The sequence below is a fragment of the Carya illinoinensis genome, chromosome 7, assembly GCF_018687715.1.
Source record: "Carya illinoinensis cultivar Pawnee chromosome 7, C.illinoinensisPawnee_v1, whole genome shotgun sequence".
Classification (NCBI taxonomy): domain Eukaryota; kingdom Viridiplantae; phylum Streptophyta; class Magnoliopsida; order Fagales; family Juglandaceae; genus Carya; species Carya illinoinensis.
The window spans coordinates 4,690,125-4,802,504 of NC_056758.1; the positions used below are offsets into that span (position 1 = coordinate 4,690,125).

Here is a 112,380-nt window from a genome sequence, read left to right on the forward strand (position 1 = left end):
TATCAAATCAAGCTACCGCATTTTTTATTGATGGTCCTGACGGAATAGGGAAAACGTTTTTATACAAGGCACGACTTGCTACAATTAGAGCAAAACAATTAATTTCTCTTGCAACTGTTTTATCTAGTGTTGCTGCATCAATCTTACATGGGAGTCGAATTGCACATTCACGTATTAAGATTTCATTAGATGCCAACAAAAATTTCACATACAATGTCAGTAAACAAAGTGGACTTGCAAGATTACTACAAAGAATAAAGTTGATCATATGGGATGAAGCTCCTATGTCAGGAAAAGAATCCATAGAAGCATTAGATAAAATGCTAAAAGACATTAATGATTCAGAATTATCTTTTGGTGAAAAAGTTATTGTGTTTGGTGGAGATTTTCGTCAAATTCTACCTGTGGTCCTTAGGGCTGAGCAGAAATCTGAAAATCCGACTCCGGCTTCGACTCCGCTCCGACTCTAACGAATCGGAGTCGGAGTCGGAGTTTTTTTTTCCCCTAGAAGTCGGAGTTGGAGTCGAAGTCGAAGGTGGAGGTGTCCCGACTTTGACTCCGCTCCGATCTGACTCCGACACACCGACTCCGACTCCGACTCCGACTTCGATATTGTGCATATTTTATAAAAATGTGTTATCAATATATTAACATCTAATAAATAATAATGTATAAACATTATATGAATAATATAAGTTAATATAGTTAGTATAAGTTAATTTACATTACTAATTTACTATAAGTTACTATAAGTTAATATAGTTATTAGTTACACTATAGGGCTTATATAATATATAGTTACTATACTAGTTATTTTTTATACATTAATCATATATATTTACATATTTTATATAACTATACTTTATATAGTTAATTTACATTACTAATTAACTATAAGTTACTATATAAGTTACTATATAGTATATATAGTAACTTATATAGTATATATAATATATATACTATAATAAAACATTATACTAAATTCACTTAAGTGAGTGGGAGAGTCCTCTCGTAACCGTTTTTCTCGCCCTGGAGAGCGATTGTAGAGAAGTGTGAAGTCTTCTTCTCCCGAGAGGAAGAAGTGTCTGGCCTCGTGCTTGCTTTGGTGAGTAGAGTGCTGAGTTGGTTGAGTAACGAGCTATGGAGGAAATGGAGGAGGTATGGAGGCGACTGAAACTAAATGATGATGAAGACTGTCCGATAGAAATACAGAAGAAATGGACTGGAGTGAAGCAAGGGAAAGGATATTGTAGTCTGATTGGCAAAATTGTTCTAGAAAGAAGGATCAGGAAGGATACAGCCAGAACTATGATGGAAAGAGTATGAAAGGTAGGTAAGCCTCTGGAATTTTAAGAAATCGATAGAAACTGTTATGTTATCACATTTGCTTCCCGTAGAGATAAATTGAGAGTGATGAATGGTTGTCCATGGTTGTTTGACAATCACCTGTTTGTTTTAAAAGAATTTGATGGAGAAACTCAACCTAGCATGATAGATTTTGATCATGCATGCCTATGGATTCAGATGTTGAATTTACCATTGAGCAATATGAATAAGACGATGGGGGAAGTAATAGGGAGATCTATGGGGGAGGTCGTGGAGGTTGATGTACTGGAAGATGGTTCAGGTTGGGCTAGATGTCTGAGGGTGAAGGTTGAATGTAATTTGAAAAAACCTTTAGCCCGAGGAAGAACCATTGTAGTGGATGAGAAGAAATGTTGGGTACCTTTTTAGTATGAAAAGTTGCCGAGAATGTGCTTTATATGTGGTAGAATAGTCCATGAAAAGGATGGTTGCAAGGAGACTACTGAAAGCTCTGGCCAGTATGGTGTTTGGCTTAGAGCTATACCTCAATCAAGAAAGAATTCAGTACAGAAAGGGGAACAGAAAGAAAAAGAAAAAAGAGAGGAGAAGGAAGATCAAGGGAGTCAGAATTTGAATATTGTGAAGGAAGATGGGGTATTTCAAAAGGATGTGAATAGAAAAGAAATGGAGGAAATAGGAAGTAAAATGAGAAAGGAAGAGAGTAAAAAAACTGAGACTCAGGTTAGGGATCCACTTTCTCCAGACCTGTTGCAAGATGTGAATAAGGAGAGGTCAGTTGGTAGTGAAAAACAAAAGGAGTTCCAGGTTACCATATCTGGAAATGAGCAGTTAATTGAGAATTTACATGCAGGTGAAGGGGATGATAGTAAGAGGGTCTCGAGATGGAAAAGGAGAACTAGAGCTAGGCCTGAGTCAGGTAAGACTTCTAGTCACTCCTTGATAAAAAGAGATTTTGAGGAGATTGAAGAGTTCAGTGAGATGATGGTGGTGGTAAGAGGTTTAAGGGTAATTCTGAGATGGTTTGTGTTGAGGACAGACCAGGGGTGGTGGCTGCTGAGCAGCACTGCCCAACATTATGAAAATTATATTTTGGAACTGCCAAGGGCTTGGCAACCCTCGGACAGTTCAGGACCTTAGCCTATTGGTTAAGGATAAGTGGCCCACACTGGTGTTTGTTTGTGAAACTAAAACAAAACGCTGTAAAATCTCGAATTTACAGAGGAAGTTAGGCATGGAAGGATGCTTTGTGGTGGATGCTGATGGGAGGAGAGGAGGTTTGGTTTTGTTATGGAGGCATGAGCATGCAGTAAAGGTGATTAATTACTCAAGTTGGCATATAAGTGTCATGGTTAAAGGGGAGAAGGAAGGAAAGGATTGGCAATTCACAGATTTTTATGGGCACCCTGAAACAAGAAAAAGAGAGCTATCTTGGGAGCTGTTAAGGCAGCTAAGACCTAAGCATGGAATTGTTTGGTGTGTAGGGGGAGATTTTAATGAAATATTGTGGCATAATGAAAAGGTGGGAGATAGGAGAAGACCAGATAGTCAGCTCAATTTATTTAGAAATGCTTTGGAGGATTGTGGTTTGAATGACATTGGTTGTAGAGGCAGTGCTTACACCTAGTCTAATAAACATGATGATAACTCTTTTACAAAGGAAAGGTTAGACAAGTTTGTAGCAAATGAGAAGTGGAGATCAAATTTCAAGGAGATAAAAGTTGAGGCACTGATTGGAAGAAGTTCTGATCATCAACCTATTTTACTTACTGTTACTCAAGGAGAGTTGAGCAAGAGAAGACAAAACTATCCTTTCAGGTTTGAGGCCTATTGGATGAAACAAGATGATTGTGAACAAATTATAAAGAAAGGTTGGGAGAGAGGCTTGCTTATGGAAGAATCTGTGCAGAGAGTCCAAACTGGACTACAGTTCTATAGTGAAGCTTTATCATCTTCTTTCAAGAAGAAAGATAAGGGAAGAGTCCAAGAGATAGACTAGATCTCAAAGAGAATAAAGATGCTGCAAATGGATATGTCCCAGGAAAATATGGTTGGGATGAAGATGCTGCAAGAAAGGGTTTGGTTGTTATTGGAAATGGAAGATATCAAATGGAGGCAATGTGCAAAAAGAAATTGGTACACTTTGGGGGATAAAAACACCAGATTCTTTCATGAGTGTGCCAATCAAAGAAGGAAAAGGAACAAAATAGTTTCAATATTAGATAATCAATCAATTTTGAGAGAGGATGAGGAGGGGATTGCAGTGGCCTTTCGAGATCATTTTTTTAAGGTGTATTCAAGTGCCAAACCATCAGAAAAAGCTATAAATGATCGCATTGCTGAGATAAAGCTAAGAGTGTCAGAAGCTATGAATTACTTCCTTGAGAAGACTTTTACAAAAGAAGAGGTGGTGAGTGCTTTGAAGTTGATGGGATCTATGAAAGCCCCTGGGCCTGATGGCTTTGCGGCATGTTTCTACCAAGAGTTTTGGCATGTGGTTGGAAAAGAGGTAGTTGATGCGGTGTTAAAATTCTTAAATGGAGGCAGGTTGCAAGGGACTGTTAATCAGACTTTCATAGCACTAATACCTAAAGTTAAAGATCCAAGGAGTGTTAATGAATTCAAACCTATTAGTCTTTGCAATGTATTTTATAAGATCATTGCAAAGACTCTTGCAAATAGACTTAAAAAGGTCATGGATGAGATCATCTCAAGAAGCCAAAGTGCTTTTATTCCTGGGAGGTTGATTTCTGACAATATTATTGCAGCTTATGAAGTGTTGCACACCATGAAGTGTAGACAGAAGGGTAGGGTGGGAAGTATGGCTGTGAAGCTGGATATTTCTAAAGCCTATGACAAGGTTGAATGGGGATACCTGGAAGCAGTAATGAAAAAACTTGGATTTGGTTTAAGATGGACATAATTGATTATGAGCTGTATCTCATCAGTATCTTATGCTACCATTGTAAATGGAAGGCCAGGTGAATACTTTATCCCTTTTAGAGGATTAAGGCAAGGAGATCCATTGTCTCCTTACCTATTTCTTCTATGTGCTGAGGGACTAAGTACAATGCTTGAAAAGGCAAAACAGAAAGATGAACTTAAAGGGGTGACAGTGGCTAGAGGTGGGGTTAAGTTGACTCATTTGCTGTTTACAGATGATTGTCTAATATTTGGGAAGGCTACATGGAAGGAATGGAGAAAGATTAGTGGAATATTGGAGGTATATGAGAAGGCATCTGGCCAAAGCCTTAACAAGCACAAAACAACAGTACTGTTCAGTCCAACAGCTGATTGGAATGTGAGGAAGGCAATTATTAGAGATTGTGGGGCTCGTGTACAGAACAACTGTGAAAAATATTTAGGCCTGCCAATTATGGTTGGAAGGTCTAAATATCAATCATTCAGTATGCTCAAGGATCGTGTGTGGAAAAAACTCAGCAATTGGAAGAATCTTTTCCTCTCTCCATCAGGGAAAGAAGTGCTCTTGAAGGCTGTTATACAAGCTGTGTCTACCTACTATATGAGTGTATTCAAATTGCCAAAGAGATTATGTAATGAGATAGTTTCACAAATGGCTAAGTTCTGGTGGGGGTTTAAACAAAAGGATAACAGAATACAATGGAGGAGTTGGGCAAAGATGGGAATGTCAAAATGGGATGGTGGGTTGGGATTTAGAGAGTTGGAAGCTTTTAACCAAGCTCTCCTTGCAAAGCAGTGTTGGAGGGTGATGATGAATCCTTTATCCATGGCTGTTGTAGTGTTAAAAGATAGATATTTTAAAAATGATGATATATTGAATTCCTCTTTAGGATTTAAACCCTCTGTCATTTGGAGAAGTTTGTGGAGTTCCCTCAATCTATTGAAAGAAGGACTGGTTTGGAGGGTTGGTGATGGGAAGAGTATAAGAATCTGAAAAGATAAGTGGTTACCTATGGCTGTCACTTATAGAATTCAATCACCACCTCAAATATTGAATGCTGAAGCAAAGGTGGAGGAGCTAATAAGAGCTGAGAGGAAGGAATGGGATATTGAACTAGTGGAGAAGGTGTTTAATGCACATGAAGCATCAACAATTTGTAAATTACCTGTTAGCCTTTCTGGACTCCCTGATAAACAGATTTGGGCATTTTCAAAGAATGGTATGTACACTGTGAAAAGTGCATATCATTTTGAGGTAAACAGAAAAAGAAGGGAGAAAGGGGAAGTATCAAGTAGGTCAAGTGAGGTTTGGAAGGGGTTATGGAGATTGAGAATTCCAGGGGTTGTTAAAATCTTTGTTTGGAATGCTATAAACAATTGCCTACCAAACTAAGATGAATTTAAAAAGAAGAACTGTCTTGAAAGTAGCTACTTGTCCAGTTTGTAAAAATATGGATGAGTCAGTATGTCATGCTCTATGGAGTTATAATGGGGAAGTGATGTTTGGGCGTGTGAAAGGAGCCCAGTGCAGAAATGGCAAAGCAGTGAAAAAGAGTTCTTTGACTTATGGTCTGACTGGTTCTCTAAATTGCCTCTAGATCAGTTAGAGGTAATGGCTGTGGTATTGAGAGGAAATCTGGTTAAGAAGAAATGGCTTGGTTTTTGAAAACAAATTTGAACCACCTAATGTAATTTTCAGCAAAACTGTGAAATGTTTGTTTGAGTACCAATTGGCACAGGTTAAGCAAGGTCAACCTAAGGATACTGGTGGAGTTCAGAGCAATAACTGTCATCATTGGAAGTTACCAATGGGTGATGTAGTGAAGGTAAACTGGGATGCAGCTTTCAAGTCCAGTGAAAACAAAGGTGGGATTGGGGTAGTTGCTAGAGACAGCTATGGAGAGGTATTAGTTTCTCTATGCTATCCTAGGAAACATGTTGCAGATCCTGTCATAGGGGAAGTATTTGCGTTATGGAGGGCCATGAAGTTATGTGAAGAGCTACAATTCAGGAATGTGCAACTAGAAGGCGATGCACTATTTGTTGTAAAAGCTGTTCACAGTTTAGAAGTGAATTGGCAGTGGCATGGTCAAATGATTGAGGATCTAAAAGCTATTCTGCACAATAGAGGGAGCTGGAAAGTGGCACATATGAAGAGATCTTGTAATAGTGTTGCTCATAGTCTTGCAAAGTTAGCTTTAAATGCAAGTGAAGAGTTAGTATGGATGGAAGATCATCCTAAGGAAGTTCTAGAAAATGTTGTTTTTGATAAACAATGTAATATGGTCAATATATGAATACAAAATGCAGGTTTCCTTTCAAAAAAAAATATATATATATATACTATAATATATATAGTTATATATTAACTTACTAATTGACTATACTTATATAATATATATATAGTTATACTTATATACTATAATATATATAGTTATATATTAACTTACTAATTAACTATACTTATATAATATATATAGTTATAGTTATACTTATATACTATAATATATATAGTTATATATTAACTTACTAATTAACTATACTTATATAATATATATATAGTTATACTTATATAATATATAGTTATATTATATATAATAGTATAGTTAATATATATAGTATTAAAACAAAATTAATATTTGATTTAGAGTTAAAAAAAAAGGGCTGAAAATACTAAAACAGAGCCCAAACGGCGTTGTTGGACTCTGTTTTGGTTGTCAAAACAGAGTTAATTTTAGTAAAACGGTGCCATTTTGGAGGTAAACGGCGTCGTTTACTTCAGTCAGTACTGAAGAGTGAAGTGAAGACCGGTTTTATTCCCCCCCCCCCCCCCCCCCCCCCCCCCCCCCCCCCCGATACTGAGTGAAGTTTGGCGTTTTGAACTTTTGATTAGGGTTTATTCTTATTATGCTATACTTCAAACTCAGCCCCCACAAAAGTTGAAATGGCGCAGCGGCAAGCCGGTAGCCCCAGCCTTTGACTCCCTCAGCCACCACGAAACGGCATAGCCCCAGCCTCCGACGGCTTCTCCGGTTTCTCTCTCTCTCTCTCTCTCTCTCTCTCTCTCTCTCTCTCTCTCTCTAGTGTTTGATTCATGGATATGGGTTTGAAATCCGGTATCTCCGAGACTCTGACGGCGCCATGATATTATTTTTTATTTCTCTTTTATCTGCTATGGGTTTGGGAAAGATTCGGGCTGAGCACCGTTTAGTTGTTGATTGTTGATTTTTGATCTCTTTCTCTCTCTTTTATCAGCCATCGTGAGGCCGGCACCATTTCGACTCGGCTCCAACAAGTCGGAGTTGGAGTCGGAGCGGAGTGGGGTGCAAGCGGAGTCGGAGTCAGAGGTCGGATTCGGCCTCCGACAAAGTCGGAGTTGGAGTCGGAGGAGGCCAAATCCGACTCCGGTTGGATCGGTGCTCAGCCCTAGTGGTCCTAAAAGGAACAAGACAACAATAAATTGATGCCAACCTGGTTTCTTCCTACCTATGGCCTAAATTGACAAAAATTCATTTGACTGAAAATATGCGCGCAAGATTAGATCCAAACTTTTCAAGATATATATTGGTTTTAGGGAATGGGCTGCCACCAATCACAATTAATGGACATGTCAGATTTCCTGCAGCCATGTTAATTCCATATGAAAATGATGCTGTTTCTTTGGACCATTTGGTAGATGCTGTTTTTTATAATATTTCTGATTATTCAACAAATATTTCAAACATGATGAATCAAGCTATATTAACACAAAAAAATAGTTATGTTGAAGAGATAAACACTTTGCTGATTCACAGATTTCTTGGAGAGTTAAAACAATATTACAGTTTTGATGAATCAATTGATGCATCTGAACAATCAATCATGAAAGATTTCGTACATACTTTAATTCCAAATGGACTTCCTTTACATGAGTTATTATTGAAACAAAATTGTCCAATCATGTTACTGAGAAACATTCATCCTTCAGAAGGGCTATGCAATGGAACACAACTAATTTGTCGCAATTTTGATCGTAACGTTATTCACGCAGAAATTATAGTTGGTCATCATAGTGGCAAAAATGTTTTTATTCAAAGAATCCAATTTTTACCAAATCCTGATGAAAACAGTGGTTTTCCATTCAAGCGAACTTAATTTCCTGTTAAATTAAGCTTTGCAATAAGTATAAATAAATCATAAGGATAAACATTGGATTTTGTTGGAATATACTTGCTTCATCTAGTCTTCTCATATGGACAATTATGTGTAGCTTTATCAAGAACTAAGACTATTTATGTGTTGCCCAGATGACTAACACAAGAGGGGGGGTGAATTGAGTTGTATTAAAAAAAATTAACAATTATAAATCAAATATATAATATAAAATATAAACAAAATATGAAATAACAATAAATATAAGGAGTAAGGGTAAGAGAGAAGCAAACTCAGTATGTTAACGAGGTTCGGCCCCACTGCCTACGTCCTCGCCTCAAGCTACCCCTTGAGGATTCCCAAATTCACTATTCAACCTCCTTCAGGTGGAGATAGAAACCTATTACACCTTTGAACAACACCGCTACAAAGGATCCGTGTAGAACACCCTCTACACTTGCAATCACCTTACACGTGGTGATTCAACTATTCCCTGTGTAGAATACTTTCTACACACACAAGGGTTATACACACCCTTTTTCTGATACAAAAGCTGATAGTGGGTAGGTTATCAGAAAACACTCCTCAACGAGTGAAATAAAAACAATACAGCTCAAGCTATATCTCTCAAAATGAACAAGGATTAAGGCTCAATGTTTAGAGAAGAGAGAATGAAAGCTTTGAATGAATGTTGTATGCTCTTGGTGTTGTGAATGTGAAGCTCTCAAATGATCTATTTATAGGCATATGAGACTTCATATTCAAATTTAAAAAGATTCACATGTCAAAGACAACATCATTCACTTTTTCAAAAAATTCAAATAAAAGGTTCTTCTTTTTCAATTGTCAAAGACAACATCATTCACTTTTTCAAAGAATTCAAATAAAAGGTTCTTCTTTCTCAATTGTCAAAGACAACATCATTCACTTTTTCAAAAAAATCAAACCTAATCTTTTACTTTTGGCATATGACAAAATGAGCACACTTTCATTTTCAAAAAATTCAAACCTAATCTTTTACTTTTTGTATAAGTCTAAAAAAGCATCAATCACTTTTGAAAATATTCAAATAAAACATGCACATGTGAAAGATGACAATCAATCATCTTTAATATTTTCAAAGTTCAACCCTTTAATCAAGGCATGCACATGCAAAAGATGACAATCAATCATCTTTCAAAATTTTCAAATTTAATTTTCAAAAATATTCATGCACATGTGGAAAATGTATTTTAATGCTTTATGATAAAATATTAATTTTGAGCATTAATCCTAATTTCGAATTTTGAAGAGATTTACAACATTACTCTATAATTTTAATGTGAACTTGTTCCCTTCTTGCTCATGCTTGTTTCCTTGATGTGCTTGACTCCATTGTGTAGACAACTTGAGCTTGAGACTTCTTTATTCTTTGAATTCATTTGTTATCATCAAAATCCATGTGTAGATTTATAATCACATGAAACTTGAAACCTTGAGTTCAACAATCTCCCCCTTTTTGATGATGACAAATATTTGATAGAACTTGAAACCTATATTAATACTTAAGCTCCCCCTGAAAATATGCGTTAGTTTTTCAAGCAAAAGTATAAATATAATTCCAAGCATATATAACAAGTTTAGCAATTTAAACAATGTTAATGTTCTAGTCTAACACTTCTCCCCCTTTTGGCATCATTAAAAAGGATCCGCAACAAGTAAATGGACTGAAGAAAACGATGCGTTTAATAGTCACTGTAGATAGTTGAAAAATGGAGTCGTCCGTGACCCGACAAGTGCTGCAAAGCCTCGAGGCCTAACTCTATGAATTTAATACGGCTAAAGATTTAAACAATCGCCTGATGTTGTTGACAAACGGGATTGAAGGCTCCGAGTTTCTATAAAAAAAATGATCATTTTCATCTATCGGATGCCAAAAAAATAATCACTTCTTGACCTGAGTTCTGTTTTTCCACAACGATAGAATGGCTGAGCAATTCTCTTCCACTAATGTTCCAGACTTGAATCAGGAACCCTTGACGCATCAATCATCAATCTTCTCTCCTGAGGCCGTCAATACCATGATAGGAGCAGTGAACCGTTTTTCTAGTAAGGCTGATTCTGAGATTATTGCAGAATCAAGAATGCTCAGTAATCAATATGCTGCCTCTGTTACGATCATGTCTCGAAGGTTGATGGCGAGGGTGAGTGAGATTGATCATCTTAACATGCAAATATCTGAGTTACGACAGAAGCTTGCTAATAAGGATAGTGAGAATAAAAGGCTAAAGCAAGAAAACCAAGAGTTGAAAAAATTTGCAGATTGGTATGCTCATGATCTGCAACCACGAATAGAAGAGCTGGAACGAGAAAGGGTTCAGATACAAGGTCAACATCGGCAGATAACAGCAGAGGTTCATCGTTTACTAGAAAAATAGGGACAATCTACTGTTAATCTCGCTGGCTTAGTAAGAAAACTTTTGACAATGTGTGTCCAGCATATCTTGTATTTCTTTTGACTAAATAAGATTTGAAGAGAAAATAGTTTGTCTTATTCTTTATGCTATCTCTATAAAATCAGTCCTGAAGTTCATCTAATCCGCATCAAGTTTTCATCTCATCTCTATAACTCATCTGCATTCCTTCAGCATTCTCGTTTTAAGCCTTCTATTCTTTTCTCAATGGCTCATTCTTCTAACATTTCTCTAGATCCATCCATGAGGCATTCTGCATCTCAACCTCCTGTTCTTTCTGCAGCTACCATTGGTGCCATGTTGCAGCAAGAAAATAATAATCTGACTAATAAGTCAGATTCTGATGCTATTTATGACTTGGTGAGTCTTGGGACTCGCTACTCTTCCTCTATTGTGGCTTTTTCTCAGCGGCTACAAGCCAAAAATCACGAAGTTGAAAAGCTCAAAGAACAAATTGTTGTACTTCAACAAATTGTTCAAGAGTCTCACACAAGGGAAGGAATCATTCGGCAGAAGAATAAACAGTTGAAATCTTTATTAGATTCTTCATTCCGCTTGCCGGTTCCCATGAATAAGAATGACATGATATTGTATGAAGAGAATGAGCGTCTCAAACATGAGGCTAAGAATCTCAAATTTATGTAAAAGTATTAAAAAAAATCTATCTCTATTTTTATTGACTCTGGTCTATCTTTTAAGAGATATTCATAGCATGCATCATACCTATTTCTCTTCTGATCATACATAATCTATCTTCTGGTAAAGGTTTTGTGAAAATATCTGCTAACTGATCGTGTGTGTTTGTGAACTCTAACATTATATCACCTTTTTGCACATGATCTCGAAGAAAATGATACCTTATTTCAATATGCTTAGTTCTAGAATGTTGTATTGGGTTCTTTGAAAGATTTATAGCACTTGTATTATCACATTTGATTGGAATGTGATTATACATGAGTTTAAAATCTTCAAGTTGTTGCTTCATGTAGAGAACTTGAGCACAACAACTACCCGCAGCAACATATTCTGCCTCAGCAGTAGATAGTGCAACAGAATTTTGTTTTTTACTAAACCAGGAAACTAATGCATGACCTAAGAAATGGCATGCTCCACTAGTGCTTTTTCGATCTATTTTACAGCCAGCATAATCTGCATCTGTGTAGCTGATTAAATCGAAAGATGTGTGCTTAGGGTACCATAACCCTAGGTTAATTGTACCACTAAGATATCTAAGAATGCGCTTAACTGCAATTAAATGTGATTCTTTTGGAGATGATTGAAAACGTGCACATAAGCACACACTAAACATAATATCTGGTCTACTGGCTGTTAAATATAATAAGCTACCAATCATACCTCGATATATCTTCGAGTCAACTGGCTTACCGGATTCATCTCTATCAAGTTTAGTTGATGGGCTCATTGGTGTTCCAATTTCCTTAGCATTTTCCATCCCAAACTTCTTCAGTAATTCCTTAATATATTTTGATTGATTGATGAATGTCCCACTTTTTGCTTGCTTAATTTGCAATCCGAGAAAGAATGTAAGTTCACCCATCATGCTCATCTCAAATTCTTCCTGCATAGTCTTAGCAAAAACTTGACACATATTTTCATTAGTAGCACCGAATATTATATCATCAACATAAATCTGAATCAAAAGAATATCATCATTTTCATATTTAATGAAAAGAGTTGTGTCGATTTTTCCTCTTGAAAAACCTTTTTCAATCAAGAAACCACTGAGTCTCTCGTACCAAGCTCTAGGAGCTTGTTTAAGTCCATATAGTGCTTTTGTGAGTTTGAAAACATGATTTGGGGAAATATGATTTTCAAAACCTGGAGGTTGCTCAACATATACCTCTTCATTTATAAAACCATTTAAGAAAGCACTTTTAACATCCATTTGAAAAAGTTTGAAATCTTTATAACAAGCATATGCAAGTAGCATTCGAATAGCTTCTAATCTTGCGACAGGTGCATATGTCTCATCATAATCGATTCCTTCTTCTTGATTAAAACCTTGGGCTACAAGTCGAGCCTTATTTCTAGTAATGACTCCAGACTCATCTTTCTTGTTTCTAAAAACCCATTTTGTTCCAATAATAGTATAATTTTTGGGTCTAGGAACAAGTGTCCAAACATCATTTCTTTCAAATTGATTCAACTCTTCTTGCATAGCTAGAATCCAAGATTCATCAAGAAGTGCGTCATCAATATTTTTGGGTTCAATTTGAGATAGAAAAGCAGTATGATTACAAATATTTCTAAGAGATGATCGAGTACTTACACCTTGTGAAGGTTCTCCCAAAATTTGTTCCACTGGATGATCTTTCACAAATTTCCACTGTTTGGTTGCATCTTGTATTAAATTTTGATGATCTTTCCTGATGGCTCCATGTTGAACTTCCTCTATTGCTTTCTCTTTGTTGAGATTGAGACTTTCTGTGTTATTTATACCTTCTATTTCTTCATCAATAGATTTCTTGGAGAGTGGAGAATTAGATTCATCAAATACTACATGCATAGATTCTTGTACAGTTAAAGTCTTTTTGTTGAATACTCTATAAGCTTTACTATTAGTAGAATACCCGAGAAAAATACCTTCATCAGATTTTGCATCAAACTTGCCTAAATTATCTCTGTTATTCAAAATAAAACATTTGCATCCAAATACATGAAAGTAACCAATGTTGGGCTTTTTCTCATTCCAAAGCTCATAGGGGGTTTTATCTAATTTAGACCTTAACATAACTCTATTTATAACATAACATGCAGTACTTACCGCTTCGGCCCAAAAATAACTAGGCAAGTTGTTCTCATTGAGCATTGTTCTTGCCATCTCTTGAAGAGATCTATTTTTCCTCTCTACTACCCCATTTTGTTGAGGAGTTCGAGGAGCAGAAAAATTATGAATAAAACCGTTTTCATCACAAAATGTTTCAATATTTTTATTAACAAATTCTTTTCCCCTATCACTTCGGATACTTGAAATAGTATAGCCCTTTTCATTTTGAATTCTCTTGCATAACTTGGTAAAGGCATTATGTGCCTCATCTTTATGAGCAAGAAAGATGACCCAAGTATATCTAGAGAAATCATCAACAATAACAAATGCATAATATTTTCCTCCTAGACTTGCAACTCTATTTGGTCCAAAAAGATCCATGTGTATCAGTTGCAATGGTCTAGTAGTGGAAATATGTTTCTTAGTTTTAAAAGAAGTTTTTGTTTGTTTACCAAATTGACATGCATCACAAATTTTGTCTTTAAGAAAATATGTTTTTGGTAAACCTCTCACAAGATCATTTTTTGAAAGTTTGGAAATAAGTTCCATGTTGGCATGACGTAATCTTCTATGCCATAACCAACTAGTTTCATTTTGAGCTGACAAGCAAATAGCATCTTGTGAGGTAATTTCTTCAAAATCAATTGTATAAACATTATTGTTTCTAAAAGCAATAAAACAAATATTACAATCATGATCATTCAAAATAATGCATTTATCCATTTTAAAAGTAACTGTAAATCCTTTATCACATAATTGACTTATGCTCAAAAGATTATGTTTTAAACCTTCAACAAGTAGAACATCTTCAATTATGAGAGAAGATTCATTACCAATTTTACCTATTCCCACGATCTTCCCTTTCGAGTTGTCTCCAAATGTCACGTGTCCTTCTTCTTTAGATCTAAGATCAAAGAACTTAGTCTTGTCTCCCGTCATGTGTCTTGAACATCCACTATCTAAAAACCACTTATTTTTGCTTGTGGATGACTTCATGCATACCTATAAAAACAATTAAAATGATTTTTCTTGGTACCCAAGTTCTTTGGGTCCTTTATTTATTAGTATTAGAAGAAACAAGATTTTTAGGTACCCATATGGCCCTAATAGTCATTGTATGATTTCTTCTAATAGGACAAGTATGATAATTATGACCATTTCTATTACAAAAATTACAAATAGCATGTGACATATATGAAAAACTTGAATGATTATAATAATATCCTTTTTTGACAAAATTATTTTTATGAAAAGAATTTTGAATATTAGTCTTTGAGGTAGAATGATTATCAAAGAAATTTTTATAAGGTTTGTATTTTTGTTTTGGCATATATCCCAAACCTGCCTTGTCAAAAACACATCTTTGACTACCAAGAAGTTTTTCAAAATTTCTTTTTCCATTCGTAAAGTTTTCAACAATATTTTCTAAATCGGTTTTCTTCTTATTCAATTCAAGATTTTCATCTTTCAAAATGATACTTTCTTTTCTTAAAATTTCAATTTCGTTTGTTAAAGAAGAATTTTTCTTTTTCAAAGCAGTATACTTGATACCCAATTTTTCAAATTCCTCATAAATCTCTTCTAAAACATTTTGCAATTCTTCATATGAAGGATTTTCAATATTATCAAGATTTGTTACCTCAATGTCATCTTTAGCCATAAGACAAAGATTTGCTGATTCTTCATTGCTTGCTTCACTATCTGAGCTACTTGAATCATCATCCCATGTAGCTTTCATTGCTTTCTTGCCCTTGTTTCGATCTTTCTTTAGCAGAGGACAATCTGGCTTGATATGACCAGGTTTATTGCATTTATAACAAATTAAAGTGTCGTTTTTACCTGAATCTTTCTTGGAAAACTTTTTGAAAGATTTCCTCGGAGGAGTTCTATTTTTCTTCAAGAACCTCTGAATTCTTCTTGTTATCATCGCAACTTCTTCATCTTTATCGTCATTTTCCTCATCTTCATCACTTTCACTTTCATGAGGAACAGCTTTAAGTGCTAAGCTCTTCTTTGGCTTTCCTTCTTCTTCTCCTCTTTTCAATGTGTACTCATGGGTGATAAGTGACCCGATGAGTTCATTGACTTCGAGCTTCTTGAGGTCTCTAGCTTCAAGAATCGCTGTAACTTTTGATTCCCAACGTTTTGGTAAAGAGTTGAGAATTTTTCTTACTATCTCTACCTTGGAATAAACTTTGCCAAGAGCTGTCAAGTTGTTTATGATGTTAGTAAAACGAGTGTGCATACTAGAAATAGATTCATCATCATTCATCTTAAACATTTCATATTCATGAGTAAGAATATAAATTTTTGATTCCTTGACTTGCGAAGTTCCTTCATAAGTTACTTCCAAGTTATCCCAAATTTCCTTTGCCGTAGCGCAATTCATTATTCTATTAAACTCATTTCCATTAAGAGCATTATATAATAAATTCATAGCAGTTAAATTTAAAGTATAAAGTCTATCGTCTTCACGATCAAACTCTTCTTCTTCCTTTTTGACCTTTACTCCACCAACCACTTTTGTTGGAATATAAGGTCCATTTACAATACATTTCCATATTTCTCTACCTTGAGCTTGAAGAAATATTCTCATTCTAACTTTCCAGAATGAGTAATTATCTCCACAAAAGAGTGGAGGCCGACTACTAGATTGACCTTCACCAAATGAAGCTGCAATGTTAGCCATAAGATCTTAACTCAAAAGATAGTTAATCTTATAATAGAGCTCTTAGCTCTGATACCAATTGTTGCCCAGATGACTAACACAAGAGGGGGGGTGAATTGAGTTGTATTAAAAAAAATTAACAATTATAAATCAAATATATAATATAAAATATAAACAAAATATGAAATAACAATAAATATAAGGAGTAAGGGTAAGAGAGAAGCAAACTCAGTATGTTAACGAGGTTCGGCCCCACTGCCTACGTCCTCGCCTCAAGCTACCCCTTGAGGATTCCCAAATTCACTATTCAACCTCCTTCAGGTGGAGATAGAAACCTATTACACCTTTGAACAACACCGCTACAAAGGATCCGTGTAGAACACCCTCTACACTTGCAATCACCTTACACGTGGTGATTCAACTATTCCCTGTGTAGAATACTTTCTACACACACAAGGGTTATACACACCCTTTTTCTGATACAAAAGCTGATAGTGGGTAGGTTATCAGAAAACACTCCTCAACGAGTGAAATAAAAACAATACAGCTCAAGCTATATCTCTCAAAATGAACAAGGATTAAGGCTCAATGTTTAGAGAAGAGAGAATGAAAGCTTTGAATGAATGTTGTATGCTCTTGGTGTTGTGAATGTGAAGCTCTCAAATGATCTATTTATAGGCATATGAGACTTCATATTCAAATTTAAAAAGATTCACATGTCAAAGACAACATCATTCACTTTTTCAAAAAATTCAAATAAAAGGTTCTTCTTTTTCAATTGTCAAAGACAACATCATTCACTTTTTCAAAGAATTCAAATAAAAGGTTCTTCTTTCTCAATTGTCAAAGACAACATCATTCACTTTTTCAAAAAAATCAAACCTAATCTTTTACTTTTGGCATATGACAAAATGAGCACACTTTCATTTTCAAAAAATTCAAACCTAATCTTTTACTTTTTGTATAAGTCTAAAAAAGCATCAATCACTTTTGAAAATATTCAAATAAAACATGCACATGTGAAAGATGACAATCAATCATCTTTAATATTTTCAAAGTTCAACCCTTTAATCAAGGCATGCACATGCAAAAGATGACAATCAATCATCTTTCAAAATTTTCAAATTTAATTTTCAAAAATATTCATGCACATGTGGAAAATGTATTTTAATGCTTTATGATAAAATATTAATTTTGAGCATTAATCCTAATTTCGAATTTTGAAGAGATTTACAACATTACTCTATAATTTTAATGTGAACTTGTTCCCTTCTTGCTCATGCTTGTTTCCTTGATGTGCTTGACTCCATTGTGTAGACAACTTGAGCTTGAGACTTCTTTATTCTTTGAATTCATTTGTTATCATCAAAATCCATGTGTAGATTTATAATCACATGAAACTTGAAACCTTGAGTTCAACATTATGCAATCAAGATTTTGATACGACCAGGCTCAACTAATGAACCAGAAAAAAACTGTACAAAAAATATTGTCTATACAGAAGTATTAACATTGGCCTCCTTTGATTGATGTTATACAGGTAACAAAATAAAATTTTAAAATTTAATTTTAATTGCTATAAATAAATTACATATTTCTTACAATTTTATTTTTATATTTTCAATATTTTGCTAATTTATTTTTATTAAGTAATTAATACATATCAATTTTCTTTTAGTTTTTATTTCATGCTTTAATTAATTACATTTCTTATCTCCTATACTTATATACTTCATTTATTTCTAACTTATTAGCTTTCAAAATGCAGACCACTTATACATCAATTAAAGATATTACTCCAAAGACAAGGGACTGGAAAATCAAAATGCTCGTGCTTGAAAAATCTCCCAAATGAATTGGGCAACACTCATTAGTAAAATACCAAAATTTAATGTTAGTTGATGAAGATGTACAATACTTTTTTATGTACTTATCATTTACTTTACAAATATATATATATATATATATATATAGATATATATTCTATATGACATTTCTTACACTTTCTATATAATTATGTTTCATTGTAATTTTTTTTTTATTTTTTTAACTTTTGTTTAAAAACAAATTTCTTACTTATTATAAAAACGAACGACCTACACTTTCTTATATAATATAGAGAAATTGTCTGCAAATAACAATATATGGAAATGATATTGATTCAAGAGAAGACTCTCTACATATTTTTCGATCCTACTATATTATTAACGCATATGTCAAGTCACTGGATCCTAAATATAGAATAGAGTCACATCAATACCAATGAGTTATAAATACAAAAACAATTATTGAAGAAGTATCAGAAAATGAAGAACAAGTAGAAATACCAAAGTACAACCTCATTCCCATTGACGAGTTGGATGCTTATAAAGATTCAATTGCAGAAATAGGTAATTTATTATTTTATTTTAAAATATTTTTCATAAATAACTAATAATTCCAATGTTTTTAATCAGACCTCTTAGCAGTTGCCCTTCATATCAAACCCCCTAAAGATATAATATTGACAAATGGACCAGTTACTCTTCAAGAAATCTATGTTATAGATCAAAGGTAAAAAATCTTTTTTATCTTTAATCTTTTATAATTACTTTATGATCTTTATTTTATAAATTTTTTACTAATTTTCTTCCTTTATATGTTATAGCTTAAATCCTATCATGTTGACTATGTGGAGTCGTTTCGTTTAAGATGAATGCTAAAAAATTTCAGATATAATCGAAATGAAACCAATTATACTTGCAACAAAGTTAAGAATTCGTTCTTACAATGGTAATTTTAATAATTCAAATTCTTATTTATTATTTTAAATCTTATATTTTTTAATTAATAATTATCTATATTAATGAAACAAGAGTATCTCTTTCGTCTCGACCAACAAGTGCATTTACAATCAATCTTCTTATTCTTGAGGTAAAACCACTGCAAAGACGGTAATTCATATTAATTACAAAAATTTTCATTGATATATGTCTATTATAAATGTTCCAATCATGATTTATTTCTTTTCTTTTTAAGGGTTGCAATTAATGATTCAAGACTTGAAAGTATAATTGCAAAATTGTTAAAATATCCATCTACATTTTTATCCTCGTTGGTATTCGAGAAATAACAAAAAATTGTGATGTTGCTGCGTTGTTAAAAAGTTTGCAACTAATGGAGGTAAATAAATTTTCTTAACATCATGTTTAAATTTATGTTCCTTCTTATCATATAAAATATTGTTCTTAATATAATATAGAAAGCAAAATTCTGGATCAAGACAAAGATAAATATTATAAATTTGCACAAAATTTTCTTCTATATGTCATGCACCAATTGTAACAAAGCAACTCGGCATTACTAAAATGAAAGTTTTCTTTGTTATTACTACAAACATCAAAGTGTTGCTAAACTACGGTACACATTCTTTACATTTCAACAATTTACAATTCATTTCAAAAATTTCTCATATATTAATTTTATCAATACTTACAAAAAACAATACTCTCATTATTTATAGTTGTCGAGCATATGTTGAGGTTGACGATGAGACAGGAAAATTAGCAGCTGTTATGTTTAGTGAACTTGTAGAAGAAGCATTGGGTCATTTAGCTATTGATTTTATGAATCATATTGGAGAGGTAACTTTTTTCATTTTTACTATATTTTTATTTTCAACAAAAAAAATTAATTCTCCTTTAAAATATATGTTATATTATATCTAAAATAATTCAACTATATACCACAATAACAAATAATATTCTTTTAACACACGGGAACATTTACCATTGATAGAAAAAATGGCATCAGAAGCTTTAGAAAAATAATGGATGATTCAACTTGCCGTAGACTCAGAAATATTCAACTAACAACGACACAAAAACTTCAATATTATTTCAATCGGTCATGTCCAATATGGCCCTGAACTAGAATGATAGTAGAAGAAAAAAACAAATTTATAACTTATTTTGTTGTTTATATTTATGTAATATTTTTGCTAACAAATTTTTATAAATTAACTAAACAACCCAATGAAGCAAACGTGCATCGCACGTTGCACCTTGACTAGTATATATATATATGTTTGTTTGTTTATATTATTGTACCTATAATATTAATGAGAAGATCGAATTAATGAGAGATTGTCATGATGCCAACTAGGAATATTGTCGAGGCCCCAAACATTGAGGAAATTATAACGCATACAGCTATATATTAGCTCAAAACTAAAATTAGCCATTCATGCATGTTGACCAGTTCATTAATTTAGACTACAATTATTATTTATTGGGTTACACAATTTAGATAAGATGAGATGATATATTTGGTTAAAAATTAAATAAAATATTATTATGATATAATATTTTAAATATTAATTTTATTTTAAAATTTGAAAAAATTGAATTGTTTATTATATAATATTTTAAATATTAATTTTATTTTAAAATTTGAAAAAATTGAATTGTTTATTATATTTTGTATAAAAATTTTAAAAAAATTATAATAATGAGATAAGATAAAATAGTTTAAAATTTAGTAACAAATCCACGTCTAGCTGTAGGGTGTAAAAAAAAATCGGTGAATCGGTAAATCGGACTGGACCGGTTCCAAATTTGATTTGGTCATATACCAGTTTTATTTTTCTTAAAATCAATTAAAAATTGATCCCGTTCCGATTTTTTTTTTTATAAAACCGGACCGATTTATATATATATTTTTTCTATTGTATATAATTTTTATATATAATATATACTTATATATAATAGTTTTGTATTATATGATAAATTACTAATTAATGCAATTTTAAAATTTAAAATCTTATATCATTTTATTTATTATATTAATAGTTATACTAATACTATATCATCATATATTATAATATACTATAATATATCACTATAGTCTATAATATAATTATAATATATATTATAATATACTATAATATTATTATTATAGTATTATATACTATAATATATTATATTATATAATATATAATATAGTGCATTAAAACTAGAAACTAGTAAAACCAGACTATTAATTTAAGAGAATAATCGATGTGTAATCGATTATAAAAAATATAAAATTAATATATACCAGTTCGATCTTAAATTTTATCTAAAATTAAACCGGACCGATTAGACCTCAAGCCAGCTGCATCCATGTGGAAAAGCCTACTGGCTGGTTGTACGTACGTACGAATAAAAAATATCTTAAATTACTCTCTTGCATCTATTAAACATAAAGAAATAGGAGGTACAGTTGTGTGAGCAAGAACTGAGAAAATGGTAAGGAAAAAAAAGAAAAAAGAAAAAGGAAAAGAACAATACACAGCAAACCGGCCAACCAAGCTTGCAGGAGATCAGTTAAAAGCTGTCTTTTATGTTGGATAATTTATATATATATATATATATATGCTGTTAGATCAGTAACACAGCTATTGTTCTCAGATCATGAGATGCTCATTAATATGCCAACTAGGATGTGGTCTCCTACATGGAGGATCGAGGCCCCAATCTGCATTGAGGAAGTAACGCACTGTACTGCATGCTCTCAAAACTAAAAATAGGAATGCAGATGTAATTTAGAGTAGAATTACTGGTCTGAAAAAAAACCATACTGTTAGCAACAGCCATGATGTTGGTTTCACTTCTGAGGCCCCAAACGCGATACTCCTGCTTGTTCTAACCTCCACTGATCATGCATATATACAAAAAGCTGCATCACCCTATTTTTGAGACGTCGCTCTTGCATGCATCGATCCTTAACTTGTTACATCAGAAAAGTAGCGAAGAAAGAGAAAAAATATTGAGAGAATTTTTTGGTGTTCATCTTTAATGGCACGTTATGATCAGGAGGATAGGGAGGATGACATTCTGGGTAACATGGTCGTGTTGGGGGTCTCGCTGGTAGTGATTGCAGCCGTTGTCATTGGCGTTGTTGCTGGAATAGATAACCCCAAAGATGATCACGTGGGGACTGGGAACAATACTACAACTCTCGATGCCATTTGTGCCCAAACTGAATATAAGGAATCTTGTATTTCCAGCTTACAACCAGTTGGCAACCAATCCGAAGTGATTGTCTATTTCAAAGCTGCAGTCAATGCTACTGTTTCAGAAATAGCACTTGCGATGGAAAAGCTGAAAGTTGATGATGGCACCCTTTCAGATGAGGGTGAACGCATGGCGCTTCAAGATTGCATTGAGTTGCTGGACTTGTGCACGAAGGAACTTGAATCCGTGAATATGTTGGTAAATTCTTCACCGAAGTTGTTTTATAACGACTCGGTTGATGCTAGGAGCAGCTTGAGCGCTGTTATTACATACCAAAGAACGTGTCGTCAAGGATTTAAAGAGTTTGAATCCACATACAATATGGACGGAGTTCTGCAGAGGTCGAGTGAGCTTTCAAGCAATGCCCTGGCTATAATTTACGAGCATTCTGAAAACGATGACAAAAAAGCCGAGTCTTTAGTCCCACCTCGAAGAAGCACATATGAATTACAGGGTGGGCTACATGATGGATATCCAGCACAGATGATCTTGGCAGGTGACCGCAAACTGTCGCAGTACCACTCGTTCAGGAAGCTGGGTGGTCGGGCACCCAATGCAGTTGTGGCTGTAGACGGAAGTGGGCAATATACCTCCATTTTTGCTGCTATCCATTCATACCCAAATGGCCACAAGGGAAGATATCTCATCTATGTAAAATCTGGAGTCTACTATGAGAACGTAATCATTGCCAAGAATATGCCCGATATATTCATGTACGGTGACGGGTTGAATGAAACGATCATAGCCGGAAATGTCATGCAGGGCGGGACTGCATATCGGAGAGCTACTTTGTGTAAGTTCCTAAGCCACTGATCTTTTTCTCCTTGCTTACTCTTAACAAAATATTAAAACTGTTTTTGAAGTAGCAAGAATGCCTTGTTTTGTCATTGATTGACGTCGCATAATTATTTTCTCCTCTCAATGCCAGCGGTAATTGGCGAGGGATTTTTCTGCAAGGATATTGGGATCACAGTCCCCACTCAATATTATGGAGGATATACAGTAGCGGCTGTCAAAGTCCTGTCCGACAAAGCAGCCTTCTTCAACTGCAGAATAATTGGCACAACATCAAGCATCTTTGCATTAGCCCATCGCCAGTTTTTCAGAAACTGTGAAATCTATGGGGCCACAAACATCGTCAGCGGCGACGCTGCACTAGTAATCCAGCACTCCGACATCATTTTGACAGAGTCAAATCTTGTTGGGAAAGCAAGCGTAATAGCTTCGCAAGCCAGGAGTGATAGGCGTGAAAGCACTGGTTTTGTGATCCATGGCTGCAATATCTACCGAGACAAATCTAATAATACTATTGACATCGATCAAACACCGCAAGTGCAAAGTGATAGCACTACTTACTTGGGCATGGCGGCGCAGAAATTTTCAAGAACAATCGTAATGGAATCAAGCTTGGGGGATTTAATACGCCCAGAAGGATGGTATGGCAACCCGGCTGATCGTAACCGTGCAACTGAACATGTGACCTTTGTTGAGTATGGAAACAAGGGACCTGGAGCTCAGACCAAAATGAGAGTAAATTGGCCGGGTTATGCTTTCATCTCCAATAGAGATGATGTACTGCGTTACACGGCTGGGAGATTCATTCAAGCACAGACCTGGCTGCAAGGCACTGTTGTCCCCTTCCAGGAGGGATTTTTTTCCTGAAAGATATATAGAAAGAAACAAATTATATGTAGGAGTTGGCTCCATTGTAGATCAAAAGCTAGCCTAGGTCGTAACATGCTTTTCTTCTGCCAGAAAGAAATCGAGGAAGAAAGAATTAGAAGCTGCACTGAAGAGATCTAAGACAGACGTTGCATGCATGCATAGGCGTCGATTTTATCCTGTTTAGAAACTTTTCTGAACTCTGGGCACGCACGCACGCACGCACGCAACGTTGAAAACTAGATCTCTGTAATTTATACGGGAAGAAGGCCAATTCGGGCTTGGAAGATCGTAGGAAATTAAGCATGCAAGCAGCATGCATGGTGACAAAATCTTAATTCATGAGGCACATGATGCCATATCATACGTACACCCTGTACACGTTTTCAAGTAAATTAATTAATTAAAGCAATTTTTTTTTTAATTATTATTAATTAGTACTATTTCATTAAGGTTTAAATATAAAAATGACTTAGTGATCAAGTTTTCTTTTTTCTTTTTTTAAAGAAGAGCCAGTAGTTATCCACATAGCAACCATATCTCAAATTTATTAAAAAAACCCTCACTTATGACGGAAGAATACTGTAGTAATAAAACCAAGAAACACTAAACAAAGCCAAACTGAAGCACCTATATAGTCTAACAAAAAACACTTGAATAAAGCCTATAACTGAATAGCTTGAAGACCAACTTTATCCACTTTCAGAATCTCTTTTAGTAAATGCGGCACATTGTTGTATGAACTCTACATACCATTCTTCTGATCTGACGTCAAATGGACTAAGAAATTTGCTTTTGCATTGCCTTCTCTGTAAATATGTTGTACCTTAACCTTCAAGGTTGCAACAATATCTTGTATATTTTTTCAATAATCTTCAAGATACCATATACCACACCTTCATTTTTCCAACCAATGAACCACTAGCAACGAGTCTAATTCAATCTCCACTCTTCTAATAGCTAAATTCTTGCAACATTAAAAACAATAACAAAGTGCAATGAGCTCAGCTTTATTATTAGAGCCATGTCCCAATTCTTTAACAAAAGCCTAAATAAGATTCTCCTTCTCATCTCTAATTATGCCCCTTGCACCCATACGACCTGGATTTCTCAAAGAACTCCCATCCACATTTAATTTAAACTAGCCCAGATTCGGTTTCATCCATTTCACAAAATTTTTTTTTTTACTCTTCACATATTTAACTGGAATAGAGAAATAATTTAACACTTTTTTGTCTTCATCAGTTATCTTTCTACTAGCACGTAATCGAACTCCCACCCATGCAATGACTGCCTTAATCGAACCCCAAAGAGAGCTCCCAGCAACACGTTTTCCTTCCATACGTGTTTTACATCTCCACACCTAAAGAGACCAAGTCACAATAATAGGGATAAGAGCAAGTAGAGTATCTTTTTGAGTCGAATGAGCAGTACGCCGAAACTACAATTTCATAGTTGCTCGCCATGATCTCTACGAGTCATAAGATATCCCTAACTGTAATGAGACACACCTCCAAATATCTACAACAATCCTCTCATTGGCGAGGACGTGGTCTTGATATTCCACACACCCCTGCGTACAACATTCACATCTTGAAGCCAAAGGAATGCCCAATGATCTAATTCGACTATCAACAGTAAGGCTACAATTAAAAGCCTTCTAAATGGTAACCGAATATTTTTTTAGAAGCGCTGAGTGCCAAATCTAAAAAACCCATTCAAATTTTGGTACACGAACACGAACACAATCTCATGCCTATTTTGAGAAAAAATCCCCTTTCAGAGTTAGCTTCCAAATCAGCAAGTCTCCACTCTCTTTTTGTTCACTAAAGCAATTTAGAATTTCTTCCATTTGGATTCTCCCACCAATCGATGCAATAAATCCACATCCCAACCATTTTGAGCATTAATTTTTTTGCATGCTCTCTTTGCATATTATAATTAGATCATAGATCAAATTATTCCCTTGACAAAAAATTATATTAATGTGATTAGTTGCGTTATTTTTTTAATATAAAATAATTATTTTAACCTATTATTCAATAGAATGCACAAAAAGTACGGACAGTAATTAGAAGAGATATTGCAAAAATTTATTTAAAACAGTGTCATAGATGCAATATCCAAACCTATTAGTATTTGACATCTGTCACTTGACAGGTCACACATGCATCATTTGTAAATATAAATATCTATATATCTATATATAAATTATCTAAAAACCGAAAAAATAATTTTGAAAAAACATACAACTAAAAAAATAAAGAAAACACAATACAAACATTTAGAAAAAACCAACAAACCGAAAAAGTCATATACTAATAAAAAAAACCAAAGAATTTAATGATAAAAAAATATTATTAAAAATATAAAATTTAAAAAATAAAGAAGCTAAAAATGGGGTGTCCGGCCACCCCTTGGTCTTCCTGAAGGTTATGCCGCTTTCATCCCTAGCTGTGAAGCACTAAGGCGGCGGGGCCGGGGAAGGTCTTCCCCTGATCTGCGGTTCAGGAAGCCCCTATATATGGGCGACTCCTGACCTTTTATTTTCTCTAAATTTTCTGAATTTTAAGAAATTAAGAATTTTTTTTTTAATGTTTAGTAAAATTAATTGTTTGTGAAATTCTGAATACAATTTTTGTTTATTTCATTTATATATATATAAATTACTTCATGTAAATTATCACAAGTTCGAACGAAGTCGCCAATTGATGTTTCGTGACATAAAAAAAGTCGACGACCGAGAAGCAGTTGTGTCATGATCGTCATCCCACTTTATCTTCTAAAAGGAAGAGATCCACAAAAGATCCCAGTCCGAAGGCAATAGTTCATTTCACTGTCTTTTAAGGAAAAAGACCCTCAAGAGATCCTAATCTGCAGTAGAATAGGAATTCAACAGTTTTCAGTGCTGATCTGTCAAGAAATCCTCCTACTTCATGACATGAGAATAGCAGGAATGGATATCTGAGCATGAAACTCATGAGATCAAGAAACCGCAGCACTTTGTTATTTTTTCTTGAGAGAAGAAAAAGAAAAACACACCAGAGAAAAACAGGGATAATTGTTGCAAAGAGTGTTTGTTAAGCTTCAAACCTGCCCTTTGAATTTCCATCACTTGCTGCTTTTAAAAAGACAAAGGGTGGATAGAGCTACCACAAACATGTTAGTTTTAATAGTTTTAAAGCATCCATTAATTGGAGAATGTAAAGTGTCATGGATGCCAACCTGCATCCATCCCTTGCTGCACTTTAGTCAGCTATACCTCTTCCAACAATAAACCATTGCATACTGGTCCAGTAAACTAAATAACAAAATGGAAAAAAAATCAACTAGAAGTCCGGAACAGAAAGGAAATGCAGAAAGGAATTTATTTGTTTAGTACAAAAGCACTACCATGAACCATTCTTCAATAAAATTTCAAAAGAGTTTCTGAAACCTTCACAAGCAACATCAAGAGGCATTTTCAGCGTGTGAGATTTCAAAGAAGTAGAAAAACATGGGACTCCAGCCATGGCTGCTTAGCACGACACCCAGGTCAATAAAAAAAATTAAGCAAATTCTCTGTAGCTGTCTAATCATTGAGATCAATATCCCAGATACCCACATAAGTAAGCATGTGAACCACTAGTTTACAAGTAAATACAATGCCACTGTTTGACTACAAAAGAATGGCATTGCGTCATTTTACCCATAATAAAAGAAGAAGAGATTAGACAATTTATCTCTGCACTCTCTCACCGGGTACAAGAACAGCCTATTCAGTTACTACAAGTACATTGAAGCAACGAAATGAATGAATCATGAGAATAAAACATGCTCCGGCAGACGGAAACAACTCAATTCACTTACAAATCCCATGAACAGCGGACAATTCCTATTCCTTCGAGTCATTGGTCGAGCTCCCAATGCAAAACTGATATTCATAACCAAAGAAAGGGGTAGAGTCAACAATGCCAACCCAATACAGGAAATTCAATGAAAATGGAAAAACTGTAAAAGACAATACAATACAATCCTCTGTCAACCTTGTGTCATCTTACCTCAATTTCTCATTATTGGGCTGCTGCTGTTGCAATCTTGCTGTCGCTATTTTGCATGGTCTCTCTCTTCCTTCACACTGGCGCGCATATTCACGTTCACCTTCTGATTCCCATTACTTCGCATTGACTCAACCATCTCCACTTTCTTCTTCTCTTCCCCACTCACCACCATAACATTGCCGTTCTCTTTACTTTCGACCTTCTTCCGGCTGCTTTTCTCCCTGGCCTCCACCATGACCAAGTGCTCCAGCGCCTCGCGAGCCCGCTTCTTCGCCACAGCGGCCTCCCTGACCTTCCTCTCGGCGTCAGCGCGGGCGACAATCACTGCCTTGCTCATGGAAGCGGTGGCGATCCTTGAAGCGCAGAGCAGGACGGTTGCCAGCTTCCTGTCGACGGAACGGTGCGTTTCGTCGAGGTGGAAGAAGGAGAAGTTGGGATTGGAGCAAGGCGGGCAGAGATAAGAAGAAGAAGAATGAGAGGAAGGGAGGCAGTGGGAGTGGGTGAGGGAGGAGCATTTGGAGCAGGGGACAGTGGGGCGATTAGAGGGATTCTGCAGGCTAGAATGGGAATTGAGAAGGTTGTGGTCGAAAAAATGGAAGCACAGTGGGCAGAAGGAGGAAGGGTGGAGGCGGAGGACGCAGGAGGTGCAGAGCACGCGGTCGATGCCGCGAAGACGGACGTGGTGGAGGATGGGCCAACACCCGGACCCACCCTTGGGGGTCCCACAGTTGCTGCACTCTGATGCGTCTTTTCTTCTGCTTCTGTTGCTGTTGGTAGTGGTGGTGGTGGTGGTATTGTGATTCGTTGCAGATTCTTTGGTGGTTTGAAGGTTCATTTGGTGAGAGAGGTAGAGAGAGAGGTGGGAGGGAGGGAGGGAAGAATCTGATTTGATTATATTCGTTATTCGTTAAAGATGTCTTTAGGGTTAGGGTTGCAGAGTGGAGAGAGATAGAGGGCTCTAAACTCTAAAGAGATGAAGACGAGGACGACGATGACCGGGCGGGATTTGTTAGTTTGTTTGGTAGGGATTTCATATACGACACCGCTTTTTCCTTTCTTCTCTTCTCGTCTTTTATTAAATATTTGATAAAAAAAAATAATAATAAAATTTTTTTAAAAAATGGGATGTGTGAATAGTAAGAGATTCCGTAATTTTTTTTTATGATAAAAGTTACTAATAATGAGAAGAACTGTAGATTTTAGCAGAAATAAAAATTAAATATAAATAAATATAATGTGCCTTGTAGGCAAGTAGGTAGCAGCCCATTTATTTATTTTTTATTTATTTATTAGAAACCACAAACTTCATCTAATAGATATTCTTTTATATCATTTGGATATTAAAAGTGTTTTGTTTTATCTCATCATTATATAATTTTTTAAATTTTTACGTAAAATATTAAATATAATTTAATTTTTTTAAATTTTAAAATAATAATAATATTAAAAAATAATATTTTAATAATATTTTTTTTAACTTTTATATAAAATTATCTCATCTTATATTACCGTCTAAACTGCGCTTAATTGATTCTTATAACAACAAAATGCTACAGTACAAGTCTCATACAATGAAAAAGAATAAAGCCTTATATTAACGAGTAAATTTTTTCAATTTTAAATTTATTTATTAAAAAAAAAAAAAAGAGTATACAAGAACACCTCAAATTATTTCTCAAAAAGATTAAACTTCTCTAAAATAGGTCTTCTAATAATTTCATCCCCATACCCCATAATTGATGCATGAGCCACACACATCGGTATTGAGCCTACTAAAGAAAGGTCGTCGCAGTGGTGCTGACGCTGCCGACTGACATGTAGGTGGAAAATAGAGGATGGCAGTATCAGCAGGTTGATCAGCAGTACACGACGGTGTACCACTTGATCAGCAGGTTGGAGCAATCAAAGGACTCAGAAGCTAACCAAGGAGAAGCAGAATTCTAGAAGTATAGGAGGTTTGTTGGCGTTGGTGATGAAGAAGGATGGACAAAATATTCCAAAACTATTCAAAGGAGTCTGGGGATAAAGAAATCATAGATCCCAGGATGATTAGCAAATGTGACATGGCTAAGATAGAACTTTCTTCTCAAGAGTGGCTTTGCACTGTGTAGAAGATCAAGACAAGGATTAGAAGCGACGTGAAGCAGTTTGTGCTTCTTTTCCAGTGAAGAATAGATTAATCGAAAACCATAATAAAGCAATAGTGTCGATTCATCAATGCTCCTGGAAACTTTCAGACCAAAACTTTTATTTACCGACACCCAGAAACTACAAATCTCTCATCACCTTCTCTACAACCTTGACAATGAAAGCAGTTCCTCGACCTCATCCTTTGCCCTGTTGAACTCAGGGATGTCTTTTCTTTTGTGGGCAATAATGGTGGCATCCTGGAACATGGAGCTAGATAATCCACAAAAGGACGGGTTCATGCACAGATTACGCCGATTGTGGTGTGCAAATCACGCTGATTGTGGTGCGCATGAATTCTGCATTAACAATTTGATGTTGAATTCAATCTGTTATCGGTTCTGGTCACGTCTGTCCTCCAGACAATCAGAGAGGGTGAAGCCACCCTGCTACCCTCCTACTACAAGAGGAATGCCTATTATGTTGTCTACAAGCAAGGTCATGTTTACCAGATGGCAGATACCATGTGGCCCAACCTTAACCAGTTTTGTAACATTGGGTATGCCCACCAGCAAGCCTTAGAACCAGAACTAAGCGCTTATTCCACGTTTCCAATTTGAGAATCACATGTTCTAATCTTTAATATCCTTTTGGCTTTTTAAAACCTTCTCTACCCACAAGACTTCAAATCCAGCTGCAACATCGCAATGCTCATTTCACTGTGGGCAGCAAGAACACCACATCAATGTCATTCCCGCGTACTAACTTCTGGCTCGTAATACTCGGCAAACCGTATTTTGACTGTACTTTATCACATGGAAAGAAAATAATTCAGAACATAGCCAATAAATGCCACCCATCATTCTGAAAATAGAAACAACCAATTGAAATACATACCAGCAAACTCATATTTGTGTTGCCCTTAAAACTTATTTTCCATATAACCAAAATACTTGGATGCTTACATCAGCAAGGTGACTCCGACTTCAATGAACCTTTCAAACAACCCTAAGACATTCTTTTCATATTATTATTTCATGGTTACTAAATGTCATTTAAACTAGCAAAGATTAAAGTTAGCAAAACAGATGAATAAACAAGAGAAACTACCGTTACAGAAATCAGGTCCGTGGCTTGGTTATTTAAAGAAAAAGTACAGGTTTATCTTTCAGTCCCTCCACTAGAGTTGCCAGATGTACAAGAATCTGATGCCCATGGAAATTCGGTGCAACCCTATTAACAGAAAACAGAACGAGATCAATTACTTCAATGTCAGAAAAAGAAAGGAAAACAGTTAAATGAAAAGGAGGAAAAAAAAAAAAATCTGGCAGACTTGTCGGCATATAGAAGACCCTGTAGGTTCATCTAAAAATATCAGTGCTAGGGCTACATAACAGCATGTCATCAACATTGCCCATCAATATTAGGAGTGCATCAGTCACGCATATTGCATATACAACAGTCACCAATACATGCACATGAATGCTATGGCCCAGGGTGTTGCACATGCAGCATATACACACATCCATAAGTTATCCTAATTAGCAAAACCAGTTAAGATTATACACGAGGATAGAACATACGGAGGCATGTACTCCTATGTACAGCAGAGTAATGCAAGAAGAAACATGCCTACATATAATGAATACTTATCCACTGGGTTTTTTTAAGAAGAGGACGGTACCCCAAAATATTAACTTATGCATTGGGGCTTGCACTTTCAATACACAAATACATCCAAAATATATGCTCGGCAGCAAAACCAATGAAGTCAGACATGCAATGGAAAGTTGATAAGAGAAGCATCATTCCATAACAGGAACTGAGTATAAAGATGCATTGTATACGAGAAGCTGATGCTTACAATATCTAACACTCTAAATGAACTCTTTGCAAGTAGACTTGTTGTGCCCAAGGCCCTTGCACTTGCTGCACTGGAGTTGACGTTTCACTACCTCTTGTGGTCCATGCCGTTTTGTAGTGGGCCGGCCCGGTGGACGACGGGTGGGAGGAGGGGTTACAGTTACTGTGAGTTGAGAAGAATCTCTCTGCACAGGCATGTCCACATTTGGAATACAATGTACTGACTCTGAATAAGTTAATTTGTAGCTCTCAATCGTGAAGTATCTGGAACAATAATCAAAGGGGCTACGACCCATGCAACCAATAACTGCTAGAGTATGGCAGCAAGGTAAACCAGTTAGCTGCCACCCTTTGCAACTACAATGCCAATTATCAATATCAACCACTTCAATGGAGTCACCACGAACCTCAAATGTACTACCAGCTGACAGAAGCACTTGAAGAGAATGGACTTTATGGCTTTCTTTTTTCAGTTTTTCTTCTACTGATGGAGTCAATCTTGTCAACCATTGGTTGGAATCTGTTCGTCGTGCGTAGATCAACTCCATAATTTTGCTCCTTATCATATCAACCATCTGTGTTATTGGTAGTTCGTGCTCATCTGATGCCCAACTGTAGAACGGCTCCCCAAAATTTGATTGCATATGATTATATCTGGCACCCTGAAAATATGAATTTGCCCAGTTCTGGGGCTCACTTTGTATAATCCAATCATAAGCCTCTAGAGAGATACTTTTAATGCTTTCAATACATCTTTGGAAGCTTTCGAGCGTAGGCGCATAAGCAGCAGCATAAAAATCCCCAACCATGAGTCTCTTCACCTCGTGAGAAAACTGTCCTTTCAAGTCTCTAATAAGTTGCTCTGTCAAGTACCGTAGGCAGTAGCCATGGTATGAGCCTGCAAATATACTAGCAATGGACTCCCTCAAACCCTTCTGTCTGTCTGCGACAAATGTTATTGGACGAGATGCTGAGAGGGCAGATCTCAGTTGTAGCAAGAACCAGTGCCAGTTATCATCAGATTCTGCATCAACTACAGCGAAAGCAACAGGAAAAACACCATCATCCCCATCTGCAGCTGTAGCAGCTAACAACGTTCCTTGATATTTTGACTTTAATGATATGCTATCAAGGAAGAGGAGAGGCCGGCAACCTTGTTGAAAACCATATAATGAGGCATGGAATGAGACAAAGAGACGATGGAAACTTGAGTCTTCCTTAGTGGTGAAATTAGCAAGACTTCCTGGATTGGTCTCCATTATCTTCTCACAGAAAAATGGCAACTGATTATATGCTTCTTTGTATGAACCCTGAAGCTGCTCCTTTGCAATTTCTTTCCCCCGCCATGCCTGAAAATAGTTCAATTGTATTCCATATTCCTGTTTGATGTCATTGACAATGTCCTTGGGCTTATAATTTGGGTAAACTTTCAACCTCTCCTTGATAATACTTGCCACCCAACTCCTAGTTGCTTGATGCCCCGTTGTCGCAACAGCACCTTCACATGTATGCACTGCATTCATCTTTTTAATGCATATTAACTGAGTGGTTGACAACCTTGATGCATGTATTCTCCAAGGGCAGCCTTCTGCTTTGCATTTGACAGTCACACGATGGCTATCATTCTTCTTGTACCTGAATGCAAACTGATGCGCAATGGCATATTTACGCAGTGATTCACGAAATTCATGAACACTGCTGAACCTTTGCCCGACACCTGTAATAGTATTCTGCCACTGCTGCGCACCTTTAGCATGTTTCTCCTCATTGGAAACCACGATAGAGAAAATGGGAGAAATTTCAGTGGGCATATCAATATGAGTGTCAACATGGTTGGTATCATCTACAACATCAAGAGGGGCATCGAGTGGGATTTCGGGCTGGGTGGTATCTTCTGCAATATCATCAACAACAGCAAGAGGGGCATCAACAGCAAGAACAGTTTCTGACAAGGTTGTTCTGCTTGACCTACAAAACCAAAGACCATCTGTATGCAAACCAAAAAAAAAAAAAAAAATACGGTAATAACAATTAAACGTTAGCGGAGACATCAAGAAGACTACCTACTAGCAGGCAAGTTTGACACATCAGGGGCAACAAAATCTTCCATAATGACATAAACATCTGCAGTGACAGAGTCCCCATGAAATTTTACCATGCGCTTTAGATCCTTGTCATTGGAAACTGTTATGAGAGTCTTTTTGTTGCCTGGAAGGAAGTATTTGATAGACATGGCATCAATGCTACAATTAAACATTTCTGCCACTTCTATCTTAAACTCGCTAAACTTCATTTGGTCGTCAATGTCTATGGCATGAGCATCTCCAGCCCTATATGACAAGGAACCGTCTCTATCTGTCTCAAATTCTCCCCCTGATTGACAAATCGCTATAATTTTCTTCCCCATCATAACCTGCCTCAGAAAGAACTTCCATACTTTTTCAAATCATTCAGAAGCCAAATGAACAAAGCTACTTATTTCATACATTAACAACTGTCCAAAAGAAAACCAATAAGTTAACAACATCATGACATACTGAATTAAATTGCATACAAATATCACCATGACTCTGAACCCTCTACGTTCAAGTAGGCCATGAAATTTAACATCCCCAATACTTCAGTAGTGAGAAGGGGTTGGAAACAAGTTGAAACTACATAATCCATGGAATATCGAAGTATCGTTATCATTGACAACCTCAACCAAGTTAGGACCGTTGTAAAACCAATTAACATTTGTATATGATTTTTTTTTTAATTAATCATTTGTAGATAAGATATGACACTTGTCTCCAATAGTACGCCATTTTATAGCCAAAAAAAAACACGGCAGGTGAAATGGTGGCTCTTTCTGTTGCTGAGAAATGCAGAAGTTTCTTTCCATGATTAACCCTCGTAATGTTAACATTTTTCTCTCAAAATTTCCTAATCTGGCGATTTTCTTAGAAACAAAGCATAGAATACATTTTTATTTTTTATAAGTAATAATCTAATTTTATTGAAGAGAATGAAAATAGGCATAGCCTATGTACACAGGGAGTATACAGAAGAAACGCCTAAAAAACATTCCAAACATTCTAAATTAAGGAGAGCGTAGAATACATAAGCAAACCATTCATGTCCCCCCATAAGAAATAATTACGAAAAATAAACGGAGCTCAGAAACAGCAAATGGGCATTCCAAAAACGTCAGTAACACAAACACTCGGAAGAATAAATTAGCAGAAACCTCACCAAGAGCCCTAAATAACAAAAAATTGACATTTTTACTCCTGAACTTCAATTGTAATAGAAGTTAAATCATCAATAACCCAGAGAGCAGAAAAGCTGTTGAAATTGAAAATCAGTAAAATGATCCCTTGATACCAAAAATGATCAAAATATCAGAAATCAAACCCTGCAAATGCCAAATTATGCAGAAACCCCCAAGCTGTATCAGAGGGTCAATCCCAAACCCTTGGAACTATATAGTATAAAATTAAAAATGAAAATAAGAATATATCTTAAACAATTAAGGAAATGAGTTTTCACCTTCGGATAAATCAAAAACAGAGGTTTCCGGCGCAGTACCCAAATCGAAATCGGGCCTTTTGACCCAGAGATTGAGACGAAATGGTTACATATACGTAGTTACGTGCAAACTGCAACCCACACAAGACACACTGCAAGAGAAAGGTGGGTGAATTCGGGGGATGTCTAGTACGATGACAACAAAAAGCCAAAACTACGTTAATACTCCCACGACTACTATTACCACTAACGGAAAATTGATTACTTTGCTCCAAAACATTTTTCTCTTCTTCCTCCTCCAGCTTCTTACGTCAACATTTTTCTATTTTGACCTTTCGAAATTAATTAATTAATTAATAGGTTTTTCTTTTTCCTTATTGGCTAAAGATTAGGGGATAAGCCTCGAAACTACTAATTTATGTTAAAAGTAATTGCGGGATTATATTTTCTAAGATAAGAAAAAATAAAAAAATTAATTTTTAATGGATCTTGATCAGTTTATTTTTATAAAAAAATTTAAATATCAACAACTTTAATTTTATTATTTTTTAAAGCATCTATTCTCTTATAAATTTGATCATTTACTCTTTGGCTACAAAGAATTTTTATCTCAAATATAAAATTCTCATCTCATGATTACAATTTTTTCAAATCTCCATAAGCATTAAGCTTCAAGAAATTAAAATTTCTATTTTTTGAAATCAAAATTTTATTATTTATTTATTTTATTTACATAATTATTTGTTGTTTTAGAAATTGTCCTTTTTTTTTTTATGTATAAGTCAGTTACTGTCTAGAGGTTGTCTTTTTTTCTTTTTCTTTTTTGAATTTCTCACGTAAAAAGAAAGTATTTTTTGCCATCTTTACATTAAATTAATAATTTTTCTTTCAGTACATTTTTTTTTTCCCCAAACAAGTTATATATTCTCCTCCTCCAGTTTTTATCGTTTATGCTGCTCCGATTTGGTTCTATCATCTATGGGCTATGAAATGGTTTAAATGATTTTGCCCAGATTGCTTTTATTTTTGGAAAGAGCAATCTTAAGTGTACAGTCTCTGTAATATAGATTTAGATAATTTTATCTTTAAATTATTATGTACTGCTTCGGAAGAAAATCAGAACAGAGATTCGTAAGGAAACCGGATCCGAAAGTCAGAAGATTGATTGTTCTGTTGCAATGGGAAGAGAGTGGTTTATGATTGTGAAAGCAAGAACTTTAGGAGACAAGTAAAATAAATGTAATTGCCGGACACGACAAGTATTTTGGCGCAAGTGTGAGATGACCTTGCGCACAAAGGTCACCATCTCAAACCCAACATCTCCACCAATGTTTCAGCGTCCAAAGCTTTCCGGGCAAGAGCAAACAATACCATCTACCACGAGACAAAGAACTCATTTACGAGCATTAATTTGCTTTCAAGGTTGGATATCATTGTGCTTAGGGGTGAGTGGCAGAGCGTGCCCTGCCACCCCACACCAGCCCCCTCGCCTGGGAGGCAACTCCGCCCCTAGGGCTGTCCAGCCCAAAACCTATATATAAGATTTTGTTATCAAAACAATTAAAAACAAAAAAAAAAAAAAAACATTTAAACGGTATCATTTTTGGGAATGTGGGTTTTTTAAGGTTCCCATTCCCCATAATCTCTCTCTCTCTCCTCTTTGTTGTGTGCCGCTGCCCTCTCTCTCTCTTATAATCATCGTAGCATGCGTTTGCATCTTCTCTCTTCTCCTCTCTCTTTCCTCTCTAGCTGTGCGGACCCGTGGTGAGAATTTGATTCAGATGTAAGGATGTAACCGGTCCGGTTCGATCCGATTTTGTACAAAATCTAAGACCGAACCAGTAGGTACCAATTTTGCATTTTTCAAAATCGATTACGTACTAATTTTCCTCATAAACCGGTATTCCGGTTTTACTCGTTTTCGGTCCGGTTTTAAGAAAATAAAATTTTTTTATAAAAATTCTGTTTAAAAGAAAAAACTAATTTAAAAAATTATGTTTACTATTTACAAAAATCTGCTTTGTAAGAAAAAAATCTGCTATGTAAAAAAATTTTGCTATAAAAAATCTGGTTTATAAAAAAAAAAAATCTGCTATAATCCTATATTAGACGATTAGTATTAGTATATATATATCAATATTAGTTATAGCTATATAATATATTGGACAATATAATAGTATTAATATTAGACTATTAGTATGGCTATATGTTAGTGTTAGTTTTGATGATTTAGTATAACTATATTAGTAGGAGTATAACTATAATCTATATTAGAATATTAGTATTAGTATATATGTGATTATTTTTTATGTGATTAAAAATTATATATAATATAAAATATATTATATATAATATTAATATATAAATAGTACCGGTCCGGTCTGGTCCAAAACTAACCGAAACCGGACCCATTCCGACCGGTTTTTCATTTATGAAAACCGGTTCCGGACCGAACCGGTCCAAAACCGGCACAACCGGTCCGGGCCGGTCTTCCGGTTTGCCCGTTTTTTTTTATACCCCTACTCAGATGACATTTAGGTCTTTTTTTTCCTCATATCCTTAATTTTTTGTTGTTTTTTATTTTTTATTTTTGCTAATTTTGATTTTGGATGTTTAGTGTTGTGGATTTGAGATAGTTTTATAAATTTGTTGTGGATTTAAATTTTATTTTATTTTTTGACTGGGACAACCATGGGTGGTGATGGACCAAGGGGGAAATAGATGAGGGGTCTGCCCCTACACTAGACAGACAGACGGGGTGCCTGCCCCCGCATCCCAAGGGCAGATAGCAGATGTGGCGGTAGGATGGGGGCAACCTCACTCCCGTAGGATGCGGATAGCACCCATAAATTTGTGCTCAATTTTAATTTTAAGCTCTAATGCCGCAGATTATGCATAGCAGCTCTCTTTACCAGATAAATTTACATCAGAACAGAGAATGGCGCGAAAAAAATGTCTAGTAGTCAGAAAACATGTAAAACTGTACAAGCATCCCTTAGAGCCCAACAGATAAATATATATAAAAACATCTCTTCTAGGAACTCGAATCACAAAAGCTAACTGTTTAGTCTGTTTCTACTCTCCTTTATTCATTCGCTCCTCTGGGTGTTTGCTGCTTGTCCACTAATTTTGGGAGTTCCATGGTACCGAAACCATGAAAGGCAGACAAGCATCCGAGCCACGCTGAGAACCATGCTGCCATTCATCAGAACACTTGTTCAGTGCCTCGTTGGAGTAAAGACGAATAGAATACATCACCTCAGAAACAACTGACAGTTGTTGAATGACTTTTCCTTACAAGGAATCTACCTTGAGTATAATGAACATATTGCTGGCTTAATTATGTTTGTAAAAGATATTACCTATCAGAAAAAAATCACGTTTGTAAAAGATATTGAAGAGCCAAAAGAATGTTTCCCCCTAAGCCAACATAGGTCATCTCCTTTCCCCCCCCCCCAAATAAGTAGCCAACATAGGGCATCTATAGGAAACAACTTAATCTATTAGGGAATAGCCAATCATTCTAAATCTCGGGTTTTATATCCAAGAAAGCTAACAGGGCCTCAAAACACTCTACGCGGCCACAAGAAATATCATAACAAACATTTTTTTTTTGAGAAAAAAATATCATAACAAACATATGACTACAAAAGCAACAAATACTAATTTTCTTAGCTGAACCGTTGACCACAGTATTGAGAGTTTACTTGTTCCATTCACAACATTGAATAGAAGTTTCAATCTCAGTTGACAATCGTGAAAATGCAGGAAGCTCAAAAGGGAACATAAACTGATATTTATATAAGCACAGAAAAACAGACACCAATGACTAATTAAAGATATGAAACAGCACAGAGAGACATGTATAATAAAACACCAATTCAGTTAAGAGTTGGGTGAATAGGGTTTTCCTCTGCCATAAGAGAGAGATATAGATAATAATACAGATATTTTCTGTGAAAAAAAGAGATGACTCCCCCCCTATAAGAAAGAGATATAGATAATAATACAGATAGTTTCTGTGAAAAAAAGAGATGATCCCCCCGCCCCCGGGCCCGCGGGCTGGGAGAGAGAGAGAGAGAGAGAGAGAGAGAGAGAGAGAGAGAGAGAGAGAGAGAGCAGAGCAGTGAAGAGAAAAAAAAAATTATTGCCCATACAAAGATTCTTAAATTACATACATACAAAATTAACTTTTTACTACCCAGCTGTACAGGGGCTGGTCAATAATCCTGCACAATCCTTCTGACATTTAACAAGTCATTTCTTCTTGATCATGAAAACTTGGTCTGCCTCATTGCAAGTAGTGGAAGCACAATAACACTTCCGTTTGGGGCAGGGGCAGTAACCATGTTAAAAAGATGTTTTCCTTCTTGTTCAGCAGCAATAAACCCATAGTATTTTCAGGAAGTGATGGATTGAACTCATATTAGACATATACAAGACAAAATAGAACAAATAATACCACTCTGCGGAATCCTTGATATTTGACAAAATAACTGTCTAATTGCACGATATGAGAATGGTGCTTATAGATGTTACACTATATCAATGCTTACCAGCACAGTTAGGTTCAGATTTAATAAATATTTTAAGCATAAAAAAAATTGAGGAATTTCTTTATAAGTAAATTTAATTAAAGTAATTATACACATTTTATCACATCTTGTGGAGAAAATTGTATTGAGATGAATGACTTATAAAAAATGTACTGGCATGAATTTCATTTGGTACATGATATAGGTCATCTGAAGAAAGATTTGTATGAGGGGCTTCGTTTTTCCAAGACAAAACAATGAATTAACGGGATAAAATGCACTAGCAAATCTATACTAATAAATGTTTTTTAAGGGTATATATCTCGTTGGTAGGAGGCAAGGTAGAGAACAAGTGGAGCAGCTGTGGAGGGTCTAGGAATTCAAAGGAGCCCCTGTAGGTTTTTTAAATATGTAGAGTGGCCCCATTAAGCAGAATCTAACATCCAAATACCCAACTTTCAAATCTCTAAATTCATTTCAACTCAAAACCTTTTTACACGCGAGACCTATAACCTTTTTCAACTCAACATCTCTTTACACATGGGATCCACAACATTTTTTTAACTTTCCATAAATACATCTAAACTCATCTTAAAATCCAAACACATCTAAACTCATTTTAGGTGGGCCTCACAAAACTCACTTCATCTCAACTTACTACTATTCTAAAAGAATTCAACTCATCTCAACTCAGCTCAACATCAAAATAAGGTCTAAATAAAATATTCAACAAGAACATGGTGAAAAAGGACAAATGAGTTGCCTACAATGAAGGACAAGGCTAACAGGTGGGCTGCAAGAGTGGCACAATCACTTAAATCCCAAAAAATAGCCTTTCTGGTTTATACATTCTCCTCATGCATGGAAAGGGTAAAATAATATGCTCATTCCAAAAATAAATAAATAAAATGACTCAATTTCCAATTAAAGGACAAAATTAAATGCAGATTTTAATGCTGTTGCTTTTTGCCAGCCCTAATCTGCTACCTCTATGAGAGCATTATGAATGCTCTCTTTAGCTCTGGTGGTACAGTTCTATGTGTAATGGGCATGCCTGAAGATTGATATTTTCAGGTTTAACAGATGAGTCAGAGTTGTTTATCGATGACAAAACAAACTTACCATCTACGTAGTTCAAATTAACAAACACAAACTCTGCAATCACGCATACGTCAGATAGGAGAACTAACTGTACTTTACAACTAGCAGATGATGTAGACACGAAAAACGAAATTGTAGTCCGTAGGAATTACCAAGAGCGTTCAAGCCATCAAAATAGGACGGATAAAGGAAAGCAAAACATACCTCTTCAATTAGAAAGAAGGTTGCAAGTGAAACCTTCGCTAACAAGTTTGTTAACTGCATCCCTGAACTTGGTGTAATCCTCGAATGTATTGTAGACTTGGTAGGAGATCCGCGCGTACCCAGTTATCACGCCAACCTCACCATCTTTTGGTGCCCGGTAGTATATTGGCACTTCAACACCGAAATTCTCCCTCAAATGTGCCCTTAACTTTAAAGTGTCCGAATCACTTGAGATTGCCAAAGAAGCCGGCAACCCAACCATGATCATGCTTGCGCACATCTCCGGAGGACACCCGAGATTGGTCCCCCACGCTTTGGCCAACATCTGCCCCATCTCAACAGCCTTATCATGATTCCTCTTCTTGATCCCTTCTATACCGCCTTCGAACCTATTAACAAAGTCCAAAGCTTTTGGAACCACCAATTGTGCACTGTAGTCCCTAGTCCCAATCCAAGCACTTTCCACGGCCAACCCACTTCCATACTCATGAGACACAACAGGATGATGCAAGTCCAAGCATTTGGGCGAGCTCCTACTATACAAAAAAGCAATGGAAGGTGGGCAAAAGAACCATTTGTGCAAGTTGCTCGTATAGAAATCGGCCCCAATGTCTTGCATATCAACATCAGTGCACCCAATGGCATGGGCCGCGTCCACAAAAACCTGGTCAACACCTTCTTCCCTACAAATTTTAACCAGTTCCTTCACAGGGATCACCACACACGGCATGGAAGTGATATGATCAATCACAGCCAACCTAATTTTCCTCCCGTTCTCTTTCCCTCTCTCTAATGCCTTCCTAAACTCATGGATAATCTCATCGTTGGTATTAACAGGAAAAGGCATTTGTACCTCGATGACGCACCCACCTGCGCGCGTGACATATGCCTCGACGGATTTCTTGACAGCACCGTAGGCGTAGTGAAGCATAATCGCGACATCACCTTTCTCGAAACGGCCCTCGGCGAAGGCCCAGGCGGTACGTTGGAGGACGATGGCGGCAGCAGTGGTGGCGTTGTCGACGATGGAGACTTCGTCGACGTGGCGAGCATTGATGAGCTGTTTGATGACAGTCCTGGATCTTAGAATTCCCTCCTTGAGGCAGTTGAAGTAGAAGTGGTCGGGTTGGCGGAGAAATTCGAGCTGTAGGACCTGTTGGGCCTTGATAACGGAGTCCGGACAGGAACCGAAACTGCCGTTGTTGATGCGGGCGACGGAGGGATCATGGTGGCAGAATTCCGATTGGATTTCAGAGGGAGTGATGAGGGAAGTGGAAGAAAGTTTGGGTTTTTTGGGGAGGTGGTGGATATGGGAGTCACCGTTGCGATGGTTGGAGGCCATGGGGCGCAGGGTTACGGTTAGGGTTCGCAGAGGAATAGAGGAGTGTGAGCAACAAAGAAAATGGGTAGAGAGAGTGAGATCGCACCAGAGGCAGCAAAGCTGCAAAATAGATGGGTACGAGGACAAGTGGGAGCCATTGATGGTCCCCAGATTAAGGTCTCCGCAATCGTGCAATCTGACAAAAGTGAACCATTCGATTGAAATCAATGGTGAGGATTTTACCACGTAATCAATTCAGTTGAGGTTTCTTCCCACGTCGGTTATCCGCTTCAAAATGCCTCCTTTCACAACTTCTTTCCAAGTTTCTTGACCCTCTACGGATTAGAAAGAGCAGGAAGACGGAGCCCATGTTCGTCGTCCTCCTCAAAGCCACCGAAAATATTCTATACTTCTCTCAGCCACCCTATATTTTCAGTCACAAGTTTGAATCTCAGGACCGCTTGATTTGGAACTCAAGACAAGTTTTTTTAAGACTTGTTTTGCTTTCGTTTGAAACATATCTCGTAACATTTTCAGCCTATTTTATTTCATTCGGATTTGTTTTGTAACGATCCAGGAGCTTACACTTAATTCTTTTTTCCAGGAACTGGCTTGCGTGGGTATGTCATCTCACAGCATGGTTTAGATGAAGCAGCTGCAAAACTAGGAGCTCAAGGTTTATTTCGTTACGGAAAAGCTTCGGGTTTTTTATTTTTTTCAGCCCATATAAAATACTGCCGTAATCACAGTGTTAAGAGGAAACGACGATAGAAGCACACCGGATGCTCGACGGAATGCCTCGCTTGAATTCTATCGCTTGTAGATGCTGGGTTCAATCAGATACCTAGTACTGTTTGTGCTACAACAGATACCAGTACGGATTTGAAGTGTTTCTTTGTCTGAAATGATTTTTTGAACGAAGTTTTGGACGATTGGTTAATTCCTAGGGATCAGTCGATCACAAGTATAAAAAGACTTAATATATTGAATTATATAATTTTTAGAGTAAGATTTTCTTTGAACAGGAAGGAACCATATTTTTCATTTCTTATACAGATTTTGTCATTTAGATTTTTAAATACCGCCAACTTTAATTTTACCATTTTCTTAAACATCCATTCTCTCATAAATTTTATCAATAAAGCTACGAAAAACTAAAATTAAAATTTAAAGTCTTTAAATTTAGATGAGATGAGATAGTTTGTAAAAAAATATATGTTTAGATAGTGAAATAAGATAAGATAATTAAATTTTTGTAGATTTGATAAAGTGGTGTGTCTTACTAATTATTGAAAATATTTTTAATTATTGGGTAAAAAATATTATGAATATATTAAAAATAAGTAATATCTATTATTAATTTAAAAACTTATAAATATTTTGACATCTCCAAGATATATTATTATGTTATGACCTATTTATTATATTATATATTATAAAATTCGATATATATTTTTCTAATTGTATATTACAATAAAATAAAAAATTCTAATAGATAATTATATATATTAAAAATGTGGTACTTAGTATTACTGTATCATTACTATAGCATTAGTTGAAAAGTCAGAAATGACTTAAGATTTTGTTTCTAACCATTTGGATAAACAGATGAATGATGAAATACAACTCAGATGCATTACATCTCATCTGTGCATCCAAACAAGACCTTTTACTTTCTTGGATTAGAAAGTCTAATAATTTTCTTACTGAAATACTTTCAGTACTTTCTACTGTTTAAAAAGAATAATGTTTTTAAGCCATCTTGACATGTTATCATCCCATAACACCACATATTTTATTAAAAAAAAATTATATTCAAATCAAAATGACTTTCAAAATATATATATATATATATATATAAACTAAAACTCCAAATTCTTTTCGACCATTTTGTGTTTATAATTTTAATTTTTTTTAATAAATCAGGTGCGATTACCCAGATTATGTCACTCATTGTAAATTTTGGATGGTGAAATAGCATTATTAGTTGAGAAAGACAACATCACTGCATACATTTCCCTGAGTTAATATTTTATGCAGTGTGGATGTCTAATGTCCATGACTAGTTAAACTAAACCCTTTTAACTTATTCTTGCCAAATAGAACTTTTTCTCCGTCGAGTCTCATCCACGATTGACTGAACTACAAGTTATTTTCCCCTAGTCAAATGCTGCTTATTAGTCTGCAAAAGAGTCAAATGCTTGTGCTTTTGCATTGGGGAGATGGTGGTTTACGATTGTGAAAGCAAGAACTTTAGTGTAAAGTCACGAGTTTTCAGCGCCCAACGCTTTTCCTGGGCCCTGGCAAGAGTAAAAGTCAACTCCTGAGTTCAAATGTTAAAGAGCATCCAAATGTCAAGTAGTCAGAAAACATATACAAGTAGCTCTTACAGCCCAACACACACACACACACATATATAAACATCTCTACTAGGAACTCAAATCACAAAACCTAACTGTTTTTGCTCTCCATTACATTTGACTACAAAAGCAACAAATACTAATTTTCTTAGCTGACAACGGTACTGAGGATTTACTTGTTACATTCACAACATTAAAAAGAAGTTTCAATCTCAGTTGGCAGTCTTCAAACGGCACAAGGTTGTTCAAAAGGGAACAGAAACGTATGCTAGTATTTAAATTAAGAACAGCAAAACAGACAGACACCAATGGCACAACTTAGTTAAGAGTTTTTAGACTTAAAAAGCATTCTAGGAAAAACCATTTGGAAAGATACTAGTAACTAACTTTTCTTGCCAGGGAGAAGGATAAATTAGTTTGCCTAAAATGATAAATGAGTTTTCAGACTTAGAAAAAGATACGGTGACATCAAAGTCTAAGAGCATGTTGGAAAGATATTAGTAAAGGCTGTAAAGCAAAGCTAAATGACAAACAACACTTGCCATTTGAAACAGGGGCAGTGACCATGTTAAAAAGATGTTTTTCTTCTTGTTCAGCAGCAATCAATCCATAGTGTTTTCAGGAAGGCAGGGATTGAAATAATATTTGAAATATGCAAGAAAAAATAGAACAAGTAATATCACTCCATGCAATCCTTGATATTTGAAATAACAAATAATGTCTAATTCTACATTACGAGAATGGTGCTTACAGGTGTTACAGTATCACCGCTTATCATCACTGTTGGGTTCAAATTTAATCAAGGTAATATTTTTATGAGAAAATATAATTAATGATTTTTTATAAGTAAATTTAATTTTTTTTATTGGCACCGGGGTGTCCAAGAACAAAGTCTTAACTAATCTCAAGGGTGCACAGACCCTTGATAACAAGTGCTCCTTGGATAAATCAAGAAGAAATTTTCTCTGTAAAATGGCCCATAGAAGTTGTTTGTACCTAAGAGGATTCAAACCTTAGACATGGAAGGAGTATACCACCGAGACCAAGACCCTTACATATTTAATTAAGGTAAGTATACACATTTTCCGAACATCATTGAAAAAACTGTACTAACTTGAATTCCTTATACAAACAGTGTAAAGTTTTGTACCTGATACGGGCCACCTGAAGAAATATTTGTATGAGGGGGTTCGTTTTTCCATGACATAACAATGAATTAACTAGATAAAATGCACAAGTAAATCTATAGTAATAAAATTTGTTTAAGGGTATATATCTCGTTGCTAGGAGGCAAGGTAGAGAATAAGTAGTGTTGTGGAGGGTCCAGGAATTTGAAGGAGCCCATGAAGATTTTTTAAATATGGAGAGTAAGAAAATATTCAATAGAAGAATATGGTGGAGAAGGATAAATGAGTTTGCTTAAAAAGAAGGCGAAGTCAAACAGGTGTGCTGCAATAGCAGCATAATCACTTAAATCTCAAAAAATAGCCTTTGTAGTTTATACATTCTTCACATACCTGGAAAGGGAAAAACAATATGCTCATTCCAAAAATAAATAAATAAATAAAATGACTCAATTTTCAATTAAACAACAAAATTAAATGCATATTTTAATGCTATTGCTTTTTGACAGCCCTTATCTGCTACTTCTATGAGAACATTATGAATGCTTTCTTTAGCTCTGGTGGTACAGTTCTACGTGTAATGGGCATACCTGAGGACTGATATTTTCAGGTTTAACAGATGGGTCGGAATCGTTTATAGATGACAAGACAAACCTATCATCTACGTAGTTTCAAATTAACACATACAAACTCTGCATTCATGTGACGCCCCCAAATCCCCACGCCCGAACACGGGAAAATTGAGACGTCCGGATGGTGACAACCCGGGTCACCATCCCATCGACGGGAGCCGAGTGTGTGCAAGGCAACAGACGTGTACAGAGAAAACACGCAGCGGATAATGAAAGTCATAACTAAGTACCAGAATTTTTCTTAACGTAATACAAGTTGTTTAAAACATACATAGATGAAATATTACAAAACACAAATACAGTTTTAACAAATATAAAAGATAGCATCAGCAACCCGGCAGAGCCGTGTCCTCGGGCTCAGCCTCCTCCTCTTCGTCCTCTAACTCTGCACCAAAAGCTACGGAACCACGAATGGTACCGCAGGTAAGTAAAACCCAAACACTACCAGATAAAAACACATAAAACTCAAACAAGATGCATGAAACATGCCCAATGCACAAAGCCCATAAAACACAAGTTTTCCACACACGCCAAAAACCCATTTGGCCCAAAACATATCCTTTCCAAAAAACACGCCAAAAGTCACATTTGGCCGCCAAAAGTCCATTTGGCCGCCAAAAGTCCATTTGGCCCAATATCTCGCCAGAAGTCCATCTGGCCCAATATCTCGCTAGAAGTCCATTCGGCCCACGCCAAAAGTCCCATTTGGCCTCATAAACCATTATCCAATTTTTAACCGTATGCACCATGACCTCCCCTAGGGGTCATCCGCACACCCTGGCTCCAGTGTCACACCGTAGAGTACCACCACGCATGTGACACCTAACGAGCGATGCCCAGTTCCGCGCCCCGCGCGTGCGTAGCCAAGCATCCTCTAGCCCTCGCCAACGAAGGGCCACGGAGTCGGTGAGTAGGGCGATGCCCGGTTCCGCGCCCGGCGCGTTCGTAGCCAAGCATCCCCTAGCCCCGCTTCCGTCATCTCTCTTGACAACTCAGGGGACATCACTCAGTTTATTCCGCTCCCGAGTGACCAGAGGAGCTCCACCGAGATAATAACCCATCCCGGCTTGGGCTCGTGATACACACGCACCCGTAAAACCACTCACGCCAATACTCAGGCTTTTCACACATAAACAAAAACACACGTGCATGCACCATGAAATGCCATATCAATGCATAATAAAATAACCAACCAACATAAATCAATTAAACAGACAACTCCGTCCTCCATCCATCAGACCCCCGAAACTCCTCGGATTCAGTCCGGAATCAACAACCAACAACAGTAAATAATTGAATGAGCAATATATATTAAAATCTGAAAATAGGGTTTGGAAAATACTTACAGCGCTATACGGCAATTTTAGAAAACAAGCGGCGTTACAAACGGCGGAAAAACAGCAACGTCACAGTGAAAATTCACTGTGGCCGTGGGTTTGAAAAACCCACTTTTGAACGGGGACAAACTAGGACACGAGATTGCTAGGGAATGGTCTAGGGATGGTTGTGAAGCTATTGGAAGTGGCGAACGGCCGTGGGTGGCGGCGGAATGGCCGGATTACCCAAAACGAAAACTAAGCTCGTAGGAGCTGTTCCGGTGGTCGTTGGAGGCCGGAAATAGGTGGGTTAGGACGGCAAGGAGTCGGTGATGAAGTGGTGAAAAAATGGTGGCCGGAGGTGGAGCGACGGCGGCGGATCGGAGCAAAATCCGTGCGCCCTTCTTGGAGCTTTTCCGGCCAAACGGCCGGCCAGTTGGGGATGGGTTTTGGAGGGGTGGTGCACCGGAGGGAGAGGAAGAGAATGGGACCGGTGGGAGGCCGAACGGTGGCCGGACGGCGGCGGTAGGGGCTGGAGAAGAGGACGCCGGCGTGAGGGAGAGGGAGGAGAGAGAGAGAGCTCGGGGGGTCCGGATCGGGGAGAGAGAAAGAAAAAAAGAAAAAGAAGAAAAAAGAAAAAGAAAAAAGAAAAGAAGGGAAAAAGAAAAAGAAAAAAGAGAAAAAAGGAAAAAAAGATGTGAAAAGAGATGAGGTCCAGTCCTCACTCCGGGAAAACGAAACAAACCGCCAAAAAAATTAAAACTACAAAACAACTAAAAGAAATAAAACACAACCTCAAATAAATTAAATTAAATAAAAAACAAATTTTAAAACGCAAATAAATTAAAATAAATAACCGATATATTAATTAAAATAAAAACAATTATTTCAGCGAAAATACACTTAAAAACGGGTCATCACATCCTCCCCTCCTTAAAAACAATTTCGTCCTCGAAATTGCAAATCAACCACCAACTTAAAGCAAGCCACATAAACGCTCATAATCCAACTGAGATCAAGATTAAAATACATACCTTCATCATTCGAACAAATACGGGTACTGCTCCCTCATGTCCGCTGCTTGCTTCCAAGAGAAGTCTTGAGCTAACGGATCTCCCCAAGCCACTTTAACTAAAGGTATCGTCTTGGACCTCAACTGTTGCTCCTTCCAATCCAAAATCTGCGACGGAACAATTTCGTAAGTGAGATCTGGTTGCAACTGAATACCTGCTGGGTCGATGAAACGTGGCTCTTGCTGTCCAAAGCTCTTCTTCAGGGATGATACGTGGAAGACATCATGAACATCCCCAAAATAATCTGGCAAAGCAACCCTATAGGCGACGGACCCTACTCTCTCCAGAATCTGAAAATGGCCGACGTACCTCGGATCTAGTTTTCTCTTCTTACCAAAACGCTTAACACCTCTCATGGGAGAGACTTTAAGATAAACCCAGTCACCAACTTCAAATGACAATTCTCTCCTCCTGGTATCAGCGTAGCTTTTCTGGCGACTCTGAGCTGCCGCCATTTTATCTCTGATGATCCGGACTTGGCTTTGCATTTCTTGAATTATTTCGGGTCCAATTACCCTACTCTCCCCAACTTCATCCCAACACAAGGGCGACCTACACTTTCTCCCATAAAGAGCTTCATAGGGAGCCATCTGAATGGTCGCATGGTAGCTGTTATTGTAGGCAAACTTAATGAGCGGCAAATGATTTTCCCAACTCCCTTGGAATTCCATGACACATGCTCGCAGCATGTCTTCCAGGGTCTGTATGGTGCGCTCTGACTGGCCGTTTGTCTGCGGGTGATAAGCAATGCTGAACTTCAACTTAGTACCCAAAGCTGCCTGCAAACTCTTCCAGAATTGCGATGTGAACCTCGGGTCTCGATCCGACACTATACTCTTTGGTATGCCATTTAGCCGCACTATCTCCTTAACATACAAACGGGTCAACTTACCCAAAGAGTCGGTGTTATTAACAGGCAGAAAATGAGCGCTCTTCGTTAACCGGTCCATAATCACCCAAACAGAATTCTTTCCATTAGGTGTTCTCGGCAAACCCACTACGAAGTCCATCGTGATGTCATCCCACTTCCACTCAGGAATAGGGAGGGGTTGGAGCATACCTGCAGGTCTCTGATGCTCGGCCTTTATCTGACGGCACGTGTGGCATTTCTCCACATATAAGGCAACGTCCTTCTTCATTCCATCCCACCAGTAAGTTTTTTTCAAGTCTCGATACATCTTTGTACTGCCGGGATGAACTGAATACGGGGCCGCATGAGCTTCCGCCATGATCCGTTCTTTGAAATTTGAGTCCTTTGGGACCACTCTGCGATCTCGGAACCGAAGTATCCCATCACTATCCATGCTATAGTGCAACGGCCCTCGAGATTTTCGGACTCTTTTCCTGATGTTCAGCAGCTTCGGATCCTTTCTTTGGAGAGCTTTCAATTCTTCAAAGTCAGTTACCCGAATATCAAGAACTGAAGACAAAATCTCTACTTGCTGCGAACTCTCTATAAGGAGCCTTCTCATCCCATAAAGTAACGAATCCATTTCTGACGGTTCGGCTTCATCTTCCAAATGTGACTTCCGGCTCAAAGCATCAGCAACTATATTAGCCTTCCCCGAGTGGTACTTGATCTCACACTGATAGTCACTGATTAGCTGCAGCCATCGCCTCTGCCTCATATTCAGATTTTTCTGGGAAAACAAATGCTTCAAGCTCTTATGATCAGTAAATACCTCACAAGCTTCCCCATACAAGAAATGCCGCCAGATCTTGAGTGCAAAAACAATCGCAGCCAATTCTAGATCATGCGTCGGATAATTTTTCTCATGGTCCTTAAGCTGACGAGATGCATAGGCTACAACCCGTCCTTCCTGCATAAGGACACAACCCAAACCAAACTTAGACGCATCACTGAAGACTACGAATGGCTTATGTGGTTCTGGGAGTGCTAACATTGGTGCCGTTGTCAACCTGTTCTTCAATTCCTGGAAGCTTCTCTCACACTTCTCTGACCACACAAATTCTGTATTCTTCCGAGTCAAAGCTGTGAGAGGTTCGGAGAGGCGAGCAAAACCCTCTACAAACCTTCGGTAGTAACCGGCGAGACCCAAGAAACTCCTGATCTCGCGTACTGTAGTTGGGCGTGGCCATGACAAAATGGCTTCTACCTTACTAGGATCAACTGCCACTCCGCCCCGGGAAATTACATGCCCAAGAAATTTAACTTCTTCCAACCAGAACTCACACTTGCTGAGCTTGGCGTATAGCTGGTGTTCTCTCAATCTCTCTAGTACCAGGCTAAGATGATACACATGCTCTTCAACATCTCGGGAATAAATCAGTATATCATCAATAAATACTACCACAAAGGAATCCAGGTAAGGTTGAAACACCCTATTCATCAAATCCATGAACGCTGCAGGGGCATTAGCTAACCCAAACGGCATCACCTTAAATTCATAATGCCCATACCTCGACCTGAAAGCAGTTTTAGGCACATCCTGGTCTCTGATTCTCAGCTGGTAGTATCCCGACCTCAGATCAATCTTAGAGAACACGGCTGCTCCTTGAAGCTGGTCAAACAAATCATCAATCCGCGGGAGAGGGTATTTATTTTTTATGGTCACCTTGTTCAATTCCCGATAGTCAATGCACATACGGAGGGTTCCATCTTTCTTCTTAACAAATAAAACTGGTGCACCCCACGGCGACGTACTAGGCTGAATAAATCCCTTCTCTACCAGTTCTTGCAACTGAGTCTTCAACTCTTTCAATTCAGCCGGTGCCATGCGATAAGGAGCTTTATGCACAGGAGCCGCTCCAGGTTCCAAGTCTATAACAAACTCCATCTCCCGAACAGGAGGTAGTCCGGGCAAGTTATCCACAAATACATCGGGGAACTCTTCCACAACTGGAATGTCTGCCAAAGACTTCTTCTCAGACGGCGTGGACACCATCTGCACCAAGAATGCATCCGCTCCCCATGTAATCTCTCGTCTTGCCTGAATCGCCGATATAGTTATCGGTTTCTCCTTTAATCTACTCCCCACAAATTCCAGACAATCACCATCTGGAAGCTGAAAGCTAATTATCCGACTTCTGCAATTAATACTCGCAGAATATCGGTATAGCCAATCCATTCCGAGGATAATATCAAAACCCAACAGCTTGAACACCACCAAATCCGCATCCAAGAATCTTCCCTCAAAATTTAACGGGCATCCCAAAGCAACCTTAGAACACCACACCATCTCGCCATCGGGTAGCGCCACTACCAAGTTACACACCCGAGCAAACGTGGAAGACACAAACGATCGTGAAGCACCGGAATCAAACAAAGTACAAGCATAAAACTCATACAAACGGACTCTTCCTGTGATTACTCCAGCATCATGGGTCGCTGGTGCCTCATCATCCACCTCTCCGGGTGTGACAGCATAAACCCGGGCTTGCACTGCTTGTCTCGGGTTGGTTCTTCCACCGTGTCTACCTCCACGGCTTCCTTGAACTCTGACGGGGCAATCCCGAGCAATATGTCCCACTTGGCCGCACCGATAACACTGGGGTCCGCTACTCGTCGGACACTCGCCCTCATGAGCTCTATTACAAACTCCACAAACAGGCATACGTCCTCCCATGAGAACACTTGAGGATGCTTGAGGTCGAGTTCCGGTCCGCTGAACAAACTTCTGAGGCGAACCCGAGCTGCTTCCTTCACTAGAAAAACTCCGTCTCTTTTGCCCTGGAGGGGAGCCCATACTCAGATTATTTTCCCGCTCTATAAGGGTGGCCACATCCACTAACTCCTGAAAAGTGGATATCCGATGGCTGACCACCATACGGTGTATGTCATGACGCAGCCCCTCCTGGAAACGATCTGCTCGCATCTCCTCAGTGGCGACAAGGTGAGGAGCAAACCGCTCAAGTTCTATGAACCTCCGGGCGTACAGCTCCACTGTCGCGCCCCCTTGGACCAGATTGGAGAACTCTCTTGCCTTTTGCTTCCTTACCGATGCGGGAAAGAAGCGGTCATTGAACTCCTTCTTGAAACGCTGTCAGGTCACCGCAGCGAAAGATCCCAGTTCAGATTCCAACAGCACTCTCTTGGTATCCCACCAATCAGAAGCGGTACCTTGCAAGAGGTAGCTAGCGTAAAGTACTTGCTGTGCCTCAGTGCACCCACACACCTCAAAAGTCTTCTCCAGATCTTTGATTCATTTTCCAGCCTGAATTGGATCCTCATTTCCAGTGAAGTGTGGAGTCCGATGCGCTAGGAAGCGCTCATAGGTGCATCCGGCTTGCATCATGCTGCTGGACCCTCCTGGATACATCCAAGGCCCTCCCTGATATGGCCAAGGACCTCCTGGTTGTGGCCAATACCCTCCTTGTTGCAGACAAGGTTCTCCCTGGTCCCCCCATATTCCTGTCACAACACTACTCTTGACCCTCCTTTAAGAAAACAAATAAAACCATCAAAACAAAACAGCACTACACAGCAAGAAACGAAAGAAACCAGCATGCCAAAACATAACTAAATAAATAAAAACAAACAAACAAGCTCACACAAATAAAACAAATAAAACAACTATACTTAACATAATTTTCAAAAACACAACTTTAAAAACATTCTGGTACTACCTACGGGACATGTGGTTTTACCCAGAGCCAAACCGCTCTGATACCACCTGTGACGCCCCCAAATCCCCACGCCCGAACACGGGGAAATTGATACGTCCGGATGGTGACAACCCGGGTCACCATCCCATCGACGGGTGCCGAGTGTGTGCAAGGCAACAGACGTGTACAGAGAAAACACGCAGCGGATAACGAAAGTCATAACTAAGTACCAGAATTTTTCTTAACGTAATATAAGCTGTTTAAAACATACATAGATGAAATATTACAAAACACAAATACAGTTTTAACAAATATAAAAGATAGCATCAGCAACCCGGCGGAGCCGCGTCCTCGGGCTCAGCCTCTTCCTCTTCGTCCTCTAACTCTGTACCAAAAGCTACGGAACCACGAATGGTACCGCAGGTAAGTAAAACCCAAACACTACCAGATAAAAACACATAAAACTCAAACAAGATGTATGAAACATGCCCAATGCACAAAGCCCATAAAACACAAGTTTTCCACACACGCCAAAAACCCATTTGGCCCAAAACATATCATTTCCGAAAAACACGCCAAAAGTCACATTTGGCCGCCAAAAGTCCATTTGGCCCAATATCTCGCCAGAAGTCCATCCGGCCCACGCCAAAAGTCCCATTTGGCCTCATAAACCATTATCCAATTTTTAACCGTATGCACCATGACCTCCCCTAGGGGTCATCCGCACACCCTGGCTCCAGTGTCACACCGTAGAGTACCACCACGCATGTGACACCTAACGAGCGATGCCCAGTTCCGCGCCCCACGCGTGCGTAGCCAAGCATCCTCTAGCCCTCGCCAGCGAAGGGCCACGGAGTCGGTGAGTAGGGCGATGCCCGGTTCCGCGCCCGGCGCGTTCGTAGCCAAGCATCCCCTAGCCCCGCTCCCGTCATCTCTCTCGACAACTCAGGGGACATCACTCAGTTTATTCCGCTCCCGAGTGACCAGAGGAGCTCTACCGAGATAATAACCCATCCCGGCTTGGGCTCGTGATACACACGCACCCGTAAAACCACTCACGCCAATACTCAGGCTTTTCACACATAAACAAAAACACACGTGCATGCACCATGAAATGCCATATCAATGCATAATAAAATAACCAACCAACATAAATCAATTAAACAGACAACTCCGTCCTCCATCCATCCAACCCCCGAAACTCCTCGGACTCAGTCCGGAATCAACAACCAACAACAATAAATAATTGAATGAGCAATATATATTAAAATCTGAAAATAGGGTTTGGAAAATACTTACAGCGCTATACGGCAATTTTAGAAAACAAGCGGCGTTGCAAACGGCGGAAAAACAGCAACGTCACAGTGAAAATTCACTGTGGCCGTGGGTTTGAAAAACCCACTTTTGAACGGGGACAAATTAGGACACGAGATTGATAGGGAATGGTCTAGGGATGGTTGTGAAGCTATTGGAAGTGGCGAACGGTCGTGGGTGGCGGCGGAATGGCCGGATTACCCAAAACGAAAACTAAGCTCGTAGGAGCTGTTCCGGTGGTCGTTGGAGGCCGGAAATGGGTGGGTTAGGACGGCAAGGAGTCGGTGATGAAGTGGTGAAGAAATGGTGGCCGGAGGTGGAGCGATGGCGGCGGATCGGAGCAAAATCCGTGCGCCCTTCTTGGAACTTTTCCGGCCAAACGGCCGGCCGGTTGGGGGTGGATTTTGGAGGGGTGGTGCACCGGAGGGAGAGGAAGAGAATGGGACCGGTGGGAGGCCGAACGGTGGCCGGACGGCGGCGGTAGGGGCTGGAGAAGAGGACGCCGGCGTGAGGGAGAGGGAGGAGAGAGAGAGAGCTCGGGGGGGTCCGGATCGGGGAGAGAGAAAGAAAAAAAGAAAAAGAAGAAAAAAGAAAAAGAAAAAAGAAAAGAAGGGAAAAAGAAAAAGAAAAAAGAGAAAAAAGGAAAAAAAGATGTGAAAAGAGATGAGATCCAGTCCTCACTCCGGGAAAACGAAACAAACCGCCAAAAAGATTAAAACCACAAAACAACTAAAAGAAATAAAACACAACTTCAAATAAATTAAATTAAATCAAAAACAAATTTTAAAACGCAAATAAATTAAAATAAATAACCGATATATTAATTAAAATAAAAACAATTATTTCAGCGAAAATACACTTAAAAGCAAGTCATCACAATTCACGCACACATCAGATAGGAGAACTAACTGTACTGTACAAAAAGCAAATGAAGTAATCACAAGGAAAGGAAGTAGTAGACTATATCAGGGGCTTTCAAGCCATCAAAAATAAAATGGATGAAAGAAAGCAAAGCATACCTCTTCAAATAGAAAGAAGATTGCAACTGAAACCATCACAAACAAGTTTGTTAATTGCATCCCTGAACTTGGTGTAATCCTCGAATTTATTGTAGACTTGATAGGAGATCCGTGCGTATCCAGTTATCACGCCAACCTCACCATCTTTTGGTGCCCGGTAGTATAGTGGCACTTCCACACCAAAATTCTCCCTCAAATGTGCCCTTAATTTTAAAGTGTCCGAATCACTTGAGATTGCCAAAGAAGCCGGCAACCCAACCATGATCATGCTTGCGCACATCTCCGGAGGACACCCGAGATTGGTCCCCCACGCTTTGGCCAACATCTGCCCCATCTCCACAGCATTATCGTGATTCATCTTCTTGATCCCTTCTATACCGCCTTCGAACCTATTAACAAAGTCCAAAACTTTTGGAACCACCAATTGTGCACTGTAGTCTCTAGTTCCAATCCAAGCACTTTCCATGGCCAACCCATTTCCATACTCGTGAGAAACAACAGGGTGATGCAAGTCCAAGCACTTGGGCGAGCTCCTACTGTACAAAAAAGCAATGGAAGGTGGGCAAAAGAACCATTTGTGCAAGTTGCTTGTATAGAAATCAGCCGCAATGTCTTGCATATCAACATCAGTACACCCAATGGCATGGGCCGCGTCCACAAAAACCTGGTCAACACCTTCTTCCCTACAAATCTTGACCAGTTCCTTCACAGGGATCACCACGCACGGCATGGAAGTGATATGATCAATCACAGCCAGCCTAATTTTCCTGCCGTTCTCTTTCCCTCTCTCTAATGCCTTTCTAAACTCATGGATAATTTCATCGTTGGAATTAACAGGAAAAGGCATTTGTACCTCGATGACGCACCCGCCGGCGCGGGTGACATATGCCTCGACGGATTTCTTGACAGCACCATAGGCGTAGTGAAGCATAATCGCGACGTCACCTTTGTCGAAACGGCCCTCGGCGAAGGCCCAGGCGATACGTTGGAGGACGATGGCGGCAGCGGTGGTGGCGTTGTCGACGATAGAGACCTCGTCTACGTGGCGGGCGTTGATGAGCTGTTTAATGACTGTCCTAGATTTAAGAATCCCCTCCTTGAGGCAGTTGAAGTAGAAGTGGTCGGGTTGGCGGAGAAATTCGAGCTGTAGGACCTGTTGGGCCTTGATAACGGAGGTCGGACAGGAACCGAAACTGCCGTTGTTGATGCGGGCGACGGACGGATCATGGTGGCAGAATTCCGATTGGATTTCAGAGGGAGTGATGAGGGAAGTGGAAGTGGAAGAAAGTTTGGGTTTTTTGGGGTGGTGGAGGATGTGGGAGTCACCGTTGAGATGGTTGGAGGCCATGGTGTGTGGGTTAAGGCATATCAGAGGGTTAGAGGAGTGTGAGCAGCAGAGGGGATGATGAAAGAGAGACAGAGAGAGAGAGAGACGGCAAAATAGGCCGGTATGAGGACAAGTAGGAGCCATGGGAGTTCCACCCAACTCTTTCTTTACTCAGTCGTTAAGAGCACTCTAGTTGGATTATCTATATTTAAAACTAAAGTCCATTTTTACTTTTAGACATAAAAATCACTTGTAATAGATTATTTATAATTAAATTTCTTAATTTTTAACTACAGTATATATAAAAATAAAATCAAATTTGATAGTTACTGATTTAGAAATAAATTTTTATTTTATTATTTTTTAATTCTCTTTCTTTTTTTATAGTTACTATTTTTTAAATTTTTATTATTTTTTAATTCATAATTTAATTAAAATATAATTACTAATTAACATATATAATAGGTAAAATAGTAAAATATGATAAAATAAAATAAAATAATAATTAAATAATTAAATAATTTTTAATTTATTAATTATTTATTACTATATAATAATTAAATAGATAAACTAATATAAAAATTTGATATAAATAGTTAAAGTCAAATTCATCTTATATTATTTTATTATTATATAATAAAAAAATAGTTATTCTAATATAGAGATTTATGTAAATAGAATAGCTAATATATGAATTTATCTTATATTCATAAAAAAATATTTATTTTATTATTATATAATAAAAAAATAATTATTCTAATATAGAAATTTATATAAATAGAATAGCTAATATATGAATTTATCTTATATTCATAAAAAAATATCTTTTACATATATATAATCTAATAACAATCTAAACGAGTCACATGACACCGTTTTGGATATACTCGGGGTATGGCAGGCACGTGGATTTTGGTGTTGCTAAGGTTACCCGTGTGTATGCTCGTTTCATGTGTTTTTAATCTCTTTTTATAGTTGGAACTGGGTGGGGTTTTACTTTTTCTATTTTCTTTTCTTATGAAATGTTTGTTTTCCCGGAAAGGTCAATGATTTTGCAATCGCATCTGTCCCATCTCTCGTTGGGGAATATTCAAAGATTTATATCCAACCTAACCCTAATTTATTTATTAATGAAATTACGTACTTACAAGACCCCACATTATAACTTATTGATGGATTTTCAAGTATTTTTGGCACCATGTTGATACATATTTTTACTCACTATAATAGGCCTAAATGATGGTTTAAATTGAAAAGAATTAAGAAATTTAGAGGTATATTCCTCATTCACAAAAGAGAACAAATGGGAGCAAAATTGTTATGAGTGAGGTGACTCTGATTTCCATTTACAATTGCAAGTTGAAAACTTGCAAGACTCCCACTGGCGTGTAAAGGGTCATGCATGTCTCCTACATATGGAGAATCTATTCTTATAATTGATGTCTACAGAAATCAAACCATCCATCTTATACAATCATACAACACAAGTTCATGACGCTTTATATTAGTTTGAAAGAAATTTACACAAAAATATGTTTATTCTTGTAGGAATCAAATTAACAGCCTATAATTTAGCATCAAGATAAGGTCGAGAATCAAGTTAAGAGATAAAGTCAAGAAAAGATAGGACAAGAGACTCAGACTTCTAAAAAGAAAGAGACCCAGACTTTTAAAAGGAAAATATTTTACAAGACAAATTGAATCCAATTACTCCAAGGAAATAGATTTCTATATCCGATATTAACAGTTGACACCGTCTGTGAAATTGATTTATTATCTACACCAAAATCGGAAGAATGACAACTCCTTGGCCCATGAGTTCTTTTTTGGAATAGAAGATAAGTTCCTCCATTCAGTCTGTTGTACAATTAACTAGACATTAACAATTCCATTAATATGTCTGTATGTAAAGTGTGGTGATCTTTGGTTGAATGAAGAGGTAAGAAACTTGGAAGGGCACGAGGAGGAGAGGGTTAAAAAGACAAAAGGAAGCTGTAGGCATCAAAACCTATAAAATAAGTCAAAAACTCCACATTAATGGACGGTATTTGTTTTAGGATGGAGATTTTGATGTTGAATGTTGCCTTCTTTTTCTTTTGTCTGCATTACAATAGCTGATATTACAATGCATGCCCAATCTCCAAACCCTATTGGCTCCTATAGTCCTCACTTACTTGGCATCTGTGAACCTCCACGTAAAGAAAGTGATAGATAATAAGGTACTTGCCTCCATGTCGATCCCTATTTTTTTCAAGTTACAAATGATGTTCGGGACGATGATGATGCAGATGGAAGAGATAACACATAAAATGAGATTTATGAAATATTCATTTTATGATAGATATTTATTCATTCTCGTGTTTGTCGCTCTGACTAGGACCTATCATTACTATTTAGGAAGAACGACACAGTTTTTACGTTGGTGCATGCAATTGTTGAAGCGCTCTTAAATGTGAAGGCACAGATCTACACTTGAAGTTGATGTTTTGGTGTCAATGTCAACGGCTAGACCTGATTTCCATGCACTTTCAATTAATTGTTACAAGGTAAGGATCAGTTCGTTAGTTAGCGTAACAACGGGTTAGGTTCAATGCATGGCCCTTCAACCAAGGAGTTCCAGCTCAGGCAGTCAACTTCGGGGTGGAGGGAGAAAGTTCCTCCCTTCTGCCCAACCCAACGACAACTCCCTTCCTCTTCTCTCTTCAACTTTCCTTGCCAACATACGCATCCTATATCATTATAATTGATTTCTCCCAAACAAAAAGAAATCAAGCCGCCTCCACCATTTCCATTTGTATGTGAAAGCTCACGCATTTTTTGCTGTGTTTGAAGATTGAAATGAGTTGTAAATCATACTATTTTATATATTTCATTTAAATAAGTTTAGCTTTTTAAAATTGAAATGCGTTTAACTTTTGGATGATGCTCCGTCCATTGCTCCTAACTCTTGTTGAAACTACCATTAAGTATAATTGGTTTTTTTTTTAATATGTATTTTTTAACACTTTTAAATAGTTTTTAAAAAAAACCAAAAAAATACAATATTATTAAAAAATAAAAAATAAAAAATTCTAGTAGTAATATCTATTGGTAAGAACCAGTGGTAATAGTATCATTTTCCTGGTGATAGTATCATTTTCCTGAATTTGTTATATTGAAATGAATGAAGTATGTTGAGATGAGTGTAACTTCTTTTATGAGAAATTAAAAAGTAGTTAGTCCTATCAATAATTAATTTGAGATGAATTGAGTTTAGTTGAACAACTAAATATAGATCTTTTGCATCTATCCCTACCTTTGCATGGTTTTGGGCACTTCCTAGGCGTCACTCCCCACCACAACCATCTTCTTTCTCTATCAACATTTTTCTACCCCCATTCCCTCCATTTTTCTTACTGTTGCTATTTTATGTCATAGTTTTCCATAGCTATTTTGTAAGTGCATAGAAGCTAGTTTCATCACCATCCTCTATCTTTTGCAACTGCGCGCACCCTATGCCATCTAATTATTTGTCAATTTTCTAGTAGCATGTTAGTGCTCTATTTTCACAAAAAGGTGGCTTTCTCTCACCTATCCCTTTCAGAGAAAGCATTGAGCGTTAACATTGGAGATTTTCAACAATTATATCTACAGCGTTAGAATTAGGGATTGTCTGGATGTTGAGATAATTTTATCCCATCTCATTTCATCACATCTAACATCCAAACAGTACTCAACATACACTTTTTAATTTTTAATTTTTTTATCTAATCATTATAACTTTTCTAAATTTTAAACAAAACATAAAAAATAATTCAACTTTTCATATCCCAAAATAAAAATAATATTTTCTAATAATATTTTAACTTTATAATATTTTTATTCAACTTTTTCTCTCTTCATTCTTAAATCCACATAAAACATTTTAATTCAAATTATTTCATTACTATTTATAAACTATTTCACAACTATTTAAAGATTTTTCCTTTCATATCATTCCCCAAACATCTCCTTAGTATACATTGTAGGATGAGAAAATCTTCTGCAGGCGTATCCTTTCTTCTCTAAAAAATGGCATCCAATGAGAATGTACCACATAGACACTCTATTTTTCAACCTTGTGGCCGCATTGTAGAGAAACTTTCCATTTTCCATCTCCCTCTCCCCCTCTCTCTTTCTACTCCCTCCCTCGATCCCAAGCCCCACCCACTCCATCCAAACACCGAAAATGCAACAAAGAGAGTCATCTTCACTCTTTTGATGATTCAGGGAAATCAAGAAGTCATCTTCAAAGTTGCTTCTGAGTTTCTGCCCATGATCATTGAGGTTTTTTTTTTTTTATCAATTTTAATTGCAGTAAAATTCAAACCAAATATCGGAAAGATGCATGTACGATGGACTAACAGTGAACTTTTTTACATTTTTACTTTCAGGTGTACAGAGCCTTGATAAATGAAATCAGTTCTATCCCAAGAGCAAAGGTGGAAAACTGGTTGTTCTTCCATATTCTTTCTAGAACCCCGCTACGTACAGGAGAATTTGCGCAGGAGAGCTGCGCAGGGATGCCTAGTCAGCGTGTAATAAAAAAATAAAAAACAAAGTGAAAAAAGAAAAAGCAAATAAAGATGAAAAAGAAACAACAGAGGGAAACTCCGAAACTTTCTCTATCGCTGTTATTCATCTCCTGCGCACAGCGTTTAGCATTTTCCAAACTGAGAACTTCCACCTCGTCGGTCATCTACGTCGGCGTTATCTCTGGTAGTTTTAAAAACTTCACCTCTGCCAGTCTTCATCATCATCAGTGGTAAGTGGCCCATTTATATAAAAGACTATTTTCATGAATTTGTTGTTTAATCAAGTGGTATGGCATTGTCGTGGGGTCGCCTTCGGTGGTTGGTGCGTAGTGAAATTTTTCCTATCAATTTAGTGAAGAGAGAGAGAAACTTTTCCCTTTGGCCGATTTGCTGAGTTTCTTTTGCCGATTTGCTGGTTTTCTTTAAAGAGAAAGGAAATGCATCCTGCCTAATTGATTTGCCTTGATACAATGAGTCGTATACACAAAGTACCAAAAAATGTATAAATCATTTAAATAATTTTGGAAATTCTAAGTTGTTCGGAAAATAACTTTTTGTTGTTGTCTTTGAGCTAACGTTTCCAACCTAGCAACTTCGTCCTTTTTCGCACCCAAAACTTTCACGACTAGAGACCACAAAACACTGGGACTCAATTAATTATCAAGAAATGTAATTAAATTCTATTATTAATTCATCTCCATATATAATGTAATGCAGTATTAAGAGTAATTCTGTTTGTGCAGAGCACCACTAATATCTAACAATTTTTGTGATAAATATGCATCAATGATGTTCCGAAGCTTCTGTTATAAAATGATTATTAATGTTCTCTAGATAGATGGATAAAGGGAAGGAGCACACATAGGAGCACGCATCTCCTATAACACTTCCTACTGCATATCCATCAACAATTCCTACAACCCAGGTATTTATCAAGTTCATTTGATTGTTTAATAATGTCTATATTTATAATACTACATCTTTGTTTCATAATCATTATTGGTTTCCATGTTAGGTGCTACCAATATCATTGTATGATGGTTTCTCAAATTATATGCATGGTTGCCATCCACCAATGACACATGTTGTTACCACCATTTGTCCCTAGTGCTGATGGCAATCCATCTACTTGGACCACACAGGTGATAAGTTTGTTCCTTAAGTTGTTCCCTTAATTTTCACCATTTTTCTAATCAATTTAAAACATGGATGTGTCTTGTGGGTGTAAACTGCAGGAAAATTTAATAGGGATGTCTTGGTGTGGATGGAACACAGCCGGATAGTGGATAATAGGGATGGAACACAGCCAGATGTTGGAGATTTTGCTTTATGGTAATAGGGATGGAACCATTGATGTATGAACCATATACCTCACTACTATCTGTAAATATATAACCCTTTCAACATTTTGGTAGTAATCACAAATCTTGCTGTTTTTTAATATTACAATTGTGTATTTTGAGGAAGCTAAACTAAATGTAATAGAAGGAAGATTATGATTCTTCAATTTGTACATATGTCCAAATCAGGTATTAATCTGTGAGTAGTTAAATCAAGAAAGTATGCCATTTGTCCCACTTAATAGTGATTTAAATCAACCTATATCCAGTGACAACAACGTTCCAAATAGTTCTATAATACACTACATTCCAAATAGTCCCTTACGTACAATATAGAAAGTTTCCATCAAGTGGGGCTTCATTTTGATCGTATCAGATACCCTTCTCAAAAGACCCCAATCTATGACAATGTCCCAATATGTGGCAATGATGGTTGCAACACCTGAACTCACTGCCATTATCTTCCAAGTCATCCCCCTTTGTAAATCATAAGTTGTCCTCATGGCAAGTGCTGCAATTATTGAGAAGTATTTCAGTCCATTATACCCATACATTGCATCTTTCTCCTCTATCAAGCGTCGAAGGCTCTAAAACATTAGAATATTGTGAGCAAAAACTGTTGCTGCAACCGTAAAAACATATATATTCAAAGGGACTAGTTCAATTCTGGCTCCGAAGCTTCTTGTTCTTTTGTCCACCTCCATATCTAAATTTGGAATACGCCAACCAATGCAAGTACAGCAATAACTGAACTGAGAAGAAAGACATCTCTATAGCCCAATTCTATTCCTTGCTCGAAGCCGATGTTACAAATTTTAGATAGTTCACAAATCGACCTGTCATGAAGAGAGGGATGAAAGCAAATGCTACAAATTTGCTTCTAATAGTAACGATCAATATCTTCCAACAGACCTAAAATAATAATAATAATAATAATAATAATAATAATAGATATAACAAGTTTAAAAGCTACATACGTATCCCTTTTCCAATTGAAGGGAGAAAGGGAACAAAGGAGAGAGAAAAAACTACCCCTCAAGATTTTACCCCCATTGAGTTCTTACATAGAAAGAATAAAAGACATGTTTTCTAAGCCCCCTTTAATAAATACATTCAGCATTGCCATTTTTTCTTTTGAGATAGAAGGCATCCATCCTACCTAATAAAATGATAACTATTTGTTCTGAGAATCATATGTTCATTTATTATTTACTTCTTCTGAAGATGATTCATCATTGTTACATGGCATTGTGTTGTATTTACTTTGTTTTATTTGATTATCGGGGTGTTTGAGAGACTTTTGTTTACCTATCGAAAAAAGAAAAAATTGAAATCATGGCTGTAATTTTTACACTGCAAGATCAAAAAAATAGAGTTCCACTCAACTGAGACTCATCGTATTTCAGCTTAAGCAAAACTTTAATTTGTCAAATCCAAACAATATCCGTCTTTTTTTTCCTTGAAATTCGAAGCAACCAACAGATGCTTTGCAAACAACTACATGGGAAGATCCCCTAACCTTAATTTCATGCCTTTTATGTTAAAATCACATGGAAGATGCCAGATTATGTCACTTTCAAGTGCAGAACATTATTATTTACAAATAATTCATATAATCTGCTTCTAGAAGATACCAGATTATGTCATTCACAGTATATGATACTAATTTCAAGCTAGAAGACTATAGTCGAGAAAACAATTTCTGTATCGGTCAACCTGGCACTAACCAAGACATACTTTCAAATTACAAAAACAGCAAAGTTCACAAAGCCTAGAAGCAGAGGTAGCGAAAATGAGTGTTATTATATTATACTGGAATGGAGATTTTTAAAGTTCATTAGAGGTACCTCAAGCTGCCGCAGTGTGTCAATGAGAAGCCACTGCTTCTGCTTAGAGTTCAAAAACCCATCACGGGGCGCGACACGAAGGAGATAGAGGAGGGACATGGAGGGGGCTAGGGTTCAGAAACCCATCCAATGTTTGTGATGAATCTTTTGAAGAGATGGATGAGGGTGAAGATGGAGGAGGGAGAGGGTGGAAATTGGGAAGGGGTGCACGAGATGAGTTTCAAAAATTGGGAAATTAAGTGAAACGGGGATGAAACGCACCGTATTAATTTCCACGTAGACAATTCGTGCGCATCCCTACGCGAACTCTCCTGCATAGAGAGTTTTCCTTTCTTTCTAATGTAAATTTACAACAGTCTACCAAAAAGTTTTTGGATGGAGCTGCGATTACCAGTTTAAAAAATCTTCCCCAAATTTCTTTCAAATGTTAGTGTGAAAATTTTTGGATGGAGCTATGATTTTTGTATTTATAAAATACAATGCGATTTTTGTAAGATCTAGATAGACATTGAATGGGTGGGCTCGATGGGAGGGAGGGAGTGGTTCCTCTCAGAGAGAGAGAGAGAGGTGATGGAGCACTCGACGGGCTGCGACAGACTGGGGACATGCGGCAGAGTGCAAGGGATAGTACCGAAGTGAATTTGTTCTCTATTTTTCTAACCTATTGGACTTTGCTATCCCCTATAATGTGATTTATAGTATTTAGATGTGGATTCCTCACGTGTCTATTTGTTATTTGTTGCCGTTAAGGGACTGAGAACGGTGTAACCGTCCAGAAGAGGGCCTCTTGTGGGATACACCTTCAATAGATGACTCAACAATCCAATCAATAAAGTGTTCATATAACCATCCTCAAGACAACCAACTAGAACCGCACCATTTAATTAGCACTTGCCAATTTATTTTAATTTCTTACACTGCATGAATTGTGGTGTTTGTTAAGAAGCCTCGCCTTTTCCACCAGTAGTAATTATCTGGATTTAAAAATATATATATATATATATTACTTGACCGCTTAAAGATGTGAGTTTGGCTATGGACTCGGCTATTTGAACTTTCATGTTTGGAAATACACGGCCGATAACGGAAGAATTTTTAATCGCGCTTTACATTGGACGTCTTTTATACCAGAATTGTATGGCAATGGTTAAATAAAAGATAACTTGCTCATGTGAGAGGAACATTTTAGGAACCTGGTCATCAAAACCTGCCAATGTGAGACAAACAGTGCACTTTTAAACAACAACATTGCATGCCAAGAACATTAATCTTATTAGTTGTCCATCTTGGCCTTCATATAAAGCTGAGAAAACATATTAAGACGAGCTTCAACCTAGCACTACTTGTTATTGTCATAAGCAGCTATGTTCTGGGGTTCACATTCAGGACTAAATAAGCGAACTAGTAAAGCGGAGGTTGAGCTGACCGATACTGCTCCACAAGTTGCCCAACGAAGACTTCTAGGAACCGTAATTCTGGGACCTGCATGAGCATAACAATCAAATGTATCATGATTTATATCAAATAAAAGAGAAAAGCACAAGGCAATATCTTTAGTGTATTTGATCTGAAAAATTGTAGCATACCATAGTAGATTAAACTTGTCAGATGGAAAGTTATGTTAGGAGATTCAGACTCATTTACGAAATCATAAATGGTCCCTTTAGTCAAGATAATAGATTCACATTGTTTGTTATTTTCTTTTACTTTGATGTCTTTGGTTGGAGCAATACTTTATACAATTTACAAGAAGTGCATAACAACTTAAGAAGGTGGGATAAGGTCCTAATGGTGATGTATTTTACTGCAAAGTTTAGAATATCCACACCAAAGTTTAGCATAAGCAAACATGATATCCACTAAAATTCCAATTGAAGATCAATCACTTATCAAAATATCAAACGTAGAGGAGACATCAAAATTTGAAAGAGAGCAATGTTAGCATCCCCAAAGAATCATTGTTATTCTAAATTGCACCTTAATTGCCAAAACTGTTGGTTTGCACCCTCTAAAATACCACCTTATGACAATGTGAACAACTGACTAAGATCCGACCCGTCATGATTGTATGTCCCATTTTTCATCTATCTATTTATCAGATCTTGATCGATGTTGCAAATCGTAGAAAATTGATATTTTAGTGGTGAATTGACAGTTATGGTCTTTTAGGATGTAACCAGAGGAGACAGTACCGAGACCCCGTTTACCACTCGTTTGGTTGCATGAGTACTTTGAAAAAATAATTGTAATTTGATGGTGCAAAATGTAGCATCCCAAAAGAATGAATAGCCAAGAGAAAACATCGTACTAACCATAATGCAATCTACAAAGAATCCAAAATGCTAATCCTCCTCCGACTGTAAAAATCCCAGCTGTTTGTCTCATCAATCTGGAACAAGGTTTTGCATCCGCCCGCATCAACTCGCCATCGGAAAACCCAAAAAATCGTCTTAATGCCATCTATCACTTTCCTGATACAACCCAAACCAGTAAATGTGCCCAAACGTAAATGTAAATTCTTTATAAAGCAAAAGCAAAACTGGCGAAAGCCCTGATGGAAAACACGCAAAAGGTTCATATGCGATTAAATATCAACTCACTTCGTTATGTTCTATATCCTTGATTCTTATATTTATTTTCACACGCACAACGGCATACATTAGAAAACTCGCCAACACTCTATGACCAACAAGCGTAGTTCAACTATACCAAACATTGAAAAGAAGATTCTGTTTCCAGTCCGGAGTAAAAAGATAATTGTTTTACTCCATGCAGCATTTTCTCAAACATTTGGAAGGCGGCCTCAGTTTGGCCGCTTTACTTAAGTGATGAGTTTCGACAAACAAACCAACTCAATAGCATATTTACAATTGGAGTAGAAACAAACCAGTGTAGACAGAAAATTTCGTACCTGGCTGGGCTTTGATTGGCAGCTTGACTTCAGAGTTCTATATCGAATTCTCAGTAGTCAGTAACAATGGCAGGATACATGCCGTATACCCGATGCTCTCTATAGCCAAGGCCCAAGTTCCAACGAAAATAAATAGGAGTGTAATAACGGGCTGGGCCTGATTTCAAAAGTTTGGTCCATATATACCGATTGATTATAAAATTTTCATGCTTTTGGGATTTTTTTTTTTTTTTTCCTTCTAAGCTCATGCTTTTGGGATTTGATACATCAATTTTAATTTCCACGAGCTATATATAAGTCTATAGTCATGTTACATATAATCACTTTTGTATATTTTTTACACATTATTAATATAATTAATTGTATTAATTTTTTTTAATAACCAATCAATCACATCAATAGAGTGCATAAAAAATATATAAAAATGACTACATATAAAATTCTATTATGTATAATTATTTTTGTATATTCTTTATGTACTTTATCGATATAACTGACTAAAATAATTATTTTATATTAAAAAAATGATACAATTAATCATATTAATATAATATATAAAGAATTTATAAAAGTGGCTGTAAACTTAATTTTTGCTCCCAAAATGTAGTAAAAACGATCCAACGGCTTTGTGGATTTAACTCTCATTGTCCGTTTCTGCCCTTTTCCCAAAAGAACCAAAGCAAATGATCAAAATAATAGCCTGTCTTCAAATAAGTCCAACCATCGGATATCATTTTACTTGGATATCTCAAGAACATTTACCATTTCTATTTTTATGTCCGGAATTCAGAGAGTACATGACATCATGATTCAGGAACTTCTTTTTTTGGTTTCAAATTTCAAAAATTGGCAGAGAAGCTTAAATTTGAAAGCCACCCCCTCCAAACCTTCACATCTTGGGGAAACTTCTTGGTTATTGCCTGGCCACGCCAAACCCACAAAAGATAAGCAAGGTTACTAGCGAGTGCTTTCATTGTTTTGCTGCAAAATAATCTTCTTCTGTCAAAATTACTAAAGAGGTATACATCATGAAAGTCAAAAGAAATGACAAAATGTTGATTAACATATGCATAGTTTCATTTATAGATAAGTACCACATGCATAGCACATAGAGTCTGAGTGGTTGCCATTCCGGAAGAAAAGGACAACAAATGTTACAGCATATGCATGATGTCATAGGACTTATGATAGAGAATTGCTACCATCATAAATAGATCTTACAAAAATAAGTTTACATATTGACATAATTTTTTAAAATGATACGTTAGATTTACTTTATAATAAAAGTAAATTTATAATTTAATCTATTAAATTAAATAATATTAGTTTGTAGATTTATTTTTATAGAATTTTTTTATAACTAAAACATTAATTTTCTAGCTTTGTGCTGATTTTTCAGGACAGAACTTAATTAAAGTGATAACCTACTGCTAAGCTTAGCGCCATTCATCTTGACAAAGTTAGAAAATTTGGTGGAATTATAGCCAAGTGGGAATCTCTTGAATGTACACTCAAATTCGAATATGGATTAGTTTCTTCGGTGAGAAAAGAACAGGAATCGGTGAATTTAATTTAATATTCCTACATTTAGTATTAGAATTCATTTGAAAATTTACAAAAAACTAATTTGATTGATGAAAACTTGGTTTGTAGATACGATGTTAAAGAGGCGAGAATCATGTCTATTATTATCTCTACCAATCACTCCATCTTTCATGGACATAAAACTATCCAGCGCAACCTCTGACTACCTTATCCGTTTTTCAAAAAATGTTTTTATTTTTTATTTTTTTACCAGCGATTATCTACAAATTGCATGACTGGTAAAAACCTTGCCTTGACTGGTAGATAATCACTGGTAAAAAAAAAAAAAAAAAAAAAAAAGACAAAAACAAAAACAAAAGCAACTTGCCTCGACAGGAGTGAGGAGCGTGGCTTTCCATGTTTCAGTAAGATATTTATGTTGTGGAAGACAAAATTCAGCCTTTTGAGCTATCTATCTTCCTCCTTTTATGTGCCCTCCTGTGCATGCGGATTGATTGTCTAGAAACTACTCAGACCCATCATCTCAGTTTCAGCGGCTTCTCTACTTGCTTCAAGCTTAGCAAGGTTTGATCTCTACTCTTTGTATTCTATTCATCAACAAGAGCCTCATCACACGGGCAAAGTGATCATAGTACATGCTGATTCCCAACACCGAGTGATCTTTTCCATATTTTCGTAATAGATCTTTCTCTTTCTTTCTTTCTTTCTTTCTTTGTGCTGTGACACTCTAAACCGTATGTCGAGTTTCAGCAAGTTGTTGGTTTCTCTCAGCATAATATTTTTTTTTTTTTTTGAACTTTTTGGATGAAATTCTCTCGGCGTAGTTTTCTTTTCCTTTTCTTTTCTACTTGCGATAGAATCTTCGGGGGCTTTGTTTGGGTCTATATTTAGTTGTTTTTGTAGTGAAATTATTCGTACAATTAGCTTAATATGCCATAGTGATGGGATTATATTCTATTTTGTTATAAGGGGCGATGAATTACTGTGTAATCTTCTCAGTAACCCCCTGCTCGACTGAGTCTCTATCTCTCTACCTACAACTTTAGCCAAAAGCAATTTCCCTTTTTCTTATACAATTTACAATTGAGTTCCCCCAAAATTTTGGAAACCAAGTATTCAACACCAAAATATTTTAATGGGGCTCCTTGATCACTATTTGTGGTGCATACTATTGTGGTTTAGCTGATCAGTTTGCTAGTGAAGATCCCGTAGCTGCTTTTTCTTCCCTATATACCCTTAACTGGAAGCAGTGGAGCTAATTCGACGATCCTAAATCTTATGGCTTGCTTTAAAGTTTTCTATAATTTCTTTAATTTTTAGACGAGTGTAACACTGATATCGATGTCCTTAGTTTGAGCTCAAAACAGGTGAATATATATCCTACTGTCTATTGAGAAGTTCCACGTGGCTTAGGAACAAATTCATCCTAGGCTTTATAAGGAGTTATCCTACTCCTCGTATTAGGCATTTTAAGGGAAGAAATAAGTGTTTCTATATGGTATCAGAACAGGCTAACCTATGACCGATGATGGGCTCCCGCGACCTACCCACGATGATGGTACCGGAAATACCGGCCCACACGTGAGGGGGCTTATTGAGAAGTCTCATATGGCTTAGGAACAAATTCATCTTGGGCTTCATAAGGAGTTACCATACTCCTCTTATTAGGCCTTTTAAGGGGAGAAATGGGTGTTTCTATACTGTCCTCTTGGAGATTTGATTGCCTTGGTTTAACGTTGATGCCTTGGTGTTTTCTTGAAATACATCTTCTTGTACTTCCTGGTGTACTGATAGATTTCTAACAGGCAACTTTGGAGATTTTAGTATCAGGTTTTGTTATACTATTATGTCCTCCATTGCAAGATGTGATGTCCACTTGGTAGGAAGCATCTGAATCCCTAGTTAGGTATTACTTATGTATATGTCACGTGTACTTGGGTTATGCCTAATATGTCATGAATAAAACTTCTTGATTACCTATCAAAAAAGAAAAAAAGGAAGCATCTGAATCCTATATTGCGATTTATTCCTTTTGTGATGCTTTTTTACTTGCTGTAAATCCAGTTTAATGGATACTTAAAAGCAACTTCAAATGGCACTTTCTGATGTTATGATAGCACCAGAATCAATCATGCATCTTATCTCCCCTGTTCCCCCATATAAAATGGCTATGCCACGTACTTCTTAATGACCGTTATTGACAGGGATCTCAGTGAGCATGGGGCATGAGTATCTTTCTCTGGCTTTCTGTTTATGGGTTTTGACATGCTCACTTCTTCCCGTTTCTTCAAATGCTCTTTTGAGGATTGGCTTGAAGAAGCGGCCCCTGGATCTTCACAGTATCAATGCTGCCAGAATGACAAGAGAAGAGAAATCAAGAGAGGGCATAGTGGTTATGCCCCATTATTTGCATAATTCAGATGAAGATATAGTAACTCTGAAGAACTATTTGGATGCTCAATATTTTGGAGAGATTGGAATTGGCACGCCCCCTCAGAATTTCACTGTCATTTTTGATACCGGCAGTTCCAATCTATGGGTTCCATCATCAAAATGCTATTTTTCTGTAAGTTTTGCTCCATTTTGTTCCTTTCATCTTCCAGTATCCACAAATACAGAAGTATGTATTGACCATAAATTTCCAGATTGCTTGCTATTTCCATTCTAGGTACAGGTCAAGCTTGTCCAGTACATATAAAAAGAATGGTAACTTATTGCTTTCATGCTTTTATAGTATTGTGTTGATGACTGTGTGCAGATAAAAGCTATTGGATGTAACAAAGGGGTCCTGACATGAAATTGAATCTATAATTGTCGATTTGTGATCCAGGAAAATCTTGCGAAATAAATTATGGATCTGGATCTGTTGCGGGTTTCTTCAGTCAAGACAATGTTGAAGTTGGGGATCTTACTGTCAAGGATCAAGTGGGCCAACCCCCCCCCCCCCCCCCCCCGTCTTTTTAGAAGTTTTTCTTGAAACTGCTCTTTTTTGTGGCCACAGTAACAGTTGTAATATTTTATTTTTCTTTCTTCAAATTCAGGTTTTCATTGAGGCTACACGAGAAGGCAGTCTGACATTTGTGTTGGCAAAGTTTGATGGAATACTTGGACTTGGGTTTCAGGAGATTTCGGTTGGGGATGCTGTGCCAGTGTGGTATGTTCTTTGTAATTTGATATGGAATTTTGTACTCAAAATTGTTTCTTCTCAGAATAAAGAACGGTACATTTTTCCCTCTTCAAATTATCTGGTGCTTTGGTTAGACTGAGTTGTTACAAGAATACAGGTACAATATGGTGCAGCAAGGTCTTGTAAAGGAGGAGGTTTTCTCATTCTGGCTTAACCGGGATCCAGATGCAACAGAGGGTGGTGAGATTGTCTTTGGTGGTGTTGATAGGAAGCACTTCAAAGGAAACCACACTTATGCTCCAGTCACTGAAAAGGGTTACTGGCAGGTATGAAAATTTTGTAAAAATAATGCTAGAAAAGTTGTCCTTTTCCATGTGCTTGCTTCTGTGGAAATGGTATATTCATTTTTTCAAAATTTCTTTTCTTCGATTTCAGTTTGAAATGGGAGATATTCTTGTTGGGAACCAGTCAACAGGTGATTTTGTGGTACCTTATATATGGTAATTTATGTTATATTTAAAGAGCATTTCCAAATTGTTATCAAAGTAAGTACTTGAGGGGATGTCACAAGTAGAAACAGCAGAACATCCTAATTTGCAAATAACTATTTATATGCTTTGCTTAAAAGTTGCTGGAAATTGATGCTTACTACTAGCAGAGGGAAAGAACACTTTGATTGGCAATTTTGATGACCTGATATTTAATCCCTTGCTAGAATGTTGAACTTGTGTAAACCCCAATTAACTTTTCACCTCTAATTTCAGACAAGAAAGTATATTAATTTGTTAATAATTACCTCAGGTGTCTGCAAGGGGGGCTGTGCTGCTATTGTGGATTCAGGAACGTCCTTACTTGCTGGTCCAACTGTATGTTGTTTCATCATTTGAAAAATCACATGATTTTCAAAAAGAACTTCCGGCTTGATTAATCATATTTTTCTCTTCTTTTCCCTTTTCTCAGCGTCTTTTTTCTGTTAGTTACTTTTTGGGATTAAATTATTATTTGATGACAATGATTTCTAGCCTATTGTGACTGAAATAAACCATGCCATCGGAGCCGAAGGAATTGTAAGTGCAGAATGTAAGGAAGTTGTAGCTCAGTATGGAGACTTAATTTGGGATCTCTTAATCTCAGGGGTGGGTTGCTTTTACATATACTTCTTTTTGTACTCTGTATACATATCCCGTTTTACATCTCAACATAAAATTTTCATTGATTTGCAGGTACGACCTGACAAAATATGCTCAGAGATTGGTGTATGTCTTTTTAATGGGGCTAGGTATGCAAGGTCAGGAGTTATTATTGCTTCATGACTTATTTATTCTCAGTATTTGCCTTTTTACACCTCGTATTGGCAGTTTACTTCATTGGGGAATACTTCCAAGTAAAGAAGTTTGTTTCTTGCAAATGTATCTTGATTTTTGTGTCAATTGGGCTTTGATGAAGGGTTTCTCACTGAATCCCTTTATCAATCAGGTTCACTATATGTGCGATTTTTCTTGTGCCAGTGAAAGGCTCATAGGGGTTGTAGTCTCATGATGCAGTGGGGATTCTTAAACAGTTCATCTAATTGAAAATCAAACCAATTTCTATGCAGCTATGGAATTGAGACAGTGGTTGAGAAGGAAAACAAGAAGGGAGTGTTACCTGAGGATGATCTTTTGTGCACTGCTTGTGAGATGACTGTTATTTGGATCCAAAATCAGCTAAGACAAAAAGGAACCAAGGACAAAGTACTCAAATACGTGAATGAGGTAGCTTACTCTAAAACCATACCCTATTAAGAAGCGAATGTTAGCTATATGTTGATAATCATTGTTAAACATTGGTTTTGATCTTTAGCTGTGTGAGAGCCTGCCAAGTCCAGCAGGAGAATCAGTAATAGGATGCGATAGCATTTCAGGCATGCCAAATATTTCATTCACTATCGCGAACAAAACTTTCAACCTCACTCCAGAACAGGTTAGATTTTGACATAACAAATTTCTCTGTACTTTCTTTTAGTTCATGATGCTGTAATGTGCTTGTTTGCTTCAGACCACTCTTATAGTTTGAAAATATTTGGGAAAGTATCATCCAGAGTTTTGCAGCAATATTCCCGATATCCCATATTGAGTACGAGAAGAAGTTTGAGTTACGAAACTAAATCTTAGGTTATTAAGTAGATGAAAAGTAAGGTATTTTCAGACGTCTTTTTAATCTTGATTAAGCATAAAGTTAAAACACACTTCTTTCACCACTCTCTTTTCCACTCACTGTAATTTATCAATCTTATCTAGTTTTTCCTCTTCATGTGTGGCAATGCAAAGTAAATCATCTAGGTATCGTAATTTACCTGAGAAGACATCGAAGTTTTTCACTTTGGGTATATCAATTATCAACCCTCAAATTAGAGAAAAGTAAACTGTTATACAAAAAGATATATAGTGTCTCTTGCTTATTCCCTCCATTCTGGGAAGTAATCGTTATTGTTCTGTAACCACTTGCCTCACTTTCAGTATATTCTAAGAACTGGAGAAGGCGCTGCTTCTGTCTGCATCAGTGGATTTATGGCTATAGATGTCCCTCCTCCACGGGGTCCTCTGTGGTATCTTATCTTTAACTTTTACTAATGCTCATGTCAGATACCACATACCCATACATGGATACCCCTAGCGTTAATGCATGTTGACATTCATGCTTATGTGCATTTGCTTATTCTGAAACTAGGCAGGTTTGGTAATCAAAAATTCTCATCTCAAACTCAAAATTTTCATCTCATCATTACACATTTCCCAAATCCTCATACAAAATATAATAAATAATTCAACTTTTTCAAATCCCAATACAATAATATTACTAAAACTAATATTTTAAACTCTCATCTCAAACTCAAAATTCTCATCTCAAACTAATATTTTAAATGTTTGCAGGATTCTTGGAGATGTGTTTATGGGTGTGTACCACACGGTGTTTGACTTTGGTAATCTTCGATTGGGTTTCGCCGAAGCTACTTAGTGACCGGAAAATGTATAGTTATTTTTATTCAGTGATCGTAATTTCTGGTAATCCGCAGATTTCGTGGTTTGCTGTTTTAAGTTTAAGTAGTGTATTTTGGTTGGACTAGGTGATGGTTGTAGATAGTATTTCTGGATATGGGGAAGTGGGTGCGTACGCATACTTGCAGTGTTGTAAAGCTAATTGTCCTAAACCTTGATGGCAAAATCTATGAAGGATACTCCTAGGTAAGTTTTGGAAAAACCCAAACAGGATTTATCTCATCCTCTTCGAGTCTTGGGGCAGCAAATAATCTTTAGAGAGAAGATCCAGTTTGAGATGAAGATCTAGTAATTTGACATGCATTACTATTTCAACCAATTTCATCTTATTTTCTTTTTAAACAACACTTAATACAAATACTTTTTAATTTTAAATTTTTAATCTTTTCATTTACTCATTATCTATTGATTGCAACTTTTCTTAACTTTTAAAAGAAGTATAAAAACAATATAACTTTTTCAAATTTAAAAAATAATATTAAAAAAAGCTATATTTTAGCAATATTTTTATTTTATAATATTTTTTATTTTTTTCTCTTATTTTCTAAAATTCAATATAACATCTTATCTCAAATCATTTTCACTGCTATTTTAAATATCACAATTGATTTTACGAAGTTCCCAACTCTAGGAAAGGACACCAACCACTAAAGCTTAAAACTAAAAACGTCGCTGTTTCGAGAAGAAAGCAATCAAGAGTCCGGGCAGTATTATTCATTTGGATATGTAGCAAGGAATGTTTTTACCCTTGCAGGGTGCTGCCTTCAACATCTCGATAATCACAGATGCTAATTCCTGCAAAGAACGATTCTTCTAACCTGGGTAATATCTTGGTGGCTTGTATGACATTTGCTCCAGTCCTTGTTTGCTCCAAAACTTTCTGATTATCTCGCAAGTATCATCCTAGCAAACCTTAAGGCAATGCCAGAGGATAATATACCCATTTGGGCGAAGCATGGATAACCAAAAACTCTATCACAGAGGGTCAAACTCTGTTTTCTTCCCATGTTTAACTGGATATTAAACCATTTCAGTTCCAGATTTGATTATGGTATGCTCTCTAAGAAGTGTCCTAACCCCCAGTTCACCACCTAAAACTTTGGTGCTCTGGCCAATTAAGTGTGAAACTATTGACAATTAGATTCGACAGGTAAAGATCGTTGCAAATACTAATAATTTCAACCATTCTAAAGGCTACTAACATAAATACAATATACAAATGTAAGAAACGCCTTTGTTGAATGCTTGCGGTCCTGAGGTCATGAAAGCTTAACACACATAGGAACATACCCTTTCATTCAACAACTTCAATATAGTCATACATTCAATATAGAATTTAACAAATTAAACATTTGCATATATCAATATTTTTCAATTTTGACGGGAAACAAAAAGCATGCAAAAGATATTTTACCCCTATCCAAGAAAAGTCCATAAACTTGTGGGCATGTCTCATAAACTTTAAAACAGAAAAAATTGCTAACAGAGCAATCACATGAACTGCATAAATATGGCAATGCAAGCACTACATAAGGTACACTGCTGATGCTGAGCTGCGAAAGCAACCTCTCACTGTTCTTCATCGCTATCATTGCTGAAGACCGAGGCAACAGCTACTTTTGGCTTCTTTGCACCACTACCAAAAGCATTCTGTACAATGAGAGAGAACAAGAAGCCAAGTCATTCAGAATAAACTATTTGTTAAACAAAGATCTTAGAACTAGATCAAATTACAGGATCTGACTCCAGGCGACATTTCGTTATATGTACTAATATCCTCCAAAGGAGGAGGAAAGAGAATAAATTATATTGGCTGTTACCGCTCAAAAAAAGTTGTATTGGCTGTCCTTGATGTGTGAAACAATTTTTAAGCATGCACTATAATTTCAGAAAAAGGTTACACTGTCAGTTTTCTGGTGCTTTCAGCCATGACAATGACAATGGTGACAAGGCAGTAGAAATGTTGGTGCAGTCAGTTAAAGCAGTTATATCAAGCACACCAAATGTTGATTGGTCATGATATCCAAACAGTTGCTTCTGATAGCCAAATCCGGATTCCATTTTGCCTCTCCCAGTCGTTGAGCCCAATCGACTCAACTCTTTCCCTACACCCCCTGCTCAGGGGCACCTCTCTATCTCTCTCTCTCTCTCTTCTTTATTGTCACTTGAATGAAGCCCAAAGGCGAAAAAAAAAAAAAAATACATCTAGTTTATATGACACCAGAGGTTAAATAAATATTTAGTACTAAGGAAATGCTTGGAGAATGAGATGAGATGATAATTCTATGAATAGTCGTGAAATGGTTTGTTATCAGCTTTGAAATTTGGTCTTACTACGTGTTATCAGTAAAGTATTTCTAAACTCACTGTTGAATCGGATTTTCTCCTTGATGCAATAATTTGATATTTTACAGTTTAAGCAACATTTTCCTTTTAGTCTCAAACATGTTTACAGAGAGGGCAATGCTTTAGCAGATAGTCTCGCTTTATTTGGAGCTCTGGGCAACACGGTAAGTTTCTCTTCTCTAGTTTAACTGCCTAAGCATATGCTTGGTTTGCATGATCTGGATCGTGTAGGTGCTCCTAGCTTTCAGCATTGACTCTAGTCCTTTATTCCTTTATGTACCCTTTGTAATCTTCTTTTATTAATTTTCTCATCTCATTTTCTTTAGGAGCTTGGTTTTGGGATTATTGTAACCCTTGCTCCCTTTGTATACGGTATTACTCAGTCTTAAGTGAGGGTTATCAATAAAATTGGAGTACCGTCCTCTTCCTTTATAAGAAAAAAAAAAAAAAAAAAAAAAAAGGTAGTGAAATGGTTTGTATTAAGATGTTTTATTGGGTTTTGGGAAAGGGGAGAAAAAAGTTGAATAAAAATATTATAAAGTTAAAATATTGTTAGAATATAATTTTTTAATATAATTTTTGTTTTGAAATTTGAAAAAACAGTATTATTGCATTTTGTTTGGGGAGTTTGGAAAAGTTGTAATGATTAGGTAATGATTAGATGAAAAAGTTGAATATTTGAAATTAAAAAATGTTTGTATTTGAATAATGTTTGGGAAGAAAATTATGAAAGATTTTGAGATAGGATGAAATGAGATGAGATTCTTTCCCAAAGAACCCCTAAGAGTCATTAGGATGTTCACAACCTGGAACAGTTTCTACAGGTAATGAATACAAGGACAACGAGAAAAAAGTAAATGTTCCCAAATACTTTGAAAGTAATTCAATATGGATCCAGAAAAGTTCTCTGTTTGAATGAATCTTGCACGCAACTACAGTTTAATGTATATGTGTGTAGAATGTTATGTGTGTAAATGCACATTGGAAATCATTATTTTCTAACAACTAAGAAAATTACAAGGTCACATTAACACAGATTGGAGATCCTAAAATTACCAGAAGGTCAGAGTCAAGAGACATTAGGCATACCTTGGAGGTGCCACCTTTAGAAGAAAAACCAAATTTTAATGCCTTCCGCTGATCCTGAACTGCAACTGCGGTAGCACCTTTCAGTTCAGTAGCCATTGGGGCAGACCCAGAATCTTCTTGTTGCTGTTGCTGCTGCTGCTTATGAGCATCTGCCCTGCTTGACCAAAAGGGGAAAAAAAGAAAAAAGAAAAATGCATTTAGGCTCAATAAGAACAAACAATCCCCAACTCCCCTATTAGACATCACTCCTCCCCAAGTTCAGAAAACAGGATTTGGATTCACTCTAGGGCCCAAAGTGTGAGAGAGATAGACACATGAAGTGGTCCCACAACATTTATGGCCGCCTGAGTATGAATTTCTTGGGCAGCATTAAATGTTGTGGGACCCACTTTATTTGTCTATTTCTTCCCCCCCCCCCCCCCCCCCGGGTGTCTAGAGTTATTAACTCTAGGGGATTAAATCTCCAAAAACATATAAAATTAAAAAAAAAAAAAAAAAAAAGAGGCATAGCTTAAGTGAACTAATATATATATATATAACTAAGGGAAAGAGTATATTGATACATCTGAGCAAACTTTGCCATTTCCCTCTCCTGGCGTTGCTGTTCTCGTTTTTGCCGATCATCCCGGCTGCTAGAACCATGCATTTCTCTCATTTCTTTAAAACGCTGAAAATTTCATTCAAAGGTATTTCAGATTTAAACAAAATCAGTAAGGCATACAAACAAGAAAAAGAAACAACAGTAACAAAATAGGCAAAAATAAATAATTTTACCTTTCTGTGATTATGATCATATGAGCTTAGGTGAGCTTCAAATTCCATAGCCAATTTGTATTGCTTGTTGCACAGATCACAATAGAACACTTTGCGAATTTCTTTCACCTCGGTTTGAATTTTCTGCTCACGCTCTGCTAACACCTGGATTTTCATAATGTGCAGGAAGCAGGCAGTAGAAGCCACCAGGTAATAAAAACTGCAGGAAATTCTCAAGACCTTCCAAACTTGATGGTCTCCTATGATATACCATTCCCGTCAAAAGACATACATATATGCTATATGCAGCCTTCTGTTATTTGATGTGGGTTCCAGAAAAAGTAAAGCATCAACCTCAACACTATCTAATTACTGAAAATTCTTATTGCAGCTACAAGTTCAAAAGTATACCTCCCGCTTCTTTGCATGTTCCTCGGTCTCATCTACCTCTACATCAAGCTTTCTTCGTTGGATATTTTCTTCTGCAGTAAAAAAATCATCTTCTTCTTGTTTTCCAACCCCTAATTTTGGATCCCTGATACCAGATTTTATTGGCTCAGTTATTCCTGCATATTAACCCCCAACCCCCAAAAGAATCGTCAAGCCTGGAGCATAACTATGATAACTAAAAATTAAGACTTGTGGAAAATTGGCATTCGGTGTTCACATAGCATCCAAGAAAATGATTTGTTGAAAAGTAGGACATATTAACCCCCCAAAGAATTGTCAAACCTAAAGCATAGCTATGATAAGTAAAAATTAAGACTTATCGATAGCTAGCATTCAGTGTTCACATATCATTCGAGAAAATGATTAGCCATAATGAGGGACATCTGTCTTATTGTGACAAAACAGCATCGCATCAAACTATGAGAGAATCCTAGATTTGAAATCATCAGTACTAATAAAGCCATTATAATTACTGAAAAGAGACAAGAAACATAAAAAAAGCAGTTTAACATTGGCATTTACTACTAAAAACTTAACCATAATTCTCCAACTTCAAGATACAGAGAAAGCTAAGTAGCACCATCACATATATTTCTTTACCAGTCGTAAGGTCTGACCTTTTCCCTTCCCAAAATTTCTTTTTTCCTTTGGTTCAATTTGAACAAGTGTTACGTTAAGGAATTGCAATAGATTTAGATCAATGATATGGTCACCAATGATTCAGAGTGGAAAAAAAAACTACATTATACAGGATGTAAATACACTATAATCATTTGCAATTCTACTAATAGCACACCTTGCTCATTCTTCCCAAGACCCTTTCCTTTCCATCCCATTTTTTGGAGAAGCCTAAAACCAATATTAGATGACGTCAACTGTGTGTCCAATGAAGCTTGTTCCACATTATCCAGATCAACATTCTCTGTAGGCCTATGATTAATTGGCAGGCGGAAATCCTCTGACAAATCCTCAACAAGGGAGTCCTGATAAGCCTGTAGGACATAATGCAGAAAACACACATCAACAAATTGGGGATAAAAAAAAATATATATATATATATTTTCCACTCGTAATGTTCCAAGAAGTAAACATATGCATCACAAGCAAGATTTCATATACATAAAAAAAAATAATAATAATAAATAAATAAATAAATAAATCATAATTATATTTAATAAATTATTCCAATGCAAGAAAGTGAAGAAAGTAGATATTCATTTTTATAATTAAAAAATAAGTAAAGAAAGTAGTAGATATGTAGAAATCATTTACTTAAAAAAGCTGACTTGGTTAACAAATCAAATCATTTCACAAATTGATTGCCTACCTGCTCCTTTTCATGTTGTTGTTTATCTCGAGAACTCATTTCCTGTCCACCATTGAACCATTGATAGTCCATCTTCAATCACTTAGACCCTGAGCATACAAGAAATTTCATATCCCAGAAGTGAAACAATTCATCGGATGATAAGAAATTACTGAACTCTCTCTTTGGTCGCGATAAAAGCTGATGATATATGATAATATAAAAAAAAATAAAAAAAGGAAACTACGGAATCACAAGGCTACTTGTTCTTATCAGCCCCAAAGATAATAACGAATTACAAGACTTTTTCAGATTTTAACTACAAGAAATACCTTTTATAAATATTAGTATATAGATTCATAATTTGCTCCAAAAACATCAACAAGATGTTACTATAACTCTGAACAGTTCGAGACCAATTCAGGAACTGGGTTTTCAATCAGATCCGATTTCCCAACGATATTTATTTCTATATATTAACCCAGCTTATACAAAAAAACAACTGATAATAAAGTCATTTTCTTTACAAAGTCACCGCCAAGTTCCAAGGGTTTTTTTCCAAATACAGAAATATCTTCAGGTAGATAAAGATGCCACAAAAACTATGCCCAATCCATATAAAACTCAGAATCATCAAACCCGTCACAACAAAGCATATGATGAAATAACGATTTCCGGAAGAATATATATTATCTGAAACTGAATCGAAGTCAAAACCCTAGATCAACAAGTCCACAGGCTTCCATAGCAGGAGCAGAAAATTTTAATTGAGAGCCATCAATGCTTAGAGAGTAAACAGAGAATATGGAAAATACGAAAATATTTACCTAAATATTGAGAGAGGAGAGAACAAGTTGCGATGAAGGAGAAAAGCAATTCTGCTTCGGAACTCGACGATGCTCTGTTTCTGCGCGTGGGCATCTATTTCTTATGCGGGATTGAAGGAGACTTGGGCTCAGCTGGCCCACTTTTTGAATATGCCGGGTTGAAATAGTTTGGTCTTTGTCTAAATTTGATCCGTGTCTTGGGCTTTTCTTAATGTTCTTCACATTTAACAGGTTTCCCATGGAGGAAGTTTTGTTATTAATGATATCATTAAATCAAATTTTATATCTAAAGTTTTTATTTTACATTAAAGATATTACGTTTATTTTCTAAAATGTTAATTCAAAGTTTTTATTTTGAAAGAAGGACGTTTTAATCCAAGAGAAATGTTTGCCTTATATAGAAAATGTTAAAAATAAAAATTATAGATGAAGATAGCTTTGTAAGGGGATTTTCGCTCTTGAGTGCCCGTGTGACAAGACCACCGTTCTCTAAGGGAGCCCCTTGCCCCTCCTTGGAATACTCAACCAACAAGCAAAACCAACCCTTGATAGGAGAATTGGGATAAAGGATAGAATGGGCCAAGCCTAGGGGATGGCCCTAGGGGTGAAAGGAAAAGCTATGTACATGGAGCGAGAGAGCTTCGAGCAAAAAGGCTTGGGATATTTAATGGCTAACAAGCCCTGCGCCCAATGTCAGAAGCAGCCACTATCACCTCCAGATGATCGATGGTAGGAAGTATGGGGAAGAGCACATCTAGGCAAAGGCACGCCACATTTAATGATTGGCGAAGTTTAACACGCTACGACAAGGAGGGTGTTACGGGTGCTTGGGGGCAGGCCTTGAGAGGAGGAAGGTGATGAGTGGTCTGTGGAGAAGTTGTGTGATAGATGCAGTAGAGTATCAGATTGCAGAAGAGAATAACGGCCTTAACAACCTTGAAGATGTGGGAAGATGGAGGAATACGACGTGCAGTCTAGGCTAAGTAATTCTTTTAATAAAACGGTGCGTTTAGCTTTAGTGAGGAATGCTGTAAGTAGCTTTGTAAGTGTATGGGTTCGTTTTATGTTTTACTTCCTGCATTTTAGTCTATTAGCTATACGGTGAGTTTTAATTCTTAGAATTCAGTTTCATGCTTCTGCAACTATAAAAGCAGTAGCCATCTCCGTGTAATGGATCGAGAGTTTGAGTTCTGAAGTTAGTGAATTGGAGGTTGAGAGCTCCTCGAAAGTTCTCTGTCAAGATTCAAGAATGGAATCTTGCATTTGATCATTGAATCTTGTTCCAGTTGTTTGCATTTCGGGAAGTGAGGTTCTGTTCTTGGTATCAAGAACCTTACAAGTGGTATCAGTAGTCGGCAATCCTTGGACAAGGCGTTCTGATGGCAGAGGGTACGCGTGCAGCGTTGAAAGGTCTCCAAGAAACAACTCACAAGCAACAAGATTTGGTTCAGAAGCAATTGGAAGGTCATCAACAGGCAATTGCTGGTATAACAGAGAGGTTAGATCACTTTGTGAATGTTTTGAGTTCCTTGGTTGAATCTATAAATGTTAATTCATTTAGAGATCATGAGGTATCTACTGAGCCTAGAAATCATGAGGAGCGGACTGTGTTTCAAAGAAGTGTTAGGTTGGACTTTCCACAATTCAGTGGAAATGATCCTTCGGGGTTGGGTTTTTAAAGCAAATCAATACTTTGATTGCTTTCAAATACCTTTCCATCAAAAGTTGATGGTAGCCTCGCACCATATGCAAGGAGATGCATTGGTGTGGTATCAAAATGCATTGGACTCAGGGCAGTTTAATTCATGGGAATCATTGGTGGTTGCCTTGCAAGGGAGATTTGGACCATCAATGGAGGCTTTGACTAGGCTGAAGCAAACTACTTCAATTAGTTTGTACACTTCACAATTTGAAGCCTTGGCAAATAGGCTCAAAGGTTTATCTGAAAGACATAAGATGAGCTGTTTTATTAGTGGGTTGAAGGATGAGATTCGTATACCTGTGAAGATGTTCAATCCATTAAATCTTGGAGCTGCCTTTGGTTTAGCTAAATTGCAGGAGGAGTATGTGTTGTCTTCAAGGAATTCTTGGAGGCAAACTAGTCATTTTGCTGATAAGTGGCCAGTTTACAGTGAAAGACCTGTAGATTCGTCGAGTAGAGGCCAGAAGGGTTTGTTTCCATTAAGAAAGTCAGTCCTGAGGAGATGGATGAAAAGAGAAAAAAGGGGCTATGTTTCCATTGTTCTGAGAAATGGAATCATAATCATGTGTGTAAGAGTTCTCGGGTGTATTTTTTACATGGTGATCCTTGTGAGAGTCAAGAAGTCATTGAGAGTGTAGAGGAACTTGAGGCACAGTTACTGCCTGAACAGCAAAATGTGTTGAAGGAAGGGTCAGAAGAACTTGAAGTTTCCATTCATGCCATTTCTGGTTGTATTAACAGTAATGCCATGAAGTTGTTGGGCAAAATTGGTTCATATTCTTGTGAAATTCTTGTGGATTCAGGAAGTACACACAATTTCTTGGATCCATTGGTAGTTAAAGCAGCAAAGTTAAAAGTGATGGAAGATAGAAATCTTCAAGTTAAGGTAGCTAATGGTACTAAAATTGTTACTCAAGGAAGATGTGAGGAAACAATAAGGGTACAGGGGACTAAATTTTTGGTTCCTTTTCATGTATTGACATTGGGGGGTTGTGACATAGTGCTGGGGGTCCAATGGCTTCGAACCTTGGGTCCTATTCAATGGGATTTTAATAATATGTCCATGCAGTTTGAAATTGCTGGTAAGAAATTACTTCTACAAGGGCTGCTGTCTGAAAAAGTCCAAGTAGAACCTGCAGTAAAAATGTTGAAGTCTTCCTTTGTGAGACAAGAGGGATGGTTGTTACAATTGGTAGCCATTGATAAAAAACAAGCTAAAGCTGAAGTTTTACCAGAAGTTGAGGAAGTGTTGCAACAGTTTCAAACTGTTTTTGAGGAACCAATTGGTTTACCTCCTAATCGAGCTTGTGACCACCAGATTGTGTTAAAGGAAGGCACTACTCCAGTTTCAGTAAGACCATATAGGTATGCTCATTACCAAAAGACTGAAATTGAGAAGATTGTGCAGGATTTATTGAGTAATGGAGTGATTCGACCAAGCCAAAGCCCTTTTTCATCACCTGTCCTTTTGGTTAAAAAGGCTGATGGCACTTGGCGAATGTGCATTGACTATAGGGGCCTCAATCAAGAAACTGTCAAGGATAAGTTTCCCATCCCTGTGATCGATGAACTCCTGGATGAATTGCATGGTGCAAGATATTTTTCTAAGCTTAATTTGAGGTCAGGCTATCACCAAATCAGGGTGAGGGAAGAAGACATTTCTAAGACTGCATTTAGAACTCATGAAGGCCACTATGAGTTCTTGGTAATGCCTTTTGGGCTTACCAATGCACCTGCCACATTTCAAGGGTTAATGAATCATGTTTTTAAACCCTTTCTTAGAAAATTTGCCCTTGTCTTTTTTGATGATATCTTGATATATAGTCAAGATTTAAAGAAGCATTTGGTGCATTTACAAACAGTTCTATCTGTTTTGCAACAGAATACCTTATTTGCCAAGAAGTCTAAATGTAGATTTGGGGCTGTTGAAGTAGACTACTTAGGCCATATCATCTCGGGAGATGGAGTCAAAGCAGACCCTACAAAGATTTCAGCAATGGTGGAATGGCCTACTCCTAAAACAGTGAAGGCTTTAAGGGGTTTTTTGGGCCTAACTGGCTACTACAGAAAATTCGTAAGAAATTATGGCTCAATAGCTGCACCATTAACAGATTTGTTGAAGAAGAATGCTTTTCAGTGGTCATTGGAAGCTGAGGAAGCCTTTAAAATGTTGAAGGAAGCTGTATCTAGTCCACCAGTGTTAAAGCTGCCAGATTTTAACAAGGAATTTACTATAGAGTGTGATGCATCAGGAGTGGGATTAGGTGCTGTGCTAATGCAGAATAATCAGCCTATAGCTTTCTTTAGTAAAGTTTTAAAAGGGAAGACACTATTACTTTCCACATATGAGAAGGAATTCTTGGCAATTGTATGTGCAGTGGGGAAGTGGAGGCCTTATTTGCTTGGGCAAACTTTTAAGATCAAAACTGATCAGCAAGCTTTAAAGTATTTGCTTGAACAGAAGATAGCTACTGAAGCTCAACAGAAATGGATTACAAAGCTCATGGGTTATGACTTTCGAGTGGAATATAATAAAGGGAGAGATAACAAGGTGGCTGATGCACTTTCTAGGAAAATGGAGGAAGATTCAGCAACTCTAGCCTTGATTTCTTTTCCCACTCCAGTTTGGTTGACAGAATTAAAAGAAAGTTATGTTCACTCTGTGGAAATTTCTGACATGATAAAAGCTTTGCAACATGGTACACAGGTTCCTAAGGAATTTACCTTACAGCAGGGATTATTGCTCAGAAAAGGGAAGATTGTAATTGTGCCTGGATCTTCTTTTCAGAGAAAGATATTACAGTTTATTCACCACAGTCCTGAAGCAGGCCACTTGGGTTACCATAAAACATTACAAAAAGCAAGGTCAGAATTTTTTTGGCCTAAAATGAGAAGGGATGTTAAGCAGTTAGTAAAGGAGTGTCAGGTTTGCCAAGTTAATAAGACAGAGAATGTGCTTCTAGCTGGGTTACTTCAGCCCTTGCCCATTCCTTAAGATCCTTGGCTTGACATTGCTATGGATTTCATTGAGGGATTACCTTCTTCTAGTAACATGACAGTTATTTTCACTGTGGTTGATCGATTAACTAAGTTTGGCCATTTTTTTCCATTAGCTCATCCATATACAGCTTGTAAAGTGGCAGATGTTTTCTTTTCTAGAGTGTTTAAGCTTCATGGACTGCCTAAGACCATAGTGTCTGATCGTGATGTGGTTTTTACAAGTTCATTTTGGAAAGAACTCTTTAGGTTGCAAGGAACAACTTTGGCAATGAGTTCAGCTTACCATCCACAGTTTGATGGTCAAGCAGAGGCTTTGAATAAAGCTATTGAGGCTTATTTGAGAGCTTATTGTAGCTCCAAACCCAAGAGTTGGTCTTCATGGTTACCTATGACAGAATGGTGCTATAATACTATTGTGCATTCCTCAACTGGGCTGTCACCATTTCATGCTTTGTATGGCAGACCCCTGTTGACTTATGTGGCTGGCACCACGGCCAATGTTGCTGTAGATCATCATTTGAAGAACAGAGAGCAGATTCTAGGCTTGTTGAAAGAAAATTTAAAAAAGGCCCAGGATAGAATGAAGATTTATGCAGATCACAAAAGGTCTGAAAGAATTTTTCAAGAAGGAGATTGGGTTTATCTTAAGTTGCAACCCTATAGACAGAAATCAATTTCCATGAGACATAATATGAAGCTTGCTCCGAGGTATTATGGTCCCTTTCAAGTACTTCATAAGATCGGCACAGTTGCTTATAAGTTGAGTTTGCCATCATCATCAAAATCCATCCTGTTTTCCATGTCTCATGCCTCAAGAAAAAAATAGGAGACCAGATTTATCCCTTATCTACTCTTCCACCAGTTGATAGTGAGGGATGTATTCAACCTGAGCCTGAACAAATTCTGGACAGAAGAATGAAGAAGGTTAGAAATTTTGCTGCCACTGAAGTCTTGGTGAAATGGGTAGGAGCTGGCATGGAAGATAACACATGGGAATTATTGTATAAATTGAAGTCTTTGTATCCTCATTTAATAGGCACAGTTTTATGAACTGTTACGGGTGCCTTGGGGGCAAGGCCTTGAAGAGGAAGGGATTGTTACGGGTGCTTGGGGGCAGGCCTTGAGAGGAGGAAGGTGATGAGTGGTCTGTGGAGAAGTTGTGTGACAGATGCAGTAGAGTATCAGATTGCAGAAGATAATAACGGCCTTAACAACCTTGAAGATGTGGGAAGATGGAGGAATACGACGTGCAGTCTAGGCTAAGTAATTCTTTTAATAAAACGGTGCGTTTAGCTTTAGTGAGGAATGTTGTAAGTAGCTTTGTAAGTGTATGGGTTCGTTTTATGTTTTACTTCCTGCGTTTTAGTCTATTAGCTATATGGTGAGTTTTAATTCTTAGAATTCAGTTTCATGCTTCTGCAACTATAAAAGCAGTAGCCATCTCCGTGTAATGGATCGAGAGTTTGAGTTCTGAAGTTAGTGAATTGGAGGTTGAGAGCTCCTCGAAAGTTCTCTGTCAAGATTCAAGAATGGAATCTTGCATTTGATCATTGAATCTTGTTCCAGTTGTTTGCATTTCGGGAAGTGAGGTTCTGTTCTTGGTATCAAGAACCTTACAGAGGGGTACAGACCCGTCCGAGCGGCCATGATCAGGCATGACCCACTTATCGCCTGACAAAAAGCTGGAAAGACAGCAATACAATTCGAGTACAAAGCGGCACAACCATAATTGACAATGTAGGAGATCATCCGCTGCCAAGGCCACGTCCAAGGCACCAACACGCTACCATTAACCAGTACCTGGAACTGAACCACCATGTATATATACTCCCTCCAAGGGGTAAGAAAAACTCTTTAAGCACGGGCACTCTAACATAAATTATTAAATAGATTGATTGACTTAAGTATAAAAGGCTCTCCGGCTACCACAACGCTCTCATGGCCCTCCTTTGTTTGCTTGATTCTGCAGGTTGAAAGGCCTATACCCGAGTTGTTAGAATTAGATTTAAAGGCGTACGAAATATGACGTTAACACACACACACATATATAATTCTATTTGTAGACCTAACATTTCTGTAACTCCAAATCAGGCATTGATCATGTTTGGTTTTCATTGATTTTGAAAAATTCACCTTCATTTCTGTCATTAAGGTGTATAATTGATTTTAGAGCATCCCCATCCAGTTGAGGATACCATCTCCTTTCCTAAATTTTAGTAAAGAATTTTAACTTTTTGACAAAACTCCATTTTCATCCGATTGACTATTTTAGGCAAAAGTTTTGGAATTTGAACAATGGCTCCCTAAATATGGGTAGAAGTGTCAAATCGTGTTAACAGATTACGTTTGTGTCGTATTAAGGCATGTATATTATATTATATAAGTCAATCTGAACATAAGCCGTTAAGCTTATTGTATCAAAATTTCAAACCATAACAAAATCCATTAACATAACGAGTTTATATAACACGACTCGTTAGTAAATACTACGAAATATGTTAACACGACCAGATATGTTTCAACCTATTTATGTAATTGAGTTGAACAGACTTGAAATTAACTCATTGACCTTATTAAGTTTAGCATAATTTTATATAAATGTTAAAATCACAATATCTATTAAAAAAATATAAAACTAATTAAAAATCCAAAATTACAATCAATCCAAATAATAAAAATATTGAAATTAAAATCTCAACAATTTTACTTTTAGGTACAAGGATATAACTGTAACTTTAACTTTCTTAACGGGTTATAACGAATTGACTTATTATCAACCCATTAAGTAATCGTGTTTTAACGAGTTAACCTGTTTTGACCTGAATCTGTTAAGACTAAATTCATTTATCGTGTTGTGTTCATGTTGAATTAATGGGGCATGTCACATATTGTCACTCAAAAATATAGGGAGTTACTGTTCATCCCTAAATCATTTTTTTTTTTACAAATATTTTATTTACACTATCTCTCATGCTTAAATATGTTATAGTTGAAAATTTTCATTCATATACACTTTCTCTCATGTTTATATATGTTATAGTTGAAATTTGAAAAATATGTCACCATTGAGATGATTCAAAAAAAAAATGACCATTTGTGAAAATATGATTTTTTTTAAATATCATTATTATAAAAGCATCGATTTTGAAAATATTATCGTTTAGAGAGATAAATAGTTTAAAATAATTTTGTTACAAATGAAAAATCGAAAATATGGGTATAACATATAATTAAATAATTACAAAAATGTGAAAAAAATAAAAAATTTCTTTTGCTCTTTCCCAGAAAGACTAAAAAAAGAGTAGTTAAAGATATACAAAGAAATGAGTAGAAGAAATAATAAAGAAAAAATAGAATAGAGAAAGAATATGAAGTTGGATGTATGAGGTTTTGGAAAAATAAGCCAACATTAGGAGAAAATTTAGAAAAAGATGATTTTTGACTAAAATTTAAGAAAAGATTTGCTTATCGGGATGTGGAATTACATTTGTTCCATCCTTTTTTAGTGAAGTTGGATGTTATTTTTGAGTGAACTATTTTATTCTTATGCTATTGGGTTTTTCTTTAGCGCATGTATATATACAACCGCCACAAAGGTGATCTTTTCCTTTTCCTGATCACAATTCAAGGAAATATGGGATCCAAACTTGCACACATAATTAAGTATATGAGTCAGTAAGATAAATATAATAAATCAGATAATTCAAGACAAGTCATGCATGACATAAGTATACGAATGCGATTTTAAGTTTTCAACATGAAAGATTTTATGAAAAATTTTATGCTAAGTATATTTACGTTACGACGAGTTTCTTACTCAATTTTTGACTTATTTTAGTTTGTTTTATATTTTTAAACCACCCTAAGTTAAAATAGTTATGGAGTTACAGCTGCAAGACGAGACTCAGTGTACGAAGGCATGACAGTGACCTAGATCATGTACAGAGATATTAAGTTATGATTTTTATGACACGGATTTTGAGAAATTTTAATAAATGCTTCTGCGCAATCTCTTGTGATCTCAAAATAAAATAAAATATTTTTAAGTCAAGGTCAGTTGTAACATTCTAACTCTTGAAAATTTTAAAAAGTGATTTTAATTTTAATCGTGGAGAGCGGAATGTTACACTTCTAAGATCGATATCATACCTAATTGCTTGCTAGATATGGTCTATCTAAAAGCTTAGTAATTTATATAATACATAGGATTAATATCCTCCCTGCTAACATTATAAACACGTTGAATAAGATATGGCAATCATGTGATATAGATGGCATTATCCTTTAGTTACTTTATTTTATTTATGGGCAAGTCGACAACAAGTCTATCTGTCATCATATCATAATATATTTAAGAGATCAGCTCTTTAGAAATCAATCTTCTAGTTGCACATCATTTGTCCATGGTGTGGGGTGTTTATCCACTACTCAAAAATACAGATACGTATATATATATATAAGAATACATAAAAGCACCACTGTTCTAGAACACTTTTTCTAAAATAGATATTCTATCTAGCTTTTCATCAATATTAATGTGTGCCAAACTCACTACTTTATACCAAGTTATGGAGATTGGAGATTGCTTAATTAAGAATTAACCAATGCATGTGGAAGAAGTGAATTAATGAGAGTTTCATTACATACAATTATTTTTACGTACATTTTATACATTTTTATACATACAGTCACGAGGGAATCAATCCATTTTCCTGCAAAGGAATACGAGTTTGGCATGAAAAGTATAGCCCTTAAAAATATCAGTGCTTTGAAGTCTTAAAGATACTTTAAGGTAGACAGCTTGCATGCAATAAGGGAAGCTGTGCTTTTTCCAAACCCCAACACGTTTCAATGCAACAATCAGTGCTTGACACCAATGAACAATTGAAAAAGAAAAAATAATTATGATGTAGAGGTGCTGCATGACCTTCCATTGAGAAAATCTTAGAACGTTCTTGTTTATAAACTATTTCAAAAATCAATTTTTGTTCCGAACTGTGTCCAATGGAGGGTAAAAGTTTCAATTTTTGACAATGAATTGAGAAAATAAAAAACAATATCTCTTAGCTTTTTCTTCTGTCCTCTGAATTAATTTATAGCTCATAAATACACCATCACATTTTCCTAATGTCAAATTCATTGGCAATATCTAGTAAAATCAAACACTTCGTGAAATAAACGCCAGCCCAGCATCCATTGCTTTCTTTTGTATAATATACAAACTGCAGTTCTCCACTTTCTATCTTTCATCGTTTCACATGGTAACAGTGCATATGCAATATCAGAGTCACAAAAACTTCCCCAGAATCGACCATTTGGCAAAATAATATGATTTGGAAAAGAAAGAAAGGAGAAGGAAGAAGGCAAAGATGTAAAAGAATGAAACGAATTAGAATCAGGCAGGTTCACCAAATTAACTTAAGAGTTACGAGAACAAAGAAAAGGTTTGGCATGAAAGGATGCACTGACCAGAGGCAGGCCTGCAACTGCAGGGAAAGATCCCAAAACAGTGTTCGGTCAATTTTCAAAGCAACGGACCACCAAAGATATGCTTTCTTTATCCAATTGTAACATGGCCATTTGATCCCATCCATACATATTGGTTTTAACAGTCTCGAGTGCTCCAGATTCTCCACCCTTTGGGTCATATTATATCAGAAGGGAAGCTTCTGTATTTAGAAGGGTACCTTCTCTGCTATAAATACAGAAGCTTCCCTTCTCTGAAAACCCAAGTGAACACATTCATAGCTTCTTCTCACCAAACGCTCTTTTAACTTGAAAGCTGCGTTTGTATTCAAAAGCACTCAAATGGGCAACTACAGGCAGAAAAAATCTTCAGGTTTTTTCTCTGTTCTCAGTGCCTTCAAACCTAGGAGGGCTCGGGGAGGGGAAGACTCAGTGGTGGAAGAACCAGGGAGTGCACGAAAGGTATTTCCAAGCTATTTTGAGAATGAACCAGGGAGCGCACGAAAGTTTTATCCAAGCGATTATGACAAGAAATACGGCATGGTTGGAGACCACAGAGTTGACAGTAAGGCTGACGATTTGATCAATAGAATTCGTAAAAACCGTATCACGGCATCTGAATACCAAATCGTGGGAGAACTGCAAGCTGTCACAGTTTATCCCTCTAAAAACTAAGGCGTGAGAAATATCATCAATCATTAAATCACTTCTACATTTATTTGTTTCTATATGTAGTGTAATCTATTCTTCAGTGTTGCTTCTGGTTTGTGAATCAAAGTAGTGTGAAGTAATAACTTTTGTTTGTGTACAAGCTTTTGTATTTTCCACTATGTATAAAGAGTATTGACTGACTTCTTGTCTCCCAAAGCTGTAATCTTCATTCTTGGTGGGTGCTATTGATGGTATTTGTTTCCCTGGAAAACAGGATTTCCATCAGCAACCTTGAGATATAAACTATCAGGTCCTAGATCATTATTTTCATTAAGTATGTAAGAACAAAGGAGCTTTGCTTTCTAAAGTAAGTACAAATGGCAGAAGAAAGAAACATTTAAAATAAGCGGTATGGATCGACTAGTAAAGAAATGAAAGCAAGCACGAACTCAATTCGCTAATTTGGAAAAACCCAGTAGAGCAAGCTTGATTTGGAATCAATTCTGGAAAATCTCAAGATATTGCATTCTTTGAGTTAAAATTTTAAACACTCACATACGGGATCAAACAGCATGCGGACGCCCTCTGAACCGTATTAGTAAAAGTGAGTTTGATATTTTAACTGGGAGGTAAAATAGATTTGTACGGATACCATGTTAAATCAACATTTATACGAAAAAGTTTAAACTACTAGTAAATGATGATTTAATAATTTAAATTACATTCTCTAATTTTGGTTTGTCTTGGCTAAGATCTCTTATACATCATTTGAGCTACTTGAGTTATCAGCTGATTTGAATGAACTTATGGTGCAACAGCTTTTCTGGTATGGAAAGCACTAGACCCAAGTACACAACACTTGCGGCTCGTTTGGATAAGGATGAGTCGATGATATTGGATAGAGAGATAAGATAAAATGAATTGAGATGATTTATGAATAATAGTGAGATTGTTGAGTTTAAATAAGATGTGATGGTTTTTAAAAATTTTGTGCGCTAGGATTAGGAAATGAGATGATATGAGTTGAAATTGTTTATGAATAGTAGTGAAATTATTGAGTTGAAAAGAGATGAGATAGTTTTTAAAAATTATGTGTTTGAATTAGGAAGTAAGATGAGATGCGATAATTTTAGATTATAAAATGATTTTAAATTAAGTGTTTGGATAAGAGAGTATCTCTCAATACGAGTTGATGAAACCCTAAATCCAAATGAGCCGCATCATGAGATGAGATGATTTTAGATGAAAGTTGAAAATTAAAAAAAATATTATTAAAATATTATTTTTTAATATTATTATTGTTTTGTGATTTGAAAAAGTTAAATTGTTTATTATATTTTGTGTAGAAATTTTTTAAAAATTATAATAATAAAATGGGATAAAATATTTTTACCATTCAAATAAGGCTGCATTCTCAATGACTTATGCATATAACAAAAAATGTAAATTATTTGAAAAATTGTTCATAAAATGAATTCCATCCGGTTATATAAAAGAACAAGTAAAATACAAATTGCTACAGTAACATGTTGCGGGTACTGTTTATCTATTTTTTTTATTATTTATATTTGATTTACATTTCAATACAAATTCTCTTTATTGTTCATCATTTAAAACACCTATATTTTATTTATTTTTTAAAAAACAATTTGGAAATATTATTTATCTAGTTTTTTCATATTTTGATTTTTTTAGATTTTTATTTGGTTTATATATTTTTTATTTTGTGTGTATAGAATTGAATTATTTTACATTGTATATAATAATATATTGCAAATATAAAATATATATATATAGATATTACAAATTTATTGAAAGAATGAAATGTTTAAAAAGAATATAAAAATATTATTTAAATGATATAAAAATAAAATAGATAAATTGATATATGATATATCGTAAAAGTGAATACGTAAAATAATAAAAAAAAAAAAATTTAATGATATATTTTAAAAGATAAAATACAAAAAACCATTGAATGCTTTAGAATCTTACACAAACCAGGGGACTAGATTTGTTCCGCATAATCATTGTACATAATACATGTTTCTGTTCTCTACCTTTAATTTCTGGACCTACCTTTAATTTCTGGACCTTGACTTCCAGCAATTTCTGCTTTCTTTTAGGACTCTCATCCTTCTTTGCATTTCTCTCTCTTTCTTTCTTTTTATTCCTTGATAATTAAGTGAGAGTACCCGGGAAGTCATTGAATTATTGTTCTCGAACTTTATTCTCTTTGGTTTCAGAAACAAATCATTCCGAAATCACGACTCTCTGTCAGGAACTGCATGCACATATCCTAGCTATTATTTGAAGTGATTTTTATTTCCTTGCAACCATTAATCATGCTATATATTTGTGATGATTCTACTTTTTCTTCTTTGATATTATTCTTTGAAAGTACTAAAGAGCCCTTTGGATTTATCTGTGTAGAGTAAAATCCGATCCCGTGCATTGTATCTTCAAAAATTTTTCTACACGGAATTGATTAAATCGCTGACGTTTCATCGAGAAATGTAGTCCAAAAAGATTATTTGTACTTATAAGATGTTAAATATTAAAGGAGTGATACTTAAGACCAAAGCGTTTAATAATTATCATTCAACCTATAGAAAGTGGGGATTCCCACAAGAGAAAATTACACTTGGTAAATTGTAGTCTTTTTAAGTTTAAATTCACTGGAACGAGTGCAGATAAAATATAGTTGCCTCGCTCTGTAAAGGAATATATATAGTGAAAAGTGAAAACCTCCATACACGAATGAATTTCAGAAACATTTGGGGGAATTATTCCTTTTGTCTTTCATCTCCTAATTCCACTTTGAGCGGTTCCTCCAACAACATGAAAACATGGTTGCATCTCTTTTTGCATGACAAAGTACTGAAACCAGTCACGAGGGCTGCCATACTTATTGCATGCACTTCTGTTGTACCTTGTAGCTGTATGCAATGGTAACCATCTAAATTAGCAAAAATCCTACTTTTCCTCAGATCCCTTGTCGCAGCTTCTTTCCTTTTTCTGGTTTTCTTGTATTATTTAATATGCTGCCTCGAACAATTACTGATTGTTTTCGATCGTACTCCACTAAAGAATTGCTCTCATAGCCTTTTCATCAATAATGACAAAGGAATCCCATGTCTTTGCATGATGTTACTCCACTAAATCTGCCGGAGATATTTCTGAAAGCTTAAGAATATATATTAATTTGTTGACTTCGTTTTCTTTTTCTGCTAACTAGAGAAACCATTCTGTGAGGCCCTGCTTTTCTCATTAAATGTGTTATAAACATGGGCAATGAGTTGGAAAACATATTGTTCTCCAGCTATTAAGAAAGTTCTTTAAGTTAAAATACATGGACCACCACATGAATCAAGGGTCCTTGATTAAAAGAAAGATTACACTTTGTGATGAAAACATATTGCTCTCCAGCTATTAAGAAATTTCTTTAGGTTAAAATACATGAACCACACCACATGAATTAATGTTCCTTGATTAAAATAAAGATTACAGTGATGCCTTTTGTTGTCATGCATTTCTATAAATGTTGTTGAAGTTAGCAAATGAAATTGAATACAGAGTGTTTGTAGAAATGCTGGAAAGGGAAGACAAGTTGTGTAAATCTCGTTTCGTGATTTTCCATTCATTTATGTACAAGCAGGGTCTGCTATTTATAGGTACATGTATAACAATTTTTAAGCTATCAACCATTCACAATATGACATCTGTCTACTATTCTGGTTTTTTTCCCTTCCACAGAAAGGGAAGTGGGGGCAACCAGCCTAGCTACCATTCTTAAGCGTAACCATAGAAACTTCTTTTTATTATAGAATATTTAGCTTAAGCCATAGCTACTGACCGAATGAGCAAACCATGACAACTGTACCACCAAGCTGTGTACTATTCTGTTATTAGTGTCTAGCTATTTACAGTCTGTCGTTGGAGAATATTCTTTGACTGAGGTGCTTTGCTGTGAGTGCTGCTGCATTGGTGCAAATGAGCTGGTTGCCTTAATAAATGTCAACAACAGTTGCTTGATCATAATGCCCGTACACTTACCTTAATTTCACATTTCACTTCTAAATTTGGGTTGCCATTCAAGTTTGTCTATTTGGTGTATTCCTAATGTAAATTATACTTTTTTTTTTCAAACATTTAAAAAATAATAATATAATAACAGTCACTTTCTTAATTAATAAGTAAAAAAATATTAAAATATTAAATAAACTACATAAACGATCAAATTAAGAAGACAAACTCAAACACATAATATCATTTTCCTTTTGAATTACATTTTACTGGAGGAAAGTCTAGACCCTCCTCGTATGGGTAATATCAAGATATGAGAAATAATGTTCTTTATCCCGACTTTGATCATCTCTACTTAAAGGTAGACAGCTTGCATGCAATGTGAGCGTAGATGGGAATCTCTATTTAAAAAATCAATTTTTATTACGAGCTGTGTGTCCAATAGAGCGTAAAAGTTTCAATTGAGACCATAAAATCGAAAATAAAAAACGATATCTCTTAGCTTTTTCTTCTGTCCTCTGAATTAATTTATAGCTTATAAATACACCATCAAATTTTCGTAATATGTCAAAATCATTGGCAGTATCTAGTAAAATCAATCACTTCGTGAAATAAAAGCCAGCCTTTCTATCTTTCATCGTTTCATATGGTAACACTGAATGCAATATCAGAGTCACAGAAACTTCCCAGAATAACATGATTTGGAAAAGAGAGAAAGAAGAGGAGAAGAAAGAAGGTAAATATGTACAAGAATGAAACGAATTAGAATCAGGAAGGTTCACCAAATTAACTTAAGAGTTAAGAGAACAAAGAAAAGGTTTGGCATGAAAAGATGCAGTCAATGCAGAAGCAAGCCTGCAACTGCAGGGAAAGATCCCAAAACAATGTTCGGTCGATTTTCAAAGCAGCGGTCCAAAAGAGATATGCTTTCTTTACCCAACTGTAACGTGGCCATTTTATCCCATCCATACATAATGGTTTTAACAGTCTCGAGTGCTCCAGATTCTCCACCCATTGGGTCATTATATCAGAAGGGTATCTTCTCTGCTATAAATACAGAAGCTTCCCTTCTCGGAAAACCCAAGCGAACACATTCATAGTTGCTTCTCACCAAACGCTCTTTTAACTTGAAAGCTGCGTTTGCATTCAAATTCACTCAAATGGGCAACTACAGGCAGAAAAAATCTTCAGGTTTTTTCTCTGTTCTCAGTGCCTTCAAACCTAGGAGGGCTCGGGGAGGGGAAGACTCTGTGGTGGAAGAACCAGGGAGTGCACGAAAGGTATTTCCTAGCTATTACGAGAATGAACCAGGGAGCGCGCGAAAGGTTTATCCAAGCGATTATGACAAGAAGCACGGCATGGTTGCAGACCACAGAGTTGACAGAATGGCTGAAGATTTTATCAAAAGAGTCCGTAAAAACCATATCACGGCATCTGAATCCCAAATCGCGGGAGAACTCCAAACTGTCACAGTTTATCCTGGTAAAAACTAAGGCGTGAGATATATCATCAATCATTAAATCACTTCTACATTTATTTGTTTCTATATGTAGTGTAATCTATTCTTCAGTGTTGGTACTAGTTTGTGAATCGAGATAGTGTGAAGTAATAATACGAAATTCTGTTTCTGTACAAGCTTTTGTATTTTCCATTATATATACAAAGTATTGAGCGACTTGTGTTCTTGGTGTGTGCTGTGGATGGTGTTTGTTTCCCTGGAAAACAGGATCTCCATCAGCAACTTGTGTATACAAAACTACCATGGCCTAGATCATTCTTCCCATCAAGTATATTGTTGTATGAACCAAGGAGGCTTTGCTAGCAGAACTTACTACAAATGGAAGAATATACAAAATCTAAAACAACCATGGATTGACTCCTCAATGATTACTTGAGGACATATAAGAATACTTGAAGAGGAATTGAGAGCAAGCATGTGCTCAGTTCACTGACTTGAGCACTTCAGGTGGGAAAAACCAGCAGAGCAAGCATGATTTGGGATTAATTCACAGCAATCCCTTGATATTGCATTCTTCGGTCAGATTATTACTTATCTCAAAAGTTTAAATCAATAAGAAATGATGAATCCAATCGTTTACACGCAGCATCAATCAACACGTGGACCTTATACTAGAAAATGAATACAGCTTTTCTCGTATAGAAAAATATCAGTTAGGAGCCGAAGAAGTAGAACTTAGAATCTTATACAACCCCATCAAGAGGGGTCTAGGTTTCTTGCGGACAATTGTTGTACATGGTACGTACATGTTGTTCTCAACCTTTCACTTCTTGGCCTTCATTCCCAGCAGCCCTTTCTCCTTTCTTTTAGGAGTGCATTCCTTTTTAACATTTTCTTTCTTTCTTTTTATTCCTTCATGATTCACGGTACTCCGTAACTTGTCTATTCCTTGTCCACATTTTCTCTCGTACCGTTTCCAACCATAACATCTCACATATTAATGCAGATTTAAGGGTAGTTTCTATTGGGATTAACTGGTTATTAGTGGCTAATTTAAAGTATAATAGCGGAAACAAACAAAAGAAAATTCAACAATCACAAAAAGAACATCAAAATTTATATGGTTTGACTTGAGCAACTCTACATCCATTGGCAGAGTCAGTCTCAAAGAATTCACTAATACAAAAAATAGAGTATAAGAGAGAAATCACAAATGACTTATCAATCCCAAAAGCCTTAATACACCCAATGAGCTCTCAAAATCTCATAAAAGAGTTTTCTCTATTTTCTCTCTGTTTTGGTTACAACACTATGCAATAATGTGCTAAAATGCATGTATTTGTACTTAACAACGCAAGAATCCTAATTTATGAACATTCGCTTGAACGAGGTGTTGAGTGAGTGTCAAGCGAATAATCTGCCTAGTGTTCACTCGAGTGGAATGTTGAGCAGATTGTCGAGTGAACAATCTATCTGAAGTTCGCTCAAGTCAAGGTCGAGGCAGGGTCAAGCCACAGTCAAGTCTCTAGAATGGCGTTTTCAATAGAAAATCAAGCTACCATTCTAACAAATCTCCTTCTTGGCTTTAATTCCATCAAGGCTAAATAAAAATAAATTCCACTAAATCGAATTTCACCATCAACAACAAAGACATCAAAGATGCCCACCAAAGATCGAAAAACAAAACCTCCACGGCTCCCAAGCGGGACACACAACGACTATCTCTTGAAAACCAATTTCCAACCAAAAGTCTTCATCTTCAAAGACAACTTGACCAAATCCCAAGTTTGGTCCTATCGAAGAGATTCAATCTCTTCATACAAAAGCAACACATCGCTATACAAACTACTTACTTGAGCAATGACTTCTAAATACACGCACGTGAATGGCTAATCACCAATATTTTCTGTCAAAGTAAGTATACCAAAAAGTCTGCATGAGCATATCTTGAAGGTGGCTAGACTGCCTCGTTTATCTACTAAATGAAATTGTAGATTTGCTCTCACTGTGTACCAATGCCAAAATTATAATCATGCACATTGCCAATAACATGATCTAGAGTATCACCTACACTCTATTTTGAAGCTCTTCCAGTAACTCCACATTCTTATTATAATTCTGCTCTCCTTCACTGTGGAAGATAGCAAATGCTGTGAAAGAAGAATGGTTTATCCAATAGCAAGCTGTGTTGACTGGTTCACCCAAATCTGTAGACAAACCTAGCATTCCAAAAGCATACTATGCAATGGCGAAGCCATGTTGTACCAAGGGGGCCATGGCCCCTCCAAAGCTTTTTGAAATCATATAATAATTCCTAGATTATATGCATAATTCTATAAATATAAAAAATGGCCAGCCCCCCAAAAAAATTATAATCTCTATATGCTCTCTAATTGTTTTTAAAAAAAATTTCAATACATCTAGAAATGTCTCTCGCCAATTTTTTTTATAGTCCCAAAATTTTATTTTATTTCTATATATTATCTATTTTTGAGGATGTAGTTTTTCTAAAATTAAATTAAATTTAAATTTAGAAGAAATAATAAACTTATTAATATGAATCTCAAAGTTTTTTATTATACAATATTAAGTTTCTTAATATGGAATCTAAAGTGACAATACAAGAAAAATTATTGAAGGTCGATGATCTATATGAAAAAAGTTTGTAGTTATGTTTTTATAATTTCTCAATCTCTTTTTAATTTATATAAGATAATTAATGTTTTTAGTCTTAGGACCATGTGCAACTCCAATCCACTCAATTTGAAAAAAAGTATATAAATCTAGGATACACATAAAAAAAATATTTTTTAATGGTGGACTCCATTGTTATTCAAAAGGAGTGCGTAGAGAGCTTACACATCCTATATTTAGCATTACTTTTTACATAAATATGTCATACAATAGAAAATTTAGCATTCCTCAATACAATTGTTCGTTCCGCCATTGATATTACAGGCTCTTACATAGGAGTCTGATTCATTTTGGTTAGCTACCCCATTTCTATGGAATGGACCCAACTGTACGGTACTTGACAATATAGAAATTACATCCCAAATGTCAGTACAAAGTAGTTTTACCCTCTTGCTTATCAGATTCTCAATCAAAACCTTCCAATGTTTGAAGATTATCAAACACATCACAAAACAAAAAATAAAATAAATAAACCCAAATGTTTTCACAAATGGTCATCAACAAACATGAGTAAATACTGAACGCCACCTTTGGATAGATAACAAAAAGATGAACCCCATTTCAGTAAACCTGGTTACTCAATATAACCATACCCTTCTCATCACATTCGAGTGATGTCAGAATTTGGATTGTTTGTAGTTGATACTGCAGCTATACTAATCACTATATTACCCTGAAGAAAATACAGACCATCGATCTTTTTCCCTATCATTACCACTAAAAAGCCCTTGTAGACTCAAATGACTCCACCTTCAATTGAATACTGATAACCAAAGGAGTCAAGAATACCCATAGATATAAGATTTTTTTTTAAAAGATGGAATATGTCGAACGTTAGCAAAGTTCTAACAGTTCCATCATACATCTTAATCTTAACTAAACTGATCCCAACAATATCTCAAGCATATCATTCCCAACCAAAATAGAATCACCGTTGACTGATTCATAGGTAGTGAACCAATCTCTCCTATGATACATATGGAATGTGCAAGCTGAATTCATGACTCACTTATTACCAAAATAGCCGTAAGAGCCGTTGACTCCTAGGATAATATCAGAGCTATTAGACTGTTCTTTGATTATATTGAAGGAACTTTTACCTTCCTCCTTGTTCTTCAATGTGGGATACTCATTCTTGTGATGACCAAACATATGACAGTAGTGACATTTTACATTTTTCTTATTAAATTTTGAACTGTCACTGGAATTAACCCTACTCTTTTCCTAACTTCCTTTCCCGAAGCTACTGCCAGAAGAATATTTCACAGACAAGCTATTGACTTAATTATCCATGCATTGTACACTCAATTTTGTTTTCAACTACTTAGAATTTAAAGTAGATTTTATATCTGTTAAGAAGATAGTATATCTACCATATAATATCGAGTTCACTAAATTATCAAATGAAACTGGCAACGAACATGACACATTAACGGCTTGATCGTCATCATCAAACTTAATATCAATATTCCTCAAATCCATAATAGTTTATTAAATTCATCTAGATGATCGAAAATATTAGTACTTTCCCTCATCTTGAGAGTGTATAATTGTTGCTTCAAATACTAACGGTTGGTGAGTGACTTCTTCATGTACAGACTCTCAAGTTTCTTCCAAAGACCAGAGGCAATCTCTTCATCAGCGACCTCTCGCAATATTCCATCAGAGAGAGATAATAGAATAATACTATGTACTTTCTCTTCATCTTCCTTTGTCAATATAGATTATTCATTCGACACCTTCTCATTCAAGACCTTTGCCAAGCCTAGTTGTCATTATAGAGCCTTCATCTTGATGCGCCATAGACTGAGACTATTTTGACCATCGAATTTCTCTATTTCAAATTTTGCCATAGCCATCTCTTAAGATATTCCACAGAGCCTGCGCTCTAGTACTAGTTTGTTGGAATTAACTGGTTATTGTAGCTAATTTGAAGTATAATAGTGGAAGCAAACAAAAAGAATTGACAATCATATAAAGAACACTAAGATTTACGTGGTTTGGGTTGAACAAGCCTATGTCCACTAACGGAGTCAGTCTTAAGGAATTTACTATCATAAAAAATGGAGTACAAAAAAGAAATCACAAATCACTCCTTAATCCCAAAAGCTTCAATACACCCAACGAGCTCTCAAAATCTCACAAGAGAAGTTCTCTCTCTTTTCTCCTTGTTCTGGCTGCAACATTGTACAATATTATACAAACATGCATGTATTTATACTTAACAGTGCAGGAACCCTAATTGACGAACATTCGCTAGCTCGAGCAAGTGTTGAGTGAACAATTTGTCAAGAGTTTGCTAGAGCAAACAATCTATCTAAAATTCGCTCGAGCCAAGGTCGAGCCACAGTTAACAGAAAATCAAGCCACCATTCTAACAGTTTCGACACTTAAATATCTCAGAACATCTATAAATAATAACAAGATAACAAGTGAATAGTAATAAAATTATTTTTATATAAGGATGATGCTTTAATCATTACTTTATAAATTATTTTACCTTTATTTAAAACATAATTGTGAAAGGGAATGTAAAAGAAGTCTCGAAAGGATTTGCGTGTTTATGATTTTTCAATAAAGATTGGCGTAGGTTGTTTTGTAATAATAGAGTAAACACAAAGAACAACATCTTCTGAATATTGCAACGAAATATATTGTAAATGTCATAAAATACAATGAGTGTTGCACTTCTTATATAGGCACCAAATCAGTGAGTGCGCAGAGGATAAAAAGGTAAACTTAAATGAAGTTTGTTATAATAGAAGAGGAATATTGAAGCTTCTAGAGTTGTTGTGTGAGCTTCTGAGATGGATTATCCAAAGTGGATTTATTTGAGTATGTATTTTCTTGAGTAAGGTTGATACGCCCCCTCGAGTCTACTGGGGTATCAACCACAGTGAGACTCGATCATAGACTGAAAAATCGATCAGAAACCAACGGTTTGGTGAACACATCTATAAGTTGATCTTTGCTACTGCAGAATTGAACTTAAAGGGTCTTTGCAGCTACTCTATCTCTGACAAAGTGGAAGTCCACATCCATATGCTTGGTTCTTGAATGATAGACAGGATTGGAACTTAAGTATGTTGCTCCAAGGTCATCACACCATAGAATAGGTGGTTGAAACAGTGAGAATCTAAGATCTTTCATCAATGTCTGTAACCAAATAAGTTCTGCTGTTGTGTTGGCCAAAGATTTGTATTCGGCCTCAATGCTTGAGCGAGCAACAGTATGTTGCTTACGGGAACTCCAAGAAATTAAGTGATTGCCCAAAAATATACAGAAACCTTCTGTAGATCTCCGATCATCAGGACATCCAGCCCAGTTTGCATATGAGTATGCATGAAGTGTAAAACCAATTTTTTTGTTGGAGAAAAACAGGCCATGATTAATGGTGGATTTGAGATATCTGAGAATTCTTTTTACTGCTATCCAGTGAGTGTTTTTGGGCTCATGCATGAATTGAAAAACTTTGTTGATAGTGAAGGCAACATCAGGCCGAGTTAGAGAAAGGTATTGAAGGCTGCCAGCAATGCTTCGAAATAGAGTAATATTCTCAAAGGAGGATGAATCAAATTTTGAGATTTTGGTTGAAGCAAACATGGGAGAGGAAATTGGATTAGCACCAAGTAGATTGGTTTTCTTTAACAAATCAGAGATATATTTCCTTTGAGAGATAAGTAAACCATTACTTAGGTGGTTAAGCTCTAAACCAAGGAAATAAGATAAAGGTCCCAAATCAGTAACAGGAAAAGCACGACCTAAAGAATCAAGCAATTGATCAACAACAAAGTTAGAAGATGATGTAATGATCATATCATCAACATAGACCAGAAAGAAAATGAAGAGATTACTTTGATGCAAAATAAACAATGATGGGTCACCCTTAGAAGCCACAAAACCATAATCATAGAGCCAAGAACTGAGCTTCGAGAACCAAGCTCTCGGAGCTTGCTTAAGACCATAAATGGCCTTATTTAATTTGCACACAAAGTCAGGCCAAGTAGGGTCAATGAAGCCTTGTGGCTGTTGCTTGAATACAGTCTTAGTGAGAGTGCTATGAAGAAACGCATTTTGTATATCAATTTGCCTAAGATTCCAGCCTCTAGAAACAGCAAGAGATAAAACTAAACGAATGGTTGAGGGTTTTACCACAGGGTTGAAGGTCTCGGTATAGTCAATACCGTGTTGTTAATGAAAGCCTTTTGCAACAAGCCTTGCTTTCCTTCTCTCAATGGAGCCATCGGGTTTTAGCTTGGTCCAAAATACCCACTTGCAACCAACGACATTAGTAATAGAGGAAGGAGGTACAAGAGTCCACGTATTGATTTTGACAAAGGCTTCAAACTCTTTGGTCATAGCTGATTTCCATTCGGGAAATTCTGAGGCAACAGTGAAGGAAGTGGGGTCATCGGGAACCATAGTAGTGGACATGTAGCAGTGACGAATTAGGTAAGGAATCGTGCCGTCAGTGATGATACGAGGACAAGAAGAGTTTGTTTGAGAGCGGATAATGATGGGAGATCGAGGAGGAATTAAGAGAGGAGGATTTGGAGGAGGTAAGGGTTGAGATTCAATGAGAGGACTAGAAGAGGAGATAGATCTAGGGTTCGGTTCAGAGAAATTTGGGGAAGAAGTCGTAGGGTGCTGGGAAGAAGATGCAGAAATGGGCTCAGGATTATTATTGGTGGACTCGAGCTGTGGTGTGGGCCAAGAGATAGAGTTAGAAGGCTGAGGAGTGGGCGCAGGATGACTATTGGTGGTAACAAGATTGGGTTGAGAAGGAGTGGTGATGGGCCGGGGCTGTGGTGTGGGTCTGGGGGAAGAGTTAGAAGGTTGAGGTAAGGGAGAAGTGGGCGCCAGGCCCAAAATGGAGACACAGGAAAGTAAAACAGTTTGAGAATTGGGCTAGATATCAGATGAAGGCTGTGTGGGCTTTTGAGATGGAAATTTTTTTTCATTGAAAATAACATCTCGGGAAATATAAAGCCTATTGGAGTTTTGATCAAGGCATTTATAACCTTTGTGTGATGTACTATATCCAAGAAAGAGACATGAGGTGGAGCGGAAATTGAGTTTATGACGATTGTAAGGATGTAAATTTGGCCAACATTCATAACCAAAAACTTTTAAACAAGAATAATCGGGGGGTTTGTGATACACCATAAAATATGGTGAATGATTTTGCAAAATTGGTGTGGGAAGTAAATTGATAAGGTAAGTAGCTGTTTCGAAAGCATCATCCCAATAAGATAAAGGGAGAGAGGCTTGAGCTAAAAGTGCAAGACCAGTTTCGACTATATGTCGATGTTTTCGTCCAATAAGGCCGTTTTGTTGGTGTGTGTGAGGACAAGAAAAGCGATGAGTGATGCCAAGATTTTTACAAAGACTTGTGAGAGGACGAAATTCGCCTCCTGCATCCGTTTGGATAGAAATGATTTTGGAATTAAAGAATCGTTCAGCAAAAGAAATAAAAGATGAAAAAATATTAAGAACATCAGATTTATTTTTAAGAAGAAAGAGCCAAGTAAATCTAGTAAAGTGATCCACTATTGATAGATAATACTTGAAACCATTTCTTAAAACAAAAGGGGTCGAGCCCCATACATCATCCCATAACAAGTCTAAGGGCTTAACCGAATGAGTAGTACCCAATTTAAAAGGTAATTGATGGGCCTTGGCCAAGGGACATTGAGAACATGTAAAAGAAGGATTTGGAAAATAAGGCAAGCAGGTGGTGCGCAAGATGCGAGAAATGGTTTCAAGAGACGGATGACCAAGCCTTTGATGCCAGCAATCAATGGAGGCTTTTTCACCAATGTGAGCTAATGGAGATGTAGAGGCAAGAGATGATGAAAAAGATAGAGGCCGTCACGCGTTGGACCGATGATGAGGAGCTTGCTGGTCTAATTGTCCTTTACCAAAAAGTGGGTAGCATGAAATTCAAAAAAGCATGAGTTGTCAATGTAGAATTGCAAAACAGAGACTAAACTCTTTGTTATTGAGGGCACATGAAGAAGATTACGAAACTTAAAAGAATTAAAGTTGAGAGAGAGTGAGGAATCACCAATGTTCTGAATTGATAGGCCAGTTCCATTGCCAACTCACATCTGCTCAGTACCACTATATGGTTCGGATGAAAGGTTCAGCTGAGATAAGTCATGGGTAATATGATGAGTGGCAGCACTGTCAAGGTACCATGTGGGATCGGGTATCAAGGTACCATGTGGGATCGGGTATGGCTGAAGGTGATGTGTAATTTGCAGAGAATGATCTGGGGGGATCATACTGATATGCATGATCAAAGTGAAAATGGCATTGAAGGGCAACGTGGCCCACTTTGTTGCACACTTGACAGGTTGGTCGATTGGGTTGGGGATTTTGGTTACTGGAAATGGGTGAAGACCTTTCTTTATTTGAAGAGAACCTGCCTCGTCCACGGCCATTATGGCTACCACGATAGGTACCTCTTCCTCATTGATCACGTGAGCTAAAATTTGCCGATGGTTCAAAAGATGTTTGAAGGCTTGTGCTTTGAGCAAGGTGACTTAAACGATTTTCATGAGCAAGCAGTAAGTGATAGAGTTCATTCACGGTTACGGGGTCTGATTTAGTTGTGATGGAAGTGATAAAATTTTCATAGTTGGACCCAAGACCGTTTAAGAGATATGTGACAATTTCTTTATTAGGGAGAGGAGTTCCTATGGCAGCAAGGGCGTCCGCTAACATTTTTACTTTGCTAAAGTAATTAGAGATAGATTGCTCACCACGACTCAAGTTGGTAAGCTGAAAACGGATTTGAAAATCCTTTGCCTGAGAGTGAGAACTGAACATTTTTTCAAGTGAGACCCAGAGGTCTCGTGATGTTTTTGAAGTAATAACATGACCAATGATGGATTCTGTTAAAGATGAGAATAAAATGCTTAAAATAAATTGATCAGTTCGCTGCCATGAGAGATAGGCAGGATTAATCTTCTGAGTAGAATTTTCTTCAGAGGAAATCATATAGGGAGGTGAAGACTGAGTGCCATTGACATATGAGTAGAGGTCTTGGCCTTGGAGATAAGTTGATATCTATTCCTTCCAGAGTAAAAAATTTTCAGAGTTAAGTTTAAGAGTAACCAAATGTGAAAAAGAAGAAGAAATGGGGATGGAAGAATGAGTTGTGGCCATGGTAGAAACGGATCAGAGAGACTGCTAGTCTTAGCAGCTCTGATACCATAATAACAGAGTAAACACAAAGTACAACATCTTCTGACTATTGTAATGAAATATATTGTAAATGTCATAAAATACAATGAGTCACCAAATCAGTGAGTGTGCAGGGGACAAAAAGGTAAACTTAAATGAAGTTTGTTATAACAAAAGAGGAATATTGAAGCTTCTAGAGTTGCTGTGTGAGCTGCTGAGATGGATTATCCAACATGGATTTATTTGTGTGTATTTTCTTGAGTAAGGTTGATATTTTGAAATCTCAGGAATAGTCTCGAGTAAAAATAATGCAAGAGATCATTGCGCATGAAGTTGGCATGCAAGGATATTGCAGTCAAAGCGAAACAAGCATGCAACTTGCAAGTGCGGGGAAAGATCCCAAAACAGTGGCAAATTGAACTACCTCCACCGTTCTATCAAAATCGTGAAAAGCAACGGACACCGCGAGATATGCTTTTCCCAACTTCTACGACCAACAATAACATGGCCATTTCATCCCAACCACACATATTGGTATGGCACAATTACTTCAAAAAGTAGTGCTGCTGTAGTCCAGTTTTGACCTTTAAGTGTGTTTATTAGCATAAAAATAGAAATTAATGCACAAAAATTCATTTCTTTAATTATTAAATAAAAAAAATTATAAAAAGATTTAAATACATTAACGGTAAAAATGAAAAGACAAATTACATTTTCCTACTTCGAAACTGCAGATTCTCCACCACCGGATCATTATAAATACAGAAGCTTCCCTTCCCGGAAAACTCAAGTGAACACATTCCAAAGTTTCTTCTCACCAAACAAAGCTGCGTTTGTATTCACTAGTTCTCAAATGGGCAACAGCGCCTTCAAACCTAGGAGATCTCGGGGAGGGAACGATTAAGTGGTGGAAGAACCAGGGAGTGCACGTATTAAGGTATATCGCAGCGATTATGACAATATATACGGCATGGTGGGAGACCACAAAGTTGACATTGAAGCTGAAGATTTCATCAAAAGAGTCCAAGAAAACCTTATCATGGCAACTGGATCCCAAACAATGGGTGAACTCCAAACTGTCACAGTTTATCCCGCTAAAAGCTAAGGCGTGAGATATCATCAATTACCATATCAGGTCTACATGATTTATTTGTTTTTATATAAAGTGTAATATGTTCTTCAGTGATGCTTCTGGTTTGTTGGAAAAAAAAAATAGTGTGCAAGTAATAAATTTTGTTTGTGTACAAGCTTTTGTATTTTCCACTATATATACAGAGTATTGAGTGACTTGTAGTCTCTCCAAGCTGTGATCTTCATTCTTGGTGGATGCTATTGATGGTGTTCGTTTGCCTGGAAAACAGTATTTCCATGCCATCAGCAGCCTTGAGATATAAACTACCATGACCTAGATCATTCTTTTCATTAAGTATATTGTTATAAAAACAGAGGAGCTTCGCTATCTACAGTTAGTACAAATGGCATCGTGCGAAACATTTATTAAGGGGGAAAACCAGCAGAGAGCAAGCATGATTTGGAATTAATTCCAAAAAATCTCATGATATTTCATTCTTTGAGTTAAATCAGACTTATCTAAAAAATTTAAACTCTTAGGAGATGATAATTTATCGTTGGCATGTGGAGTCAAATAGCAATATTCAAAGCCTCGTATTAGCTAGAAAATGAATTTGATATTTTAAATGGGAGGTAATGAGTTTTAGAGTTCTCCGAAACCATTGCACGGATACCATGTTAAATCAATTTTTATACCAAAAGTTTAAACTAATAGAAAATAATGATTTAATTATCTAAATTACATTCTCTAACTTTGCTTTCTCTTCATCTTCCTTTGTCAATGTAGAATATTCATCTGCTACCTTCTCATCCAAGACCTTTGCCAAGCCTGGTTGTCATTACAGAGCCTTCATCTTAATGCGCCATAGATTGAGACTATTCTGACTATCGAATTTCTCTACTTCAAACTCTGCCATGCCATCTGTCAAGATCTTCCACAGAGCCTGCGCTCTAGTACTAGTTTGTTGGAATTAATTGGTTATCAGCAACTAATTTGAAGTATAATAGTGGTAGCAAACAAAAAGAATCGACAATCATATAAAGAACACTAAGATTTATATGGTTCGGGTTGAACAAGTCTACGTCCACTAACGGAGTCATTCTTAAGGAATTTACTATCACAAAAAATGGAGTACAAGAGAGAAATCACAAATCACTCATTAATCCCAAAAGTTTCAATACACCCAATGAGCTCTCAAAATCTCACAAGAGGAGTTCTCTCTTTTTTTTTTTTTCTTTGTTCTAGCTGCAACACTGTACAATATTATACAAAAATACTTGTATTTATATTTAATGGTGCGGGAACCCTATTTGACGAACATTTGCTAGCTCGAGCAAGTGTCAAGGGAACAATCTATTTAGAGTTCATTCGAAAGAACAATCTATTTGAAGTTTGCTCGAGCCAAGGTCAAGCCATAGTCAATAGGAAATCAAGCCACCATTCTAATAATTTTGACATTCAAATATCTCATAATATCTATAAATGATAATAAAATAATAAGTGAATAGTAATAAAATTATTTTTATAAAATGATGATGTTTTAATCGTCACTTTATAAATTATTTTACCTTTATTTAAAACATATTTGTGAAAGGGAATGTAAAAGAAGTCTCGAAAGGATTTGCGTGTTTATGATTTTTTAATAAAGATTCACGTGGGTTGTTTTGAACTCGAGTAAAAATCATGCAAGAGACCAATGCGCATGAAGTTGGTATGCTAGCTGGATATTGCAGTCAAAGCGAAACAATTAATTAGAACGCAACTTCAGGGAAAGATCCCAAAACAGTGGCAAATTGAACTACCTCCACTTTTCTATCAAAATCGTGAAAATCAACGGACCCCGCGAGATGCGCTTTTCCCAAATTCTACGACCAACAATAACATTGCCATTTGATCTCCCAACCATACATATTGGTCTGGCACTATTGAAACAGAGGATCACGACTATATCTATGGAAATCACAACCCTTTCTCCTTTCTTTTAGGAGTCTATTCCTTATTTGCATTTCCCACTCTCTCTTAATTTCTTTCTTTTTATTCCTTGATAAATCACTGTACTCCGTACTGTTTAATGCAAACATAGGGTTGTAAATTCAGAATGATTTATTTCTGAAACGAAAGAGAATTCAATAAAGACTCAGAACGGTAATTGATCAATGGCTTCCCAAGTGATTAAAACCCACTTACAGATAAATCTTGGATGAACCTCCTCGATCCACTACTCCACTCACTGATAAACTTTAAACTACGGGCATTCATTTTGTAATTGCTTTGAATATTTGCAAATTATTCTGTCTTTTAACTTTAAGATTCAATGGTTCTAGTAAACATCCCACGGCCACTGTTAGGAACTTGGGAAGTAACTCCAACTGCTTTTTATTACTTCAAAATATAAAAATTAGTTGGACAATGGATGCAGTTTGAGTGTCTTGAATTCAGGCCACCAAAACTTTAAAAGGAGAATCGCAAGTGTCAATGATTCAATCGTAAACCGTACGACTCTTGGCATGATCTCCAGCTTTGAAGGATGTATCGGTAATAATATTCTCTATCTACAGTACATATGCCTTACC

At 36.5% G+C, this 112,380-nt stretch overlaps 8 protein-coding genes and 2 long non-coding RNA genes across 26 annotated transcripts; 3 read left to right on the forward strand and 7 right to left on the reverse strand.

The window, feature by feature from the left end:
- Window positions 1-27,530: 27,530 nt before the first annotated feature.
- LOC122314940 lies at window positions 27,531-29,064 on the reverse strand. The gene is made up of 2 exons (XM_043130597.1): window positions 28,023-29,064; window positions 27,531-27,895 (listed from the first exon to the last, which is right to left on the reverse strand). Exon 1 carries the CDS (start codon window positions 28,855-28,857, stop codon window positions 28,069-28,071), a length of 789 nt encoding a protein of 262 aa, XP_042986531.1. The 5' UTR covers window positions 28,858-29,064; the 3' UTR covers window positions 27,531-27,895; window positions 28,023-28,068.
- A 1,037-nt stretch (window positions 29,065-30,101) lies between these two features.
- On the reverse strand, window positions 30,102-35,854 carry LOC122315859. Of its 11 annotated transcripts, none has more exons than XR_006244175.1 (6): window positions 35,544-35,823; window positions 34,076-34,425; window positions 32,014-33,980; window positions 31,260-31,382; window positions 31,047-31,157; window positions 30,102-30,950 (listed from the first exon to the last, which is right to left on the reverse strand). XR_006244175.1 is itself a non-coding variant. In XM_043132110.1 (4 exons), exons 2-3 carry the CDS (start codon window positions 34,420-34,422, stop codon window positions 32,027-32,029), a joined length of 2,301 nt encoding a protein of 766 aa, XP_042988044.1. In that variant the 5' UTR covers window positions 34,423-34,425; window positions 35,544-35,823; the 3' UTR covers window positions 30,989-31,382; window positions 32,014-32,026. The 11 variants fall into 11 exon arrangements, 1 of the variants encoding a protein (XP_042988044.1); XR_006244176.1 differs by having other exon boundaries at window positions 30,102-30,955; XR_006244178.1 differs by having other exon boundaries at window positions 31,047-31,167.
- Window positions 35,855-38,461: 2,607 nt separating this feature from the next.
- LOC122316054 (probable L-cysteine desulfhydrase, chloroplastic) lies at window positions 38,462-42,853 on the reverse strand. 2 transcript variants are annotated; one of them, XM_043132542.1, is made up of 2 exons: window positions 41,363-42,853; window positions 38,462-38,717 (listed from the first exon to the last, which is right to left on the reverse strand). In XM_043132542.1, the coding sequence occupies exon 1, from the start codon at window positions 42,702-42,704 to the stop codon at window positions 41,367-41,369; it is 1,338 nt and encodes a 445-aa protein (XP_042988476.1). In that variant the 5' UTR covers window positions 42,705-42,853; the 3' UTR covers window positions 38,462-38,717; window positions 41,363-41,366. The 2 variants fall into 2 exon arrangements, with proteins under 2 accessions (XP_042988476.1, XP_042988477.1); XM_043132543.1 differs by lacking the exon at window positions 38,462-38,717 and adding an exon at window positions 38,755-38,884.
- A 201-nt stretch (window positions 42,854-43,054) lies between these two features.
- LOC122316056 lies at window positions 43,055-43,734 on the forward strand. Its single transcript, XR_006244227.1, has 2 exons — window positions 43,055-43,207; window positions 43,288-43,734. It is a non-coding gene; the product is annotated as an uncharacterized LOC122316056 (long non-coding RNA).
- A 953-nt stretch (window positions 43,735-44,687) lies between these two features.
- On the reverse strand, window positions 44,688-57,603 carry LOC122314732 (probable L-cysteine desulfhydrase, chloroplastic). 2 transcript variants are annotated; one of them, XM_043130296.1, is made up of 2 exons: window positions 56,088-57,603; window positions 44,688-44,983 (listed from the first exon to the last, which is right to left on the reverse strand). In XM_043130296.1, the coding sequence occupies exon 1, from the start codon at window positions 57,556-57,558 to the stop codon at window positions 56,092-56,094; it is 1,467 nt and encodes a 488-aa protein (XP_042986230.1). In that variant the 5' UTR covers window positions 57,559-57,603; the 3' UTR covers window positions 44,688-44,983; window positions 56,088-56,091. The 2 variants fall into 2 exon arrangements, with proteins under 2 accessions (XP_042986230.1, XP_042986229.1); XM_043130295.1 differs by lacking the exon at window positions 44,688-44,983 and adding an exon at window positions 47,137-47,196.
- A 3,980-nt stretch (window positions 57,604-61,583) lies between these two features.
- On the forward strand, window positions 61,584-63,480 carry LOC122317429. Its single transcript, XR_006244465.1, has 5 exons — window positions 61,584-61,719; window positions 61,827-62,197; window positions 62,802-62,892; window positions 62,983-63,109; window positions 63,203-63,480. It is a non-coding gene; the product is annotated as an uncharacterized LOC122317429 (long non-coding RNA).
- Window positions 63,481-63,511: 31 nt separating this feature from the next.
- On the reverse strand, window positions 63,512-66,088 carry LOC122317427 (phosphate transporter PHO1 homolog 10-like). 3 transcript variants are annotated; one of them, XR_006244463.1, is made up of 2 exons: window positions 65,155-66,088; window positions 63,512-64,143 (listed from the first exon to the last, which is right to left on the reverse strand). XR_006244463.1 is itself a non-coding variant. In XM_043134522.1 (2 exons), the coding sequence occupies exons 1-2, from the start codon at window positions 65,251-65,253 to the stop codon at window positions 63,610-63,612; spliced, it is 384 nt and encodes a 127-aa protein (XP_042990456.1). In that variant the 5' UTR covers window positions 65,254-65,513; the 3' UTR covers window positions 63,512-63,609. The 3 variants fall into 3 exon arrangements, 1 of the variants encoding a protein (XP_042990456.1); XR_006244464.1 differs by having other exon boundaries at window positions 63,512-64,219; XM_043134522.1 differs by having other exon boundaries at window positions 63,512-63,894; window positions 65,155-65,513.
- A 238-nt stretch (window positions 66,089-66,326) lies between these two features.
- Window positions 66,327-68,223, reverse strand: LOC122317428. Of its 2 annotated transcripts, none has more exons than XM_043134523.1 (3): window positions 68,066-68,223; window positions 67,467-67,625; window positions 66,327-66,636 (listed from the first exon to the last, which is right to left on the reverse strand). In XM_043134523.1, the coding sequence occupies exons 2-3, from the start codon at window positions 67,612-67,614 to the stop codon at window positions 66,494-66,496; spliced, it is 291 nt and encodes a 96-aa protein (XP_042990457.1). In that variant the 5' UTR covers window positions 67,615-67,625; window positions 68,066-68,223; the 3' UTR covers window positions 66,327-66,493. The 2 variants fall into 2 exon arrangements, with proteins under 2 accessions (XP_042990457.1, XP_042990458.1); XM_043134524.1 differs by lacking the exon at window positions 68,066-68,223 and adding an exon at window positions 67,755-68,044.
- A 1,753-nt stretch (window positions 68,224-69,976) lies between these two features.
- On the forward strand, window positions 69,977-75,997 carry LOC122316814 (aspartic proteinase-like). Of its 2 annotated transcripts, none has more exons than XM_043133613.1 (14): window positions 69,977-70,174; window positions 71,815-72,176; window positions 72,256-72,316; window positions 72,441-72,535; window positions 72,652-72,764; window positions 72,895-73,063; window positions 73,173-73,212; window positions 73,539-73,603; window positions 73,760-73,873; window positions 73,961-74,016; window positions 74,335-74,491; window positions 74,580-74,699; window positions 75,236-75,324; window positions 75,650-75,997. In XM_043133613.1, the coding sequence occupies exons 2-14, from the start codon at window positions 71,829-71,831 to the stop codon at window positions 75,732-75,734; spliced, it is 1,512 nt and encodes a 503-aa protein (XP_042989547.1). In that variant the 5' UTR covers window positions 69,977-70,174; window positions 71,815-71,828; the 3' UTR covers window positions 75,735-75,997. The 2 variants fall into 2 exon arrangements, with proteins under 2 accessions (XP_042989547.1, XP_042989545.1); XM_043133611.1 differs by having other exon boundaries at window positions 69,978-70,174; window positions 73,961-74,025.
- A 1,042-nt stretch (window positions 75,998-77,039) lies between these two features.
- LOC122316901 (G patch domain-containing protein 8) lies at window positions 77,040-82,697 on the reverse strand. Its single transcript, XM_043133744.1, has 8 exons — window positions 82,547-82,697; window positions 81,741-81,829; window positions 81,210-81,405; window positions 80,375-80,529; window positions 79,985-80,128; window positions 79,774-79,877; window positions 79,211-79,364; window positions 77,040-77,425 (listed from the first exon to the last, which is right to left on the reverse strand). Exons 2-8 carry the CDS (start codon window positions 81,810-81,812, stop codon window positions 77,345-77,347), a joined length of 906 nt encoding a protein of 301 aa, XP_042989678.1. The 5' UTR covers window positions 81,813-81,829; window positions 82,547-82,697; the 3' UTR covers window positions 77,040-77,344.
- Window positions 82,698-112,380: the final 29,683 nt, after the last annotated feature.

Excerpts from the sequence above, each read along its gene's own strand:
- LOC122314940 (XM_043130597.1), bottom strand. The coding sequence starts at position 28,857 with ATGAACCTTCAAACCACCAAAGAATCTGCAACGAATCACAATACCACC.
- LOC122315859 (XM_043132110.1), bottom strand. The coding sequence starts at position 34,422 with ATGATGGGGAAGAAAATTATAGCGATTTGTCAATCAGGGGGAGAATTT. Across the intron at positions 33,981-34,075 it reads TCAAACTTGCCTGCTAGTAG|GTCAAGCAGAACAACCTTGT; the intron begins GTAGTCTTCTTG and ends TTGGTTTTGTAG.
- LOC122316054 (XM_043132542.1), bottom strand. The coding sequence starts at position 42,704 with ATGGCCTCCAACCATCGCAACGGTGACTCCCATATCCACCACCTCCCC.
- LOC122314732 (XM_043130296.1), bottom strand. The coding sequence starts at position 57,558 with ATGGCTCCTACTTGTCCTCATACCGGCCTATTTTGCCGTCTCTCTCTC.
- LOC122317427 (XM_043134522.1), bottom strand. The coding sequence starts at position 65,253 with ATGTCCCTCCTCTATCTCCTTCGTGTCGCGCCCCGTGATGGGTTTTTG. Across the intron at positions 63,895-65,154 it reads ACACACTGCGGCAGCTTGAG|AGCCTTCGACGCTTGATAGA; the intron begins GTACCTCTAATG and ends CTAATGTTTTAG.
- LOC122317428 (XM_043134523.1), bottom strand. The coding sequence starts at position 67,614 with ATGGCATTAAGACGATTTTTTGGGTTTTCCGATGGCGAGTTGATGCGG. Across the intron at positions 66,637-67,466 it reads TCTTTGTAGATTGCATTATG|GTCCCAGAATTACGGTTCCT; the intron begins GTTAGTACGATG and ends ATGCTCATGCAG.
- LOC122316814 (XM_043133611.1), top strand. The coding sequence starts at position 71,829 with ATGGGGCATGAGTATCTTTCTCTGGCTTTCTGTTTATGGGTTTTGACA. Across the intron at positions 72,765-72,894 it reads GGGGATGCTGTGCCAGTGTG|GTACAATATGGTGCAGCAAG; the intron begins GTATGTTCTTTG and ends ACAAGAATACAG. Across the intron at positions 74,026-74,334 it reads AATGGGGCTAGGTATGCAAG|CTATGGAATTGAGACAGTGG; the intron begins GTCAGGAGTTAT and ends ATTTCTATGCAG.
- LOC122316901 (XM_043133744.1), bottom strand. The coding sequence starts at position 81,812 with ATGGACTATCAATGGTTCAATGGTGGACAGGAAATGAGTTCTCGAGAT. Across the intron at positions 81,406-81,740 it reads AACAACATGAAAAGGAGCAG|GCTTATCAGGACTCCCTTGT; the intron begins GTAGGCAATCAA and ends TATGTCCTACAG. Across the intron at positions 79,365-79,773 it reads ATGGCAAAGTTTGCTCAGAT|GGCAGATGCTCATAAGCAGC; the intron begins GTATCAATATAC and ends TTGGTCAAGCAG.